The sequence below is a fragment of the Perognathus longimembris genome, chromosome 10 (assembly GCF_023159225.1).
Source record: "Perognathus longimembris pacificus isolate PPM17 chromosome 10, ASM2315922v1, whole genome shotgun sequence".
In the NCBI taxonomy this organism is placed as follows: domain Eukaryota; kingdom Metazoa; phylum Chordata; class Mammalia; order Rodentia; family Heteromyidae; genus Perognathus; species Perognathus longimembris.
Genome location: NC_063170.1, coordinates 62,072,843 through 62,217,021, shown reverse-complemented (window position 1 = coordinate 62,217,021; position 144,179 = coordinate 62,072,843). Strand labels below are relative to the sequence as shown.

The window sequence follows — 144,179 nt, the reverse complement described above, 5'->3', positions numbered from 1 at the left end:
CTAACTCCCATTGTTCCCCATGTTTAAATGAAACCTGAGGACTTCCAATATAACTAAAATAGATTGAGGCAGAAACATACAAACTTAAATTTAAGAACAAAGGATGCGGTGAGGGCAGATAGATGGAGAGAGAAGGGATTTGATACTACCATCGTAATTTTCAATATACATACATGAAAAATGGAACCAGGCTACTTGAGAGGAATGGGGGAGGGGAAGCTAGGGGATAACAATGGAAGGCGTGCCCTTGATCAAGATGCACTGTACTCATAAACTGATATGTTGAAGTGAAATTCTTCCTACAACTACTTAAAATCACAGTAAGTAAATAAATATTAAGGAAACACATCCAATTCATGTTGAGAAATATGTTCTACTGCTAATGCATGTAAATAAAATATTATTGTGAAAGGCGAACATTTTAAGTACCCTCCAAAACACTAAATTACCAAAATACTAGTAAAGTAGTTTAAGTTTTTTTTATTACATTCTGATTTATTTGTTTGTAACTTTATATCACAAATATCAACAGGCTATTTCTACCTCAATAGTTTTGGTTCATTAGACCTCTGTCAATGAGCAGATTCTATTCTATATTAAGTGAGGTAGATGTCTACCAAGCAAGTGGTTTGTAAGACAGAGTGATGGAGTTCATGGGTAAAGGTCCTAAAGACTGAGCATACTTGGTAAGCTGATCATGAAAATTCATAAATTATTACAAAGTACAGTGTTTTTATAATTTTCTTAAGTCCAGTTAACTTTCTAGAAATCAACATATTTTTATTGGCCAGATTCAAGAGCCATCTGCTTTCCCATTTGCATTTTGGATATTTTTCTCTCGTTTTCCTAAGCTCATTTCATAAACATCAGTGTGAGTTTGAATATTCCCATAAATTTTGTATCATTTCAGAAAATAATCCTGAAGGCAAGCCATTTGCCGTTTGACTTAACTCACATGAAAATAGGGTTCAAACTAATCTAAGCTCAAAGAAGAAAATAATATAGAAAGGTGTAGAGAATATATTTGTAGACAGACATCCACTTAACATACACCTTCCTACTCAAACTAAAAGGAAAATTTTCAAGGTTACATGAAATTATTCTTATTGTTTCTCTTTCTTATCTCTTACATGGGACGTAAATTAGCCCATATCTCAGAAAACATAAATTGAAGACCAGAATAATAGATTTAGATCTGCTTTAATATATACAATAGTCAAAGGCCACATGTGGTTATTGAATTTAAAATTAATTGAAAGGAAAGTGTAATTTCTCTGTTGTGCTAATCACAGTTAAAGAGTTCAAAAGCAACATTCAGGTAATGAATATCTATTACCTATTATAGTTTCTAAATGTGTAAAGAGTCACAGAATCAGTAAGAGTCAACAACTTCACATGGAAAAATTATGGCCAGGAACAAATATGTCTTTCATTATTGAACATTCTCTTGAACAGCTTTAATGTAGAAAAAGCACACTGTGTTTTTGTTGTTGTTGTAAAAGCCACAAGAGTGCTCAAAGGTATCCTTTTTAAATGATTTCAGGTTATGTTTGTTTCCCAATTGTAAAAGTAGCTCTGTTCATTTCTGTAAACTAGTGGGCTGCAGGAATTATCAGCAAAGAATAGCCTAGAAATATAGTGATGAAGAAAACTTAAGTGGTGACTATGGAACTAGAGGGGAAAGTGACTTAAAGATATTGAATGACTTAGGTATCAGATTGATCAAACCTTTATTTTTTATTATTATAAAGGTGATGTAGAGAGGGGTTGCACTTACATAAATCAGGTAATGAGTACATTGCTTTTTGGATAATGTCCCCCCCTTCCCTCCTCGCCCAGCTTTTCTCTCCCTTCCCCATCCACAAGTTGTATAGTGCATTTTCAACACAGTGTCTAGTCAGTATCAGTGCTGAACTTGTTCATGCTCTGTCCTTCTTTTTCTGTGCCCCCACTTACCCTTCCAAAGACAGATAAAGGAACAAATAATACAAGAAGGAAAGAAAACAGAAACATCATCAACAACCAAGAATAAAACCTCTTATTTCTGTCTCCTGGAATTCATTTAGATAAATGTTATTTTCTATGATCAGAGTCAGTGGTATTGCAGATTAGTCCCTCTCTGCCCTTTGGCTGGGCAAGTTTTATTAGTCCCATTTGTTTGCAAATCTATGATTACACTTGAATATTAAGCTTAGTTTTGTTTATACCTTCACAGGCTGAAGTAATATATTTGTTCTATGAAAAAGTCCTAAGAGTCACTTCATCATGAAGAGTAATTGATAGATGAAATAATCCAGAAAATTATCATGGCTGGAGATGTGACTCAAGTAGTAGAGTGCCTGCTTTGCAAGTGTGAATCCCTGAGTTCAATCCCCAGTTTAAAAAAAATAGTCATAACAATTGGGCTGGGGATATGGCCTAGTGGCGAGAGAGCTTGCCTCATATACATGAGGCCCTGGGTTCGATTCCCCAGCACCACATATACAGAAAACGGCCAGAAGTGGCTCTGTGGCTCAAGTGGCAGAGTGCTAGCCTTGAGCAAAAAGGAAGCCAGGGACAGTGCTCAGGCCCTGAGTCCAAGGCCCAGGACTGCCCCCCCCAAAAAAAAATAGTCATAACAAAATCTTACTTCCTTAAGAAAATTAAACCTGAAATCATAAATGATGAACAACCATTTATGGTGTGTGTGTGTAACTAGCTCACATTGCATTGTGAGTGTACCTTTCTACAAGTGTTCTGACCTCTGTCCTCCATCCCAGATCTATGTTGTGCTAGTTACATATTATTTTTAAAAATGTAGGCCCAGGGGGCTGGGGATATAGCCTAGTGGCAAGAGTGCCTGCCTCGGATACACGAGGCCCTAGGTTCGATTCCCCAGCACCACATATACAGAAAACGGCCAGAAGCGGCGCTGTGGCTCAAGTGGCAGAGTGCTAGCCTTGAGCGGGAAGAAGCCAGGGACAGTGCTCAGGCCCTGAGTCCAAGGCCCAGGACTGGCCAAAAAAAAAAAAAAACAAACAAAAATGTAGGCCCAGACACCCACAACAAAAAGCACTGGCTTTGTGTCAAATGATTAATGAATAAAAGAATGTGTGTGTGTGTGTGTGTGTGTGTGTGTGTGTGTGTGTGTTCATTAGTACCTTGATTCGAACAGAGGGCCTGGGAACTGTGCCTTAGCTTTCTCATTTAAGGCAGGTGTTCTACCACTTAATTCACAGTTGTACTTCTGAGTTTTTGCAGAATCATTGAAGGTAAGAATCTCATGGAGTTTTTTTTCCCTTTGAGTTGATTTGGAACTTCAATTCTTAGATCTCAAATCTTCTAAGTTGTTAGGGTTACAGGGGTGAGATACTATTGCCCAGCCTAATACCTATGTTAGTATATTTCAAATATTTTGTGCACCATGCCACAAATCACATGCTATTGAATTGGCCAAATAGCAGTGTCAATTTTGTCAAATTTGGTTTCTAATAAATATTTTCATTACCAGTTATGCTCTAAAATTCAATCAAAAAGCCAATTGCCAAGTACTAAATTATATTTTTATTGAACGATATATAATGTTGCAAGAGGTACATTTAAACTATTTTAAAGTTGTTCCTTTCATGTTCTTGAACCTCAGTTTCCTCATTGTGAATTTAACAATAACAGTCATCACAGAAATGGAATGGAAGAATTAAATGAGATAATGCTCTAGAACACCAGACTGTTTGGGATTCAGGAGCTTAACATGTTTTATAAGATGTATTTATAAGGCACTTTTCAGAACTCGTAAACAAGCTAAAAAATTTTCTTCCCCAGGTCACCACTGGGAACTGTAGCATTCAGTCCAGAAATTGGATGGAGAATAAAAAAAAAAAAAATGTAACTGGGAGAGCGTCCAGCCATCTGGTTACAGGGCCTCGCCAGGACATTCTCTGTGCAAACTGGCACAACTCCACATTTGAGGGGTTTAGCTGCCATTAGCATCATGCTCTATGCTCCTGTCTTGAATCACCAGGGAATCTGACCAAGGGACATGCGTAAAGAAGCCACCGTCAAACAACTGGCACACCTGGGCATGGAAGCCGACTGCCGACAATGGATCTGGGATATGGGGAGAGAGGGCAGATTGGGCTTCACTTACTAAGACTTTCTAGTCTATTCACACCATTACAGAGAAGAGCAAAAATGCAGATATTGGTACAGGTGCAATGCTCACTCTAAATAGTAAGAAAACACACAAGTAAGAGCAAGCTTTTGCTAAGATTTACTATGAACCAGGAGTCTTGCATGCATTGCACTTGGGCTTTCCGCAACTTGTGAGTTAAGTATTTCCATTTCACTTGGGTGCTGTTGACAAAATGAGGAGAACCAAGGTTAAGGTCACAGAACATTGATTCCATTCTATGTCTGTCTGCTGTTAGAGAATGAGCTTCCTGTCATTAAATCATATTACTTCTTTGAAAGACTAAAAATTGAGTAGAATGAGTGCTCACAAAGTGATAAAAAAAAAAAAGTAACACGGACCACTGTGACTATTTTAAAACATGATTTCAAATCCTTTGGTGTTCCTTTCATGTGAAATGGTGTCATGCCCCTATCCTCTAACTAAGAAAGCCTCAGGGACTGCTGAAATGTGCAGAGTATTTTACACAAGAGACTTGTAAATCTTCCAGTGCTAGATCACTCAGGCCCACCCATCTTCTTCTGTGTTCATGGAACATACTCCCTCGGGCATCTATGAGAACTCAGACTACCTGCAAGTCCACCTTCCAGAAGGATCTTATGTGAAGAGTCAATGGGAGAATCTCATCATTGCTTATCAAGATGCCAGATGTGAAGGATACAGAGGGGTCAAATGCCACAATACCACATGAGTTACAATGAAGAAAATGTGCTTCAAGACTCATGGCTGCAAGGGGATGTCATTGATTGACACTTAGTTTGCCTGACTGGGCAGTCAGTACATCTGTGCCACAGCCCTGTTCCTTCTTAGTTCTTCCCACCCATGAACGCAGTGAGGCTACGATTAGTCGTGCATTTCTGTAGGCACAAAGGAGCTTTCTACAGGTAGCTTTCAGTCTTGCCCAAACATTCTTAGAGCATCACTGCAGCCAAGGCAGCTTCCTTGGCAACACTGTTCCTAACTGTTCTCTGGCATGCTAAGTGTGGGAAGTGTATACACAATGATCAGCCCAGAGAAATGAAGTCTGAGCTGAAATAATCAGTTCATCCAGGGGTGAGCAACACAAGTGGTTTCAGCCCTAAAATTCTAGGGTGCAAGGAAACCCCTCACTCCAGCACCCACCATAACAATTGGCCACCATCACAATTACCATATAATAGTGACTCAAGATCCATGTTGAACCATAAGGATAAGGGTTGCGTGAGAGCCACAGAAACCACACTTAAAATGAACTGGACATAGAAAAACTGTTTTCTCCACCCAATGCCCATGTTTGCCTAGACTGACATTCAAAATGTTTGCAGAGGTTGCTTCTGCCTAACAACATATAGAGGGTATTTAAAAACCACTGTAAAAAAAAAAAAACCCAACAGTAAACACCTTCTCCCTGAAACAAATTAACTACAACCAATAGAAAAAGAAATGGATGACACAGGAAGGAAAGACATGCACAAAGGCAAAGAGATACAGGACAGCCCAACTCAAATTGAGATGCTATGTTTAATTGAATATGCACAGGTAATTTTAGTCTACTACAAGTGCTATAACAGGAAGCAATGCAGAATGTTTGGAGAAAGAGCAGTATTTGAGGGGATATTGAAATAATCAAGCAGCATATTACAAAATTTCTCATCTTTTTAAGAAATATTATTAAGCAGTTGTACAAAGAGGTTACAGTCAGGTTGTGAATACAATGCATCTTGATTAATGTCACCCCTTCCATTGTTCTCCTCCTCCATTTTCCTCTCCATTTTCTCCTATCTCTACCTCAAGTTACATAGGTCAGTTTTTTTCATTTTATATATTACATTGAATATAATGACTGTGTTATTATGATAGAAGCTTATGAATACATATGGATGAACATAAATACTTAGAAAACAGTATCAAAAACTGTTCAAATGAAGCCCCCTTGTACTAGCATTAATAAAGTAAATATTTTATTAATAAACCATTAAACCCAGGTGACAGTGGTTCATGTGTATAATCCTAGGTACTCAAGAGGTTGAGATCTAAGGATCCTAGTTCAAAGCCATCCTGGACAGGAAAGTCTGTGAGACTCTTATTTTTAATCAACTTCCCAAAAGACAGAAGTGGTAGCTTTTCAGCTTTGAGTGAAAAAGCTAAGGGTCAGTGCTCAATTCTTACGTTCAAGTCCCCATACCTGCACAAAACACATAAACTGTTAAAAAAGAAAAGAGCTTCCTTTGACCACTTAACAGACATTTGACAAAATGAATACCAGGAAGTTGAAATGTGCTTTGGCTAAACAGGTTGGGGACTAGAAAAAGGGGGCAGATGAATGGAGAGAGGAATGGTGGGTCAATTCACCCATAATACTCAATATTCATTCATAAAAAAAGTTACTAAGATTCCAGAAGGGATTGGGGGGTGAGGCGGAAGAGAAGAGGGTAATGGAATGGGTACAATGATGCACTGTACACACGAACAGATGTGTTCCTTCCCTAATAAGGTAAAGAAGAATCTGAATAGTAGCTTACTAAAATAACAAACATATTCTTTAGAGAGCAGTATAGAATTTGGAATGGAGACAAAAGAGAAGAACTTTGCCGAATTGTTATTTTTTTGTAATATTCTAATAATGCAATTGTCAGGTAGCATCAGTGTAATTATCAAAAGGCTAACTAAAGCAATTTAAGCCAATGCCTCCTAAATCCAAATCTTCTCAAATATATACCGGATATTGTATAGATGGTAGGTAGTTAGGTAGGTAGATGGGAGAGAGAAAGATAGAAGGAAAAACTCTTCAATCTTATGGAAGAGATGGCAAAATTTATTTGACTTTGATCTAGGCTTTCATCAAGGCCTCCATGTGTGAATGAGCAAAACTATATTCAATCATTACATCCTTTGTATAGTATAATTTATACCTCTTCCTTCAAGAAAGCTGGAAAACTGGAAAGAGCTACATCTTCTTATCTTGATTTCCTTGTACAAAAAACTTTGGTATTCTAAATCATTATTCTAAACTGTTTTTTCAAGATAGAAGTGAACAATGACCAAAATATATTTAAGGGGGTTTCTCTCTCCTCTCACCCTTGTTCAACTTGTTTGAAACTGGGAGGCAATTGTACATGCCTTTTAGACACCATTCAAAAAGGCATCACTCGGGGCTGGGGATATGGCCTAGTGGCAAGAGTGCCTGCCTCGGATACACGAGGCCCTGGGTTTGATTCCCCAGCACCACATATACAGAAAACGGCCAGAAGCGGCGCTGTGGCTCAAGTGGCGGAGTGCTAGCCTTGAGCGGGAAGAAGCCAGGGACAGTGCTCAGGCCCTGAGTCCAAGGCCCAGGACTGGCCAAAAAAAAAGGCATCACTCAAGCCTAAGTAAAAGTTAAAAACAAACAACAAAGAAATATAAATATATGGATAGCTAAGCAAGGTTACTTTTGTTCACACTATATCTCTCATATGAAATTTAAAATATTAGAACAGGTGCACAAAAATAGAGTGAGAGAAGCGATCTAAAACCAAATTGACGCATGGGTAGAGGATGGCAAGTATAATTTGAGGATCATGAATTTGGGGACTCAGTGACTTTCATACGAGTAGCTTCATTCCCCATACCCTGCAACCAGGACCACGCATAAAACTAGAGTCCTAGTGAAAGATCACAGTGCTAGCAGTACATAGCTTCCTTCCTGCCTGCTTTAGGAACTGAACAGAAGGCACTCAAATTCCCTCACCCACCTTACCAGCAACCTTGGCCATGACTGAAATCGATTAACATGAGGGACCATTATTCCTCAATAATGTCTTAAAGACATCCTATCCTTTAAAAGACCACCTCTTACCTTCTGACTCACATCATAAAAAAGAAAAGACATTATAAAAAAAAGACATCAAAAAAGACATTATATGATACTTTTCTAAGCCCAAAAAAGAACATTTGAAAATCAGTCTTTCAAATTTTGATACCATTCAATATTCCTTCACTTGGTAAGGATCACTTTAAAATACCAATATGATTGTAGGCAATTATTTTAGTTGGGAGTTAACTGTTAATTCCTTTCATTATAGAAACACACACACGTATAACTATACAAACTTATTGTAGCCACAATTCATGGGCACTTTCAAATGTCTCCATGTAGCAAGTTTCTGTGCATGTTTAATAAATTACACCCTCAGTATTTATAGACAGCGACAGTTGTTTAGTTGCTGTTGTTTTTAAATAAACTTCTTGCATATTTCACTCTGCAATCAATGACTTTAATTATCATCAGTGTGTTGATTATGGTTTAACACTGTGAGGACTTTTCTTTCACTGTAGACCAATTTATATTTCCTCATGGGAGTCATTTACTATTTCAGAACTATGGGGGGAAAAGTGGACACTTTTTGTTATAGAGGTTGATATTATAGAACTAAGATGAGAAACCTTTTTCCCGGAAAGTACTTGGGTGGTAAGTATTTTAGGCTTTGTGAGCTGTACCTTCTCTTCCAACAGTTCAGCTCTGCCATTGTACTATAAACATAGTCAAAATGTATATGCAAGAAAGGTGTAGCAAAAAAGGGACCATGATCTGTATTTTTCATTCACTTGAGCTATAACTCTTCTATTACTGGATGAGTTAAATATTTATTTAGCAATGAAAGCTCTTAAATTTCTGGGTGAGTTCAATAATGATGCATGCCTATGCTGGTTATCCTGGTGCGTTACATAATATCACACATTTACAGTAACATTGGAGATGGAATCATCACCTTATATCCTATAGGTATACTTTCTGTGAATTTAAATTAGACAACTTGATGGTGAGGTAATTGGTCATGAAAGAGAATGGATGAATGAAGTCTTGCGGGTTTCAGAGGAGAAATTGTGGGTAATATACAAAGAAATAATAGTGTCTAATTCTGATAGCTTTGGTGAATGAGTCATACAGCTTTGTGCTACATCCCTTGCCGGTCCTTCTTCTTCATGGAAAGCAGATGTCGCAGCCGCGTTGACACTGGCTGTTAGCACAGTAGGATAGGTTACAGTGTCCTTGTCTCCAGCATTTCCCAGCTGGCCCAAGTTGCCGCAGGTTCCTGTGCTTTTATGGAAACATCATGATGGGACTGGGGTCTCAACTGTACACTGCTCACGGCAGCTTCTCCTCAGTCACTCTGCTTCTCTCTCACTACAAATACAATCTCCATGAGCCCTAAAGAGTGACCTGTGACCTTATTCGGAGATGTTTCTGGAAAATTCCCACCCCCCCACCCCGAAAAAAGGGGCAAATTTCAGGCAATTGATGTCTAGGTATTGGGACAATGCTGAGTGATACAGAGGTTTGCATTGGTGGCTGGAATTTTCAGCAGCAACCTTCTACTTCTTCAAAAAGCGATGGTTAGAAGTTGAGCTCCTAACATTTATCAGGGAAATGCTTGAAACACAGTCAACCTTTCCTGTCTTTAAGCATTGGATATCACCTGTCCCCTTAATACCGAATTCACAGATGTGAAATGTGGCATGAGCCATTGCTTACAACTCTGGCTGAATGGTGAATGTGTCTGGGTTTCCTGATCCATCTATAGAGCTACAATGCTTATCCGCCCAGCTACCCTAAATATCAGTGCTACCTTCGACCTTCAATAAAATACTCCCGCTGCCGGGCATTGATGGATCATGCCTTTAATCCTAACTACTGTGATCTGAGGATCACAGTTCAAAGCCAGCTGGGACAGGAAAGAGCATGAGACTCTTATCTCCAATTAACCATCAGAAAACAAGAAGTGGAGCTGTGTCTCAATGTGGTAGAGTGCTAGCCTTAAAGAAAAGAGCTTAGGCATGGCTCCCAGGCACTAAGTTCAAGCCCCACAACTGACAAAAAAAAAAAAAAAAAAAGACTCCCTGTATATTCCACCTGTCAATCTTTTTTTTTTTTTTTTTTTTTGGCCAGTCCTGGGCCTTGGACTCAGGGCCTGAGCACTGTCCCTGGCTTCCTTTTGCTCAAGGCTAGCACTCTGCCACTTAAGCCACAGCGCCACTTCTGGCCGTTTTCTGTATATGTGGTGCTGGGGACTCGAACCCAGGGCCTCATGTATGCGAGGCAAGCTCTCTTGCCACGAGGCCATATCCCCAGCCCCACCTGTCAATCTTAATTAGCATAATTTTTTATCTATTTGCCTTCTTGGATCTAGATAAGAACATTAGCAGCTCTACTTTAGCAAGGAGGCAGACATTGATTCCAGACTTCCTAGTGCATTAAATTCCAGACTTAACTGGCCAGTCATGTTTCAAGTTGGGCCTTTAGGTCCTAAGTGAATGCGTAGATGCGATTGCATATAGTAGGTGCTCTGTGACCCTGTAATCAGTGCCGGACATGTAAGGAGTTATGGATGTCTTCACCATTACATTGTGGCAGAGGAAACGGAAAAGCAAAATGAAGAGAGAAGAGGAGGAAGAAAGTGGATCCAATCATAGTTCAGGACCCAAGGGGAGGCATCTGGGAAAAATGGCACTCATAAATTTTGCATTGATATTTAGGTCTCCTTTATTCTCTGATCAATCATCAGTAGTCAGTATATCCTGCATAATGCATTCTAAATCCTCTCAAAATTATTTCTGTATTTATGATTTGTGCCTTACTACAAAGCTGGTATATATAATGCAATTATATAATTAATGTCTGATCACTTTTTGTGTGAATTTGACCGATATACATTTGAAATAGTGTAATGCAAAACATTAAAATTCCTCTTCTGTGTAATATTCTTCCCTTGCCGTAATTAAATTCAAATATTGACTTGACTGTAGGGCCAGGTATGTAAATTTTAAACCATGACAAGTGTCATGCTTCTCTTTAGCTGCTAAGTGTAAAACCTTATTTATCTGGAAGAGTCTTGAACACTGGGCATTTTGAATTAGTAGATAACGGCTTTACAGAACCTACCTCTGACATAAAGTGAAGTGCCTGGAAAATCAGTATTTCGTAGTTTCAGCTTGTAAGTAAAGACAAATGAAACAGCTCAAACTATTAGCTATATAAATCCTTCTGAGCCTACAGGGACACCAATAATGATGCACACAACCTCTATAGCAATGAGCAGTCTCATTGTATCTTCCCTAACTACCTGGAAAAACGAAAATATCACGGAAGCAAAGACACTATGCTTTCTTACTAATTGAGCCAATAACCAACGTTTGTGTGGGGCGTACAGGGACTTTGAACTCACTAAACTACACTTGACAGCGGAGAGGAGATAATTGTGGGCAATTACAGGCTGGGTAGATGGAATGATTATGGCAAAAAAATAATCTGCATTTTTCATCTCCGAGAAATGTATCAAATAATTGTCCTCTTTATTATCTTGATTATGAGAACAAAAGAAATAACAATAGTCTGCAGGAAGTGTTCAGAATATGGCAATGGAGAGTGGGTGGAGGAAAGAGCGACAAATGTCAGTTCATCCCTTGTCTGACCCGAGAGTAAAAAGTAAGCTGTAATTTCCATCCTGGGTGCATTTTAGTCAGGGTAAATCTCAGGTTACACACTTCATTGCCTTGTTCTTTGGGTCCCTTATTCACTGTTAATTTGGGATTCATTGAGATATTATTTCCTTTTCTATTTCTTTCCTTTTGCAGGCAGATTTTTTTTTCCTGACTTGGATCATGTAGAATAAATGATAAGGTACTTTGCCTCTTACAATGAGTTTCTTGGCACTTGGAACCTCATTATTTACCTTTTTGGCATGTTTAAATCTATGTCTAAACCGTGTCTCTTAAAGATAAAGAGAAATAGACAAATTTAAATCAGAAAGTCAAAATGGTTATTTCAAAGGGCAGTGAAAATTGATCCCACAGAAAATGCTCATTGGAGAGGAGCTGAGCTCGTTTTTTCTAGGAAGTTGTGCAAAGTAAAATTATGGGTGTAATTCACAGTGAGAAGAATTTGGTGTCAGTCTGTTATGGGTGAGTAGATTGACCACAGAGCTTCTTGGGGGTGACATGGACATATTTTAGGTCTTGTGTTCTGTCTGTTAATATTGAAAAAACTCAATAAGCAAAATGATTAAAGTTTTTGTTCTAAAGTTATAGTACATTCTTTTCGATAATTCTCAGAAAATGTGCACAATCAGTTATGGATCCTTTGGTACCTACAATTTATTCCAAGATGAACTGAATATTTGCATCTTCTCAAAGTTAGTATTTTCAGGGGCCTGTATTGTGCTACACACCTGTAATCCGAGCTTCTCTAGAAGATCTAGAAGATCGTGGTTCAGGACGAAGCCCAGGTAGAAGTTAACAAGACCCTGTCTCCTAAAGCGAGCTGGATATAGGGGTTCATAGCTGTAATTCCGCTACACAGGAGGCCTAGCAAGGAGGATCATGGTCTGCGGTCAGCAAAGGTAAGATCCTATCCAAAAACTGTTCAAACCAAGAAGAGACTAGAATGGCATGGTGTACCACGTTTTGAGAGGCTGAGTACATGCTCAGAAAGTGTGAGTCTGTGAGTTCAAAGCTCAGTACCTCAAAATAAAGTACTATTTTGAAATGCCAAGTCCGATGTGACAGTTGAAGACAGAGCCTGTGAGGGGGTCACACGAATGAACTGAGGTGAAAGATGTGGGGGCCAGGGGCCGGGGCTGACAGCACAGAGCCAGTGCCATTCCCAGAGCTTCCAGAAAGCTTGCTGGTACGTTCTCCTTCCACATTCTCTGGCAGTCTCTCTCTGTGTCTCTGTCTCTGTCTGTCTCTGTCTCTCTCTCTCTCCCTTCCTCTTTCCCTCCTTCTCTTTCCCCCCTTCCTCTCCCTCCCCCACTCCTCCTCCCTCCCCCCTCTCTCTCTTTCCCAGCCTCTGTTTTGTGAGGTGACATCATGAAGTTCTCTTAAACAAAAGAAATATCCTAAACAGAAGCCCATCCATCAACACTTTGATCTTGGACTTTGCAGATTCTAGAAGCAAAAAGAAAAAATGCTTCTTGTTTAAGCCACCAGTCGGTGGCATTCTGTCCTAGAAGTTCACGCCCACAAAGGCACATTGATTGCACTAGCCTAGATAGTATTTACTCCATTGTGCAAGGGACACAGAGACAAAAGTTTGCCACTCTCGCCATGGGTTACAGAAAGGAGACAAACTCCGCAATTCAGGGCTTGGTTTGCGATACTAGTGACTCTATGTTATAGAGCTGGCTGTGAGAACTTGAGTCTCTCTAGGTCTAACTTTGCAATATGAGAAAATCATTCATGGTCTACTAGTTGAAGTTTAATGAAACTGTGAAAATGCAGAAGACAAACAAACAAACAATGAAGCTCTAGCACAAATAAATCAGTCAACAAATCTCATTTGTATTGCATCTGTCAGTATTGAGAGGACTGAGTAAACCAGTGGGTGTGGCTAAGGCGTCATATTATCAATTAATCAATTACAGAATTAAATAGACTCGTTGTGCTGGGTGCTACTGGCCCCTGGGCATAATCTGTGCTACTTAGGAGGCTGAGATCTGAGGAACACTGATCAAAGTCAACACAGGTAAAAAAGTCTGTGAGACTCATATCTCCAATTAACCAGCAAAAGGCGAGAAGTAGAAGTGTGGTTCAAGTGGGAGAGCACCAACATTGAGCAACGAAACAAAACAAACACACAAAACATCAAGCAAGAGCCCCAGACCTTGAGTTCAAATTCCACTCCCAGCAAATACGCACAAGAATGGATGTTTTGATGTTTATTTAAAAATAGCCTCCTAAAAAATTTGTCAGAAGACCACCAAAGTGACAACTGTGAAGTTTCCCTTATCCTTCTATTCCTATAAAAATGGAGAAGTGAGCATTCTACTAGCCTTTTATGTTTGTAAGGGAGTCCAGCCTACTGCAAAGAAACAACACATTTACACCATGGGCATGGACAAAACCCAGGGTATTCCGACATTTTTTTTTTCATGACTAGTCCAGATACCATCTTTTGTTTATTAATAATTAGCTGAGTGCTTTTTTTTTTTTTTTTTTTTTTTGCAATAATGATAATAAATACAACGATACGGTTGCTGAACCAACTTCCCTGGTGAGCCTGCTCTCCGACCCTCCGCTGGAGCCAGCGCACAGCGCCTCCTCGTGGTCATCCCAGGAAGGACCCCCTCAATCATCACCTGCCATAAACCTGTGAGACCTTGTTTCCTCCTCTCTACAAAGCAATCCCCCACCCCCTTCTTTGCCCTTTCTGTGTCCGCCAACTTCCTATCCCAATCACAAAACTCGAGATCATCAACGTGAGGAGGTCTGTTCTGGTCCACCATTGTGAAGCCCGTCCATGATGGCTGGAGCCTTTCTTGCAGAGACAACATTGCGTGGCAGAGCCTTGGCAGATTGCAGCCTCCCACTCCATGGTTGGAAACTATGAAAGGAAAGGAGTGGTTCTTGCTATCCTTTCCCCCCACAAACACAGACCTCCTACCTGGCCTTACCTCTAAAAGGTTTCATTCATGGAGGCCGCGTTGGCTCACCGCCTAGCAACTCAGGATGCTGAGATCTGAGGATCATAGTTCGAAGCCAGGCCGGGCAGGAAAGTCCCAGGGAGACTCTTCTCTCCAGCCAACCACTCAAAAATCTGGAAGTGTTACTGTGACTCAAGTGGTAGAGCACTAGCGTTGAGTACAAAGAGGCTCAGGGGCAGCACCCAGGCCCTGAATTCAAGCCCCACACCAACAAAAAATAATAAAAGAAAAAGGTTTCATTTACCACAACCCAGTAAGACAGCATTAACCTACAGATTAACCCTGCCTGCAGGACATTTCAAATCCCAATTATAGTCCTGTGCTCATCCCATTCACACCCTCATGGTCATCCTAATGTAATAGTACTTTACTTTGATGGTCTGCTCCTACCAAAGCCCAGATTCATTTTTTGATCACACAAAGGAAACAGAAGGAAATATAATAAATTGTCCAAAGCCGATGGGAGTCTTAGATAAATTGAGTTTTCAAATTGTTCACCTTCTTTTTTTCCCTGTGACTGCCACTGCTTTGTTTCTTCTACAAGAATTGAAAAAAAAAAAAGGATTCATAATCAAACTGGGGAAATGTTACCTACATTTCAATGATCTTTTCTTTCTAATTGAATTTCTTAATTATTCAGCGTTTTTTGTAGAGATGAAAACTACAGTTTTACCCAATCAGCTTTAGGGTGATATTTTTTATGAGATACATTAGAAAAATTAGATCATTTTTACTCTAGAGAGAAATAATATGAATACATAGTCTCCTAATAGTCTGATCAAAAGGTTTGCATATTAAAATAATTGGGGCTCTTGCTAGAGTAATATTTTCTACTAAGAAGTAAGTGGGGTCCAGATTTGTGAAATCCTGGAGATAACCATAGTTTATAGTCAGAAATTAGCCTCCAATTTCAGCCTGTTATTTTACAGCCACTGGGTGACCTAGAGTTCCAATTGTTTCACCTGAACATGAAGATAACACTTTATTTCACATGCTTGGGAGAACTGAATTGAATGTGAGCAGTGCTAAGGACAGGTTCAACATTATTATTAATAAAGGAGTTTTTCTTACTCTTCCTCTAACACTCTGGACAATGAAAAGAAGTCTCTCCCTGTCTCGCGACAGTAATTCAGGGAGGTTTGTGACTTCACTGGTTAGTTTTAAGAACTTCTCAGTCCTGTGTTAGCTTTCTCTAAGTTTTATGGTATATGATTGATATACAAAAAGTGGACACAATTCAAGGATCTGGACATATCTATACATTCATACCTTACGTTATTATCTCCTGAATTATTAATACATTTTTTGCTTTCAAAATTTTCTTTGTGGGCTGGGAATATGGCCTAGTGGCAAGAGTACTTGCCTCGTATACATGAAGCCCTGGGTTCAATTCCCCAGCACTACATATATAGAAAACGGCCAGAAGGGGCGCTGTGGCTCAAGTGTGGCAGAGTGCTAGCCTTGAGCAAAAAGAAGCCTGGGACAGTGCTCAGGCCCTGAGTCCAAGGCCCAGGACTGGCCAAAAAAAAAAAAAAAAAAATTTTTTTTTTCTTTGTGTCTGTGTTGATTCCTTTCATGGTGTTGTACTTGTGTGTGTTTAGAACCTTTAGTATGAGATAGCCCTCAAACAAAGAATAATTCTGTGAGAGATGGTCATGCTATGTAGTTAGGGTGGGCCTTGAACTCTTGATCTTCCTGCTGTACCTACCAAGTGATGGGATTGTAGGTGAGTACCATCATGCCTGACTCCCATAAGAAATGTTTGATTATTTTTTAATACATAAGAGACAGGCATAAATCACTAGGGTTCTGGTCACCTCAAGGAATCCATCTCAATGTCTCTGTAGTTTTGTTTTTGTTCTGTTTTCTTTTGCTTTTGCTTGCTCAGGATTGAAGCTAGGGCTCCAATATATGCTGAACAAGCACTTTTGTACTGCACAATAAATGTCCCAATGCTCCTGAAGCACTTCAAATAATGCTGCATTTATCTACAGTGGCACGTAGGAAAGCCCTTGTGTCTCTTCCCCCTTGGGAAGAATTATCTCATATTATAGGATATAATATGAGGGATTCAACCATCCTTCCCTCCACTTTACCCCAAATGCACATGAACTCCTTCACACAACTCCTAACTGGCTCTCAGAGCCAGAGCTTGCAAATTCTATTGAGCAGGCATTTCTACAACGTTCTTGGAAATCTAATATCCTGCAAGAAGTTTGGGTCTGTTTTATTACCCATTATTATTGATCTATTAACAGCTCTTTCACTCAATAAAATATAGCTTAATATCAGTATGCAGTTACTTTCACAATTGGCATTAACTTATCACCCTGTAGGATTCTTTTATTACGTGACATAAGAAAGTTCAATAGGGATACAAGAAAACGTAATAAACAGAAAACAAGAAGACACATTTTCATTCCTTGTCAAAATTTCAGGCTCTCCCAAGAAGCAATAGGAAAGTGATGAGGACACTCATTTTAGTGAACCTTACAGTTTCTTCTTAATTCCCACCCTCACCAACAGAATAAAAATAACATTGAAATGCACTAAATTAGAAAACATTCTCCCAAGTAATTTCCTATTTATTATCTCAGTTAAATGTCACATCATGCAGAATGTCAAAGGATTTGTTAACTTGTCCAAGATCACATGAACAATTAATGTATAGATATATAAAACAAAGAATGTCTGAAACATTACTGAAGCACGCTTTCCTTTTTTCTTGTGTTTTAGCCTTCCTTTTCCTCTTTTTTTTTTCTTTTCTAGTGCTAAGAATTGGATCCAGGGCCTTGTTCACACAAATGCTCTACCAGTGAATCACACACCCAACTCTAACATTGCCTAAGAGAATGCTATTCCAGACCCTTCCCTTGTGCTAAAAATGTGTCCAAGGTCTATTTCACACATATCATGGGAATAAATAATCAGTGGAAAGACAAGCATGTTCTAAGAAAATCTGTGCTATTTTTCATCAGTTTGGCTGGCAAAGTCTCGGTCCACTAATCAGTTTGGGGAATATAGTTGCTTTTGTCATTTTCCACATGGTGAACCAAAAATACAATAAACAACTCAATAATTTGGAAATGGATTCAGACATGTATTTCAGCAATATAAGCAACAGACCAAAATTTCTTTTTGAGCAAATTGCTTTTTGAGCAAAAGTAGGTAGCCAACATTAACTAGAGGGTTTAGAGGTAAAGACATAAATGGCTGTAAATATCCAAGCTATATATCAATGGTTGATTGACAGAGAGAGGAAGAACCTCGCCTAAGAGTTACATGGGAGGTCTAAGAAACTTGAGTTCAAACACCAGTAGGACAGAAAAATAAAATAAATTTAAAAGGAGAAATCATTTCCATGCCCTTCTCTAAGCTGCTAACAGGTGCTCTGAGACCAAAAAATAAAAAGAAGTACTAAAACCAAACAAGTTCAGGAAACACTCCACTAAACAGATTTTTGTCCAGTATCTTTGAAATACTTAACATACATTTCAACTCTAAAATATTTATTTGCTGCTGCTACAGGGTCACGAATCCAGGACTTTGTACTCTTCCAAAACTCTTTTGCTCCCTGCTGGTGTTCTATCACTTGATTCACAGCTTTTTAGTGCTTAATTGGAGATAAGAATCTCTCTGATATTTCTGCCTGGTCTGACTTTGTACTACAGGCCTTAGAACTCAGCCTTCTGAATAGCTAGGATAATAATCATGAGCTACCAGCAACACCTCTCTAAACTATTTTATTATAGTGTTGCATTCTTTTGTTCTTCCATCCAGTCACAAGTTTTGTCTTATGAAGAGCCAGGGTCTGCAGAGGTTTCTTTGAGAAATGGTTATTCGCATGGTCACAGGGCAAAAGCTGTTCTCATGGATCTATTTTCAGTGTGTTTATTGGGAGAGACAGAGACTCAGAATGACAGGGGTCTTTTTAGCTCCGGAACAGTCCTGGGAAAGTGCCCAAGTCAGATGTGTGAGCAGCGGGAACACTGCATAATGAGCTTGCCCATTTCACCTCACACTCTGATGTGCATATCCTCAGACCCCTGACAAGATTTTGGCTTCTTTTTGAACGTGTTTAAGTGATAAATGCTTATTTGGGGCACCACAAATCACAGTCTTCGTTCGATCGTGATTTCCCAGCTGAAATAACTCATCATAACGATACGCACAGACTGTAGACTAGAGACAGCTTCCTTCTGCCATCTGCAAATGCAGCCTGCACAGTAGGGAGGCATGGCGGCTACAATATGCAGCTTCTTAGAGTGAAGACCCGTGAAGAGCAGCTGTTGGCAAAGGGACTGCTCCAGTCCTTCCTAATTTATTTCTTCACATGTCACAATGTTAGAGGAATAAAATTAATTTCACTTTGCACTAGAGGAATGAGAAATAAACTCTCTGCTGGGTGAAGCAAACTACTCATGCTACTTTGGAAAAGCGTGCAATTAAGTTATTCTTTTTTCATAGAAGCTGACATGTCACTGGGTTCCAAGACTCTCAGAATCCCTTTATATATGGCTGACTATAAAAAAAATCTGCTTAAAAAGAGATATATGGCAAATATTGACAGCAAAGAGAAAGAGCTCTGTCATCAGCCTTATAAACTATTCTGGAAATCATTTAGCCACTTGGTGGTCTTTCTGGATGGCCTCACAATTTCAGCCTGCCCATCTATCAGCAGTTCTCTCTCTCTCTCTCTCTCTCCTCCCTCATCCTTCCCTCCCTCTTTCTTTCTTCCTTTCTTCTCTCTCTCCTTTCTTTCTTTCTTTTTCTTTCTTTCTTTCTTTCTTTCTTTCTCTCTTTCTTTCTCTCTTTCTCTCTCTTTCTTTCTTTCTTTCTTTCTTTCTTTCTTTCTTTCTTTCTTTCTTTCTTTCTTTCTTTCTTTCTTTCTTTCTTTCTTTCTTTCTTCCTATGGTGTGGGGCTCATTCCCTGGACACTGTCCCTGAGCTCTTTGGCTCAAGGCTATATTGCTCTACCACATTGGGCTATAGCGCCACTTTTGGTTTACTGGTGGTTAATTGGAGATAAGCGTCTCAGCTACTTTCCTGCCTGGGCTGGCTTTGAACCATGATCCTCAGATCTCAGCCTCCTGAGTAGCTAGGATTACAGCCCTGAGTCACCAGCATCTGATTATAAGCAGCTTAATTTGTTCCTTTGCCCACTCCTCCCCCAAGCCCCATTTTCAAAGAAGTGTTTTATTTGAAAATTGTGAAAGGGTGAACTATATGTAAATTTTATAACACTTTGCATCCATTACATTTTTCACTTTTCCTTCTTAGTTTTTAAATGTCGTGAATTGTGTTACTTTTCTTCTACTGTGAAATCATTCTCCTGTTCTTCCTATGCACAGTAATCAATACATATGTGCATTTTGATATGATTTTGGATTTGATAGTAGTTTTCAAAAGTAGGATGTATGTTTATAGGTTGAATGGATATATTTTGCTTATTTCTTACACATACTATAATCTCTTTCATTGTATGCTTATGATCTATTCTTAATCCCAGTTGAAAATACTTCCTGGAATGGCTTCCCAGCATGAGTTCCTAACCTCAAATCTAAACAATAGAAAAATATCTTAAAGAGGTTCTGTGTAGGAAATGGAGTTGTGGTCCTAGTGGTAGAACACCAGCACCCAGTGGAAAAGCTAAGGGATAGTGCCCAGGCCCTGAGTTCAAGCCCAGTACTGCTACATACAGACAGGAAGACACACACACACACACACACACACACACTTCTGTGTTAAAACATGTAATTTGAAACAGAGATGATAATGGGGAAGTATTGCGAATACCAGATACTAGAGAGACACACAGCAAATTCTGCTCTGAGCTTTCTGAATGTCTTATAAATGACATTGAAATGTCTATGGTTTTCGGATATGTGCAACTAGATAGTACTTTCTTAATTTCAAAAGGGCCTCGGTTCACAATGTTATTATTAAGAGCTATGACCCATTGGTGCAGGGAGAGGGACACATATGAGAAAGTGAAGCCAGGTGTCCCAAGTGCATTGAACTGGAAGGAGGTGCCCCACAGGACGGCAAGCTCTCTCAGGGCTGTGGGAAGCCCCTGCAATGTTCATGATTTTTTAGGTATTTTGTTTCAGGTCTACTTGAAAGGGATGACTTTGGGGAATTAGCAGGGCAAGTACAGATTGTTTCTGTTGGTTTTTCAGTCTTGAGACTTGACATTGTCCTTGGGCCTGGGCACTGTCCCTGAGCTCTTTCACTCAAGGCTAGCACTCTACCACTTTAAGCCACAATGCCACTCCAGTTTAATGGTGGTTAATTGGATTAAAGAGTCTCACAGACTTTCCTGTTCAGAGCTGGCTTTGAACCATGAGCCTCAGATCTCAGCTTCCTGAGCAGCAAGTATTACAGGTGTGGGCCAACAGCACCCAGCAAGGGATTATTCTGAGGTCTTATTAGACAATGAGAACTTTTCCAGAGTACTATCTAGATTATTAGAAACCTGTCTATGTGCTAGGTACCAATTTACCTACCTTTAGTAATCAGAACCTTTTGTAAGGGAAGAGGAGATTCATTTAATCAATTTTCAGTAGATGAACCCTAGGCTCTGAGAAGAGGAGGAGGAGGATGAGGAGGGGGAGGAGGGGGAGGGGGAGGGGGAGGGGGAGGGGGAGGAGGAAGGGGGAGGGGAGGGGGAGGGGAGGAGGAGGAAGAGGAAGAGGGAGGGGGAAGGGAGGGGGAGGGGGAGGAGGGGGAGGAGGAGGAGGAGAAAATCTCCATGCTAGGTTTTGAATTGTAAACAAAAATGTGTGCTGAAATTTTATCCTCAATGTGGCAGCAATAAGACTGGAACCATTAAAAGATGGTTAGCACAAAATAGCTTAATTGAACAAATTCACCCCCTTCCATCTATTATTGTCTACCTCCCATGTAGAACACAGGAATAAGGATCTATGTTAGAAGGCAGAAATCGGGCCCTCTCCTTACATCAAATGATCTTTTGATGCGGAGCGGCCTAGACTCCAAAACTATGAGGAGGAACTACCTGTGCCACAGTAATGACTCAACCTCAGCACCACTCATTTAGGGTCATTTACCTTTTAGTTTAGTAATCTCTGGTGATGCCAGGGATTATACAAAGGAACAGATGAACTCTCAAAAATCGTCAGATTCACAGCCATAAACCCAGTTGAGAAAGCACACAGCCAATATGTCTTGTCACTGGGAATTCCGGTGTGCCTATAAGTTATTAATAAACCATTCACCATTTCTGTGGGTGTTTCTTTAATGAGCCTTTATCTTAAGACATTTCCCCGCGGGGGATGGGAGGGGACTGTAATATGAGTTGTTATTCTCAGAGCATTGATGGTATTGACTTTAAAATTCATTCCTCCCTTCATGCCAGTGGCTCACACCTGCAATTCTAGTACTCAGGAGGCTGAGATCTGAGAATCGTGATTCAAAGCCAATCAGGGCAGGTAAAGCCATGAGACTCTTATCTTCCATTAAGCATCAAAAAAAAAAATAATAGCCAGGAGTGTAGCTGTGGCTATAGAGGTTGAGTGCTAGCCTTAAGCAAATAAGCTCAGGGACAGAGCATAGGCCCTGAGTTCAAACTCCAGAACCAGCACAACAACAACAGCAACAACAACAAAGACAAAATACTGACATTCTTCAAACTATGAAGAAATACTCTGAAGACAAAGAGATAACACATTTTATCCTTGATTATCACCCTGCCACTATTAATATTTATAGAAGCATTTTGTTGTTGACCAGTAGGAAATAAAATGAAATGCTGCTTAATTTGGCAGTGCAAGGCAGGCAGCATGACCAAGGAGTTTGTTTGATACAGAATACACATTTTTTTTAATTATATAGGTAAGCATGTTCATCTCAATTAAGTTCCAACATATAAACAACATCATAAATACCACATTGCACCCACTTGCAGTATTCCAGGTGAAGATGTGTTCTGAGGAACTTAACTATACAATGGGGAGTTGTACTAGCAATGAGGGACTTTGTGTATGCCTTGAGATTTCACCAAGGCTGGCAGAGAAAGCAAGGTTTTTGCAGAGGGTGTATAAATACAAAGATCTACTCTTAATGGAAGGGATCCTGAGTTCAATGTCATCTGCCCAGATTCTCAAAAGAAATGCAAGCCCCTCAAAAACAATCCCTGCTGGAGGCTGAGCAATCTCACACTGTTTAGGTTCTGGAACATTCTTAACACAACAACATATAACCACCCACTCCCAGGAGGCCCAGGAGTAGGTCACATCTACAAGTCAAGCACATAGAAGTCACTGCGCACCTTTAATTACAATGATTGCCAGACAATTAGCACTGATGACAGGATGATTTCAAAGGGAGTACTGAGGAAGTATCCATACCTATTCATGAAGTTTTACTTCTAGCAGTAGCATAGGAACATGGGCCCTCTGCTGGCAATAAAACTCAAAAATTTTGTTTGAGAATAGTTTCCCTGTGAAATACCATAAGATCAGATGTGAATATGCTTTATAAAACTCCTGAAATTATAAAGAAAGTATTCTTTGCTCCACTAGCCAGTTCTAGATTCTCTCACTTTTTTTCTAATCATAAAAATTCACCTAGCTTCCTTTTTATACTCGATTTCCTGATACATTGGATGGGTCAACTTGACTGAGCCACCAACTGCTCAAATATTGGTTAAACATTCATGCTTAGGCCCAGTGAGAATGATGATTGCAACTCAGTTAAGCAAACAATGTGGATGGCCATTAGTAAGTTTATTGAAGGCCTGAATGGAATAAATGGATGAGTAAGAATGAATTCCCTGTTGCTGACTGACCTGACCACCTTGAACTTGTTTATTCCTCTTTACTTATAATCAGACTGAGATTCAAACAGGAATGTACACAATTGGTCCTCCTGGTTATCACAGTTTTGGACATACAGTAGAACTAACGGTACCATTGGTTTTCTAGCGAGTTGATGGCAGTTCTTGGATTTTTTATTTTCAATAATTCCTTTGGTCAGGTTTAGAGTAAATAGATGAATGATAGACAGATATAAATACATATGGTTGGGTGTATTTCTCTTGGAGAACTCCAATTCACTAAAAAATAATGGTATCTACATACGTTTATTTTTGTTCTATAATATCCAACTATCTTTTGAGAAGAGACTATTGTATTTCTTACTATTTCAGTTATAAACGTTTTCATTCATCTGTTTCTACAAACCAAAAGTTAGATACTATTTGATGTGGCATTGGATTTCAAAGTATATTCTAGGTCAGACAGCAAACAAGAGGAAGAATCAGATTGTGATTTCTGATATATCGGATGTAAAATATCCACCTAAAAACTGAATACACCTCACTAGTTATAACTAGATTCAATTAACTAGTTACCTTGTGAAGGCCTAGACACTGTCCATGAACTTTATGGGCCAAGGCTAGCAGCCTACAACTTGAGGCACACCTCCACTTCTGGCTTTTTGCTGTTTAATTGGAAATGAGAAGAAGCTCATGGACTTTCCTGCCTAGGCTGGCTTTGAGTTGTAATCGTTAGATTTCAACCTTCTGAGTAGCTGGAATTACAGACATGAGCCAACAGTGCCCAAATGGAAACAGAGTTTCTTCTTCCATTGAATGAGGGATCAAGTAAGGAGTTTCTGAGCATGGTGAATAAATTAGGCTTTAACGAATTGCTAAATTTTTCCTGTATTCAATACAAGAAAAAAATATTCTAAGGGGCTACTTTGAGAAACCAAGGAAGGCTATCAGGGATTTTTTTCCCCCAGAAAATGTCCATGGATATAAATGCTAGGCTAATTAATTCATCATGTCCTGTTGATTCCTGAAGCCAATGAACTCCATGGGTCTCTATTATCACAGTATGTTACTATAAAATTCTATCTTCATAACAGGCTTCATTTAAAAACAACTGTGTAAACACTTCATCATGTTGAGTTTACTTCATTACAGTTTAATGTAAATTATAAAAAAGTAAGAAATAATAGATTCTTTACACGAGCCCAGGAGTGTGGTTTTGAGTTCCTCCTATAGTTGATTATTGCCAAAGTTATTTTTTGTGCTTGCTTTAGCAACTTGTATAACCAGCAGGAATCATAAACCAGTTCCCAACTCTTTCACCTGCCCTAGCCATTTGCATCATTTTTGCTAATTCTTTGGGTGTAATAGTGGTCTGTTGTTTTTTTCTTTTAATTTCACTGCTCTATGATTATCCCTGTTCTTTAAATACTGCAGATTTGAGTGTGCTGTCCTTAAAACCTAAGTTGTGAATGTTTCTAACATTCTCTAGAATACAGGAAGGATGGCCATCGATTGGAAATGAGCTTAAAATAGGCCCTTATTTTCTCCCCTCTCCAAGTACACAGAACTTTTGTTCAAGAGGAACAGATATTTGCTTCTGTGTATAAAATTCTATGTGTAAATTCTGTGGCAAATTAGGTGTTCATCCTTTCATCCTATCACCGACCACTAGGTGTCCCCACAACTCAAAAATCTTCTTAAATCTGTGAAGTAGAAATGTACAGGAATGATGGGAGGGTATTTCAGAAAGGATCAGCAGTACTCTCTGTAGGCTTGCATTGTAAGGGGTCGTGGGCAGATAAGAAGTAGCAGACAGAAGAGCGAGTAGATTCAAGTCTACATACTAAAGTATTTAAGAAAGTTCTCATCTATTCCTGTGCAGAGGGACTTTGTGTCTGGATTTGGAGAAAACAATATGCATCTATGAGATGGCTCTGCCACAGAGACAAAATAAACAGTGAGACAACTTCCCAAAAATTGTAGCCTGTCAGAGTACCCCAAGATTGCCTGTTGGTCGCTGGCTCAATTAAAAAATGAATTAAGTGCAAAAGAGAGAAGGGCAAAGTTTCCTTAGTTAGCATTGTTTGAGGGTGAAAGACAGAAATGACCTGCCAGATATCATAATCTATTGAAAATTGTTATTTCTACCAGGTGTGGCAGCACACCTCTGCAATCTTAGTAATAAGAGACAGAAAGATCATGAGCCCTAGGCCGTTGTGGGCTACACAGCAAAGAAATGTCTAAAAAGACATTCATCAAATTTAAAAATATATACACAATGTGTATGGGAATGTGAATATGCTAAGGATTTTGGTATAGAAATGAAGAAATGAAAAAATTGCTACTTCTTTTGTTGTGGGAGATAGTGTCCATTTAGATTTGGGGCTCTGTCATTCACTCCGAAACTTGCTCAGGTTTAATTGATTGTTTTCTGCTTATGGCAGGCTATTGGTTCTCAAGGTTTGACTGCCAGATCATCAGAGGAGCACCTGAAAACTAACCATGCAAATTGTTGGGCCCTGTCACCTACTACAGAAATGGAAACACTGAGGGCCTAATCAGGGGTCATTGCCTACCAGCTTGTCAGGTTATACAGAGACTGTGCTGTCAGAAACGTCTAACAATGTGAAAGTATTTAACTCTTGGATACTGAACTTTCTGTTCAAGTTGGTTTTGAACTTACTGTTTGTCACTCAGTGACCCCCTTTGACAATAGTTTATTTTAGTGTCTCCTGTTTGGCTGAAGTCTTATCAAACTAATCATAAATACATATTCTCAGTTGAAAGTTTAATTTAAAATGCCACAATCTCTGATTAGCACTTCATATAAAGCAGGCATGCATGCATGCAGGCAGGCAGGCACTTTTCTAGGTATTTATATATTTGAACTCATTTTTACCATTACATCAACCCTATAATATGATTCTGTCTGAAACACTGTTCTCAAGACTGGGATAAATACCTGAGACTTATTTTTTTTGTAAGTAGGAAAAGATGTATTTTGACTCACAGATTCAGAGATATCTGCCCAAGGTTGCATTGCTTGTGAGTCTGTGGCCAGTCAAAGCCTGCAAAGGAGAAAAGCTGCTCACTGGGAAGCTACTAGATAGGAGAAAGAAGGGAGGGAAAGAGCCATGGTCCCAGAACTTCTAGGCCACGTCCCCAATGAATTAACTTCTGTATCACATTAATTGATGCTACAATTTATGAGTGAAAAAAGAAGTGTAAACAAGCCCCAGATACAGACATACTAGTGCTTAAATCCATGCTAATGGGTTACAGGAAAATGAAACAAAGCAAAAATAAGAACACCCTTCCTGCTAGAGCCTTTCCTATGGAACTGCTTGTATTGCTTTGAAATGCTACCATCTAGTGGTAGAATCTATACCTACATATTTTATGAAAAGTGTACTTAATAGGAGACTTTGAAACTTCTGTTAATTAAAAGAAAAATCATGCATTGGAAATTCTAAAACTCAATAAAACATAACTGATCATCATACTTTAAGTAGGAATTTACTTCTTTAATGTGAAGATTTTTCTTATGGAATCAATTACAATTGTACATTACAAACATCTAACCCAAGATAACCAGCCCAACTTAATGCAGTTGGTATTGATTTGTGTGAACTGCCATAAACATATTTTTGGGGGGGGAGTCAGTCATGGGGATTGAAATCAAGGCCTGAGTGTTGTCTCTGAGCATTTTTTTGCTCAAGGCTAGTGCTCTACTTTGAGCCACAGCTCCACTTCCAGTTTTCTAGTCGTTGATCAGAGATAAGAGTCTCATGGACTTTACTGCTTGGGCTGGCTTTGAACTGGGATCCTCAGACCTCAGCCTCCTGAGTGGCTAGGATAACACGCGTGAGCCACTGGAACCCCTGCTGTTTTGATTGTTTCTTTGTTTTTAGCAATTCCTATGCTATAATGCCACATAGCTATTTGACAAAACTTTAACAATGAACCAGATTTAACTGGATTAAAAATAAAGCTAACAACTCTCAGAAATCAGCAAAATTAGAAAGCTTTGGCCTCAGCACTTATTTTTAAGTCAGTCTTTGTGTTTCAGTCAAACTTTCAGTGATCCATTTTGTTCATGCACTAGTCAACTAGCTCGATTCAAATCCATGTCAATAGGTCTTCAGACATAGACTAATTAGATTGTTACTTATTTTGAATTATTGCATTGTTCCCATTTGTGCTTCAGTTTGTGAATTTACTCAACAAAATTGGCTGTGATCAATAACAGTAAACAAAAGGCAAAATTCTTGCTCTCATGGAACTTAGAAAATAGTGAGAACAGAGAAGAAAAAAATTAATTATATACTCATACACATAAGTGTGTGTGTGTGTGTGTGTGTGTGTGTGTGTGTGTGTGCATGTACTCATCATGGCTATGAAGAAATAAAACGAAATAATGTGATAAGACCTACTCATGTTCAGGGTGATAACCAGAACTCTCTTTGGGAACAATGACTTTTATAGCAATGGTATAAATAATTGCAAGCCAAGCTGACAGAAGATTTAGAAGAACATGCAGATAAAATGAATAGTAAATGCAGAGGTTCTTATGTAAAAATGTGTGCCAGATATCGGCCAGAATAGATGCAAGCATTGCTTTGGCAAGAGGGCCACATATGGATAGAGAGGCAGAGGCTACCTCTGACATGGTCATGTGGTTTGAACTTGAGACTTGGAGGAAAAATGATTGCTACATCATTTCTACAGTGGGACAATACTAAGCTTGCTTTATAGATTGGAGAAGGGGGTTAAGAATGAAATGTATTGACCAGTTACTGGAGACAGATGACAGGGAGATAGTTGGATTGGTGTGGGGGGGTATCAATGACCATAGAGAAAAGTAAATGGATTTGAAAGATGTTTTCGCCCTGTAGAGGGGTCTGGATTGGAACTCCAACACAGAGGTAAAGACAAGGCTTTGAGAATGTTTCACATGTTATTGATCTGACTTACTTTCATAGATGAAGGAAGTCGTGTACTAGAAATGAGAGCCTAGAACCTTGGCACAAGCGAGTAATCCCAGCACTCAGTCAGGCACATGCTGAGATTGAGGACAAGCATTATCTCCAAGAAACCCCAAGTATTGGAAACTCAGTTCAGTGGCACAGTGTTCATAGCATGTATCAGGGCTGTAGTTTGACGACAAGTACAAAATAAAGATCTGGCATGTGAAGCTAAAAGCACTTCAGGATGGATGCAAATATAAACTGCTTTTATGTGTCTAGACTAGCATTCTCTGGGTACTTTCAATATTTGTAACATCTCTTCCTTGTGATTCATTCTTTTATTTTACAATTTTTTTTTTTTTGGCCAGTCCTAGGCCGTGAACTCAGGGCCTGAGCACTGTCCCTGGCTTCTTTTTTGCTCAAGGCTAGCACTCTGCCACTTGAGCTACAGTGCCACTTCTGGCCATTTTCTGTATATGTGGTGCTGAGGAATCGAACCCAGGGCCTCATGTATACGAGGCAAGCACTCTTGCCACTAGGCCATATTCCCAGCCCCTATGTTACAAATTTTTAATAGCTGTCTATCATATACCAAGCCTTCAGCTAGCTGTTTTGGTATCTCCAGCAAGGAAAATCCTTTTCCCACCCTTATGGAATTTCCAGACTAATAGGATAAATAAAGGCTGTATCTGAGATCCACACATCATCAATAAAACTGTGGCAGTGAAAAAGGAAAATGAGATACTTAAAAGTCTTGAAGCCGAGTGCTGTTGGCTCATGCCTGTACTCCTGGCTACTCAGAAGGCTGATATCTAAGGCTCTCATTTGGAAGCCAGCCTGAGCAGGAAAGTTTGTAAAAATTCTTAGCTCTAATTAATCACAGAAAAAGCTGGAAGTGGTGCTATAGCGCAAGTAGTAGAGTGCTAGCCTTGAACAAAAGGAGCTTAAGGACAGCGCCCAGGCCTAGAGTTCAAGGCTCATGATTGGAAAAAAAACAAAACAAAACAAAAAAAAGACAAAGTTTTGAGACAGGAAGGAATTTTCTAACTATCTAAAGTTGATGAAGGCTATTTTAACTGGATTTGACCACAGAGCCCATGGCCATGGATATAAAGATGGTAACACAGGAGGAGGGAGCCCAATGCTATTAGGAAGGCATGAGAAAAAGGGAGAGGAAGCCAGGAGATGGCAGAGAAGCAGTAGAAGGTCCATGATCATGTCAGCCACTGTGAAATGCGAAGGGCTGGGAGGCATTAACTCTCTCCTGTTCCAAGTTGAGCACCAAGGGGCACCAGGCAGATTCTCAAAGCATCAAATTCCATCCATCCTGGCAAGCCAAGAGACTCGGGCAGGAGTGCAACCCAAGCTCTTTATTCAGTACAGCCCACACAGAACTGGCTGTCACAAGACCAGTGGAGGGCTGGTGGATCTGAAGCGGTGTAGAAGCAGGTGGTACATGATGGAGTCTTTAGGACTGAAAGGGAGAGAGGAGAAGGAAGAGGAAGAGAGAGCACTTCAGGGCTAAGTGGACCTCTGATCGTGAAGGTACATTACAGGCCAATGGAAGATGGGTATTCTTATATGAAAAGAAATGGGAAGAAACCTTTTTTTTTTCTGTGCTATATTTCATAGGAAGGAATGTGAGTGAACAGAATTCCACTTAGAAAATCCTGGCTGGGACAGAGAGAGTGGACATGGAAAGACCACTTGCTGTATGTGGGATCCAGCCACAAGAACCACAATGCAGAGGAGAGAGCTGACCCAGGAGATGCCTGGGAGGAAATAGCGAGGGAAATTGGTGAGGGACCCAGCAGGCTCATTAAAGTTAATCTCGGTGTTAAGGATGATGCTTGGGTTTCCAGTGTGAGGAACTGAATGGATCCTACAGCCCGTCAAAGCATAGTGGAAGGAAACAGCCGTGGAGGAGGAAAATGAGGCATTCACAGAAAAGAATACAAACTTTCTTTCAGAGTACATGAAGTTGAACTTTTATTTGGAAAGCTGAATTTCATGTGTAATGAAAATATCTTTGAACCATACATATTGATAAACAATACAAACACCACCTACAATACAAACACATTGTAATGAAAGTTCTACCAGGAATATTAATCTAAGTTTTCAAAAGGTAATCAGGTGAACCAGCCCTATTATCTCTTTGAATGATAATCAAACCATTTTAGATACAAATCAATGTAAGCTTTGGCTCAACCCTTCCTATTTCACTACAGGAACACTAGGATAGATACTAGCACAGATTACAAACCAATACCATTACAACCAATTGAAAAGTGTTACAAGGATTATATTTTAATGGAATGTAAACATATCTGGGGTTTCAATTGGCAATTACGTTTCCAATGCTTAGAAAAACACACCAATGTTTCTTACTATTGTCCTCTCTTTAGCTTATCTCTTCCATGAGTATAAAATAGGACAAAAATATTATTTGAGATTCCCAGCATAATTTCATTGTGCTCTACATTTTTTATAAACATGGGTACATCTAAAATATCAGATGCCTTTATACCAATAGAATAAACCCACCAAATTCACATTTTGCTTATAAATAGGCATGCAAGTTTAGTGGGAAACCCTTTTGTTTAGCAAAGACCCTGCTTAATTTTCTTCGGATTAGTTATTTTCAATGGGATGTGCAAACCATACCGTCCAGTGAACAACGGCAGCTTTAATTTATTTTCTGTAGATTTTTTTTCTATAAAAATATATTTATGTGCTCACAGGAAAAAGTTGGCTTGGTGTGACTTTTCAATACATAACTGGATGATCATTGGTTGGTTTATGAAGTTAAAAGGCATCTTAGCTTTTATCACTTGCAAATTTTTCTTCATACAAAAGAACACCCTGTGAGAATTATCATTAGCACTTTAGCGTGGAGAGAGTATGAAGCAAAGGAGTTTTAAAGAAAAAACAAAACTTGCTCAAACGTTCACCTGCAGAGTTGCTGCTGGAAGAAGGAAGAGAATATGGATTTTCCTGATGCTTGGATAGTTCCCCTTCGGCAATCTTTGAGATAGTATACAATCCATTACATTAATATACTAGTGTAGTTGACTAACAGAACATTCCTGTAAACCAATGAAGCACAAAGTCTTAAAGAGTGTCTGCAGTCTTACTCCTCAATGGGGATTCTCACAAGCAATTATCACCCACTGATGATCAACATTACACATCGCAGACTCTGCCTTTCACCTTCTGAGAGAAACTAATAACATGAATTTTTACCTACTTGGATTTTTTAAATTTAAGATATACTGTGGTTTCTAAAACATATGAATAATGTAATTTTCTAATTACAATCAGAAAGAAATGGTCCCTTTATCCTTCTGTGCTGAAATTTCCAGCAGAAGAGAGAGGTATAGAGGAAAGGGTACCAAAGAATAAAAGCAAATGATATCATAATCCAATTTCATTTTCCATATCTGTAAATGTGGACCACTCTAAAAACAGAATTAGGAATGTCCTTATTTATCAAACAGGGAAATGTAGGCAACAAATCCTAAGAGTAAACATTCCAGTGTCTGTACTAACTTCTGACTAAAAGACACTGGAATTCCTACTGTGTATACTCTTAATGTTTCCATAGGATTTCCAATTTGTGTTACTCACTGAAAACTACTGTTTCAGTAATGATGAAGAAGAAATAGAATCATAGCACAACTGAAACATGTATGTCCCAACCCTCATCTATTCAGTAGCTTCATACTACAAGTTCCTCCAGGATAACTTGGTATATAACGATGCTTCTTCCAGAAAAGTTGTACTCCTGGAAATTGGATGGGGATAGATCTCAAGTTGCGCTGGTAGATGTCTGGACCCTGACTTACACAGGAAGGAGGAGAAAGACACTTTCCTCCATTGATGGAATATGGCCAAAATCTGAGCCAATAAAAAATGCTCTTAAATAAAACATCCATACTGCACATTTTGGAGGACACACACGGTTATAAAGGACAATTGGATACTACATGTAATCTCCTGCACCTGTCATTATAAATGTCCCTAATTTGAGTCCACAAGAAATAGTATGGGTCACATAAATCAACACTGAGGATTTAATAGTATACGTCAATAATTACAGTTTAAAAAATAAAGTAAAAATCTGTGGTTCAACTTCATTTAAGCATAGTTAATAATTTCAGGATGAGGGGAAAATGTGTTTGTATAAAATAGGAAATCAAACCCAATATTTTACTGATTTGTATGCATAGTCCATTTCTAAAACAGTTTCCTCTACCATTTTCAAAGGACCAGTAGCCTACATGCCAGGAAATAAATTCTCTGATTTTGTACTAACTTTGACAGAAGAAAAAAAATAATCTCACCATAAATACATTTAAAAATCTGATATAAACAAATGTGTATAGGAACTTCTACTGTCAACAGGTGTTCTTCATTGATGTCTAGGGTAAATGTATACACAACAACAAAAACTTAGTTTGAAAAATATGAAAACATTTCCCTCAGTATTTATATATATATATTATTTTGAAATTATTTGAAAGAAAGTTTCATAAGAACAGAATCTAAATGCTTTATATAAAGCCTTCACTTTTAGGATCTATTGTTATTGGCTGTAGCCTTGGAATGATGAAAATGACAACATACTATATAGTCTACCTGTACAGTATTGTCTATTTATGTTTTGTTCTCCCTTCAAAATAAAACACTTTATTTTAATTGTGTAAATATTAACATAATATATACAACACATTTGAAAAATGTATGTGAACATACCATCGTATGAATATAAAATAGAAAAGAAAAAATCAACTTAGAAATATAGATATTAAATAGCAATTCAGACCATAGATATGCCATGCCTGCTATTCATAAAATAAAATTCTCACCACTGATCTCTTTGCAGCTTAGGTTAGTACAGATACAAAGCACAACACATCGATGCTTATGAATGTCAGAACTGATAAATACAACTAATAATACCAAACTCAGGGTGAAGTTGATGAAGCTTTAACTCATTTTAAACATGACCATCTCTGGAGAAACAGTTAGAAGCTCAATAAATACTACTAGTCAACTAAGACTTTTACTGCCAAAATTTTAAATAAGAAATTTAGACTGAATATATTCAATGAAGAGTTTTAATAACATATTCATATTCCTTTTTACATTTTAAATAACGTGTGTGTGTGTGTGTGTGTGTGTGTGTGTGTGTGTTTTATCCTTTAACCTATGATGAAGCAAATCCACTAAGCCAGTTCTTGGAGACTGAACACAAATGTGCATACAGAGATAATCTCACAAAATATGAACATCTCCACAAATACACTGAAAGGGAAATTCAGGCAGATAGGGAGAACATTGAATGGTCACTTTGGGTTCAATCGAGGAACTAAGCACAGGATTTATTTTATGTTCTGCATTTTGAGCACCTGAATAGAGACAAAAGAAAACAAAGGCCCAGAGTGCTTATGTTTGATTTTTGTTGTTGCTGTTGTTGTTGAAGGCAGTGTTATGTTTCCCAACATTGTTGCAGGTTGTAACATTGAGGATGTAATCTACCCACATATTTCTGTTCCTGCATAAAAGTTGTTGTTCCCTTGACCAGATAAACATGGAATGTTTGGGGTGAGCCAGAATAGTGTGTGTGTGTGTGTGTGTGTGTGTGTGTGTGTGTGTGTGTGTGTGTGTATTTATGCCCGTAGTGGAAACGTAGCTGTGGAACTTCCATTGCTCTCGACAGATCCTTTCTCCTTTGATGTAGCATAAGCACCGATGAAGGATCCATCTTCATTGAACAAACCATGATCCCCCTCTCCATACTCCACCAAGCTGTCAGCACTTCCGGTGGCCTGCATGTCCCTGGTGAGGGACCGGAGGCTTCCTTTCAGAGGCTTCTCATCACTGTCACTGGAGAACAAAAACAAACAAAAAATGTCTGAAATTCCACCAGACTCACTCCTACATGCCAACAGATTTTTATAACTTGCAGGGAGGACGTCCACAAGAAAGAAGAGCCAGAAATTCCCAATGACATGTTCACCACAACAAGTGGAGAAAGGCCGCAATGATTTGTGTCATTATGAATGACTGAGAACTCATTCTCTGTTATTCATACATTTCATTTTCCCATTGAGATTAGACATTTTGGGGGGTGGTTTTTGCAGCCCAGCTGTACTGTCTTGAGATACTCTGAGCCAGGGGAACACAAACAGGTCAGGCTGGAGAAAATAAATGCTTTCTGTGGTAAGTGATGAGATAGTTGGGACAACAATTATATGCAATCAACTAATGATTTAATCTCAGTGAGCATAATTTACAAAGTTCTGTGATTCACTCATTGTCTTGGTCAATATTCACCCAAAGCAAAACCTCTAAGATACATATGTGTATATATATATATATATATATGTGTGTGTGTGTGTGTGTGTGTGTGTGTGTGTGTGTGTGTATATGCCAATAATTTTTTACAACAAATTAAAATGATTTATAAAATTTTTAAAAGAATCAATTTTGAAAAGCACAATTAATACATATAGGTTGTTTTTACTCTCTGTTTAGTTGAGGATGAATTTTATGTCAATATATTTTAAAATGGTAAGTTAGATTTACCTGTATTCACCAAAAGTTTCATCTTTTGCTGACTGAACTTCTGGATCTGGATGCAGATCTTCCTTTTCTTTCACTAAACATGGGTGACAAACATAGAAAGACAGTAAGGTGAAGACTGTTTGAAGCCATTTTGAAGAAAGCAGTATTGCCCCCCAAATGATTTGAGACCAGTGATACTGGCTTCTCTGTGACTTTATCTACAATAAATCAGTTACATTTCTGCTGAAACCCAAAACAATGTTTATGTCCTCAATATCATAAGAGCACTGGGTCCCACTGGAAGACTACAGCTTTGGTTTCTCTGTGAAAATAAAATGCTCAAAATTAATTCCAGTACCCAAAACTTTTAAAGACATCATAGGCTCCTTGCAGATCTCTGACATTCAACCAACATAAATAAACAACAACAAAAAGCCAAAGGCATTTGGTTCTATATAACCTAGGCTATTCCTTAACTCACTACATAGCTAAGGTTATATTGCGACCCATGCTAGAATCATAGGCTCATACCACCAAACCCATTCATGTAATTTTACAAAAACTTGCAGGTCATGTTTCGATGACTCTATACACACATGATCAACTCTTGATAAGTATTTTGTAGATGAATTACTGAACACTAGCCTGGATATCATCCAACTCAGTTGAAATCATTCCTCTTATACAAAAACATATAGATGCGAAGCAATAATCTTAACAGCATTCATAATGATACAGATGGATGAAAAGACATAAAATAATATGTATGCATGAATTTCATTAAAATAAAAGCAAATATTACATATTTACCTGGCATGGCCTTTATTTGTATTTACTATATAATTAATTTAAGAAGGTAATATGCACAATGCAGTATATTAATAAGAAATATAGTCTCGGGAACAAAGCTGACTCATAGAGCCAGTAGCACTACAATGTTCTAGTGTAAAATATCCAGACCTTGCTACTCAGGAGGCTGAGGTCTGAAGATCATGGTTGAAAGCCAGCCTAGGCAGAAAAGTCCTTGAGAGTCTCTGATCTCCAATTAACCACTCAAATCCCAGAAACAGAGCTGTGGCTCAAAGTGGTAGAATTCTAGCCTTGGGCAAAAGAGCTCAGGGACAAGACCCAAGTGCTTAGTTCAAGCTCTACAATTGACCATGAAAAAACCTAAATCATGTATTTATACAGAGATGTGCAATGGATAGCACCTTTTCTCTGAGGCTATAAAAGCATACGTGTAGAAGTGGCGCTGTGGCTCAAGCAGTAGAGTGCTAGCCTTGAGCAAAAGGAAGCCAGGGGCAGTGCTCAGGCCCTGAGTTCAAGCCACAGGACTGGCAAAATAAATAAATAAATAAAAATCAAAGCCTATGTGTTATTTGGTAAGTAAGATGTCTTTTCAATATCTCTTACATTTTATGGAGGGAAAATTGAACCGTGGAAGTATGAAAATCTGTCTTAATCATCCGAAATTAGAAAGCAAATCATCACTTGGAGGTAATATAAACCCTCTCTATATTTTTAGGTTAACTTAGCAGTATTTCCTCTGCACTCTATAGCCACCTTACATGGACACACACACACACACACACACACACACACACACACACACACACGTATTAAATTTATAATTAAAAAACATTTAATTCTCTGAAGGTTGCTCCCAGAAAACAGAATTTAATAAGCCAAAAATCACAGTGGGAAATATTTACCTGAATATTTTCCACCTCTGTTCCTCTTCACAAAACAAACGGTTAACAATATTAGTGTGAGAAGAGCAATTGCACACATCAGTCCAATAAACCAGCCTTGAGTGCAAATGTCTTCATACAAAGCAGCATATTCTGTTGAATAAAGAGAAATCATACCCTTCATCTCTAGAGACAGACTTCAGTATTGATGTCACTTCTAGGAAACATCAGACATCACTTAAAAATCAACAAAATAATCATTCTGTATTTCTTTTGAATTATCTAAAAGAAAATAGTCATCAAGGCCATTTCATTGGGGGGACTATTAGTGAATAACTTCCTCTTTTTTAATGAAGGACCCAAGTTGCCTTTGATTCTGAGGACAGACATCAGGAAGGGCAATGAAGGCAGATGTTAAAGGCTAAAGCAACAGGAAGCAAGCAAAAGCACAGGTTGCCTTAGTTACCAGCAGATTGCCATGGAGATTTTGTGGCTTTTGGTTCCTTTTATTTTTTCTTCTTTATTTAGTGTGTGTTATTTATAGACGCCAATTAGCAGTTGATTTTATTTTAGCGATTATTCTAATTAAAAATAAACGGTATGAGATAACTTGGCCTAGTGTCAAAGACTTCCATGTTGACAACGTTATTCCCAGGTAAACTGAAATTATGAATTGTGTATTTGATGTCCTCTGTGTTTTGAATTGAACATGGGATGTGTAATACATTGAATCCACAAGGCACAGGTGTATCAGCTAAGACTACCCCAAATAGAATCTCATTTCTCACCTCTCCCTCTTGTCTCAATTACATCTTGGAAAATGCTATCGTTATCACCCCAATTCTTAGTCATTAGGCGAACTATATGTTCTGCTCCAGGCTCAAGTACATCTATTGGGTGAATCTTTTGAGTGGGATATACTCCTTCTGATATCTTCCTGATACCTTTACCTAAGAAAGGTACACAGTTAAGTCATGTGAATTGTAATCATTGATATGAAAGGTAATTATTATTATTATTATTTGAAATGGTAAAAAGAAAATCCACATTAGCATATTTTTCCTTAAATAGTTCTTGAACTTGCAAGAAAATCAACATGTTAAGACTTTCTTTTTTGTAACTAGATTTAAAATGAAAAAATGAGATGACCTAAATTTATGGTCATTTATGATGATGTATGTACTGATGAGATGAAACTATAAATCTGCCTGGTTCTGTAAATGGTTCAAAACCATACACAGCCTTAAGAAATCTATACAGTATAATTTTATGTAATTTAGATTTTCATGAGCCTAGTGGAGAAAAATATGTTTTGATTACATATTCATGATATTATGGTATTAATCAACTATATATTTAGTATAATTACATATTAATTAACTATACATATATTATTTTTCTCCAAATACTAATAGAAAAGGATCATAATTTGGTCATATATTAAATATATGATTGTACAAGCATAAGCTACATAGGATGCAGGTTTATAGGCACATTGAAATGGAATGGGTTCACATGTGGAAATTAGTATGAGAAATGAATACTTTTCCAAAAAGGATTATCAAGATGCCAACATATTAATAATAAGCTCTCAGAGAAACAGACGAAAGACAGTTAAGCTTAATTAAATATGCATTTTTTAAAATCTTGTAGCCAAATGTCCTTTTGCATTTGGTCCCTGATTTGGTAGAGATAAAGTCAATAGAGTAACAGTATATCAAAAAATGATCACAACTTATACATGAAATAACATACAGTCCATATTGAGAAAGGAAGGGCTTTTAAGTGCTATGGTTTTAAGTGGGCAGGTTATACATCAATATTTGGTTTTAATTTTTTACCACAGAGTAAAAATTGATTATTATAGTAGCTGAAAAACAAGATGACTTCAATAAGAATGACACTATGAAAGAAAAGAAAGCCAGTTAAACAGCTGAGTGACACTTTGAAGATTGAACACCATTGGAATAGAATGCAAAGGATTTTGACCTTGAAAAACCAGAATTATTAGTATAACATTAGGCAGTGCAAGGTTGGAGAAAATAGAGAAATGTGAATGACTTATTCTATCATCGGCAACACAAGAACACACTTCTCATTAACTCCATCCTTTCCATCTTAGATATTTGTGTCACTGGAAAACTGAACCCCACCCCTCTCTCTCACACAAACAAACACACACACACAAGTGTATGCCTATTAAATCTCATGCTGTGAAATGCTGCTTAAAATATACCCTCCAGCTGGAGGAGGAAGAGGAAAAATGTGCAGACACAGTCTTCCATTTAACCAAAGCTATCATGTTTAGAACGTTTAGCTAAATCGAAATGTATTTCCTCTGTGGAAATATATCTAATTTTCAAAGACCATGTTGAAATCTAGGGGGAAGAGATATGACAGTGTTTTATCTTGTAAACATGGAAAAGCATGCTGATAGAGGAGACATCATTTCAACTGTGAGAGGAGGAGAAGCTGCTGGAACAGTGAAAACACACAGAGGCCTGAAAAAGAGCACAAGCACTGTTAAGGAGTGTGGTAATGAGGGACACATAGAAAATGAAGAAGTCTGCTTGAGACACACAAGCTTGTGAATTATACCTTTAGCTTGCAGAAATGCTGTGTCAGTATTTATAGAACAATCAAAAGCAGAGCCAGGAGCTGGAGGCTCCCTCCTTTAATGCCAGCCACTCAGAAGGCTGAGATCTGAGGATTCCCATTCAAAGACAGCCAGGGCAGACACGTCTATGAGACTCCTATCTCCAATCAACCACCAAAAAGCTGGAAGTGAGACTGCGGCTGTAGCTCAAGGTGGTAGAGCATACAGTGCCAGACATACACACTAAAGTACAGAGAAAGCACCAGGCCCTGAGTTCAGGCTCCAAGACCAGCACATGCATGCATACATGTGCATGCACACACACACACACACACACACACACACACACACACACACACACACACAAATACATACATATGCACTCACAACAAATAATATGTCTTCCATAAAATCATTTTCTCAAATGTAATTGCAACCAAGATGAATTTTTTTCACCATACAGGTGACATCTGTAAAGATTTCATGATTATTTCTCTTCTATACTCTAAATTGACAAGAATATGCCTACCATTTCTCAAGAACGAATCTTTCAATTGCATTTGTTTTTGATCCATCCTTGGCAATAATTTGTAGGAGTTTAAGAATATTGCTTGAAAATAGATAAATTTTACATATTTAAGTTTAAATATTAAAGAAACTTAGAAAGAACAAGAAATATTTTTTTTTTTTTTTTTTTTTTTTTTTTTTTTTTTTGGCCAGTCCTGGGCCTTGGACTCAGGGCCTGAGCACTGTCCCTGGCTTCTTCCCGCTCAAGGCTAGCATACTCTGCCACTTGAGCCACAGCGCCGCTTCTGGCCGTTTTCTGTATATGTGGTGCTGGGGAATCGAACCTAGGGCCTCGTGTATCCGAGGCAGGCACTCTTGCCACTAGGCTATATCCCCAGCCCCAAGAAATATTTTTAATATAGATAGGGGAAGAAGAACTGATCATAAATGTTGAAGTAGAACCATTCAGTACCCAAATATGTTTAGTCATTCACAAACTTCAGCCTATTATAATAAATAGCTTAATAATGACGATTTAATTTCACTTACTATATTCTCAATATTTCTTCTCTCAAACTCTCTCTGTCTGACCAGCCTGAACCCTTCACAAACTCTACTTTTTTCTCTTCTTCTTCTTCTGTTTAAGTAGGTGTACAAAGGAGTTGACACTTAACAAAGCAATGTATGTGTGAATCAGTTCTTCTGATCTATTTCACAGTATTGCTCTACCATCTTGTTTCTGATGGTGTCCTATGCAATTAACAGGAAGCTTAGATGAACTGCTAACCCATAATAGGAGAAATAAGTTCAGAAGAGAAATTGTTAGAAGGTCCCCCCAAAATAGAAAGGATAATTCTATTAGAGGAACTATGACAATGAAACTATAGATTAATCCATCATTTTTAATTTCATGATTTGGAACACATCGCCAGACAGTAAAATAAAATAGATATGAATCCCTCTTCGTATGTACCAAGGCATGAAAGTAGAACGTGGTATATTAGATTCTGTATGGTAGCATGTCTCCCAAGGAAAAAGGCAAATGCTTTCTTCTTTATGGAAACATTTCACAAAATGAAATCTCTCTGCACAAACACCTCATGATCAATTTTATGATCTTGGGCCTCCTTATTTTAATTAAATGGTAATTATGGGTTCTGAGCTTGCATACAGTTTGTTTGATGGCTGCGGTTCAGAAATCCCTAATGTAAGGCAGTGTGAACTTTAAAAGGATAGACAATACAGTTTGAATCTATGTGTGTGGTCAGCAGAGGGTCAGAGAGATTTATATCACAGTCACTCATAGTTTACAATGAGAAGCAAGGTGTCTTTCTGTCTGAAAAGCCATGACACGCAAAGGCCCCTGGTACTTACTCCCTTCTCCTAGGGTCGCACTCTCCTCAGTGACTGGCTTTCCGCAGCCTTTAGAAGTGCAAGCTCTCAGGTAGAACTTGTACTTCGTGGCTGCATTGAGGTTTGAGAGATGCCAGCTAGCCTTCGATGCACTAGTAATGTTGATCTCATTCAATTCTCCAATGTCATAGGTGTCATTGACTAAAGAAAGAAGCATGAACAATGGCTCAGTTTCACAGTACTTAACCACTAAAGTTACAAGGAGCTTTATCTTAATTTCTACTTGTGGTATCTAAGATTTTTTTTTCTGCATTTTCTGGGCAAAGTGTAAACAAACATGTATAGATAGGTAGATAGTTGATAGATAGACAGACAGACAGATAGATTTAGATATATGGAGAGAGATAGATACTTATATTACAGATAGGATATCTATGAAATATCAATCATATATACTTTATATAGAGAGAAATGTAGTACATATAGCAATAAAAGACAAATTACCTAAATATTTCAAGCACTTAATAAAAATAATATTTTATTTTCAGATGAACCTATGAAGGCATATAATAGCAATTAATATTAATTTTTATTTTTTTCTCAATTTTTAAGAAATTGTTTGTAAAGAGAAGTTTAAATCTTACATACACATTGCCACCAACATTGGGACTTAAGAGATGTTGGATTTCCTATTGTTAGGATAAGAATAAGACACATTTTTAACAAACAGTAAAAAATTCTTCCAATTTTTCTTCAATTCTTCTAATATTACTTTTTAAAAAAAGATGCATGGCATGGTGCGGTTGAGAGCTGAGTAAGTGCACAGGTGGATTTGCATCCATACATAATCCTGTTTCATTATTGGACCCTAATGTATATCATCTATCATTTGAACTCCTCCATCCATAAAGCAAGGACACAGTGGATCTTCATTAGTGTCATCTTGCAGCTTGCTGCTTTTCATGAAGTAACACCAGGAAGCGCCTGCTGCCAAGCAAGTACTAAAACCTTCAAATGCTAGCTCCTTTGTGGCTTGGCCCATATCTAGACAAATAGACTTGCCTAACTCGGCAGAAGCCATGGGGAATTAATCAGAGGTAGCACACGAGCTAGATTCCAGAAGCTCTTCCATGATGTCAGAGGATCTGAACCAGCTTAGTTTTGGCCAGTGAGATGGTCTGATTCTTTCCAGTCTTAGAGTTTGGGCTCTATGTCCTCAACATCTAAACTTTTTATGGTTTGTATGGTTCCTACTGTGTTGTAGGGACTAGGCCTGCTAATTCCCATTTTTAAATGGTACATGACTTGAAGACTTATAGGTTAGAGTTAGTATGATTTAAAATAGGATCTAATTTTGTTTAAAATGAAGCATGTGGGACAATTCTCTTGAGTAATGGTGTAAAGACAATGCTATGGTCTTCTTAGTATTATCTACTGGAAGGAGCAGGCTACTGATAGAGGATTCGATGCAAGTATAGTTAATGTAGAGGCTGGACTCCCGTATGTGATGTAGAAGAGGAGGTATAGAGGGGAAGCCACACTACTTTGACCTACAACTATATAATTAACTCTACTCTATGGTGTGTTTCTCAAGGCTTGTCCTTCCTGGCACCCATTGGCAACTGGTTTTACTTCTGGAATGCCAGTTGGGAAACCTTTCTACCAAGGCCAGGTTGTCAACATTTGAAATACTGAGGACCACGTAGCCTGTCTTGGAAAACTCATGTTTGCAGGAGCCCTGTATATCAAATAGCTTCAGGCAATATGTAAATTAGTGAACACAGTGATATTTCAATAAACTATCACTGAGCCAAATGATCTTATGAGTAGTAATTTCCTGCAAGCTCGTTGGCATATCCCTTTGCTGTCAAGAAGTATAGCAGCATGCAAGTACTACTTAAGTCATTATATCAAGAACATAGCAAGCCAAATAGTCCATCAAAAACTGAGTTATTAGTAGATTAACCACAGTTCAAATATCTACTTACTAATTTGATACTGTAATAGATAGCCAGATAGATTTCCATTTAGCTTCTTAGGTAGTCCCCAGGATAGAGTGACAGTGTCTTTATCAACTTTAATGACCTTGAGAAAAGATGGCTGTTCAGGTACTAGAAAACACAAGATCATGAATGAACATTCAAATGAATTAGCCTGTTCCTAAAATCCAAACCAAAATGTGTCATCAAATCAAACTGTTATAGGAATGAAGAAGCTAGCTACTACCAAGTGCAGATTAATTCTTAATAAAGACAGAAATATTTATTACAGTCATTGGGCATTCTAGGGGTTAGTCTCCATTTTTTTTTCATCTCTCACCTCCTTCTGGTGTTTGAAATATGTAAGGCACACTTTCTGGCCCAGGGCCTTTGGAGTTATAGGCTAAGACTGTCAAGTGAAATTCACTAAAAGCCTCTAGGGAAGGAACCATTCCATAGTTCCTTTGTCCAGAAAATCTCAGAATGTTGACTTCCTTGGGGTGTTTCCTTCCATCTAGTAGACTTCTGGTTTTCCACCAATTGACCTGCAATGAAAATAGGAACCCTTGAACCTGGTGACCCTTGTGCGGGGCATCCCTTCTGACATCATTCCCATCCTCAGGAAATGCAATAGCAACAATAAGAAGAAGAAACATATAAAATGGATATAAACCTGATATCCTCTCAGATGCCCATGCACTCGGTCCTTTGGAATTGTTGACCATTCCACTTTCACTAAGGTACTGTTTATGACATCCACACTGTGAATCACCGGAGCTGTGTCAGGATCTGATAAGACATTAAACACCGATGAGCTTCTCACCCACCTCCAAACCCCAGGGATGGTCCTCCTCCAGAGATAATTTTCATAATGCTGAATCAGGCTCACACTGGTGAACCCGAAAATGTTCCCACACAGAGACATTCTCAGCCACAGGGGTTGCTAGAGGAGGAGGGCAGCAGGGCTGCCCGGAGAAACGAGGTAGAATTTTAAAAATATCCAGTGAAAAATTGATATTGACCAAGATGCACTGTACTTAGAAACTGATTTGTTGAGTGGTACACACCTTTATTAAAATTATTTGAAGAAAAATATATACATATAAGTAATCTGGACATCAGAAGCTCATGCCTGAAATCCTAGCTATTCAGGAGGCTGAGATCTGAGGATGGCAGTTCAAAGCCAGCCTGGGTGGAAAAATCCTTGACTCTCTTATTTCCAATTAGCTACCAGGAAAGTCAGAAATGGCACTGTGGCTCAAAGTGGTATACACAAAAACTCAGGTACAATACCCAGGTCCTTAAATTTAAGCCCTAGAACACACACTCTCTCTCTCTCTCTCTCTCTCTCTCTCTCTCTCTCTCTCTCTCTCTCTCTCTCTCTCTCTCACACACACACACACACACACACACACACAATTAAAAATAAAAAATGTAAGGGACATCTTGTCAATGGAAGCAAATGAACTATCTCATAATGTAAATATTATTTTGGAATATTGTTTACTATTAATAAAAAAGTTGTTATTAATCAAGCATATGTGACGTTCTACTGCACCTGGCTTAGTTCACATAATCTTTAAAGGAACCATGTGAGATGGTGATTATTGTCACACTTCACAGATGACTACAGAGGAATGAATGAAACACAGAGCAGTCCAAACAAATAGTCACCAGTGAGGTATTCTTTTTCTTTTTCTTTTTTTTTTTTTTTTTTGCCAGTCCTGGGCCTTGGACTCAGGGCCTGAACACTGTCCCTGGCTTCTTTATGCTCAAGGCTAGCACTCTACCACTTGAGCCACAGCGTCCCTTCTGGCCATTTTCTATTATGTAGTGCTGGGGAGTTGAACCCAGGGCTTCATGTATAGGACACAAGCCCTCTTGCCACTAGGCCACATTCCCTGCCCCTTCAGTGAGGTATTCTTTCTCATTCTCTACCTATTATACTTTTAGATCACAATACTCATGTGGCTACTAAAAGAATGAGAAAAGAAAGCTTCCAAGGCTGAGAGATACAAAATATCGAGTCTCCTTGAAGCAACGATGAAACTGCTGAAGTTACTGTGCTCTTCATATTTAATGCTATAATCCTATCATTACCAAAACATACTTCAAAGCAGTGTATGTGTACCTCTGTATCATTCTCTATAAAAATCTGGGTCCATATCTCATTTGTTTGGGTTAGACTACAGACCCACAGTGAGCCTCAAGGCATGGTGTCTGAACATCTACTAGGAAATCTTGAAAATCTCAAGACAATTCTGTTGATTATCTGAGAGTACTGATGAGGCCACATATATGATTTTCAAAGTAGAAACACCTTGCCTGGGACACTGAATCAGATAAAGACTTCCAAAATACTTTCTTGGCACACTACTGAGTAACTGGCTTGCATTCAACCTGCAGGTACACAGCCCTTATCTATTTCTTTCCCCCTCTTGTCTTACAGCTAGTATTCTCCTTTTTCTTGGCCTTTGTCCAAAATTTCTTTCCTTAAAAATGTTTGGGGGCACACATGTAATTGAGGATTCTGGTGCATCACTTACAGTCTTCTCCAGAGTAGAGAGTCACTGACTGAGGCTCTGGCCCAGAACCCAGTTGATTGATGGCTTGGACTTGCACATCGTAAGGAGCATACACAGTTGGCGTCATCACCCGCAATGTGTGGTTTGTAACCGTCTCTTCTTCCCACTCCTCGGGAGCTCCTTGGGGCTTCCAGCTCACTTTGTACTCCAGTCCTGGCCCATTCTGCTCCATGGGTTTCAAAGGCTGAAATAGTAGTCAAAAACCATTCAGTGAAGACTCAGAAGCAACAGCAGCAAACCACCCTACATGAAGCGTGGAAGGAAACGCTGCATGAAGGATCTTCTGCTGGAAATCTGGACTCTTTCTCTTGGTCTCAGAAAGAGTTGGAAACATGTGTGTCATGTTGCTAAATTTCAATCTCCAACCTTCTCAAGTGCTGAAGAGCCCATACTGGAATCTGTCTTATGCTTAAGTCTGTTTTCATAAGTAAATTCAAGAAAGAGGTCTAGCTTTTGCTGAATGTTTCCAATCTGACCTACCTTTTCAGTCTCAAAAGAATTGGTAGGAATATAAGAAATGGCCATGGATTCTTTGGCTTTTAATGGAATGTCACCAAGGCTTTTCAAGAAGACGTTTACCCTCCTCTGATTTCACTCTTCTTCATCTTTCCTCCATGAGAAGAAAGAAGTGGTGTCAGTTTTTAATTTGAGAGAATATGCATATTTACACGTGAGTTCTACCAGTAGAGCTACCCTTTTTATAATAAAACAATCTCCCAACTTCTTTATTATTCTATTTCTAATTCTCTATGAGAAAATTTCTTCCTCACTCCCTTTTTTGTTACATAGGAATATTTGTTGGAATTATTTCTATTGTAGGAAAATGGTTGTTTCACTCTAATTTTTAGTTAGGCAATACCTTAATTTTTGAAGTGTGATTAAAACACTCATTTATTTTACGGAGAGGAATTTTATTTATATGATTCAGTTATAAAAAGTATATTTCGAATAAGTCATTCCTTGAGTATGAAGTTCATATATATACATATATATATAATTGTAGTGCATATGGGTGATAAAAATAACATTAGGTAAAATACTGTAGTTGATTTTTTAATGCTTCTTTACTCAGACTAATTTACTAACATATTTGTTTGAGGCATTGGATGAAATGGAGTTTAAACAGCAGGCATATTTGGCTCTGAGACAATGACCAACAGAATACCAAAAATTGTCAAACTAGCTTTCCAAAAGAAAAAACAAAAAACAATTACAGTTCTGTAAATAGATAGTCAATAGATGGGAGAGACACCAGTCTTTATGTCCCTTCATAATATAAATAATGAAGACAAAGCTTCCAGAAAACAAGTGATTAAGTTGGGGTGTAGGACTCTCCAAAAGAGGGCCGAGGAGTATCATTCAAAAGATCTGAGTAGCCCATAGTATTATTAGCAAGATTGCTTATGTTTAATATTGTAGAAAAGGAGTTTTCCCAACACTGTAAAAGAGTACTATGGACTAACAAAGCTGGAATGACAATCAATCTAGAAGATACATATCATTATGTTATTTTGAAATGTTTGAATACTCTTACATTTTAATTGACAAATAAAATATATTTATTAGTCAAAATACATATACACTGTGGAAAAGTTAGATTGAGCTGGCATGCATATTACCTAGGATGTGTCCTTCTCTTTCTTATTTTTAATTTAATCAAAATAATTATATACTCAAAATTACTATATTCAAACCAGTTTTCAGCAATGCAATAGTCATATTTGGTTCCTTTTTTAATAAGTTTGGTTCATTAACTCAACTGATTCCTCCTAATTCCATCTTTAAGCAATATTTCCAATACAATTAATAAAACTCAGCTCTTTCAATACTTCCGTAACTTGGATGTGATCACATAATCTGGCAATAAATGAAGTTACTATTGGACAATATTAGTGTGATATTGGGTGATGTTTTTCCTTTAGTTGGTGTTTTTTGGGGAATCTTTAAAATTAAATATTTATTATTTTATTTGAAAATACATATATATATATATGAACAATGAGAACTGTCCAAGGAAAATCATGCTGTTATAAAAATTTAGCTAATGATACTTCAGTGCGTTTCTCATTTGTCTTTTAATAGACTTGCAATTGTCATGTTTGAAAACTTACAAAATGTGGGTGAGGATCAAGACCCACTTCATACAATGAAAGGACATTTTAGAAGATACTGCCAACTGAAAAGATTAGTTCTACTACTAAGTTAAAACAACATCATACTGGTATTAGAACTAGGAAATTGGAAGGGAATACCAAAATTGAGAGACACAGGGTAAAAAAAAGACAACTACAAAAGCAATACTTTCAAAACTGTTTGGTGTAAATGAACTGAACAACTCATGGGGGGGGAAGGGAAAGGGGGAGGGGGAGGGGGGAATGAGGGACGAGGTAACAAATAGTACAAGAAATGTATCCAATGCCTAATGTATGAAACTGTAACCTCTCTGTAATTCAGTTTGATAATAAAATATATATATATAATCATATTTAAGGCTACAATAAATAGGAATTAGGGAAACTCTTTTACTGGTTCTCATAAGTGTTGTTAAGACTTTGTTTTATTTTTTGAAAATCAAGTTTTCACAGACTTGATCTGCCTGTCAAATCATCCTTGAATAGACAGAAATAATTCTGACTCAGACCTTGGATAGAATCCAGTGCCTTTCCAGTGATATTTGTTTGTTCCCTTAGGAGATGTCTAACACTTAGCTCCTTTTTTTTTATCAGTAAAAGTATGCATATAAGAATCCTCAGTGCATATTTGCTCCTAAACATCATTCTGTGTCAAGAATTGTTAGCTCTCTGACACTTCAAAAATCACGTGAATGCAATGGCATATATTATGAATGCAACTGTCCATCCAATTCCAAATCTGTGTGACTACTTCCTTACTGGAGTTGATTAATTGGTAAATTAAATGGCATTTAGTCTTCCTAGACAGATTACAAACATTGTCTTGGTGTATCACTATTCTGCACAAAAAGAGAACATTTGTTATTAGGCTTTGATGAAGAAAGAATGATTTATGAGTACAAAGATCAGTAGAAAGATTGAAGATTATTACTTCCCGTCCTGCCATACCTGACTGCAGCTAAGCATATCATCTCTGTGTGGCATAGGGGTTGGAGACCAGAGCCTCCCATAATGCATCCATAGGAATGGAAGATGCTCATGTTAGCGGAACCCAGTGTGCCTGAGCGAGGAACTGACTTGCACCATTAAAAAGTATGATTAAAATCTCATTACAGGGCTGGGAATATGGCCTAGTGGCAAGAGTGCTTGCCTCCTACACATGAAGCTCTCGGTTCGATTCCCCAGCACCACATATATGGAAAACAGCCAGAAGGGGCGCTGTGGCTCAGGTGGCAGAGTGCTAGCCTTGAGTGGGAAGAAGCCAGGGACAGTGCTCAGGCCCTGAGTCCAAGGCCCAGGACTGGCCAAAAAAAAAAAAAAAAAAAAAAATCTCATTACATCTCCCTTCAGGAAATTCCTATGAACCTTAAGCCAAAGCCACTTGCATTCTACAAGAATAAAGGACTGACACAATTTCACATTATAAGCAATTAGCATGACAATGTGGCAGTAACTGCTTATACCTGCAAATTCAAGGAATACAGGGGGTGCATTCAGTTTCTTTGTATTGCTATACTCTTATTTTAATTTCATCTTAAGTTTATAAGGTTTTATTTTATTTCAAAGGAAATAGAAGCGCAGGACTGTTATGAAATATTGACTAAGTAATTTCTAAGACTGAGTCATATGTGTGTACAATGAGTATGAACACCAGTGTAGAAAGGGGGAAAAGCAAGTCCTTTCATTTTAGGATTCTTAGAAAAATCATACTTAGAATTAGGTATATAAATTTATTATGGTATTCTAGCATATGTTTTCAAATGACCTACCAATAATCAAAATTCAATATACTTGATGCTGGGAGCATATTATTAATCAGAGTTGCAATCTATACATGTCAACATAATTTCTCAGATATTTTGTTTAAAGTAAGTCAAGCACTGATGGCCCATGCCTGTAATGTAATCCTAGGAGAATCAAAGTTCAAAGCCAGCCCAAGAAGAACAGACTACCAGATTCACCAAAAGAACCAGAAAAAAAAAAATCAGGATGGATGTAAGAATCCAACAGTAGATAGCCAAGCGAGCAAGCCTGCCTAGCAATTGTAAAAAAAAAAAAGTTTACTGACAATTTTTTTTCCAGAAATACTTGTAAGACTAAAATAGGTTTTCCATTCTTCACTGTTACAGAGAGACTTGGAAATAACACTAGAAAAATGGAAGTTAGCTCAATTGATACAAATTGTTTTGCCACATTCAATGGGGGAAAGTCTTTAGTAACACGTAATAGAGATAAGTGAAGGAGGGAGGGAAGAGTGTGAACTCCAGCACATCCTTGCTGACAGGTGGCTTTGTTAAGTTCAGGTTGTCAGGGAATGCAAGATGCCCAACACTTTGACTTTATTTTCTATGTCTTAAAGAGATGTTCCTGGTGCATTCTATGCAAGATTCTTCTCAGAATTAGAAATAAATGTCTCAAAATGCTTTTGGGAATTAACAAATAGTGATTCAAAATTTGAGAGTAGTCTTTTGTGTTATAGTTAAAAGGCCACCTGCAGAAAGGTGATCTGTAATTAATTTAATATGAGAACATCTGAAAAATCCTAGAAATAAAAAAGCATGAAGATGAAACATTTGGGAACAAGATTCCAGCTCAGCGGAACTGTACAGCCCTCCTTAAATTACATACCACTGTGAAAATCAAGTTCACAGCTATTCTAATCATAGTAATGTGCAAATTATACACTGATAAAGATTCATAAATCCCTTTCATCTCTAAAATTCTATTTTTCTTTGTTCTGGAAGAAGATGGTTCTGCAATTGTATTTCAAAAAAAGACTTCAACGGGGGCAAAAAGACAAAAGCTGTACATGACATTTTCAGGAATACACACCTCCCATTTTATAATCATCTCCTTGGGTTGAGAAGCTTGAACTCTTATGTTTTGGGGATTCTTGTCTGGAGCTGAAAAAAATGACAAATACTAGTATTATTTTTTTCTCACTGCACATTAACAACAAGGAAAATACTTTATTCTTCCCTTGACAGATACTTAAATAAACTTAGTGATATTTTTTAAACTTAAGACAATCCAGTGATTTTAAAAAGACTTAAGGCAGCTTTATGATATAAATTATATTTAAAACAGCAAAATATTGTTCTTGACAGTAAAACTGTAAACACACAGTGAATCATACTGCATTTGCTCTATGAATCTGAAACTCAAACCTGCCAGTTGAAATAATACACCTGCTTTTTGAAGGTGTTTGTATTTTAAACCTACTCTACTTTTTCATTAGGAATTACTGATAGAAATAGGTGTTGTGGGCTGGGGATATAGCCTAGTGGCAAGAGTGCCTGCCTCGGATACATGAGGCCCTAGGTTCGATTCTCCAGCACCACATATACAGAAAACGGCCAGAAGCGGCGCTGTGGCTCAAGTGGCAGAGTGCTAGCCTTGAGCGGGAAGAAGCCAGGGACAGTGCTCAGGCCCTGAGTCCAAGGCCCAGGACTGGCCAAAAAAAAAATAAAAAGAAATAGGTGTTGAGAAGATCTGCCTTTAGGAAAATAAAATTAATCCCATGTATTAAAATCAATAGGCACCTTTTAGTGACAGCCAATAGGATGGAGACATTTTAGCAGAAAGAACCAAGCAAATGTGTAGCACTCAACCCAGTCCATGTAGACTAAAATCATACATGTTTCACATTTATTTATTATCTTTTTGCGTGTGTCAGTTGTGGGGGCTTGAACTCAAGGCATGGATGCTGTCCCCGAGCCTTTTTGTTTGAGGCTAGTGCTCTACCCCTTAAGCCACAGCACTACTTCTGGGTTTTTGAGTGGTTGATTGGAGATAAGAGTCTCATGGAGACTTTTCTGCCCAGGTCATCTTTGAACCGTGATCCTCAAATCTCAGCCTCCTGAGTAGCTAGGATTACAGATGTGTGCCACTGTTACCCAGCTACTTATTATCTTAATTTGCTCTTTCTTGGTCCCAAAGGAAATTAGAACCCAGCAGTGCATTTATCTATTACTCAGGAAAGCAAACAAATATCATGTCTTGACCACACTGAAGCCTGAGGCCAATTCAATGTCACCAATTATTTGAGCACTGCCTTTCATAAGATTATGACAGATAATCTATCCTCAGCAATTTACATAGAGACGACGCTACAAAAACTTGTGTCACTATTAATATTAGTCACGTGGAACATGTCCCAAGGTGTTACAATGACCCCAAAGTTTCATTTCCAGAAATGGAATCCCTGGCCTTATACACTGAACTTCAATTTAGAACATGTTTTATGACTGTCACTTAAATGTGTTCTTAATTGTTGAAAAAAGGTTCATATCACTGTCTTTATAAGCTACACTCCCCTAAAATTCTTGCTGTTGAAAGTTTTTTGGTAATACTTCTGAAATTCGTGTGCTTTAAATAGTTTGACTTTATATAATTGGGAAAACTGAAAAATTTCAACATCATATTGTCTTTGTTCAATCTGCCTCCCCCTCCTCCCCCTTTCTCATTTTATTTTCTGCTTTTGCCCCCCTCCTCTCTCTCTTGTAATTTCTTTCCTTTCTGAGAAGCCAAAGCAGGACATTTTGTGAGTAGTGGGAGGCGGGCACCCCCTTACCTGCTGGTGGGGTTTCATGATGGTCTGAAGGCTGGCTGGGCCGACTTCTTCCCACTTCGTTCACAGCCATGACCCGGAACTGGTACCTCACATACGGAGCCAGAGGTAACACGACTGTGGTTTCCTCTCCCTGGACCCGAGTCAGTTCCTCCCACCTTCCAGGTTCCTCTCTGTTTCCTTCAAACTCTACAATGTACTCTGGCAGTAGGAACGAGACACACCATTAGAATAGACTGGATAGGCTGACATTGAACTGAGATTTATACACACTCAAAGCTTAAAAGAGTAGTCTGAGAATGACAGCCCACCCAGGAAGGTGAAAAAATGGCTATCATATTCATTGAAATATGTTGGCTCTAGAAAAATGGTGATTTCATTTCTTCCTACCACTAATATTGCTATTGTGGTCATCTCTAGCTTCCCATGACAGCCGGACACTCCTGTTCTGTCTCTCCGACAGGTGAAGGTTTGCTGGTGGATCCGGGACATCTAATTAAGAATAAAAAAATAAAAGTAAGGAAATGCAGATCAATATCTTGTTTCCCTCATTCTCTCAGACACATTATTTCTGGCCATCCTGGGTCTAGACCTCCATCTGACCTGCTCAGATTTCCCCAGCCTCACCCAAAGGCAATATCCTTCATATCTCTTTGCTTCTTGCCTCTTATCATTTTGCCTCCTCCCTATTTTTCTGATTGCATTTCCCAAGAGTCATTCTTTTATATTCTATTATTTTATTTTTTTTGTGTTGGTACTGGGGCTTGAACTAGGAGGCGAGGTGGTAGCCCTTAGCATTTTTTCTCAAGGCTAGCAGGTGCTCTACCACTTGAACCACACCTCTACTTGTACCTTTTTCTGCTGTCAAGGCTGGCTTTGAACAGAGAATCTAAGATTTCAGCCCTCCCAAGTAACTAGTATTACAGCAATGAGCTACTACTCTCCAGTTCAAAGGGCCTTTCTAGATTAACTGAGAGTACTAGTGTTACTTTCAAAGTAATGTTTAGCAATCAAGTTTCCTGGTTTACAGAAGGAGCTGATCCCAGGAATCTGCATTTGCAGACACGTTTTCCTGTCTGAAGATGATACACAGGAGATGTGTCTGAAATGGATCATTTACTTTGTTCCCAACTTATTTGTTGTATTCTCCTATATGTGAGTATCTGAAGAGGAGGTTCAACAGTAAGGATCATTATTTTATTAGCCTTTGCATGTTCAAGGTGTTTGGCATGCAAATGTTTGTTTGCCTATAAACATGAACTCTGCTTTTCTTTGAATTTTTATAGTGATGTATCAAAACAGAATTTTCAGAACATAAGAACAACTATCATTCTGTCTTTCTTGGCCAGCAATCTAGAAAGGGTAGGAAATAAGGTTTTATAGGGTAAAGCAGATTTGGCATGGGTAAATGTTGTGAGAGAAATTGCAACACTGAGTTGAGCAGAGACAAACATTTGTGCATCTGAGCATCATTAAGGCACATGGAAATTTCTGGAAATTTCAAAATATGATCTCAAGTGGAACGTAGTGCCAAGTTTGTTCTAATGGTCTCAAGCATATTCATTTTCATTCAGAGGAGCTAGTAAAGAATGTCTGTTGGCTATTTCAACTCTTGAAAGTACATATTGACTAACAGCACCTTTTCCAATTTAGAATGAACACGCTTGTTTGTAAGGTATGGAATGTGTCTGTATCCAAATGCTGGGTCTGGAATAGAAGATATTTCTTTAACAAGTTTTCTGCATCTCTGAGCTCAGAGAATTTATACTTCTCTTTAGCATGTATTAAGGACTGACTATGTTTTGAGGTTTCCTGAAATAAGTAAAGCAGAATATTGTATCATATGTCTCTGGGACTCAGGCAAAGTCATTTTTAAATTAACTTGCAATTGAGACTTCAAAAAATGCTATTTTCAGTGCATTTTAATATCAATGCTTCTGGAAATGACTTCTGGCCCAAGTCCATTAGTCCTGTGCTTCTAAAATTGTTTTTTCAGCAATAAAGACATCTTGCAACCTGAAACTACATCTGTCATCATGATTGTCATTTATTGTGGCAATAAATGTTTGTAAACCAATGATTGGAACAAAAATATTAGCATAGAAACCTAAGAAAATAGTTTTCTTTAATGAATTCTCTCTCACAGAATAATTTCAAATAATATTTTTACTTTTACTCTAAGTGATTCGGTATTACATGTGGTTAATACTCAAAATGAATTAATGCTAGAAAACTAATCAGGAAAACACAGAAACCAAATTTTACATTGTACAAGGGAATTGATAAGGAGAATGCCATTTAGCAGAGTGCTAATCCCCTTGGAGGTGCCATTACTTGTGATACTTTGATACAAAACTCATGATTCATAATAACTACCCTCATGCTCGTGGTACCTGAGAGGAATTCTAGTTTACCTGGTGCTCAACTATTTTCTCTGGTGAATTCCTGTTGGAAAAATTACCAGAAGATTACATCATTTGCTTGTAGAATCTTAAAGGAGTTCACATATCTGTAGTCAAACGTTTTGGCTAAAAGTTTATCTTGCCACTGATGCCTAGTTCATAACTTCTACAACTCGTGATCTACTTTTGTATTTTTCTGGCAGAACCTAGCCTGTGGTGATTGGCTTTACTGGAAGGGATCTGACCTGTTTAGCTATTTTCACCAGTCTACCTTAAGAAGAGATGTGAATGTTTGCCTTTCTGTCTGTATCTCCCTTAGTAACCTACTTGTAGGCCAAGGCAAGACATGCAAAGGCCTATTCCTAACAATGATTCATCCAGACAGATGCTAGAGAAACATCAGCACATGGAAAACTGCTAGAATATTCTAAAGGTGGAGCACTGGTGGCTCAGGCCTATAATTCTAGCTACCTAAGGGGCTGAGATCTGGGTATCTTGGTGTGAACCCAGACCAGGTAGAAACATCAAAGAGACTCTTATCTCCAATTAACCAGTACAAAACAAAACAGAAAGAAAAAAACTGGAGCTCCAGTGGTACAGCACTAGCCTTTAGTAAATAAAAGCCAAGTGAAACTATGAAGTCCTGAGTTCAAATCCCTGTGCCAGCACAAAAGACAAATAAAAAGACCAACAAAGAAATGCTCAGAGAAAGACTAAATGGTGCTCCCCAATCCCAAACAAAGAGAGTATAAGTGGAAACCGAAAATGTCTGTAGCAGCCAGAATCCCAGAAAAAAAAAAAATGTCTGATGAGTATTAAGATATTGCAATTTTTAAAAAGGATTATTTAAGTGATAGTAGAGGTAGCTTGAAAACTCGTGATTGCCAGTATCTTATAGGAAGGATGAGCATGAGGACATCTCCCAGGAGGGCAGGGATTTGGGCAATGGAGAGCATCCAGCCTGCAGGGAAGGGTGAAGGAGAATGGGCGCCCCTCCCCAGGGCTCCCCGCTGATTGAAGCAAATGAAAGCTAAGGGTGAGCAGTGTCCTGAGGCTGGGCAGGCAAGCCGGTCAAAGGCTGGTGCAGAGCGGGTCTGGACCCATACTAGCCACTGGGGAATATCCCGCAGATGAGTTAAGACCTTTGAGCATTGGCAATCTCAGGACTAATCGTATTGATTACACTCACGGAGTGTGCAATTATCTAATTAGTGTCATCACTTATGGGAAGAACTTATGGGAATTCCTTACAGAATGCCTGTAGTCCCTTCACAGCTGGCTGGTACCCCTAGGGAGCTGAGTCTGCAAATCTGGTGTAGAACATTAGGACAGTGCACTCATAATGTCATAATGAGCCCACGCGAGACCTGAGACACGTGTAGGACAACCCACGCGAGACCTGTGACACGCGTGGGCCAAACTACGGATGACTCCCCCCCCACACACACACACGTGGACCCAACTCTATTCACTCTTGTCAAAAGAAACTATCAAGTGCAGGGTTGGAGGCGTGGCGAAAAAGCATCAGGTACTGAGTTCAAGTCCCTCAGACAACGAAAAAGAAAAGAAAAAGGAAGAAACTATCCTCCAAATGAACTCTCCCACGGGGGAGCCTCCACACGTATGGACCAACACACAGGGCAGCCTCAACACGCATAGACCAACCCACGGGAGAGAGAGCCAGCCACAGGAGAGCCCCGATTCGCGTGGGCCCAGCCGAGACCTGCGACACGGGTGCTCTAACCCACGGGAGACCTCTGACACACGTGGGCCAACCCACGCGAGACCCGTGACATGCGTGGACTAACCCACGGGAGACCTCGCACACGCATTGCTGCCTGTCTCGGGCCTCTGTCTCCGTTCTGACTGTGCATTTGCCGGTTCTGGACAGGTGGACATTCCTGTGACCTTTCCTGTCTACTTTCTTTCCCTGCGCTGAATGTTACTTTGCACTGGGATCCTCCGATCTCAGCTTCCTGAGTAACAAGGACTACAGGTGGGAGCGCAGGTGCCCGGCTTTATTTCTGCTTTTTGACCAATGGCTGTGGGTGTTTGTGCTCAGATGCTTGCAATTCTCTCTGGGTGGATACTTAGTAGAGGAATTGCTGGGTCATATGGAACTCTACGTTTGGGGCATGCCCGGATGCCGTGGGTCAGAAAGAGGAAGTCCCAGCCGGTTCCACCTGTTTCCCAGCTCTGGGGACACGTGTGGCAGTTACACCGCAATCCAGAAAGGCTGTCCTAGCTGGCCCCTCCTCCCAGCCTTGGGACCATGTGTGGCCAAGATGGCGCCTGGTGGTGAACCCGGAGGCGGTCCTGTGGGCTGTGACTTAGAATTAGGCCGCCTCTTAGGATTGGTCCCTCTGCCCTCCACCCTTGATGGACAGCTCAGACCGCCTCTCATAGCCCCTAGCTAAGTGCACTTCACTCCTCTCCTTCCTGCCGCTCTCTGACCTATTTAAGAGTGGAGTTTATTTCAATAAAGCCAGACATGCGCAGACATTCTCCAGGATGTGTCTGATTGTCCTCCGGTGAGGGGGGCTGGGTGCAGGTGGTCCGTCGATCCTTCTACTTCTACTTTCTTGGCCAGCCCTGGTCGGGGTGAGCTTCCCATCTCTCCTGCAGGTCAGAAGAGTGCTGGGGGCTAAAGGCCCTGACACTGTGTTTAACTTTTTGAGGGACTGCCAAGCAGTTTCCCAAAGTGACACTTATCAACCCCCCTCCCCCCACCATTCTCAGCCCCTCTGTTCTGCATGCCTGGAAAGGTTGCTAGCTCTGCAGCATGCTTTGTGTTTCTTTCTGCTGAAAGAATCCCTTACCTCCTGCTACTATGGATAGACTTCCCCATGGAGGGAAGAAGAAATTAGGCATTCATTCATTTATACAAGGAGAGAAGAAAGCAGTGGGGAAAGAAAGTGGGGTTGTTAGTTAAACAAAAGTAGATTCTGAGTGCAGGGTTGAAAATATGATCTGCTCAGTGGTCCGGAGCCAGAGGCGCAGCGAACTCACCCAGGACCGTGACTTGAGTTGTCTCTGTGACACTATCCAGAGAGGTCTTCGCAGAACAAGAGTAAAGGCCCTGGTCCTCTAACATGACGTTAGCTATGGTGAGATTCGCTCCATCAATCACTATCCTATTGGGCAAGGGGGGGAGGAAAGCATATAATGAGAACAAGAACAATAGAAATATACAAAACAGAACTTTCCAAGTGTATATTCCCAGGATCAAAGTCTGTTGTGTCTATGTTTGGAAATGTCATAATGAACCTTATCATCTTGTATTATTTAAAAAAAAAAAGATGACGAAATACATGTTGGCTTCCTGTTATTCTTTGTATACTGGAAAAGATGAAGTAATGTTTATTAAAAACACAGAAGTGGACACATGGTGATCTTGGGTAACTCTGCCATATAGTGTCTGATGCAATTTTATAAAAAGTTCAATGCATCTACTCGAACAACTAAGAATGTTCCCTATGGAAAATGATTTGTGGGAAAGTGGTAAAACTTCACATAGCATACATTTTATTAGGGAATATCACAATGAATACTGGTACACACACAAATGTATACACATTGCCAGAGATGGAATCACATTTAAAAAAAAATTACAAAATCAACCTATGTGATATATAAATCATGATGGAAATATTTACTTCTGGTAGCACCTAGGCAGAATGCCGAGACCTAGAGTTGATAGGATGCATTGGAATGCTGCTTTAAGGAATGACCAGAAAGAAGTGCATAGGCCACCTGGAATGTTCCTCACAAGGGTAAGTTCCTGAGTCTCAGGAAACAGAACACCTGTGGTAGACTAATTCAGGTAACAATTACATGATTTGGCCACCAGGTGGCAGTCAAGGGCTACTTTCTGCAAATCAATTTCAACCAGCTTTCTATCATTTGGTTTTATCACTTGCTGGTTTGTAACAATTTGCCACCTGAAAATTGCTCCTGTATAAATATACCTTTCACTCTGCACCTAAGAATCATCAACGTCAGGGGCTGGGGAGATAGCCTAGCGGCAAGAGTGCCTGCCTCGGATACACGAGGCCCTAGGTTCGATTCCCCAGCACCACATATACAGAAAACGGCCAGAAGCGGCGCTGTGGCTCAAGTGGCAGAGTGCTAGCCTTGAGCGGGAAGAAGCCAGGGACAGTGCTCAGGCCCTGAGTCCAAGGCCCAGGACTGGCCAAAAAAAAAAAAAAAAAAAAAAAAAAGAATCATCAACGTCAATGTTCACGTACTTTAAAAAATAATAACGTACCAGTAGAATAAATTCACATAGTGACAATCTCATTAAAATAATATAAATAGTGTCACCTTTGTAGAGAGGGAGACTTACATAAATGAAAGTTTTTGATCTGGAGCTCAAACTGTCAGAGGTGTGGAAACGCAAAACTACCAGAAACTGCAGTGAAATTCAGCTGCTTTGCCTCTTGACTAAGTATACAGTCTCATTTCTACACTAGAAACTAAACATTTTGTCAGTGAACACCACCTGATGCTGATGATTAACAATGTCACAATATTCTGCACTGACTGTAACTTTGATATAAATGAATGTCTCAGTTCATAACCTCAGTAACCAGTAACCATTTGATGTAATATCTGACTGGTGCTTACCTTCAGAAGAAATAAATGAGGTGCATCACATACAGTGATTAAAATATACAGGGAATTTGTAATAATAAGAATAAAATTGAGTTTTTATTTGCTTCTGGCCTATCAGTAATCATATTTGTCGTGGTAGGTATGTAGGTAACATCCCTATTTCCTATTCCTAAAGACTCCCTGCTTTCCCAAAGTTTTTTTTTTTTTTAATTCACTCAAGTTCATGATTTCTTAGGGGGAGAGTCCTCACAAAGACCACCTTGCAACCTTTGAACCCCACCTCCCAACCCTTCTCAAATCCCTCTGGATTCCAAGTGACAGCCACTGTGGCGGGTTCTGAGAACAGGAGTAATTTCCCAAGTGGCTGCGCTCTCCCACTGAGGACGGTTGTGAGGTGAGGAGGCTGAAATGGATTCAAGAACTCAAAGAAAAGGGGCATCCCTGACTTATGCCTGTAATCCTATCTGAGATCTGAGGATCCCGGTTCGGAGCCAGTCTGGCTAGAGAAGTCCAAGGGATTCTTATCTCCAATTAACTACCAGAAAACTGGGAGTGGTGCTTTGGCTTAAAGTGATAGAACAATAGCCTTGAGCAAAAGAGCTCAGGGACAGCGGAAGGTCCTGAGTTCCAGGACCACCACCACCAACAAAGCCCAAAAGAAGAGTAAGCAAGGCCCCTTCACCTGGGCACTTTAAAAGTCTTTCCACTGGAGCTATAGGCACCCAAACCCCTGTAATCAATCTGCTTGAAATAACGGAGTGGGCTCTCAAAGGATGGCTCATGTTATGTGGAAAGCAAGTAGTATAAAATGAGAAGATAAACATATAATCAAAGATTGAAGTGGTTTAATCTGATTTACTATTCATCATTAAGTCACTAATTAGTGGCAGTCCTTGCACTTGAACTCAGGGGCTGGGCAGTGTCTTGGAGCCTCTTTTACTTGAAGCTAGTGTTCTACCACTTGAGACACAGCTGCCCTTCCAGCTTTTTAGCGGGTAATTAAAGACACAAGCATCATGAACGTTCTTGCCTAGGTTGGCTTTGAACCTCACTCTCAGATCTCAGCTTTCCTAGTAGCTAAGATTACTGGTGCGAGCCACCAGTGTCCTACTAATCAAGTTCTATTTTTGTTTCATTTTTAATTTTAGTTCAGTGTGGATACTTTTAGGACTGATTACTAAAAATTATTATTTTGTCTTTTCTTATTTGTTATTATCTTCAAATAGGTGCACTTAGGGGTTTTAATCTAACAGGGTGATTTATGAGTATGACACATCTTGAGCAGTGTCACGCTTTCCACCATCTGGACCTTTCCAAAGTAGCCTTTCTTCTCCTGCAGGCTCAGAAAGTCCCTCACTCCATTTTCATGTACAAGCATTGAGTCTCAGGACTGTATTCACCCACAATTCCTCCTTCCATTCGTCTCTCCACACCTCCCACCACCCCCGCCCCCCCAGTTCTTCCATTAAGACATGCTTCAACTTCTTGGCATTCATTGTGTTAAATTGTGTGTTAACTGTTCAAAGGATTTACATCACAGAGACTCATCCTTCCATCTACCATATTTTACTCAGCTTAATTGTATAAATAAGCCTGTGGTCCTGCATGCGTTTTTCTGTCCATATTTGGGATCTAACTTCCACACATGAGAAGTGTGTGTGTGTGTGTGTGTGTGTGTGTGTGTGTGTGTGTGTGTGTCCTCTGTCACTCTGAGCCTGACATTTTATCCAGCCTTTTTTTTCCAGGACTACCCATTTCCTTACAAGAGATATAGTATTAGTTTTCCCTATGGATGAATAAAATGTCATTGTGCAGATGCCACATTTACTGGATCATAAATAGGGAGTGTTTCATGAATGTGCATGTCCTTCTTGTTCAGGGGCCATGCTAATGTTTGTGCAAATCTTAGAGCCAAGCACAGAATCTGACCAAACCTGATTGTCTTTCTTACCTGCCATCTTCTGTGCCATTGATTTCAAAGCCTTCTCCATCTTTGCTCCAAGACAGCTTTAAACTGTGCTTCAAATGTGAGTCACACTTGCTCTCGCAATGCAATTCAAGCATGTGGGATTTGTGAACTCGAGGATTCTTAGGAGAAACTGTGAGTTTTGTAGCATCTGTTTTTATATGAAACATAAATATGAATTAGAATCACAGAGCACAGCCTACTTTGTAATCAAGAGCCTGCCACTGGATCAACCAAAATCGTCAGCTTGCATAGGCAAATTGCCATGCAATCCTCATCTCAAACGTAATGTTCAAATGTCATCTCTTCTTAATGCTCTCTTTCTTTGTGGGCTTGGTCATCTGGCAAAATATGGGTAAAGTAACAATTCATAGCTCAGCAATTTTTCTTGCTGTGCTTAGGTACAAGAAATAAGCAAAGTATGAGCAACCGAAAGCTTTTAGAAGCTGAAAATAACTCCATTTCTCCTTCTGTTGCTCTTAGATATGTAATAAAAAACCTAATTTTAAAAGCAGGGAAAAGTCAGTTGTATTTGTGCCAGTACTGGGACTTGAACTCGGGACCTGGGTGCTCTTCTTCAGCTTTTTAAGTCCAGGCTGGAGCTCTACTAATTAAGCTATTTCCAAGTTTTTTTTTTTTTCTGGTAATTTGAGTAATAGTTTTTCAGACTTTTCTGTCTGGAAAAACTGCGAACCACAATCATCAGATCTCCGCTTCATGAGTAGCTACCATTACAGGTGTAACCCATTAGTTGCCTGACCTAAAACAAAAATTCTAAATATTTTTGGTCTTTGATCACTAATAACCTGGAGCTCTGCCTCACACTTGTGTGAAGCCATGCATACATCGTGCTTGCAACCATCTAGATGATATTCAACCTAGGGTATATGAAAAGGGGTCAACAGAACCACATAACAGGTGCTTCAGGAAATGAAGACCTACAGAATTCATGTGAGAAATTATGCAAAGTTAAAAAATGCCAAAATACTTCTAATATCCAGATTGGCCGTGACTGCAGTTTTTCCAATAGCGTTTTCTACCCAACAAGAGTAGGATCCGGCATCTTCTTCAGTGGCCCTCCGGATCTGCAAGGTGCCATTTTCATACACGTGGTAACGTTGGCCTTCCAGGGGTTTAGCTGCATCCACTGTCTGCCTATTGAAAAACCCAATAATGAAATGTTAGACTCCTATCTCTCTGTTCCTGTCATTTTCCCTTCCTCTGATGCTTAGCAACATAGTCCTTTGGGATTTACAGTTGTTCTTAAAATTGTTCCTGATCTATGGATAGCCTAGAGGGCCAATCCCAGCTTGGGGCTTCTACCGTCTTCCTCAGAGATTAATAAATATTTTCTGATGTATGGATCGTGAACTCTTTAGTTAATGATTGCTCCCAGGTAGTACATGGGAAAGCTCGTAAATGAAAGAGCTAATGAGCCTTCCATACTGCCTGCTGTCCTGGGAGAACAATGGTCACTCAGGAATATTAGAAGCCCGGGAAGCCCACCCATTCTATGGGTGTGAGTTACACTTAACCCATCAACCTCAGACACATTTTCTCCTTCCTCCAGTCATTTTCCAGCCATTCCCTGCCGCGGCTTGATTTACCCTGTGCATTTTTATAATAAATGACTGCTGGACTTCAAATTGCAAGCCTGTCTGCGACTCACAGAGGGATGGTTTAAGGCAGGGATGAAGTGGAGGTGAAGGAGGGTCTCGCCTCGGGTACAATATTTCAGAGGGAGCCAAATATTTCATTGAGCAAGGGAAAAATATCTCAGTAGATTATTTTCCATAATAAAGAAAACAATGCCCCAAATGACGATACACAAAAATAATGCAATTGTAATACTAGACAACATATGATTCTATCCTTGAATAACAAGCTCACATCTTTCACTCTATCTGAGTCCATGGAGAATAATAATCAAATTTTAGTAGTATATTGGCCAGATGTTTTCAGTAAAGTAACATGGTAGAGCCACATGAAAATATATTTCATGATATTAATTATGTGAATGCTGGTCATGTTTAAGTATATAGTGACTGAATTGTTTTTTATTTTATTATGTGATTACTTACACAATTAACTATGTGATTAGTTCTACAATTATTTCTATAATTATATGGTTAATGATTATATAATTATATTTATATAACTAAATACTGACTACACAGGTATATCTTAGTAATGTAAATATATAAGTATAGTTATGTAAGTATATTAATCATGTAACTATATCTATGTTAGATATATATATTTATTTATTTTTTGCTGGTCCAGGGGCTTGAACTCTGGGGCCTGGGTGCTGTCCCTGATCCTCTTTGTGCTCAAAGTTAGCTCTCTACCATTTGAACCACAGCACCACTTCTGGCTTTTTCTGAGTAGTTTATTGGAGATAAGAGTCTCACAGACTTTCCTGCCTGGGTTGGCTTTGAACCATAATCCTCGGATCTCAGCTTCCTGAGTAGTTAGTGCCCTGCAGTATATGTTAATTGAATTAACTGCGGATTATTTGCTAAATTGATCCTGGAAGGACAACATGAATAGGTGACCTTAGATCTGCCCATAGTGAATAAACAAACCTATCTTTAAAATGATCTTAGCAATTCCTTCACCTCTTTTCTTTTCTTTTGATATTTATTTATTTTTATTTAAAAAAAATTTTTTTTTGCCAGTCCTGGGCTTGAGCTCAGGGCCTGAACACTGTCCCTGGCTTCTTTTTGCTCAAAGTTAGCACTCTGTCACTTGAGCCACAGCACCACTTCTGGCTTTTTCTATATATGTGGTGCTTAGGAATCAAACCCAGGGCTTCATGTATATGAGGCAAGCACTCTTGCCACTAGGCCACATTCCCAGCCCCACCTCTTTGCTTTTCTTTATAACCACAAATGTCTCCCTGTGTTTGCTGATCCTGACCCATGGTTTCCGTAACTTGAGTGAATCACATGTGCTCCTTTAGTGCCAGAGACAAGGGCTTCACGCAGCAATGTAGACACAGCTCAGCTCATCAGAGCATGGATAAGGACCCCAAATCCCCATCACACGCAGACGCCTTGCTAACTTACCAGGTCACAACTGCCTCCGGTGAAGCAAAGAACTCACAGTGTAGGAAGGCACTGGACCCAACCACAGTGGCGTAATTCTCTTCATCTTTAGTTTCTATCAGTGGGAGGACATCTATTTGAAAAGGACAAGAATATATTTCTCATCTAAGTCCTTTGTGCAGATCATGCTTTACTAACTCTAAACCATATTAATGAGAATGGAAGGCTGGCGATGGTGACCGGACAGAGCCTTGAAGATGAAAACTCTTTGAACTCCATGCGTTTAGGAAGTGTCATTTCCCTATGGAGTCTAATGTCCACCGGGGCAGGAGGCGGGGCAAAAGAGGATTTGATTGTCCACTCATGTTTTGTGTGAGAAGAATGATTTGGGGAGGGAAAAAAAAGAAACGGAGATGGTGGGGGAATTTCAGTGTGAATTTGATTAAATTTGAATTTGACAGTGTGAACTAATTCAGCAGGGATATTCATTGGACATTGTACTAAAAATGAAATATACAACTTTGGTGGGAGGGCGGGAGGAGATGAGGTACCGGGCAACTCTGTTCCAAAAGAAATGTACTCATTACCTGACTTAGGTAACTGTAACCCCTCTGTACATTACCTTTACAATAAAAATAAAAAAAAAATAATAGAAGTAAAAAATGAAATGGGTACTTGTGGACTTATAACCCTGGCCCATTTTTTTTTCTCAGAAAAGAGCCAATTAAAGTAACATCAAGAGATGGGTGGGGTTGAGAGAGATTGGGGTTGGGGTGGGGTAGTAATAATGGAAGGGCAGCATTGATCAAGAGACATGACACTCATAAATGGGCATGTTGAATTGACACCCTTTGAACGACCCTTTATGGATAAATAATAACAAAAATCAATTAATGAGGGGAGGAAAGGAAAGAGCAGGTCAGGTCTGCGCTTGTGCACACTCACCCACAACGTCCACGTTGGCATTGGTGAGGATTGTGCCATGCACGTTGGAGGCCTCGCACTGGTACACAGCCGTGTGATTTGGGTGGAGGTTGGTAAAGCTGATTTCTTCGCTGAGGATAACATCACCCACAAATGGATGAGCTGCCGAAGATGAAAGAATGTTCAGAGTGTGATAAAGACCGGGCCATAAAATATTTAGACACCATTTGTTCAATGTGTCACACAGAATTTATATTTTAAGACCAGTTCAGGTTAAAGGATAGTTGCACAAAGCCAAACCCGTGGGCTTTCCTACAATGAATCGTGGAGATTTCTTTTGAGACCTCTTTGCCCTTTTGATCTTCCTTCATGGAGATATTCATTGTGGATGGGCTGGGGATTGACAGATCCTTGCCTCTCTAGATGTTTGCACCAGTCAGATGTCAGGTGATTATTTGCTGTGTAAGTCTACCTATGAACAGACTGAAACTCTCTTGCTTTTCTGAATTAAGTGTAGCTTAGAACTGTTTAATGCACAAATCCTGCATTAAACACATCATGACTCCATTCACCCATCACCAGTGGCCCTTGCTTTCTCTTTGGACACCACGTTCCTATTTTACAAAGAAATGGTTCTGTACTTCTCTATAGTAATAATAATTGTGTTAAGTTTGAGGTTATAGAAAACCTTAAATCTCCAATATTAAAAGAAGAGGGTTTTCTTATACACCCTTTCTTCCGGGGAGTCATAAATGCAAACTGGTTTTTCCCACGAGACGGTACGCTCCATGGAGAAGCATCTAATTTCTTCTCCATGTGGTTACACAGTGAGTCCACAGCCCTGGAACAGTCTCTCTCTCTCTCAGAATATGCAGTCAGTATACATTTGTTGAAAGGGCTGCCGAAAGAAAATGGTGTCATTTGATGTATGAGACACTCATGTACAGAGGAAGAAAAAAATAGTCCCTGAAACAGATCCATGCTCTCAGCCTCAGAATTTACAAGGATGTTATCTTAGATAGGAAAAGGAATGTTGCGGATGTTATTAAGCTTCAAGACTTCCAGATAGATTTATCCCTGATAAATCAAGTAGACTCCATTGAAAATATACTGTTTCTTAAAAATCACAAGAATGTGGGAATGGGACTTAGTGTCAGATTGCTCTGCTAGCATGCATGAGGTCCTGAGTTCAATTCCTCAGTACCATATAAACAAAATAATAATAATAACAAATTATATTTTAAAAAATCAAAAGAGCTTTCTTGCATGTAGACAGAGGGAGGTACAAACTACAGAACAAAATGGTCAGAGAGATGTAATGCTGCTGGTTTTGACCATGGGTGGGAGGAGCCAGTGAGGAAGGGAGTCGTGAGACAAAGAATTTGAGCATAGGAGATGGGAAAAAAAAACCAAGAATTGTCTCCTTGTGCATCTAGGAAGAACCCAGTTGTGCTGGCATCTTCATTTTAGCTCAGTAAGACTCATGTTAGACTTCTAATACCATTGTAAACGTACACCATTTGAAATGACCAAGTTTGAGGTAATTCACTATAGTCGATGAGAATGCTAATATCATCCTTTGGGGAAATGTATCAGCTATCTTTGGCACATTAGTTGGGTGGATGGCACTTTTGAGTTCTTGCAGGCAGAACACTTGAAGAAGGCCGCAAGGTCTGTGCCTTGGACTTTACTCAGCTATCCACACTCAGACTTCTTAGCTTTACAGAGCTACCTTCATCCTTCCTAGCTTTCTCCTGGCCTCCTGCACAGGTCTGAATGAACACAGTACTCCGCGTGGCCATGAATCACTGCAGTGGAGGAAACAAGTTTGTAGAGGGTCGGCAACAACCCCAAGCACACAGCTCATAAACGGCAGGGCTGGCGTGCACACACATAGCAGTCTGGCTCCAGAGTTGATAACCAGACAGAATGTTCTACAGTTCAATCACCACCCTGCACTAATTGACTATACTGATCTCATTCAGCCCAAACAAACTACTACTTTCTTCCTTTTGCAGTTTAAAAAGTAAGCGAGTGGCTCTTCAGTAAACAGTTCAGGGCCATACAGCTGGTAGTTTACACAGCCTAGGCAGAACCCCAGTTCATGAATCATGGGGCGGGCTCCCAGATATGTACAGGCCTAAAGTGTAAGAAAAATGAAAGCCATATAATAGCTCTAATATTGCAACTTGTTCTTGATTGAGCTGAGGCATAACATATATTCTGTCCTCCTGTCTGGACAAATTATATTCAAAGTGACCTGAGATCTGGGTTCGAGTTGAGGTTGTGGACTTAGAGATTTATGTCAGAGCATGGTACAGGGAGAAGACAGGCCTGAGGTTCTGGTCCATTTTAGCCTTACTGTGCCAGGCCTGTCTCTTCAGGTCTCAGAGCTGACTGGACAAGACATTTGTCCTGGGATATTGAAGACTGGTTGAGAAGAGGCATGGATGCCGGAACATGATGTTTTCGTTTCAGCCTGACATGGCTGTTTGCCAGGGAAAATCATGGAGACAAGTGGGATTCTGAGAAAGGCTTGGGAAGAGGCAAATGTCACCGCCACGGGGGTGTAAGAGAGGTCCTGACCTTCCAACTGTGTTCCCAGTCATTCAAAAACTTTATTTCTTTTCAAGGAAAGGAACAATAACTGTCTTTCCGTCTTGAGTGCATTCTCTGTCTCACTCAGTCAGGCTTATTTTGTTCTTGCTTTAATTTTATAGATGCTTCTTAAAATAATCGATGTAAACAATACGTTATTTAGGGGACATCCATAAATGACACGTTCCTTTGGGAAACAACCAAATTGTTTAGTAAGAGGTGCTTTCTGACGTTCTATTCTACCGTGCCAGCCACTTCCTAATTCCAGTGTTTGCATAGCCAGTGTGTCTACCTGTTCACAATCCCACGTCCAATCCCATGTCATCACACATGATGGTCTAACTCACTGTCAGGGTGGGCGCCATTGATTCTCCATGTGATTGTGGGTCGGGGATATCCTCCAGCTTCACATAACAAGATGCCACTGCTTCCGGTGCTGTACACGCCACTCTGAGGTTTCCTTATCCAGTAAGGAGGCTCTGGAAACAAAGAGAAGAGCTTATCAAGGATTCGATCTATCCACAAAGATTTACACGCCCCCCCCCCCCCAAAAAAAAATTGTTAAGGCCTGCACTTCTGCTTGTCACCAGCAGAGGGCAGACACCACAAACGATTTCATACTAGCAGCTCTGTAAACTTGCTCTGCAAAAGAAACTGGACATCGTGCGCGTGTGTGTGTGTGTGTGTGTGTGTGTGTGTGTGTGTTTAATTTGGACTCCACGTATAATAAATCAACATTCTATAAATAGTCGTATATAGCCACTTTGTTTAGCTACACAAGTAAATCTCCCTAGCAGAGAAATGAAAGAGGAAAAAGCCCATGGCTCGTTTGCTGGCCACAGCTTTTCAGGCTGCAGCCAGGGGCAGAGGACAAAGACGGAGAAATTATGTAGAGAACGTCATTTGAGAGCCTTGCTAATGAGATTAAAAGTGTTAATGCTTTGTTTCTTATCTAATGCCAACAATTGTTCTGTTTCTCTTTAAGTAGTCATACCGAGGAGTTTCAACTTGGTAAACCAGTTCATAAGCATCTTGAGCAATATCATCCCTTTCATCATTCTTTTACAAAGGTGCTACCTTGGGTGATTTTGAACTCATGATTCTCCTGCCTAATTCTCCTCACTAATTACTGGTGTGTGCTGACATAGCCAGCTATAACATTTTTGTGCCCATCTATCCTTGTATTTATCTAGCAACTGAATTTGGAAAATATGAACTTCTAGCATTTTCTTTTCCTAAAGGGATAGGAAATGGAGCTTACAAACATTTTGCCTTTCTGTCTCAAAACAATGGAGAAAACACATATTTAAAGTGCATGCATCTTTTGGTGTCCTAGTGCTTCCTTGCATAATTATAAGTCACGTTTCAGGATAAAATGAAATAGTTTCCTTTAGTTCATACTTTACTGTTACGTTTTGTCATCTACAGGGTATTTCTATGTCAGCAATGAATAAATAATTTAAGTTAATATGTGAATGGTGTAGACTATTTGGTTTTAAGGGAAATAGTATCACAACTTCAGGTAGAAAATCCCATCAGCCCTTGCTTGGTTATTCCTCAGCTATTCTGCATTGCAATCATTTTCTTTTTAAATCTTAGAGAGGTCTCTCTCTATGTCTGTCTCTCTCTTTCTCTTTTCTTCTTTCTCTTCATGTCCTTCTTCTCCTCTACCTCCCTCTTGTCCTCTAATACATACATATAGTAAAAATTACATTTTAAATATTTTTAAGTCCAGGAGAAAAAGATGTGTTAAAATCGCAATAAATTCACAAAGAAACACAAAAGTATGCAATAATAACTCTCTATTAGGTTCAAGTTTGAGCAAGAGAAATGCTCTTGTCATTATTCTGCAGGTACGGACTTGGTAAATTCCAGGCTAAATACCTCTATCCATAAGATATAAATCAGGAAATACTAAGTTAGCTTGACTGAAGATCACTTTTTTGGAGGTGAAGGGATTTAGCTTGCAGGCTTTATTTTTGGTCTTGCTATGCAACCACAATAAAATTCAACACATGGGAGTTACAGGAAGAAGCTTGAGGAGCATGAACATTATCCTGCTTACAGTAGAAACCCCTGACTATGGCTTTTCAAAGCATCTAAAAATAAAGATCATGAAAGGGTAATATTCCTTTCAGTGTGCCAGTGTAATGAAATCAGGGTCTCCATTTCTATTATCAACCTACAAATTTCCTTAATCTCTTGGTATCTATATTAAGATCTACTGCTGCCAGGGAGGAGGCCAGTCTTAAGGTATTGCCACCTCTAATCCTTTCACCTCACAGACACTGGGACTGAGCTTTGGAGAATCATCTAATTTTCCCAGTGCTGTCAGCAAAAGCATCCCTATTTCCTGTGCCTGCCACTTATGGGTCTGTGGAAAGGGCCTATGAGAGAAGCTGTGTGGTTAGCTTCCAATTAATCATTAGCTCCTTTTCCATCTAGACTCAAAGGAGAAACAATGTCAGCAATGTTACCAACTATTGATTGCTTCGTGCTTGCAAATCTAAATCCCCCAGTATCCATTGAACATTCTCTAGGAATGATGACTAAATCTCATTGTAGCCTTTCTTCATACATTTCGTGAATGTTTAAACGTTTATATTTTAGCCTCTCAGTTCTGTTTTTCATAAGGACGAAGCTGGTCCTGGGTAGAGATAGATAGATTTCTGCCCTGCAGTTTGGAAGACTTGAAGTCTGTCATCTCCCAGTTCTCTCTTCCTCTTCAGTTGAAACTCTCATTATTGACTATTAGGATTCAATATGCAAAAGTTCAATATTGAAATACAGTCCTTGGACTAGGGAGCTTGTGAGAACCAGGGAGGTCTCCTACTCTTCCCCGTGTCTCTTCTGCTTGGCACAAGTCAGATACTCAAAGCAGACACACAGAAAGAATAAAGGCCCAACCCCCAGAGACTCCAGGGATGAAGAAATCAGGGAAAGAAGGAATACCTTAGATAGTATGGAACCATTGTGTTCTGGTGATTTATGATCTCATAATTACATATATTTGTTGGGATTTAACTATTTATTCACTAAAGAAAGTGGAGTAGGAGCTGGGTACTGTGGCTCACATCTGGAATCCCAGCTACTCAGAAGTAAGAGATCAGAAGGATTGCAGTTTAAGACTAATGCTGGCAAAATGTTCTGGAGGTCCTATTACACACCGAAAAGAAAAAAAAAGTTAGGGAGGTCCTATTATATACCAAAATTAAAAAAAAAAAGACAGAAGAATAAATATGAAGATCTTGGTTTGAGGATTTCCAGAGGCAAAAAAAATATATGAGACACTATCTGAAAAATAAAGCAAAAGGAGCTAGGAGCATGGATCAAGTGGCAAAGCAGGTGTCTAGCAAGCTCAAGGCTCTGAATTCAAATTCAAATCCCACTAAAAGAGAGAAACTGAGCCAGAAAGACAAAGATATAGAGAGAGACAGGGAATGGAAGGCAAGGGAAGAGAAAAGAAGGGACAGGAAAGAAAGGGAATGGGCGGGGGGAGTGAGAGGGTGAAAGAAAGAGAAAGGAAAGAGAAGGGAGGAAAAGTAAAAATAAGAATTATAACCATAATGAGGCACTAGTGGCTCATGCCGACAATCCTAGCTCCACAGACAGTTGAAATCTGAGGATCACAACTGGAAATCTGCCTTGGAAAGAAAGTCCATGAAAATCTATCTCCGATTAGTTATCACTGAGCTTGTGGCTTAAGTGATAGAGCACCAGTCTTCAGCAAAAATCTCAGGGACAATGTCCAGAGTTCAAGCCCCAGTACTACACCTAACTAGCTAACTAACTAAATAAATAATTGTAAGCCACTGTGAGCCTAAAGACATTACCTTTGAAATAGTACATTTGGGGAAAGTTGAGGTGTGAGCCAGAAGCAATCTAAGGACAAAAATCAGAACTCTAGCTTCCCAAATTCTTCATATGCAAGTATGTGACTGGTAAGATCTAGTTGGTAGGATGAAGATAGAAGCACCAAAGAGAAAGGGATGGGTAAAATTGAAAATGTGAGGAAAATTCACCAAATGCCATTCTTTCATCAATTATGCTAAGATATGTGGTAACTGATAATTTATGTTGAAGCTTTACCCACTTCATTATAACTATAAACAACATAATATAATCATAAACTGATCTCACAGTGCTAAAAATAGAAATACCAGTGTCTACACATTGACAATAACATATGAGAACTAGCAGGAGATGTTTATCATTGGAACAGAAACAAAAATGAGCAGGAAACTTGACATCTGTAAACAGTATTTTCTTAGTAAAACTACTTAGCACAAATTCCTACTAAATGTTGATATACTAATAAGCCAAATTAGTGGGTTCATCAAAAGGTAAATTTAAGTGTGTGTGTGTTTGTGTGCCTTTTCTGGAGCTTGAACTCAGGGCCCAGTTGTTATCCCTTAGCTTTTTTTTTTTTTTTTTTTTTTGGCCAGTCCTGGGCCTTGGACTCAGGGCCTGAGCACCATCCCTGGCTTCTTCCCGCTCAAGGCTAGCACTCTGCCACTTGAGCCACAGCGCCGCTTCTGGCCGTTTTCCGTATATGTGGTGCTGGGGAATCGAACCTAGGGCCTCGTGTATCCGAGGCAGGCACTCTTGCCACTAGGCTATATCCCCAGCCCATCCCTTAGCTTTTTTGTTCAAGGCTAGTACCATGTCATTTGAGCCACAGCTCTTTCTGGCTTTTTGCTGGTTAATCGGACATAAGAATCTAAAAAACTTTCCTTTCTGGGCTGGCTTTGAACTGATATTCTCAAATCTCAGCCTCCCAAGCAGCTAGGATTGCAAGTGTGAGCCATTGGGGCCTAATTGCAACTTTTAAGAAATGAATTTCTTAGCTGAAAATAGGGTTTTTGTAATAATATCACTGATGGTGTTGTATCTCATATCAGGCATCAGTTCAAGCAATTTGGGGTTATGAACATACAAAAATTAACACTAGATTTCTATTGCATTTCTCAAATTCAAGTCCTAAAAAAGTTAAATGTTGATAACATAAACATTTTTGGTAGGGGGTTGTTTTTCTTAATAACCAGTTGAAAGGTGCTTGCCATCATATATTGGTTTCTGAATGTATTTAGAATGGTTTGAATCCTGTTTTCATCTATCTCTTTTATTATGTGTGCATTCAAACAGTTTGCATATAGTTTACACATCTTGTCTGGCTTTTCCCAGATAGAATATAGGATTTGAATTGTAGTTTGATTTCATATTTAAGATATTGTAGCATGAAATGTAAGCTCCAGGAATTTGAGTTTCTCAATAAAGAAGAAATATCACAAATCAAATATCATACAAGCAATACTTCTACTTAAGCAGAAAGGTTATTTTTCAGAATGGACCACATTTTCAAAGTTTACAGGAAATATTGCTTTTTATTTCCCCACATGGCTAGCTCTTATTTGATTTGGATCCCTAGACAAGTGACAAAATAATTTAAAAAATAAAAAGGGAAGAGGATTCAATAAAGCAATAGAAAAATGAATAAAGGTGAACTCGTGCACTCAGATGATTAATAAAAATATACTTACTATATTTAAATTCAGGGAGAAATAGCCACATTGAGCACAATTTTCTTTTCAAGTGTTCATGAGAAGCACATCTCCTAAAGCATACAACTGAGGGCCCATTGTGTAGTCTCTCACTAAGGGGGGATGATTAAATGTTCCTCATAAAAACATTATTTATATCTCCACAGTGCTATTAGCTGTTTTATGAAGAGTGGGGACAATTTGTTCAGGGAATGTACATTCTTTTCGAGTCCCATAGCCAACGATTTAAATTGCATGATTAATTTTACATCTTTGATTTAGTTTTGCAACCCTTGCAATTCTTTTTGAGAGCTTCGGCCTTAATAGGCAAGAAAACCATGGGCAGATTGTTAAAATATTCAGCTACCAGAGCAATGCTCCAGCCATCTGGAAGGATTTCTACTAGTCAGCAAACCTGGAGCAGGAAAAGCTAACAATTCGACATGTCTGCTTCGTGTGTCCCTGTGTGTTTGCTGGACAAAAGGCGAGTGTCCATGTTGCATGATGGAGCCAAATTAACACAGAAGGTTGAATGAAGACCAAATTTAGATATTAAAAATAAATCTTCCTCTCTGAAATTCTTTGAGTAATTCAGTGCTGGGGGAATATTTTCTTGTTCCCAGATGTGTCTGTTAATGTCCAATATTGAGTTTTCTCCTAGACAGGTGTTTTCCTTTTGTTGACTGAAGGAAAATGAAATTCTCATCCTGATCATTTTTTTCCTACCTTAGCTCATTGTGAAGTGTTTTTGGAAACACAGTGTTATTCCAAACAGGGACATGACTAATCAATTATCCTAACATTTACTTGTGAGTAAGAATTTACATCCCAGTCTTCTTTCCCACACATTAATTAAAACACCAGGTCATTACTTAGGTCTTCCTTGTTCAAACTAAATCTTTAAATGGTGAACTTTATTAGAATATTAATGAGAACCTGAGAGCTCTAGTTCACTAAAGGATTGCCCTGGAGAGACAATTTCTTTCAATAGTTAAGCCTAGGTACAACACTAAAGAAGTACAAACGCAGTAATTATTCCATTATTCTGATCAATACAGTCAAGTAAACCACAGATAGACAACTTCAATGCCATCAGACCAAAAGAAAATAGTCTCCATCAATAAGTTTCAGAGGAGAGTCAGATAACCTTTGCTTCCATAGAGCAAACATAGCCTCAATATCTACATTTGTTACTGCGTGGGTTTTTTTTTCTTTTCTTTTCTTTTCTTTTTTGTTTTGTTTTTAGTGGTGCCAATCTCAGTCGACCAAAAAGCTTGTACTTAAAGAGAAAAGATGTATTTTTAGAAGAAGAAATGAATGTTTATAACATACAGGCAATTCTTTTTGGTCTTCTTGTTGTTGTTCTAATCTACATAATAAATAAAATTCCAACTCAAGATATGGACTAGAAAATGTGGGAGCTAGAATCAAGCTAAGATAATCTGTCTGGTGCCCTTATTGTTTTAGTGGGGAAAATGAGGCACAGAAAACTGAAATCACATGATGAAGGACACACAGATGGTGACATTATTAGGAAGCAAAATCTCAATTTTCTTCCAAGCCTGGTAATACTGCATTCCACCAAAATCCTGACTTTTACATGAGTTAATATTATGCAAAATTACATGTCTATCACAATACAAATTATTACAGTTCAATGACACAAAAGAGTAAGTTTAGTAACTATGAATAAATCTTGGAAGTTCTATGTGTATGTTTGTGTGTGTGTGTGTGTGTGTGTGTTTATTCCTTAAAGTCACCTTTCCTTGTGAGTTGTACCCTTCCTATGGTTTGCAGAGGTACAGTACAAACTAATTGAAGTATAATAAAACTTGGTGCTTGCAAATTAAGTCAAAACCACTGACCTATTTGAATACATATACAAAGGGCCTTTAAGAAGAAACAAAAATCTTCATGGATAACATACCTTCTACTGTAACATTAAAAATATGACTCGTCATTCCGAGGAAATTGTTGGCTGTACAGCGATAAAGTCCATTGTCTTGGAAGGAGACACTTTCTATCTTCAAAGTCTTGCCATAGTTTTCTTTTGTTTCTCTTCCTTTTGGTAAATCCCCATCTACTTTATTCCATTCAATCTGTGGAGTTGGTCTGAAATAAATAAATAGATAGATAAATACACAAATAAATAAATAAACACACCCTCAGGACAGAGTCTTTGCTAGCTTGCATTTTCATATCAGCTGAACTTTATTAGCCTTACTAAAGAGATTGACCTGCAACACCACAGGGTTGGGGACAAGTCTCTTACTTGGAAAACTCCTGATAATTCTCTGATCTCTTTATTAAGCTTTGTAACTACCTGTGAGTGGTGCATAAATGTGACTGGAAAAAGGTTGTAGATTTGGAATCTATAGCAGTACTAGTATGATATATTTTTTCAATTGTGAGAAAATCTTTCTGTGGGTACTCCTCTTTCTGTCTGACTTTGAATACCATGTTGACATCTGCTCCAACAGTCATCACTGGGGACCAGTGATTTCCTTTTCATCCTAAGGAAGGTGATCTTGGACTGTGTGCCTCAGATGAGTAGGCAAAACCCATTGCCCGGCGGGGAGAGGAAAAAACCATTCCTTCCTGGGCAACTTGGAGTCCACACAATACCACTGGGCAAGAATGTCTGAATAAAACTTGTATCTTCAGTTAACCAGTCAAAAAGGTGGAAATGTGCCAGGCTCTGATGGCTCATGACTGTAATCCTAGCTACTCAGGAGACTAAAATCTGAGGATTGCAGTTCAAAGCCATTCTGGGCATGAGATTCTTAACTCCCATAAACTACTCAGAAAAAGTTAGGAGTGGCACTGTGGCTCAGGTGGTAGTGCACTAGCCGTGAGCACAAGGAGATCTGGGGACAGTGTCAAGGCCCTGAGATCAAGCCCCAGGACCAGCCAAATCAAAACAAAACAGCAACAGAAACTGGTGTAGCTCGATTGGCAGAACACCAGCCTAGAGTATAAAAGCCAAGGAGGATCACAAGACCCTAAGTTCAAGCTCCCGTACTAACACAACAAAATGAATGAATAAGGACCAGAGGATGGCCCAACCACTAGGTAGAATATGCAGCCACATCTGGTAAAGGTTCTGGGAATGCTACAAAGATATGGATGCACAGATATGGACATTCATTTCTTTTGACATCTTTCTTTCTAACACCCCCATTTCTAAAATGCATATCACAGCATTTCTCATATTTAAAGACAACCCATACAATCAATGCTCGGCCCATTCAGGATCTTTGTGGGAAAGAAGGTTCTAGAAGAACTGCTGAGGAAGGAGCCTGAGAGAAACAGTCAGTCCATGCTTGTGATGAATCCTTTGTGAATTTAGTTTGATCTCGTGTAAATCCCACACAAATGCAATCACCAGAACAGGTGGTCACCGTCATGACTCAAGCAGAACATGAAGGCTTAGGTTTACTAAACAAAACAGAAACCCAACTTCCTCAACAGCGGCTACACTGCTCAACATCTAAATACTTAGTCACTGTGTATTAGCAATCAAAGGCAAATAAACATCTCGAATACATTTTGCAGGATGGAAAGGAAGTTTTGCCAAGTATAAGAGTTTTTAAACCATTGAAATTCTTTCCTTTCTTTTACAATCTCCTTTAAACCTAGTCACTCAGAATGAATAGGTACATTTCCTTTTCTTTTTCTTTTTTTTGCCAATCCTGGGCCTTGGACTCAGGGCCTGAGCACTGTCCCTTGCTCCTTTTTTTTGCTCAAGGCTAGCACTCTGCCACTTGAGCCACGGCACCACTTCTGGCCATTTTCTATATAGGTGGTGCTGGGGAATCAAACCCAGGGCTTCATGTATTCGAGGCAAGCACTGTTGCCACTAGGCCATATTCCCAGCCCCACTGAATAGGTACATTTACTGTTCAAACACTTGTCTATGAAACAGACTCCCAGCTGGGTGCTGGTGGCTTTTACTGTGATCCTAGCTACTCAGGAGGCTGAAATCTGAGGATCACAGTTCAAAGCTAGCCTGGGCATGAAAGTCTGTGAAACTCCAATTTACCACCAGAAAACTAGAAGTGGTACTGTAGCTCAAAGTGGTAGAGCAAAAAGAGTCCAGGGATAGTGCTCAGGCCCTGAGCTCAAGCCCCACAACTGACAAAAATAAATAAAAAAAATGAATAAACAGAGTCCCAAATGCACATAAGCTTATAAATTGATTATGGCTTAAATGGATAGCTTTGATCGCTAGGGAAATGGAATTCTCTCTTCCATGACATTCTTCATGGTATCTTGAGTGGTATGGAAGAAGTGTTGAGTTCAGAGGGATAATGATAAAAAGCAGATGACAAAATGACCAAATTATGAAATTAAAAAAAATCAGTTTATATAGGCTTATAGTAGCTTCTCAATAAATATGACAATTTCAAGAGATAACCAAAACAAAGCCTGGTGGCTCAAGCCTATAATTCTGGCTGCTTAGGAAGTAGACCTTGGAAAGGTCATGATTCAAGGCCAGCATAAGCAAAAGGAATTTGTCAAGACTCCATTTCAACCAATGGCTCTTCTGCGGGGAGGGGTTGTGCCTGGGAAAACACAAACAGGAAGATTCCAGTCTAGGCTGGCTGAGCATAAAGTGAGAAGTTTGAAAATAACCGCAGCAAATAAGGTCTAGACATATAGCTCAAGGGGCAGGGTGTCTGCACAGCAAGCATGGGGTCTGAGTTAAAATTCCAGCACTGGGGGGGAGGAGGGGTGGGGGCCAGTGGTAGCAAGGAGAAAGAGGAAATGAGGGAGGGAGAGGGAGAGGAAGGAAAATGACTGAAAGAGGGCTGTTAGAAATTTCATGTAGGAACTAGAAATGTACATGGTGAGGAAAGGTTGGTTACGTTGTTTGTTTTTGATGTGAAACTCTCTTAAATTCCATAGCCCAGACCTGCTTGTGTACAAAGACAACAGCTTAAAACAGGAGGTAAGTTAGAAAGGAGCAGAGTTTGTTCTATAGCAAACAGAAGTCACACAAGATAAGGAGGAGAGAGGGAAAACCTGGCACCCTAGATTCCTACTCAAAGGCCAGCATTGACTTCCACAATGGACTCCTTAAGGAGAGTATCCTTCCTTCATTTCATCCACCACCTCAGACATCGGCACCTACTTAGAAGTCCGTGTTAGTAGTCTTACCCTGATGTCTGTGGGGGTGAAGTACAAATGTTACTTAGAAAAAGAAAGATGCTTAAAGATGTGTACATAGGCCATTGGGAAACCAGATGCCAAGCCATAAGCCAGCAGGGGTCTGGCTACTTACAGGCCCTCGGCGAAGCACTCCAGCAGCAGAGTTTCTCCTTTCAGGATGGTTATGGAGGAGAAGTCGTTCTTCTCAGGCGGAGGCAACAGCAGTCTAGGTTTCCTCTGCTTGATCGAATTTGCTATGGAGAGAAATGGACAAGTGAGGCCTTTTACAACTGGAGGTAGTCAAAATTCTGCACATCACGTCTGTCTGCAAACATGGACACTTAACGCAGGTGTCTATGCGGGCATTTCCACGCAATTCAATTGAGACTGCTCTTCTCTCTTTGTCTGAGGTATGGTTTGTGCCTTAGATTTGGTAGCTAAGTATTATAAAGGGTATCATTATAAATGCTATAATTTATATCACCACTTCTCATTCAGTGCTTTCAATAGATCCAAGGGGAGTAGCTTATTGATGAAACACTTAAAGTAGTAATCTGTGCTTTTTATATGCTATACTTTTATTGGGCTTTGTTATGTGTGGTGGCCATTTGTTTTTTTTTCTCTTTAATTTAATGTGCCTATGTATTTGCAAAGGTTCCTGGTAAAAACACAGTGTCCTGGGCTTTTTAATGCAGAAATTCTGACTGAAGAAATCCCAGAAACTAATTACAGCCTCAGGAACTTAAGCAGAAAATGCATACTAAGAAATAACTAGTAAGCATTCCTACTGAAAATGAGCATGTTCTATTTCTTCTTTTTTTTAAAAAAAGAATAATTTTCACAAGAAGACATCATCATTCACTGCTAATTTTTATTTTATTTCAGGTGCTGGAAACAGTATATATTTTTCTATGTACTTCTTATGATTATTTACATATTGTGAAATGACTGTTGATCATCAACTACACATAGTGGTTTTTACTGAATTTTGTGAAGATACAGCCATGTATATATATATGCCTTGGGTGCCGACCTTAGAGAAAATGATGTTGGGGGAAGATAAGGTACCTCAAGGCTGAGGATACACCAAAAGGATAGCTCTGATTTACTTCTTCTTTCTTTTGTTTCATTTTTGTTGTCAGTCCTGGGGCTTGAACCCAGGGCCTGAGCACGGTCCCTGGCTTCATTTTGCTCAAGGCTAGCACTCGGCAATTTGAGCCATAGTGCCACTTCTGGCTTTTTCTATATATGTGGTGCTGAGGAATCGAACCCGGGGCTTCATGTATAGGAGATGAGCACTTTAGCACTAGGCCATATTCCCAGCCCTGATTTACTTCTTCTGATGTCACCAATGTATCAAAAAATCTAAGTAATAGGTCCACATGACAGAAAGCCTTCATTTCATTCTTGTACAAGATTGCTCCCGTTATAGAAAATACATATTTCACAGTACACAGACATCTTACATAAAGCACTCACTCTAGCAGGTGCTCTTTGGCTAGAATAATTAAATAAAAAGTCTCATGGACAAATGAGTTGAGAAAATAATAAACTATAAGCTAACTACTAAATACTGAAATGTAAACTCTAGTTGTCCCCAGAGAATACCTGTATCTATATGTATACATCTTAATGAATTATATTATACTATATGTTTAAAATAGAATGATACAAAATATAATATTATATAATTATATTTAAATATGCTGTTATGTCTATATAAGTATAAATATGATTTAATATTTAATAAAATTTAATATTAATAATTATATTATATTTAACTATGTTATATTTATATAGTTGTGAATATGTAAAGATCAGTCGCTGAGTACATTTAAGAGGACAATAAAATTCTCCATGGTGAAGAGTTTTTATAAGTTAGGAATACTACCATTTTAATAAATTCATATAGGTAATCAAGGAAAAATTCAAATTTTGAGGTAACAATCTCTGAATAAGTATTAAGGTAACAATGAATACTAACTCTCTACACATGTTTAACTTACCCTTAGAATTAATTTCTGTGGATGAACTTGACTCATTAGCATGCTTTACTGAAATAAAAAACAAATGGAAGAAAAACAACACAAACATAATGGTACATGCTGATATTAATAAATAATGAACAGTCATGTCTTTGTCTACAGAAAATTACAGAATGGGGTTGAGCCATGGTTAGCTCTCACATGGTCTATGGGAATATGGCTTAACACAGAAGAAATTATGAAGAGCTCAATCTTGAATTTCTATGGCAGGGTGATTCTACATATAATAATGAAAAAAAAACCCACAAAACATGGACCAATCTGACAATAAAATGGTCATGCCAACTCTCAGCTGTTCCAAGGCCAATTATTCATCCTGGAAAACTGTTGCTGATTATCTCTTCCCTTTGAGTCTTATGTTCCTCCTCCCACTAATTACTCTTTCCCACTTGGGAACACAGAAAACAAATAGGAAACAGAATCAACGGGTATAACTTTGCCAGCTTATGAAGGACAAAGGAAAAAAAAAAAAAAAAACCTTGGTTGGCTACAAGTATGAATCCCAATTCTTTCCTTTTTGACTCTGTTGTTTCCTCTCCCATCTTTCACCTGCCAGGTTATACAAGTGAATCTTTGCTGCCCTCTTGCTTAGAAAATGTAGAAATTTCATTGTGTGTGTCACCCAGGGAAAAATGACTAGGTCCTGTAGACATCAAATGAAAGACATTTGTACTGTGAATTGAGATTTGATTTTTTTTTCCTGGCTGCAGAAACAGAGCTACTGTGGATCTGCACATGCAGATGTTCAGTTCATCTGGATTTAGTCTCTAGAGTTGAACGAAATAATGACAGAAAATGCCAACCCTGATCTAAATGGCTCCTGCCAGGATGAAATTACATGCATATATTTGCATTCCTCATGCAAGACAGATTGATACATTATTTGGACTTACAACTGCTCACTGTTAATTTCATTGGCATCTTTTGTACAATCGTCCTCAATCTTGGAAATGCAGCAAAGCAACAATAGTCATTCCGACTGTCTTTTTCTTCCACATTGGCAAAGTACAGATCTCCGTCTTGGCTCATGTAGACTCGTTCATCTTGCTCAATGTGTTCTAATTCTGGAAGGAAAGATGGTGTGAGCTCGTGAGGGGCTTTTGTCCCTTGCATGGTTATATTGGTTATAAATTCCTTTCATTCATTTTAAATCCCTTTAGGTTACTTGATTTTACTTGATTTTTTCTAATTTTCTCTTTCCATTCTTCTCAAATTTGTGTTGGTATAGGAGCAATGAATAAGCAAAACCGTTAAAAAAAATAAGAAATGAACTGCATAACTTCTGAGTGGAGATGGGAGGAAGCAACTAACAGAAAGCAAGGGAAGGGGTGATATTATCCAAAAACAAATGTATTCTACCAGATTCATGTAACTGTAAACCCTCTGTACATCACCTTTATAGTAGCAATGCAAAATTCAAATAAATAAATAAAATCTAGAAACCAATAACCAAAGCTGTCCACTGATGGACAAGCAGAGTCTGCACTGACTTTATCTGAAAACTGGTCAAGTCAGATAATGATGTAATTATACTTTTATTTTGGGGGGTGATGGGGGTGTGGTATTTCTTTGAAATAGTTCCCCTGAAAGGGACTATATACAATGCTGTCCCAATATAACATGAGAGATACTAGGGTGATTGGAGCTTGCAATTTTGGCTTTAGCCAAGAGCAGCTTCATTTCCTTTCTTCAGAATACATCTATATCTATATCTATACCTGTATCTGTATATATATTATATATAATATAGCCATACTTTTCCTATTAGGGACATAGTAAGGAAATATCTATGGAGCTAAAGCAATGCTAGAAGAGGGCATTACAGTAAGCTGAGATTTTTGCTGGATACCACTAGCTCAAAATTGTAACCCTAGTGACTCAGCAGCTTGAAATATGAGGATCATAGTTTGAAGCCAGACAGGAAAGTCAGAGAGACTCATCTCTGAAGCCAGAAGTGGAGTTCAGCTCACGTCTTACCATGGAATACTTTGGGTGAAAAAGCTAAGGGACAATGCCCAGGCCCTGATTTCAATCGCTATTACCTGCACACACAAAAGACAGAGGGAGAGAAAGAGAAAAGGGGGGAGGGGCAAGAAAGAAGGCAGGAAGGAAAAGAAAGAAAGAGAGACAGAGAGAAAGAAAAGAAAGAAAGAGAGAGAAGAAGGAAGGAAGAAAGGAAAGAAGGAAGGGAGAAAGGAAAGAAGGAAGGAAAAAGAAAGAGAAAGAAAGGAAAAGACAGAAAGAAAGAGAGAGAAAGAAAGAAAGAAAGAAAGAAAGAAAGAAAGAAAGAAAGAAAGAAAGAAAGAAAGAAAGAAAGAAAGAAAGAAAGAAAAATTGTAGGAAGGAAGGGAGGAAAGGAGGAAGGGAGGATGCAAGGAAGTGAGGGAGGGAAGCGGGGAGGGAAAGTGGGAGGAAGAGGGAGAGGGAGAGGGAGAGAAAGAGAGAAAACCTGAGACTTTATGTCAGGAAAGCTTCTTGGGAAATTCAGCACAAAGGTTAATACTAACTTCTTTTGTGGGTCAGTTCATTTGGCAGGTAGAATATACTACAATAGCAATATGACCTATTCCCAAAGGAAATTAGTTAAGTTTGGAAAATAGAATGCCCAGGCTTCACAGACCAATTCTTGCCTTTTCAAATACACTAAGATCAAGAAACAGCATTAGTGATTTTCCTAGTGTTTTCATGTATGCATTTCACTGTATATTTAGGACCAAATTGAAGACCTCTGTATTGAAATAATTAATTTGCATCTGTAGGAATACGCTTCTAAGAAAAGGTGACTTCTGCCATCTTTTTTTTTCCTTTTAATTTACATGAAATGGAGCTGTGCTCTTATTAATGGGACAGACCCTCACTTACCAATGTTCATCCAATAAATGTGCAGTGGGGGGAAGCCCTTGGGTGGGTTGCAGTGCAGGACAATGGGGTCACCTTCCTCTACTTCCAACGGCTCGATTTTTTCTTTTGGGAATTTCGGGACACCTGGTGTGAAGATAATTTTAAGACATCATTTCAAGTGAGCATGTAAAGCCACAGTGCCTTCCATGGTATTAGCAATCACTAATATTCTTTTTTAAATAATTGAATCTTCTTTTCGATAAATTCCACACCATGGGCCCTCGTTCATTCATCTCCCCTGCAGAGGTTAAATGCTTTTAAGAAATTGATATGCATGCTTATATAATTTAAAAATGCTTCAGTCCCTATACCAAAAAAGAATTTTGCTGTCTGACAACAATAAGACAAAAATACACTTGTGCATAGTTTTTTTTTTCCTTTTTTTTCCAGGCTGAGGTGTAAGTCACAGGATTTGCTTATTTTAATTTTCAAAGAGAAAATAATCATATGGTCTCAAGATACTGTTGGGTTTTATACTCCCTATCGGCTATTTCACTATAAAGGTCTTTAATGTGATTTCAGATAGCTGCTCAGAGAATTAACTACACTAAATAAGAAATTCAAACCCTACATTGGGAAAATTGGTGCATGTCCAGTGAAAAGCCAAACATGACTACTGTAAGTTGCAAAGAGAACCAGTAACATAAATGAAATTTGAGATGAAATGGAATTGGCATAGGAAAGAAAATTTTCCAATATTTAAATCTGTTATTTACATCTCATATTGGAGCCAGTACCATAAAAGAACAATGCAGAATTGGAACCCCAACACTACCAGTGATTAACATTCTTACAGAAATATTTGTATTTGTAAGGATATGTAAAAATCCATTCAGCCTGAACATTATATGACTGTTTTACATTTTTTGTTGGGGGTGGGGTGAGGGATTTTCATTATAAAACGCCATTGAGGGCAACGACCTTATAAAGATATTTGCAAGCATCCTGATCTGATAGGGTTTATTAGCAGGTATTCCATTTCTGTATTATGATCTGAAATCGTAGCTCACCATACATTATCATTTTCTTCGTGGAAGTCTAAAGGTCTGCTTCTATATAGAAAAAATTCTTTTGAGCCTCTTTGTGCATTTCTCAAGTGTTCCTAAGCCTCTCATCCTCTACCCCCTTCTTACAGTAGTTGAGGGAATTTGCTGACATTTCTTCTATGGATGCACCAGCTGGTTACTATAAATTGCTTTTTGTCTAAATTCAAGGACCTTTCAAAGCTCCACGTTGCAGGAAGCCATGTGGTTGGGGCAACCTCTCTGCAGTTAGGGAAGGCAGGCTTATCTTTATGCAGTCAGCACGTAACTGGCTGTCTTCGGATTCCCTCCTGGTCAACTCCTTTCTATCAGATTTCTCCTGGAAATCTGCAAACATGCTTGAAATAACAATCTTCCCTGAATCTTACCCTTTCTATGACATGCAGTTTCCATTAAAAGAAACGTATGTTTCATTTATTTACCACACAACAATCCTGCAGATAAAATACTATGTGAGCTATTTTGTAGAGCCCAAGTTTGGATTGAGGGAAATGTTACCTAAGTTATTTTCCAGAAAAGAGGTGATACAAAAAAAAAAAAAAAAAAAGAAGAAGAAGAAGAAGTAACTGTGGCTGAGATTTTAGGATTATGCTTTGAAGCCATTTGGGATAGAAAAGTCCATGAGATTCATATCTTCAATTAACCACCAAAACACTGGAAGTGAAGTTGTCTCCTAAGTAGTGGAATGCCAGCATTGAAGGGGAAGTCCATTGAAGGGAAAGGTCCTGAGTTCAAGCCCTAGTACATCACACATACACACAGTATTATGTGCTCAGACATTCATATTCAAATCACATATAAACTTCTTGCTGTAAATGAAACCCAGCAAACACTAGTATAGATAACATTATGGATAGGTGGTAGTTTCATCTATTGATTATCAGATAAAAGACAAAGAGAAAGGAAAACAGAACAGAAAATGGAAGGGGACTGCATGTCTGTTCTATAATATGCAAACTTTTTACAGTTTAATATGAACACACAGTCCATTGGAAAATATCTATAGCTAGAGATATAAAAGGGATAACTAATAAGATATATCAAAACTTAATTTGAGAACGGTTCTCTCAGAGCTTGGAAGAAAATAGAATCTAATGATTCACAGAGATAACATTGCCAGGGAAGGGCTATTTCCTCAACATTAATTGAATGTACATTATAAAATTCTAGCTATGAAAATATAAATATATAATTCAACCAGCTTCTAAGGCATAATAAAAGACAATTTATAAGTCCATAACACATGCAATAAATCTTTAGAATAGTTAACTAAAGATGTAATTAAGATCAAGAAACAGGTAAAGGCATTTATAATATTTATTAATCTATGACCTCAGGATAGATATAACATGGGAAATTAATTTGTCAGCATTATTTAGGTTCTATTCTTTTGACTTTGGAATGATTTAGTCTGTTGCTATTCTAGAAAGTGAAAAATTTAATATTTCCACATAAATGCTAATTTTAATTACTGTAACAGCAGGCATGAAGTCAGTTTCCACTGAAATAAAGAAATAGAGGCTACCTAAAATAATTTCTCACAAAAGCCTTTTACTAACTCTGTTTTTAAAAATAACAAGCAGCATTAGTTAGTGTAGACAGATGCAAGTGCTTTTAATAATAAATAATGATTTGTGTGCATGTGAGGTAGCTATACACCACTCGCTTACCAACATATTTTTAAAGGATAATCAAACATCACTAAGAAATAAATACTTGGGTACCAGTAGCTCACAGTTATAATCCAAGCTACTCGGGAGGTTGAGCTCTGAAAATCAAGGTCCAAAGCCATCCCAGCAGAAAAGTCCATGAAACTCTTATCTCCAATTAACCAGCAAAATGTCAACATGGCCCTCCATATTAAACTAGCACCAGCCTTGAGTGAAAAAGCCAAGTTAGAGCCAGAGGCCCTGAGTTCAAGCCCTAGTACTGGCACAAAAATAAATAATCACTGAACTATATTTTTAACAAGGGATACTGCTGTGTTTCTACTAGAAAGCCTGGCCAAAGGTAGCTGACAGGATGTTCTACTACCTTCTAGTAGTAGCATGTTCTTCCAATTTCTAGTAGATACTCTACTCATGTTTAGAGGTTCCATTATAACCCAATATAATTGCAATGCACTTTTTTTCTTCATGAGGTCATTGCCACTGTATTTACACAAGAAGCTAACGGTCAACACTGCTTCCCTCTCTTTACTCTTCTCCTTCACGTCTCCTGTTCACATCACTGAGCATAATTCTAGTAATTAATGGAGGCCTTTGTTGCACATCAGGTCTTACTAGCAGAGGGAGCTAGACCCAGCGAAGCAGCAAATAGAAAGTTCACTGGACCTCCACAGCCTCAGGGGCCCATAATGTTCAAAGACTCATTTCCTCCCTTCTTTCAACTGACATACAGAAACGTTAACATCTTCCTGTAAGAAGACTTCTAACAACAACAACAACAAAAATATCTCTACTAGAAACCATCTGAGCAGACTGACTTGAAGTCTGAGTACTGAAACTCCCTGGGTGTGTATATTGTGAATAATTTCCTGACCTTTCAGTGAGTCCTCTTAATATATTTTATTATCTTTAAGTAGTTGTATAAAGGGAGTGGCATTCAACATGTCAGCTTGTGAGTACAATGTCTCTTGATCAATGTCACCCTTTTCATAACTCTCCTCATCCATGACTCCCTGTTCTTTAAAAAAAAAATAATTTTTTGGCATTCTAGAATCCTCCTCATTCATTTCTTAAGATTCTCAAAAGCCTTCCCTAGGTCAGAAACTACCCATTGGTATCATAAAATTAAAACTGAAAATTAGTAATGAAATGGTATCAGGTTAACTTAACTAAATAGCATTCAAGAAAATAACCATTCTAGTAGAAAAATAACTGTGCCTTAGCCACTAAAATATAAACTTGTGCCTTAACTACTTGGAAGTTTTGTAGCTCATAGATTACTTTTTTCAAACACTGAAGGAATAAAAATCAATATTCCCATGGATTTATGAGTCTGCTACTCAACTTCAAGCTATATTTAACCAAGTACAGCATGCTTCTGCTCATCTAGATAAACAGAAGATAAAAACTGGTAAGCCGTACCATACCATTCAGCATTGTGTTGTTCACATGAAATCTAGAATCAGACATTGGGGGCTGAGTCCTGGCTTTTTTTCTCACTATGTGAACTTGGACTTGTTAGACAATGTTTCAGAATCCTCATCTGTAGCATGGAATATGTAGTGATGTCTAACTCACCGATTTGTAGCAAAGTTTAAATATAATATTTCAACTGAACCAATTAAAATAGTGGCTGAAACTTGGAAAATACTCAACCTGTATTGGCTACTACTTTGCTTAATGTAAAACTGCTATGGTATGTAAAAATACAATAAATGAGATAAGGTCAGGCATTGGTGGCTCATGCCTGTAATCCTAACTATTCAGTAAGGCTGAGACTGAGGTGTGAATGCAGCCTGTGTAAGGAAGTTCACGAGACTCTCGTCTCCACTGAACTTAAAATACAAGGCAGAAGTGGAGCTGTCAGAGACAGTTCCATGTCCCTAAGTTCAAGGCCCCAAACTAGCACTCCCATATGTGCGTGTGTGTGTGAGTGTGTGTGCATACACACACACAAAAAAAAATGAGATAAGCAAAGTGACAAAAGAATTGCATTCTTCTGCTGCCCTCAATTTTTCCTGTAATTTATATTGTAACCTTTTTAGGGGGGGAGGGGGGGAGTTTAATGCAATTGTTTGGGTTAAAAGTTTAAAATGAGATAGAGGGCAGATGGAAGGAAATGTTGTGTTTCGAGTAGAAATGTGATATGTTAATTAAGTTATGGTTTTGTTTCCCCGTTGCATGATTGGACTAAGCTTCCAGTGTCAGAGAGCTTTGACTTGTTGCTCTGTTTATAAGATCAGCCTGGTGAGCTTTTGAGTGGCTCCCATTTCATTTGAATGTGCTTGGCAAATTGCTTCTAGCCTTTCATCATTATCAAGAAGCCATGCTACTTAGCTCACATGTTGTATTACCCCTAACTCTGGCCTCCTACTGTAAAGAGACTTAATTGATTCCCATTTCCTGTAGAGTTCCCTATTAATCCACTTAGGACTACAGAGAAATAACACTGCCTCTCAGTCCACGAGCCTGTAATGAATTCGTGCTAAAGAAAGAGATCCAAATGTGCCCATTTCCTTCCAGCCATTCCCATACTCTAGTGAGTGCAAAATCCTCAGCCTCAATGAAACCTTTCAAATGCACAGTTGGACTCTGTGCTAAAGAAACTGATCTTCTTCAGTAGATAGAAGAACTTAGTTATAATGGCCCATCTTCCCCCGCCCCCCCCACTTTCCACTTCCCTCTCCTCTGAATTCAGAATGGGAAAAGGCTAGGATTTATTTCAAGAAACTTGGCCTGAGGCATTTGGAGGTAGGCAAAAGTAGACTTGTCACATTCATAATTCAGAGTGGTTTTCATTAAAATATTACATAGACATCTCCAAGCTTACCACTTATATATTAGTGTGATTTAGAAATCATAGTATTTTTATTATTTGAGTCAGTCTTGTGCAACAGATCAACTACTGATCATATGGTGTGTGTGTGTGTGTGTGTGTGTGTGGTGTGTGTGATGTGTGTGGTGTGATGTGTGTGTATGTGTGTGTGTGTGTGTGTGTGTGTGTGTGCTGATTCTACACTTGAACTCAGGGCCTGCGTGCTATTCCTAAGCCTTTTTGCTCAAAGCTACCACTCTACCACTTGAGCCATAGCTCCACTTCTGGCTTTTTTGAGGTTAGTTGGAGATCAGTGTCTCACATACATGCTGGGTTTGTTTGTTATCTTGATCCTTAGATCTGCCTATTGAGTAGCCAGGATTACAGGTGTGATCCACTGGTGCCAGCCCATATGGACTTGTCCTTCAGAAGGCACTACAGAGGAAGAGGGATGTAACACCACAAAATCTTTCTCATTCCAAGGGTCCTAATTAATATATATGACAATCATAACAGTACACCATTAACTGCTGTATAAATGACCAACAATATTCAACAGTATTACTATTTTTTTTTGTCAGTCCTGGGGCTTGAACTCTGGGCTTGAGCACTGTCCCTGGCTTCTTTTTGCTCAAGGCTAGCACTATATCACTTGAGCCACAGCGCCACTTCTGTCTTTTTTTGTATATATGTGGTGCTGAGGAATCAAACCCAGGGCTTCATGTATACAAGGCAAACACTTGGTCACTAGGCCATATTCCCATCTCTCAGCAGTATTGTTTTTAATAGACTCCCAAGGCAGAAATATTTCAATCTGTCATTGACTTAAGGATGAATAAAAAATAGTGGTATATTCACATAAAGGAAAATTACTGAGGCACAAAAAGAAATGACAGTCTGATACGTGTAACAGTGTGAATGAGTCTCAACAACACCCTAAGTGAAGACTCTGAGATGAAAAGGATTGCATATCACATGAATCCTTTTATATCAAACATCAACAAAGAATATTTAAAGAAGCCAAAATTTATTGGACCCTGGCCTCAGGAATAGGAAGAAAGAGTTACTTCTAATGGATATATGAAAAAGGGAGAATGTCACAAATGTCCTAATATTAAATATGATGGTGTTGACCTAGAAATTTTTACTAATTATTCATTGATTGTATATATAACATAGTTAAATATTATAATACCTATAATATGCAATAGATTTAGCTACCATTTTCTTTGTGTCTCCATAGCAACCGAAGCATCCAAGTTAGAGATCATCTTCTACACTAGATATTTAATATTGCTGTCCATCATAGCTCTATAATATGTTTATGTTATAGATATTATTCATGTTACATATTATACACATGATATGCTATTATACATATATTATATATTTATGTAGACTGTGATAGATTAGGAAGGCTGTACAGAAAATGCTCATCTGTATCCAGAAGGAAGGGAAGTATTAAATACCCAAAGTAGAATTATTTATGCTATGATTTTATCTCAAAGGACAATAACTTCCAAAAAAAATAGCTCCACAGACCCCGTTACCACATGGACAGTGTTTAAGTTTCTTGAGGCCAGTCTTTGTTTTGTTGTCTAGGATACCAAAACTTTCTAGTGCTTTTGATTGGATAAACTTCTGTTAAAGTCCATGTGTTAAAAGTTCGGTCCCAGCCAGGTACCTGCAGCCCGTGCCATGCCTGTAACCCCCTAGCTACTCAGGAGGCTGAGATCTGAGGATCACAGTTCACAGCTAGCCAGAGCAGGACAGTCCAGTGAGATCCTTATCTCCAATAAATTACCAAAATAAAGGGAAGTGGGGTCATGGCTCAAGCACTAGCCTATGGCAAAAAGAAGCTCAGGGACAGCACTCAGGCCCCACGCTCAAGCCAGAGTACTGGGAGAGAGAGAGAGAGAGAGAGAGAGAGAGAGAGAGAGAGAGAGAGAGAGAGAGAGAGAGGAGAGAGAGAGAGAGAGAGAGAGAGGAGAGAGAGAGAGAGAGAGAGAGGAGGGAGAGAGAGAGAGGAGAGAGAGAGAGAGAGAGAGCTAACCAAGTTAGGTAAGTTAGGTTATTTTTAAAATGATGCATTCTGTTTGCCAGTTTGCTTTGTTTCCCCCCACCCCACCCCCACTTTTGCCCTAGCTAATTCAAAGGCAATGTTGTTAAAAGCAGAAAACTAAACATTGTGTGTAAAATTTTCAGCTTACAGAAAACAATAACAGAGGGCTGAGAAACACAGCGTCTAAACCAGGATGATAATATTTCTGACAGAGAGAAAGGAGAATCAATTCTTTATAGCTTTAAGGGAAGAACCAATTTGGTTAAGGGATTTTAGGAAGCTTTAAATGGAGTCAGATTTACCACTCTGAGGACTGGGATTGTGGTCCTATTCAACATATACATGGTTTCAGAGAAGTCTCAAGTGGTGGAGTAATTTCAGGAGAGATTGAAAACAATGCACAAGAAACCTAATTGATTTCACTTTTTTCTATTGCAGCAGAACAAAACAGAGCAATCTCCCACTATATAGCTCAGCTCTTAACTTCAGTATTTTCATATTCTGCCCAGAATTATCATTATGTTATTCATGTTTTCACCTAGTCTGGATATGTAATGGGAGAAAAGAGGGAAAAATGTTTAATTGTAATTTTTTTAATAGAAAACCGTACGTTTTTGACTCTGCAATAGATTTAGCTACCTTTTCCTTTGTGTCTCCATAGCAACCACCAGAATCCAAGTTAGAGGTCATCTTAATAACCTTCTTCTACACTAGATAATTAATATTGCTCTGCATCATAGCTCTGATCTCAACTGCTACGGAACTTCAATACTTGTGTCTGTCTGTCTGTCTTTATCAATTATCTGTCGATACACACATCCACAAATACACACACACACACACACACACACACACACACACACACACACACACACATTGTCCTTAGGTGTCCATACAATTTGGTTAGGACCATATTCCATACCCCCAGGAATAGCAAAACCTGCAATGTTCAAGTCCCTTATAAAAAAGACAGTATTTTCCTACAGGTGGACATGTTTTCCTATCAACTTTAAGTTGTCTCGAGACTACTTATAATAGCTAATACAATGCAAATATCGCTATGTGACTAGCTGCTATACTGTATGGTTTAGTGAATCATGACAAGAGAAGTCTGTACATATGAAGACATGCAATTTTTCTTTTCAAATATTTTCCATCCATGGAGAAGTCCCCTTATGCATAATCCTTGGCTATAGAAGCCTGACTGCAGAGATTGCACAGATTCATGATGGTCATCCATAATTTTCAAGACAATACTGTCCAGTTTCAAAATCATAGATAGTCTATTTTGCATGCCATTTCAAATTTAGAATCCTGATATGAGTTTCCAGGTTCACCTGCTACTGCCTTGCTCACTGGCATTGCTTTAAGATCTCACTGAATGAGAATATCTACTTTAGATGAATCACTAGGAGTGTACTCACTAATTTTGAGTCTATTGAGACCATTCATAAAATCAATTTAGAGGATACAAATACATCTGCCAATTAAAACCCTTTCAACACCTCATCCATTGGATTATAGGATGATCATCTCATCACCTTTCTTTCTGGTGCTGACCTTGGTCCCTCCCTCTCTGTTAAAGGTAATTATTCCTCTGTATGCTGTTTGACACATTTGTTTTCACTAAAAAATATACTCCTAACAAATATTTTGTTTAGTTTTATACTTATTTTGTTTTTGAACTTACTTCACTAACATTACATTGTGTGGTATTTCAGCAAGATTTGTTTTTATGGTTCAATATATCAGTAAATATATTTATTTATTTTTAAAGCTAATGATATTTTCTTCATGAAGTACCAAATTGTGTATGCCAGCCCACTGTTAGAGAACAATCTTAGTGTGTGTAGACAAGAGGAAAGACCATCAGAGAAAACAAATCGAGTATATAATTGTGTCTTTAAGGCGGTGATGGCATCTTCATGTTTGCATTGAATCTGTTACTCTCAGATATAGCTCCCAATTATGTAAGATCAAATTCTTGTCTTATTTGGGTTACAATTGGTCTATTTCTGATTACTAATGATTTGAACACATGTGTATAGTCTTATTGACCATCCCAGTTTAAGGTTCAGGTTTACACATTTTGCTACTTTGTTATTTTTCAACATTTTCTTATTGCTTACAAAGATAGTTATAAATATGTGGTATTTTTAATAATTGGCTTTATTATCTCTGAGATATAGCTTACTTTCTAGGTTCTTTATTTTGACAAAGAATCTAAAATAAAATACAGTCAAATCACTGTTGAGTTTCTTAATGGTGCTCAGTATAAGTTCACTGGGGTCATCAATCCACTCATTGTCATAATCAATGTTTTAAATCTTCCAATTAAAAATATTAAACGGTATTTTCTCATTCATAGTGAAGTCTTTTATCCATTTAAAAATCCTTTAAACATACAATATGAGGTAGAAATCTGGATATATGTTTTCTGCCTTCTTCCTTCCTCTCTCTTTTCCCTCCCTCTCTCGCTCCCTTCCTCCATTCCTTCCTTCCCCTTTCCCTCCATTTTCTTAGTCTTCTCTCTTTCTTTTGTTTAGGCTAGTACTGGGGTTTGAATTCAGGGCTTTAAGCTTTTGCTTAATCTTTTCTTTCAAGGCTGGCATTCAGCCAATTAAGCTACATCTCTATTTCCAAAATTATGCTGTTTTCAAAGGATGTCCAAATTTTAAGTTTCAAAATGTAGACAAGAGTTATCCTTATAAATAAAATATAAGAAATATAAATACTGATTTAAGTTACAGTCATTTAAAACTTAGAGGCTAGTAAAACATCAATGTAATCCTTTTCTAAAAGAGCTGTAAAACAAAAATCTTCATTTGAATACTTACTTGGAACTATAAAATCTATTTCCTCTGACATTGCAACTCCTAGGTTGTTAAAAGCAAAGCATCGGTATTTGCCTTGAAAGTGAGATACATGTCCTTCATTTGGGATCTTGAATGTTCCTGAGTTGTTAGACACAATTATCCGGGGGTCGGTAGGATGGAAAGGCTTGTCATCTTTAGTCCATCTAAATCTGTAAGACAAAAGCAAATTCATCTCAGAATAAAAGACCACTAGTTTAATCCAAAGAAATATCCACAAATGTACAAAATAACACACCAAAATAATGTCTCTTAAGAAATGTAAACAGTGGAGTATATTATAATATTTTTTGAAACTCTGAAGTATTTTCCAAGCTGTAAAAAAATCAACAAGAATAAATCTGCCTGAGTAAAATTGTAAATAAGAATATATTTCACAGTAGGTTCTCTCTCTCTCTCTCTCTCTCTCTCTCCTTCCCCCCTCATCTGCCTGGCCAGGGTGCGTCCTGTGTCATGAACTTTTTTGATCAAGGCTAGTGCTCTACCATCTTAGCCACAGCTCCACTTCCGGCTATTCTTTTCTTTAGGTTGTCATTTGGAAATGAAAGTCTTATGGACTTTGCTGTTCTGGGTGGCTTCTAACTACAGTCCTCAGATCTCAGCCTCTTAAGTAGCTAGGATTCTAGGTGTGAGCTATTAGCACTTTTTTTTAATTAAAATTAAATTTTAAGTTAGAAATGTATGGCCAATTATTTCTGACTTTATCTTGAGGCAGGAATAAAGATAAATATACAATATTCAGTGTTTGTGTGTGTATGTATATGTACTAATGTGCTCACTCAAAATCAAAATAACAAAGCATCTCATTAATCACTGGTATTTCTAAACAACTTTGTCAAACATTTGAAACTGTACTAAATATATAATTTGTCAATATGTTTTCAGTTTTACAATAGTACTAAATAAAATAGTTTTATGACTACATTGTTTTCTATCCTGTTGGCTACTTTATTTACTTACTTATTTCAATGCAGTAGACTAATATTAGAATAATTTTTATAGTTGTTGGTATATATTACAGAACTGCATTCCAGAAAAAAATATACAGAGCTAAATTTCCACATCACTATGAAACATCAATTCTATAAGTACTTATGCAACGTAAGTTAAATAACTCAATTTTAATTTTACACACAAAGCTCTTTCACTTGGAAACCCAGAGTTTAAATCACATATATATATACATATATATATATACATATATTTACATTTAGAGTCCAACAAGTTGATGTTGGTCAGATTTTAAAATACTATAGAAGATAGCTATACTTAGAGAATTTAGTGGTTTGAAGAATACTCACTTTGGTTCTGGATTTCCTTTTGCTTCACATTCAATTTGAAAATACTCATCAAAAGGAAAGGCCACTTGCTCTTTTGACTGTTTTATTATTGTTGGAACCTGTTGAACTAAATGTTAAAATGCATTCATAAACAACATTGTTTTCCAAAAGTAGAAAAAGTTAATTGAGTTATGACAAGCACATGTTAACTGTGCTTTCTATGTTGGTAAGTAAAAAGCTGATCTAGACTGTAAATCATATATTAAAAATGAATCCCTCTTTGCAATATATATTTACTTTGAAGGAAGGTACAGTCATCAGTTCATGTTGTCATATGAGTTCATCTTTTTAATCCCAGTTTTTAAAGCAGAAGAAACATGATCATATTGCATCTACTTTTAACATTATCACCATTCAGACTTTAATGACATGACTATATTTTTACTTCGTTTGATCGTTTCAAAAGTTCAGTGTAGATTTTCGCATGTTTACATGGAGACATTACAACAAATGGGCTGCTCTGTTCATGGTTTCTTCGCATCTCTATGCTATAATTTGTTAGACAATTCTTCTGTTATTGGATCTTAGTCTGTTTACTATATCCTTCTTTCAAGGTAACAAGCATTTTTTTCCAAATTTTTATTATCAAACTGATGTACAGAGAGGTTACAGTTTCATACTTTAGGCATTGGATACCTTACTTGTACTGTTTGTTACCTCGTCCCTCATACCCCCCCTCCTCCCTCTTTCCCTTTCCCCCCATGCGGTGTTCACTTCACTTATACCAAACAGTTTTGCAAGTATTGCTTTTGTAGTTGTTTTTCTTTTTTTACCCTGTGTCTCTCAATTTTGGTATTCCCTTTCAATTTCCTAGTTCTAATACCAGTATACATGGTTTCCAATATACTCAGATAAGATTACAGAGATAGTGTAGGTACAGCCACAGGAAGCGGAGACAAGAACGTCATCAATAATAGAAGCTACAGATACACATGGGAAATTGAAAGTAGTTACAACTGTGATATAACAATCGTTTCCATAACATGGAGTTCATTTCCCTTAGCATCATCTTATGTGTTCATAAGGGTATAGCTATTGGGCTCTTGTGATCCTCTGCTGTGGCTTGCCTAAACCTGTACTAATTATTCCCAATAAGGGAGACCATAGAGTCCATGTTTCTTTGGGTCTGGCTCACTTCACTTAGGGTAACAAGCATTTTAATAGAGCTCCTTGAGCACATGGATTTCTCTTCTATTGAATGATCACCTTACAATAAATTTCCAAGGATGGACAAAAATGCAATGACATTGGATAATTGAAAAAATATTTTAACCAATGGGTATTTACCACAACCAATGTGTGCATGAAGTGGCTGCCCATAACCTCAATTCCACCAGACACTAGCAGGTAAAACTGAGTTTTAAAAATTACTATTTATGCAAGGCACCAGTGGCTCATGTTTATAATCCAAACTACTCAGAAAGCTGAGCTCTGAGGATCTCAGTTTGAAGCCAACCCCAACAGGAAAGTCCATGAGATTCTTGCCTCCAATTAAACCAAAAAATTCTAAGTAGAGTTGTAGCTTAAATGGTAGAGTGCTAGCCTTCAGCACAAAGCTCAAGGACAGCACCCTGGTCCTGAGTTCAAGCCCCAAGATACTCTCCTTATTCTTTTTATTTTGATTTCCATTTACTGCTTTTGTTAATGAAAGTCTTTCCATAAGGTTATATAGTAGCCATCATTTACCATCTATACCCCCAATATTTTATCTCTTTTTCCCATTTATATATTGAGAGTTGCTTATTTTTAATAAGGTATAGCATGCAAATAATCATTGTCACATAAATTATAGCTAGTTTAAATCAAGTGATTCTTAGTATTCAAGTTTCACCCTAATCTTACAAAAAATATATCTATTGGTAGTTGGCAAGTAAACCTGAAGGCAAGCCAAAACTTTTTAAACATAAAGGAAGATTTTGCCTCATGTTTTCCAAGCAGCTAACCATTGAGATTGCAAAGCAAAAGTACTACACTGTACTAAAAACAGAGACAAAGAACATGCTTAAATTTTGAGATTCAAAATTGATTTATGTTTTGAATCAGGAAGCAGATAATAATTGACATAAATACTACAGTAGGCTGTGTAGTTTCCAATTTGAGACATTCCTTCTGTAACCAAGCTCACCAAGTTGAATACTGAAGGAAGTGAACACTACTCAGCAGCAGGAACTGATTTTCACAAAACTATTTTGAAAAAAGCAGATAAGCCCAGAGGGCAATTTAATTGACTAATAGGACCAATAAGACCCGAAACCCATGCCATTGGCCCAGTCCTGAAACTCTGTTTTTTAAGAATTCTAAGATAACACATGGGTAATAAGTAATAATATTTACTATATTAGAAATGAAAACTACAATAGAACTATTCATGAGCTCATTAAATGAGTAGCAATTTTTTAAAAAAAGTCCCAGGGAAATCCCAAGTACTACAGGCATAGGTGCTTGTCCCTGACCTTTTTTGCTCATGGTTAACAGAGTTCTACCACTTGAGCCACAGCTCTACTTCTGGCTTTTTGGGGTTAATTGGAAATAAGAGTCTCATGGACTTTCCTTACCCAAGCTGGCTTTGAACCTTCATCCTCAGATATTACCCTTCTGAGTTGATGGGATTATAGGCATGAGCCACAGCACCAGTCCAAATACTGACCTATCTCATAATAGAAGATCAAATTTGCACTCTGTTTTATATTTCTATCTATCAAATCAGAAAAGTCCTTAATGTTAGAAAGCTCTCAAACTCACAGTGGAGGACATTCATTCTCCATACTTAGACTCAAATTTTACCCCTGACAATATGGATTGCCACTTGTTTATCTTAAAGTGACAGATGTACTTGGTTTCTTTGGGGGGAAAAATATCCTATCCAAACAACCATAATATTTCTGCCAGTGATACTTCTAAGCAGAAATAGTATTTGGCTGAAGCAATGATACAATTATGGAACACAGACTCTCATTCTACTTGGATACTGCAGAATTATTTCATGTGTATTTCCACTTGATCTCATATTAGAATGGTTTTACTAAAGGATGAAGATATGAATCTGAGTGTCATATTAAATCAAATACAATTTTTACTCACTGGATATTTATAAGCATTTTACTCATATGCAAAGGCATCCGTGTAACTGACATTTAACTTGTTTCTCATTATTGCTGTATTTAAACTAAGGTGGATCTTGAATTGATGGCAAATTCATGTTATGTAAATTCTACTACATTTCTGAATGGTGAGAGATAATGTACAGTGACAAGAGTCCCTTAGATATCAGCTAATAACTCAGGAACAACTTGTTTATTACAACATTATTCTTTCTTAAATTTGCTAAGGTTGTAAAGGCTCAAAAATAACTAATTATTCAGGGAATGAAGCTAATAACCTTTGAGTGTTTGTATGAATATATATCCTACATTATAAATCCCTTCCTCTATAATTAAGCCAATTACAGAGATAGCAGGCTCGTTGACATTCTGCTCGGATATATGCCTTCTCTGTATTTATGAGTGAGAGCTCTAGAGGACTGAAATAAATAGGTAATATTCAGAAAACACGCCATTAATATTTTATATGAATTGTTGTCTGAGGACATCACAGCGTGAAAGCGCATGAGGGACTGAGACAGCCAGAATAAATATAAGTGCCACGGATTAATAGCAAATTTCACATCCTTCAGCACTGATGAATTAGTGAGGGAAGATGGAGAATATGTGTATAGTTTTAGGGATGTGATGTGACATCAGTAATCCTGGTGGTAGCACCTTGGCTGCCCTCCAACTGGCACTGAAATCTCCTGCAAGAGACTTCACTAGGGGGAAGGAAAGCTCCTTCTGCCTCAGCTCAAATGTCTATACTTAGAATGCTCAGTAATGAATTTGAGTATATAGTATGCAGGCTGAAATTTTCAGCTATAAGTAAAGACAGCTTTATATCCATATATCTGTAGGCCAGGGAAATGGGATTCCGTAAGACTTAAGAAGACGGGCAGCGAGGCCTATCCATCTGTTAAGAAATGTAAAAATGAGATTTTTACCTAGGATATGGGAGCTAAGCTTGCAGCTACACTATGCAATATAAACTTGTCATACCAAGTAATTGAAAGTAAACCTCAGCAATGGTTTCAGAACACATTATATTCACAGAAATGGAGGGACAGAGGGTAAACAAATGCAGTAGTGATACTCACTAGGCACTATGTTGAAAATGAACTATAAAACTTGTGGGTGGGGAGGGGAGGAATAAACTGAGAGAGCACAAGGGAAGGGGTGACATCGTCCAAAAAGAAATGTACTTATTAACTGACTTAGCTAACTGCAACCCTTCTGTATAATAACACCTTTATAATAATAATTAAAACCAAAAATTAAAAATAAACACGTACAACCAAGGTCATTGTGTTTTATTCACACTCAGTCTATCGGACTACTTCAAAATCAAAATGCTCCTTAACATAAACCAACCTACACGTATAAAAATAAAAGCTGTTTGTAATATGACAGAGCATCCTAGACGTAGAGAATATGAAAGATCACGAGATCTATTAGTTCTAGTTCTTGTTACAGGCCATTTTCCTATGAAGCCAAAAGCATGAGTTGCAACATAATTACAGCAACCAAATAGTCCCTAAAATGAAGACAAAAATTCTCATGAAAAATTTCTGGAGAAAATAATCTGTAGAAATATGAAAGAAATGTTACAGTTTTGTTCCACAAACATTCTACTTAAAGTCAAAATGCAAGTCTAAAATTCCATAGCAGACACTGAATGCTGTCCCTTTACCTGACAGTGGTATTTCAGTTGCTGTTGTGAATTTTAGCAGGAAGAAAATTAGAGAAAGGATTAATCCTCTTCCACATGGAAGCACCTCCATTGCTCTTCAGGAAGAAGACAGCACAAAGAAATTGGAGATCTCAATGACTCTTTCACTTTTCTAAGAAGAAAATGTGGATAACCTGCAAAGTAAGAAAATAACAACATTTATTCATTTACAAATTCTAAAATACCACAAAGCAGATATTAAATTTATTTCCCTGTTAATAATTTTAGTAAACCTATTCTCAAATACCTCCCTAAATTTATGAAGTTTTTACTCACTAAATTTTTATAGTTCAAGATAATACGACAGTTGGGTGGTAAATCTTAAACCATTCTAGTGCATTATGTTTGATAGTCAGAAGAAACCGCACTTAAAAGGCATTCTGCACACTATAATGAGTTCCAATGGCTAGGAAAGTGACTTCCTTTAGCTAACTTTATTTAAGAAGGAGCTTTGTCCATCCATTATTTTTACATTTACATTATGAATCATTAGGCAATCTCATAAAGATATACCTTAGAGTAGGCTGACATAATAGTTTTAGTGACCAAAGTGTTCACAAGAGTAGCTGAATATTTCTAGCAAGATGTTTTCTTTTAGAAAAAGAGAAAAATAAAGAACAATTGGGTAGAGAACAGTTATTTTAAGTGAAATGTGAAAATATGAGTTTGGTTTCAAGAATAACACCATAACATCATTTGTTTCCTATTAAAGCAAACATTAATCCTTACTAAGGTTTTTTTTTTTTTTTTTGGCCAGTCCTGGGGCTTGGACTCAGGGCCTACGCACTGTCCCTGGCTTCTTCCCACTCAAGGCTAGCACTCTGCCACTTGAGCCACAGCGCCGCTTCGTGCTGGGGAATCGAACCTAGGGCCTCGTGTATCCGAGGCAGGCACTCTTGCCACTAGGCTATATCCCCAGCCCCTTACTAAGGTTTTATAGAAATACAGTTAGGATCAAAATTCCCATTTTCCTTGAATTGTTCTATTTTCTTTTCTGAAACACTGTGATAATAGATATCTAAATATTGTTTTTGCTGTTTTCTTGTGAATTGTGGGGCTTGAACTCAGGGCCTGGGAGCTATCCCTAAGCTTTTGTGCTCAAGGCTAGCACTTTGAACCACTGCTCCACTTCCCATTTTCTGTAGGTGAACTCAGGTAAAAGTCTCATTGACTACCAGGGCCTGACTAACCACTGTTTTAATGTTTTCTTGGGTGTGTGAGCTTGTGTGTGAGAGAGACAGATAGAGAGACTAACAATTAAATATAGGACCTCTTGCATTTTAGTCAAGAATTGTACCACTGGGTTACAAGCAAAGAGTCTCCTGGGCAGGTACAGTGACTCATACCTGTAATCCCCCTGGTTCTTTGGAGTCAGAAATCAGAGTCAGCAAAAAGTTAAAAGCATTCTGTCTCAATGAAACAAGCCAGGTACTGAGCTAGATGTTGTACCCATGCCAACCCAACTATGTAGGAGGCATTAGGGTGGGAATATTGCCATCGAAGGCGGGCCCAAGACAGAAAGTGCAAGGTCCTAGCTAAAACAATAAAAACATAACTAACAGGATAGGAGGTGTGATTCAAGTAGTAGAGTGCCTATTTAGTAAGCACAAGGCCCTGAGCTCAAACCCCAGGACTGACAAAAAGACAAGCAGGTTATACAGTAATTTGTTCCAAAATATCAATTTAAGTACATAATTTTCTTCTAGAATATCAGTGCTCTGAACTTTTTAAAAGAAGGAAAAATGAAGACAGAAGCTGCTAGATTTTTACTTAATTCCACCTAGTTAGGCTTTTCAATTTCACCTCAAATGTATAATTCAATAAATCATAGACCTGTTTTCTTTCCTGTCTCTGCACAAGTAACACAAATATAGTTTGGGGGAATTTTGAGTGGTCTGTTATCTACTTTGTTTGATCTCCATTGTCCCAACTGCAAAGTGAGAATTAAAAAAAAACAAAAAACAACAACTTAATTGACTTGTTCCAAGTATTTCCTAACACATAATTTATGGCATTAATTTATAATATTTTTAAGTGCATCCCAGTTTAAATGACATCACCGTCCTGATAAAAGGATCTAATATAATCAATAAATGAAATACAGAAAGCATCACTTTTTATTATGCAAAGGAGACTCTCCCAGAACCATAGCACTTGAGTTCTACACATTCATACAAAGCTGGGAGAAATGGAGCCCTGTATGCATTTTGAAAAGAAAAAAAAAAAACAAGATATAAATGTCATCGTCTTTAAATTATCTTTTACGAATCTGGTACCAGTGGCCCATGTGTGTAATCCTAGCTATTCAGGAGGCTGAGGTGTGAGGATCAAAGTTTGAAGCCAACCCAAGCAGGAAAGTGAGACTCTTGTCTCCAATTAAGCACAGAAAAAAGCTGGAAGTGGAGCTCTGTCTCAATGGTAAAGTGCTAGCCTTGAGCAAAATAAAAACAAAATTCAGAGACAATGTCCATGACCTAAGTTCAAGTCCTAGGACCAGCACTAATAAAAACAGAAAAGAAAAGAATGTCCTTTTCTTTTCTTGCTTGCTTGCTTCTGAAACAATTTGAAAATAACCACGGAATTCATTGTTTATAGTTACATTCCACTTTTTAATCTGCAGCTTCTATTTAGTAATCTCTCATTATCCTAAGGAATATTTCTACAGCCTCAACTTAAATGGCTTTAACCAGAATGTTGTTAAGAGAAAATATTCTCAGATTCATATTGAATATGTCACCCCTCTCTGAAATATGGACAGCCAGTTAATGGGCTTAATTTGAATTACTCTCTTGATTTCGGCTAGCAAGTTCAGTGATCTCTAGTAGATGTAGTACAACATTTCACGGGCTTTTACTATTCAGTGTTTGATTGTTCCAACTTTATGATTTTAACAGTATTAAGCATATAGCATTAGCCAAAGAAATTATACCATGTAAAAATGCCACTCAGAACCCTTGTCTTTAAATATTCAGAGTCCTAACATGCATTAGTCACATCATCTATTTCTAGAACATAGATCATGGTGAATTGTATATCTGACCTCATCTCTTGCCTGGATTAGCTCCAATTTATCTGAAATTTGTATGCTTATTTAGCTGTAGCACTAAAATTATTGCAAGTTAAAAATGAGAGCCCCTACGAGCAAGACTCCATTAAGTAATGACAGAAGCCCAAAATAGCTCGCAGATTGGAAAGGAAAATCAGCCTTAATTCCATTGTCAGAGGCATAAAGGGCTCGCTGTTTAGTAATTCTGTTTTGCAACAGTAAGACAGCAATGAAATTATATCCCAATTTATCTTTCTTGAAAGAATACGAGTTTAATGCCTCGTGCCAGACTTCAAAGATAAAAGCAATTATTGGAACTCAGGATGGAGCCTGACCCACAGGCCAAGGACAAAATATACTGAAATAATTTGAGACCTGGGCAGTCACATAAATCCAATTTCTGATAGCTTATTTTAACCACATTAACTCAGATCCAAAGGAAATCAACTAATTTTCATGGATGTGGATAAATGGGCTAAAATTTCCCTACTATTTTAAATCTCATCTTGGGGGGAAAAACCCTGAAATATAACTGAATAGAAAATAGATGTTCTTGTGTCACCTTAACCCTTCCAACCTAAATAGATTTCTTCAGTATGATTAGTGAGATAAGAATTTAGAAGATAGAAGTTTTGAGGCATTAGCTTAACCTAAACAAGAATGAACACTTTATAGGACTGGTTCTGCTTCATCAAGAAAGTAACAAAACTGATTCTTTCCAGACAAAAGCTTGGAAAATATCACAATGTCCACGTTACAGTGTGACCTACAGTGAGCCCACTGATGTGTATGTGTGTGTGCATGCATGCGTGTGTGTGTGTGTGTGTGTGTGTGTTGTATGTGTGCCTGTTGCTGAAGGTAAAACCCAGGGTCTTTGTTTATGCATGGCAAGTGCTTTTCCATTGAACTATACCTTTATTTCCCTCTTATCTATTCAAACAAATTTGGTACCAGGAAATACAGAAATGATTCATTCTCTTATCTTACACACATCCTGAGCCTCCAGAAAGGGAGAAGGAAGTGGGCTAAGCCTTGTCAATTCCAGTTGGCTTCCCAAGTCAAGATCAATGTCAAGAGTGATATATAGTGAAGAAGATTATGGGAAATGCAGCTATTACTTACCCTATGACCTGGGGCAGGTAACTCAACCCTCCCACCCTCACTCCTAGTGATGAATGGAATCCTTGAGCCACTATAGGATATTTATGAGGGTGCAATGGTGTCATGTCTGATTAGCACAGTGGAATTTCTTCTTTCAGTGTGTATGTGTGTGCTGGTCCTAGGGATTGAACTGAGGGTCTGCTCGCTGTCCTTGACCTTTAGGTTCAATGCTAGTACTCTACCACTGGAGTCCACAGGTCAACTTCCAGTTTGGGGTGGCTATTTGGAGATATGAGTCTCACAGACTTTCCTGCCTAGCTGAATTCAAACTTTGATCCACAGGTCCAACTTTCCTAAATATCTAGGATTACAGGCATGAGCCACCAGAATCCCATAGCACAGCTTAATTTCTAGTAACTAGAGATCCGGATGATCATTGAATTTCCAGTAGTAATGCGATTAGTCCCTACTCATAAAATTCTGCTTCATGGTTAACTTTTATGACATGCATTTGTGTTACAAAGTCCTAGTAGTTAAAAAAATTAAAAACATATATTCTTGAAAGCATTTGCCAGTGAAATAAGAAATTACTGAAACTATTAAAATCAGTGAAAATGTGAGGAGAGTGTTTACGTGGATTGCAAAAGCCTTCTCCCTTCTTCTTTTGCTCACACATCTGCAATCATGTCACTGCCTCCCTGGAGAATTCATTTCCTTACCTCCAGCATCTGTCAAGACTATGACTAACAGAATGAGTTCTCAGTCTAGGTCTCAAGAACTAGTCTTTCTGTTTCTCTGGGAACTTTGCTCAGTTATCATATCACAAGGACAAGCTTAGTTCAGTCAATTCTGGCTATTCATGATGGAGTCTGAATAATAACCATTCCTTAACCATCCTTGCGGGCTTTTCTTCAACTCATAGAATCGGTGTCATGTTTACTGCGAACCTTTAACATACAGTCTCTCTAATGTTTCCAATGAATTGTATATGCTTTTATTTTTCTCTCAGAAAAATAAAATTATTCAAACCATTGATACTTAGGCTCTCTAATGTTCTTAATGATTTTTAAATACTTTTGTTTTTCTTTCAGAAAATAAAATTATTCAAATTCGTACACTGGGATATCAAATGAAGAGGTTCTGCTCCATCCTATAAGGAATAAAATCTGAGCATGTTCTGAAGGGATCAAAGGGTAGGGAGGGAGTGTCATTCGGCATATTTAACCTGAAGGATATTTTCCAAGTCCTTGTCATTTTCTCATAAGAGTAATTTAGTCAAATTCCCTAAGAGAAAATGTGACAACATGAGTCAAAAACAAAACAGAGAAATTCTTTTTTTTTTTTTTTTTAACCAGTGCTAGGGCTTGGACTCAGGACCTGAGCACTGTCCCTGGCTTCTTTTTGCTCAGGCTAGCACTCTGCCACTTGAACCACAGTGCCACTTCTGGCCATTTTCTGTATATGTGGTGCTGGGGAATTGAACCCAGGGCTTCATGTATACGAGGCAAGCACTCTTGCCACTAGGCCATATCCCCAGCCCCGGGAAATAATCACTATTTTTAAAGCTATTTATTTCGATAGACTCCAGTATGCAAGTAACATCAGTGACATTTCCTCTGTCACTTTTATAGATGACATGGAATCCATACAGAGAAAGAAGAAGAAAGAGAGAGAGAGAGAAAGGCATAAGGGAGAGAGAGAGGGAAGAAGAAAGGGGGAGACATGGAGGGAGGAAGGGAGGAAAGGGAAGGAGCATAAGAGAGTAAGAGAGAGAGAGGGAAGAAGGGAGGGTAAGAGGGAGAGAGGGAAATGAGGAAAGAAGAGAGACAGAGATAAAGAACACAACAGGACACTATGACATGTTTCACCACCAAGAAACCCCCTTAAATTGTCCCAGCCACCATGAGCCTAGAATGAACTTGGTGCATGCCAACTCATTGAACAACATTTCTCTATTGAGAATGCTTGAAATACATCAACAAGTTTTATTATAGCCAGCGGGAAAGGATGTATTATGACACGGCATCCAAATAATAAGTGTTAAAAATAACTGGATTTGTATAGTTGCCTGAGCCAGTGTTATAAGTTGGAATTGTTTAAATTTCGACTCACTGCACACTAAAAGGGCTTCAGAACCACTGAGCTGCATCAAGCAAGATTTCTCATTCAAAGCCCTGGAAATTAGATGTCACCTTCCCATTCCTCTGACCTCATGTCACTTTATGAAGCTCCTTTTTATACAATTGTCAGGCTAGGCTAAATTATCTCCTTATCTGAAATCAAGTGGTAGGGGGAGAGAGGGTCCAGCCATTTCCATAAGCCTGAAATAAGATTGGGATCACTTAATGCCTTGAAACGAAGAATGGGTGAACAAAAAGAAAATTAAAAGGCTTTTGTGCAATCAACTGCTTAGCTAATACCATAAATCAATTTGCAAGTGTCACAAACACAGTAATTCAGAAATAACTGCTAATGGCTTCTCACTTGAAAACAAAGGAAATACTGCACATTGTACGTATTCACTCAGATTCTGTTTCCTGTCACCGAAATGACAAGACAAAAGAATTGCTTTGAAGGTTCATTCATCTTTCCTGCGGGAGCTGGCATGTTTTTATACAGTAGCTCAAAGAAATATAGATTCTATGATAATCAAATAGATTTCATTGGAAAAGTGTCAGCTTTAATTAATAAGTATGTGGGATGAAGTATTTTGATTAACACAAATTACTTAAGTGGTCAAAGACTAATATTGAACTGGAGCATAAACCCATGTGCAAATACATAAATAGTTTATATATATACATATATGGATACATATATATGTACGTATATGTATTTGTGTTCCCTTTATTTGTATACACATTGTAAACTTACCTCATTATTTTTTTCAGTGAAGCTTAAGAAAGAAAACTACAAAAAATAATCAAGGTTATTTGACTTCAGAGATGGAGAAAAATGATTTCATATTTCAGCATGCAAACTTTTCACAGAATACCACAGCTGACCATCTGAAGAGTATTTTCTGAATGGAAGACAAGCCTGCAGCAGTGTTAGAAAATGCACAGAGCTGAAGTGTTGAGCTCAGCAAAATCCTCCATGGGTAACAGTCTGTGAAACTTCATCTCACACCTCAGGAGTTCTAGCCAGTAAAAACAACCCATCAATTTAATTCCTGCAGGAATCCAGTGAGCAGGAGAGTAAATCTGTGCTCTTTTATCCTCCTGGATACTCACCAGGGGAGGGTGCCTCCACCAGGTAAGGTTTGTGTTAGAGGGGAAAAACTTGTGTGTCCCAATGAGTGAGGACAGACATGGTCACTTAGAGCAAATCGGAGCTTTAGATTCCAAGTGCCCTTTGGTGTGGAGACATCCTATTCCAAAAGAACAGTCCTTGCAAAATGCCAACCCCTCTGTGAGCTCTCCTGGTGCATTTGTGTGTAAGCTGTGAAGGGCTGGGTGGTCAATAGAGAATGAAGTGATGCACACACAGCTAAGGCATGTTGATGGAAGGCATGTTGATGGTTCTTAGGAAACAAAAGTGCCAGGGATGGCACTTGGTACTTTTCATTCAAAGGGGTTGTAAACTTGTCAGTTCAAACTTCTGCCCGCGCATGTTTACAGCAACTTTAGACATAAATGCATAGAGCTGGTTTGACAGTGACTGGGAGTGAGGGAAAGGAGGGGGGGGGAAACACAGGCAGAGCACAGGGCAGAAAAACTGCTTTAAATGATAGCAGAGTGGCAAGTGCCTGTCATTATGTAGTTGCACCAACTCATATAATGTGAAATATCAAGAGCTCTCCCCAATGTCAACTAAGGATTGGGGTAAGTATAAGAGGTTATATTGTAGGCTCAATTGTAACAAATGTGCCACTTTGTGAAGGGGGAGCTAGTGACCTGTGATGGCAGAGGGAAAAACAGAAATTAGAATTCTTTCTACTGAATTTTGCTGATGAGATCAAATCTCATCGGAAAAACAAAACTTGCTTTTAAAAAATAGAAGAAATTTCTAGGTGCCAATGACTCACACCTGTAATCCTAGCTACTCGGGAGGTTGAGATCTGAGAGCAAGAGACAAAAGCAGGTCAGTCAGGAAAGCCTGTAAGACTCTTATCTCCAATTAACCACAAGAACACTGGAAGTAGAGCTATTGCTCAAAGTGGTAGAGTGCTAGCCTTGAGCACAGGAGCTCAAAGGCAGTGCACAGTCCCTGAGTTCGACTGGCACATAAACACACACACACACACACACACACACACACACACACACACACACACACAACACACACAGAAGAAATAAGCTGTTAGACAGGGAGCCAGTGGCTTATGTCTGTAATACTAGCTACTTGGGATACTGATATCCCAGGATCGTGATTCAAAGCCAGACCAAGCAACAAAGTCTGTGAGACGCTTATCTCCAATTAACCACCAAAGGGCTGCTATGAGTCATGATAGAGCACTAGCTTTGAGTTGAAGCGCTCAGGGACAGCACCCAGGCCCTGAGTTCAAGCCCCAGGACAAGAAAAGAAAGAAAGAGAAAGAGAAAGAGAGAGAGAGAGAGAGAGAGAGAGAGAGAGAGAGAGAGAGAGAGAGAGAGAGAGAGAGAGAGGAAGGAAGGAAGGAAGGAAGGAAGGAAGGAAGGAAGGAAGGAAGGAAGGAAGGAAGGAAGGAAGGAAGGAGAAAGAAGCTGTTTAAAAAAAATCCTCCTCCCAATATCTTTTCCAGAATTCTCTTGTCTAGAACCATCTAAAAAAATACTACTAATAAAAAAGAATCACAAAAGACTACAAGGAGTTTTTAACAAGTAATTATTGATAAACACCCGGCAATGAGATGACCACTACGTCTTTGTTTTAGATGGTTTGCCAAAAGCAAACAAATAAAAAAAAAAACACAAAACAAGATTTGAACTCAGGCTTCACCTTTCCTCAGCTTCCTCCTCAGCTTCTGCTCTATCACTTAAGCAATGGCTCCAGTCCAGCATTTTGCTGGTTATTGGGAAGACAGTGTCTCATGAACTTATTTTGGCGGGGTTGGCCTTGAACCTCGATCTTCCAGATCTCAGGCTTCCAATTACCTAGGATTAAAGGTATGAGCCATCTGCATCAGGTGACTATTTACTTTACATTTTCTTCTATTCTCCTTTTATCATTAAATACTGTTCTCTCTATTTGTGCTCTTTAATTCCTTTAAATATTTCAACTTTTCCTGGTATCATTGGAGGATTTAAGGAAATGTAATGTTTTCAGATAAAAAATACCTTTTTGGGGATTGGAAATGTGGCCTAGCGGTAGAGTGCTTGCCTAGCATGCATGAAGCCCTGGATTTGATTCCTCAGCACCACATACAAAGAAAAAGACAGAAGTGGTGCTGTGGCTCAAGTGGTAGAGTGCTAACCTTGAGAAGAAAAGAAAAAAAGATCTTTTCATGATAAATAAATGTGAAAATGTTACTCATAGTATTGGGGACAAAGGGGGAAATTTATCAACCATAAATAAGAAAAACAAAACTTTAGAAAAACATAATAAATTATATATATATAGTTATAATTAAATAATCTATTTTGTGTATAGGGAACTGACTAGACAAACATCAGCCCTACTTTTATTGGTTTTAAGCTGGTGTGCCACTTTAGGTAATAAACAAATGGTTTCAGTGAGCATTAGTGTACTTATAAAACTAAAATGAGGCTGAGAATGGAGCTCATTCTCAGTACTGCCAGTGGTAGTACTTACTTTTTTTTTTTTTTTTTTTTTGCTGGTCCTGGAGCTTGAACTCAGGGCCTGAGCACTGTCCCTGGCTTCTTTTTGCTCAAAGTTAGCACTCTGCTACTTGAGCCACAGTGCCACTTCTGGCCATTTTCTATATATGTGGTGCTGAGGAATGGAACCCAGGGTTTCATGTATATGAGGCAAGCACTCTTGCCACTAGGCCATACTCCCAGCCCCCAGTGGTACTATCACACATGAGACCTAGATTTGAGCCCTGGGACCAAAAGGCCCAAAGAATAAAGTAAAATTAAATACACAAGGACTTACAAGTTATTTCTGCATCTACCCTATCCAAATATTTTATAAGACTGTCTTTTCTGAGAAAAGCATCAAATTCTATTCACCCATGTCGTGCTTGCTAGATGGTATGTGACATTCAATAAATCCCTGGAGAAAACTAATGAAAGAATTTTAAACATGTAGAACAATATACTCTTAAACAAATATAAAACATCAATTTAATTTTAGATATCTATCTGTGCACCCAAAGACAAGTCAAAAATTCCATTCTATGGAATCGTTATTAAAGTATGCATGGGTTCAAAAGTTTAAAATATCGAGTTAAATTTATCTTGGATTGCTGCAATAATTTTATAAAAACTAATAGAAATTTCAATGAATCTCATTAATGTTATCAGCATCTACTCAAGGCTAGCTATATTCATGGATTTTGCTGAATCTGACAAGTGCCAGCAAAAGCAAAGTATTACATTTTCTACAGTTTGCTGTGAAATACTTCAGCATAGATTGTGTGCTTAATTATGTAGACGCTACTGAATTTTAATCTACTTCCTAAGAATGGTTAGATTATGAAAAAAGACAAAACACTCCTAAATGGACACCTGTGACTCGTGCCTATAATCCTAGCTACTCAGGAAGCTGAGATCTGAGGATTGTGGTTCCAAGCCAGCCCAGGCAGTAAAGTCTATGAGACTCATATCTTCAGTTAATCACCCAAACTAGCCAGAATTAGAGCTGTGGCTGCAGTGATAGAGTGCTAAACTTAAGCAGAAAGCCCAGGCCCTGAGTTCAAGCCCCCAGGATCAGCACGAAAGAAGAAAGAAAAGGAAGGAAGGAAGGAAGGAAAGAAGGAAGGAAGGAAGGAAGGAAGGAAGGAAGGAAGGAAGGAAGGAAGGAAGGAAGGAAGGAAAAGAAAAGAAAAGGAAAGAAAGGCAGGAAAACACTTCTAAATCTCTAATCAAATACAACTGAACTGTCTACAACATTTAGTTTAGCTATGGCTTTATTTGGAAAGGTATCAGGTAGCTTGATAGTTACTATCATGGATGTTAGGAGAATGTTCTAGAATAAAACAAATGTGTTCAATGCATGTAGAATCGCCAGATATATTTGTTCAGAAACTTTCCTATGAAAAAGACAAAGAAATAAGTGAGCCCTGCAGCTTCCAGACCATTTCACTGGGCTCCAGGATTCCTAAGGGTGATTGTTCTTTTGGCTATAAAACAATGGGAAACTGAAGCATACAGCTAGAACATCATGTCAGCTGCCTCAAGATTTAAAAGCTGTGCATCCACTGAGCTAGTAGAATAATGGTTAAGACTATAGGCTATATGTGTATGACTATATGTGTGTGTACAAACATATGTATATGTACACATACATGGACACCTGCCCTCGTGACTAGAACATATTTCTTTGCCTGAGAGACTTTAGTTTACGTCTTTCCTGTCACAGTAGTTTGTAATTACATGAAAGGAAAATACTAAAACCCTCATCTTCCTTTAAGACTTGGAAAACCAGGGTCTACCAAAAGAAACTAAAGAAGAAAAAGGTGAGCCATTTGGATTGAATCAGGACAAAAGTAAATAAACAAAGTATGATATGATGTGAACTTCCTGCATGGTAACATAAAATCTTCTTCTATTCAAACCATATGATGCAAAGTATGATTTCCAGATACTTATGAGAAATTCATAAAGGCCCTACAATTTCCTTTGGTTCACTTCTGCTCTGAAAATGATATTAGAGCTGACAAAGTTGATTGATCATTTTTTGTAGTTTTATGAGAAAAATTAATGCAGAATTCCATGCCAGTGACATAGATCCCTAACCCTTTCATATCTTTAATTACTTCTCATGAATAAGAAATAAAAACATGCGAACAATACCAGATTACAAATCCTTTTAAACTGAATACCTTCTTTTATGTGGGTGACACCAGGTAGATAAAATTTTCTGGGGTAGTGCTGTACAAATTACTTAAATGTTCATTTTAATAATATTAAGACTGACTCCATTATTAATAATATTTCCTTAGAATATACCCAATGTTAGTCATATGCCACTTTAAATCTATTTGCTTTTACTTAGTTTACAATAAAAATATTTCCAGGATGAAGGAAAGTAGTAACAAGATAAGAAGTAGAACGGTCACACGTGCTTTTCCTTCTCTGTTTCTGTCATACAAAATTTAAGGTAATAAAGACATATTTATACTTACTCATACTTAATGTATACAATTTATATCACATATATGATTATTCTCTGTTTTATAATAGGTGACGTGTCACTGATACTTTGGTAAAGGAAAAAGGTCGCAGGAGAAGAATTAACAGGTAATGACTATGGAACTTTAATTGAAAAAAAGAGTTACTGCTGATTCTAATTGCAGTTTAGGAAAAGAATGATTAAGAGAAATATTGAAATATTGCCAGAGATGTTCCTTTGAAAGTTTTTAAGCCACAGACTACTGTGTGTATTGTAAATATTTTTAAGTTTGTCCGTATTTGTCAACATGAATCCATTCATTGGTATTAGAAAAACAAACAGTACAAGAAATGTATCCAATGCCTAACGTATGAAACTGTAACCTCTATGTACATCAGTTTTATCATAAAAACTTAAAAAAAAAAAAGAAAAACTGTCTTCTATCTAACTGTGTTGTTTAAAAGTTCCTGCTTTGGCCTAATGGCTTGGCTCTTGTTAAAGAAAAGAGGACCATTTTGAGGGATAAGGAAGAGGTTTTGAAATGTAAAGTTTTGTGTTAAACTGCTTTCTTTTCCAGTTGGAATTAGGACACACCTCAGAGAGTGCAAGATGTAGCAGCGGGTGCTATTTTGAGATTGCTTGTGCAATGTTAATCTTATTTCAAAGCCACCGAATGTAAATACATTTTACCCTACGCAAACTAGCCAATCTGGAGCAGATTGTAAACCTTGCTCAACCAATCTGAGCAGTGGGGCAGGGTCTGCTGCATTAGTGATTAATAGGGGAGCAGCCTGCCTGTTCCCTGTGCTTGCCTGTACAGCATCATTCTGCAGAAGTACATTTGACCTTGCTGAGACAATTCTTTATTTTTGTATCTATCTTTGTGACTCCAGTGCTTCTTGGAGAGTATTTTAGGTGCAAAGAACATTCATTTTAGTGTCCATGACAAACTATTCCATAGATGATTTGAAGAACCTGAAGTTAATAAAAATAACTTTTAGTCAAGAAATTTCTGGGTGCTGGGGATATGGCCTAGTGGCAAGAGTGCTTGCCTCGTATACATGAAGCCCTGGGTTCGATTCCCCAGCACCACATATATAGAAAACGGCCAGAAGTGGTGCTGTGGCTCAAGTGGCAGAGTGCTAGCCTTGAGCAAAAGGAAGCCAGGGACAGTGCTCGAAATTTCTGATTTGTTCCAGAGCTCTTTCCCCTGGGATGGAAAAACCTCAAGGGTCATTCTTTGCTACTAACATGCAATCAGCACTAATAATAAATAATCACAGTTCTAGAAGTGATGTCTTTATAAATGTTTTGGTTTGTCATACAATATTAATTCAACAAAATTAACATATTCAAATAGAAAGTCAGTTTTATCTATGATCATCTATGACTACAGTATAATTAATCTGTAATAGGTAATAGCTCTTAGTCACCCAAGGATGAATTCTTTTGGAAGGAGAACACAGATAAGAGGCAATTTCCTATGGTGATTTCACAACAATAGGAAGTACCATATTGCCATGAAGTAGTGATTTTCACAGCAAGGATTTTGCATTTACTTCCCAGACTACCAAATAGACAATGTTGAATCTCAGCAAAGAGAGACAGGATTGCAAACCAAACCCTATCCTGAATAATCTTAAATCACCTCCATTCAGTGTTGAATTATTCAGTAGGAGCTAATAGTTCTCCAAAATTAATCATGCATATTTGAGCTTGAAGTAAAAGCTCTCGAGAGAGCTTAAAGATACTTAGCTAGTTTCTACTGCAGATCCACCAGAGAGATGAGGTGTCCTTATTGTTTCACATGAACTCAGCAGCATTCCCTGTGTGTGTTATGTCATCTAGATAATTAATGCTATAATCAGAAATCTCTGATGAGATTTCTTTACTCATAGGACACAGATCAAAATTCTGACCAGGTTTGGTAAGTTTTGAGTGGTCAAAACATGAGCACATCTCTAACTCCCTTATCCCTTGCTTGGAGGTCAACTATGTATTCTTTTAAATTTCCATACTCTCCACCCATGCTCTGGTAAGTCTAAAGAGCATTCACGTCTTTGTCCTTGGCTTGAGTAACTCCTCATCCTTTAGATTAGCTCCACTTCTTTAGGCTTCCATCCATTATCAAAAGAGGTTCTGTAATTCACCTTTATCCCTAGAAATAATACTTGCCTTATGAGAGTACTTATCTAAGTTTGGAAACAGCTTCCGCACTGCAATGTCTGATTATCTCTGAACTCTAAAAACTCCACTACATGAACTCTTGAAAGCAGAAAGGTTTTTGCACACCATTATATACTCATTATCAAAGACGTTGCCTTCCAAATAGTAGGGACTCAATGAATATAATCTCACAATCAGAAATGCTGCTGAATTCATAGCATTTTGATCACTGACTTAATGTTTTAAGTGGAAAATTCCACACTTAACCTTGCTTGAAGGATTGCCATAAAAAAAGCAGAAGTACAAGCTGAGCATCTGTGGCTCACAACTATGACCCTTGCTACTCAGGAGACTGAGATGCTGTTTCTATGATCGGATGGGAAACATGATGAAACGTGTTTCTAAGCCAGCTTGGTCAGGGAAATCTGTGAGACCCTTATCTCCATTTAGCTACCAAAAAGCTAGAAATGAGGCTGTGGCTCAAGAGGTAGAGCTCTGAGTTTGAGTGAAAAAAGCAAAGGGACAGGGCCTTAGTTCAAGCCCCATTATAGCATGCACACACACACACATATACACACATGCACGTACACACACACAGAAGAGCCCTGTGTTGTGTAAAATTACCTCCAGGCCATGTGTATAAAGTGACTATATAAAGTGAATATGTAACAAAAATGTATTGTATATTTAGACTTGAGTTCTATTCCCAAAATATAGTATACAGGTAATATACTCAGATATAATATCTGAAAAAAAACTTATGATTTTAAGCATTCCATATGAGGGATACTTCAAACCCATACATAAAAATATTTATGCACACAACAATAAAGGAAGACAGACCAAAAAAAAAAGAAAGTTAAGTATCACTGTATCTTAAGTACTTGTAACGTCCTGGTAAATTAAAGTGTTTTATGACACACTCTGACAAAATTAAGTAAATTCAAGTCCATGCCTTCCATCCTAGCACCGCAATTTAAATCAGATCAAATCCTTGACTCCCTCTATCTATCTTCATCTGAAACAAAAAAAAATCAACATTTAGGCTTTTAAACTCCGAAAATCCAAAGCTGCATTTATTTTCCTCTTACGGGGATTTGTAGCTCAGCAGCATTCATCACTAATCACCTTCATATTCTCAGCTAAAAGCTTTAGTGCCCCCTCGCCCACCTCAATTGCCTCAACACATCTTACTAGTTCTCTTTAGTGTTATTTCATCTACGAGAGACTCTCCTGAGTCTGTCTTATAACTTCATTTCTGGAACATTATAGAAAACACCTAGCTGTTTTTTCTAATGACAGATTCTTTGCCGTTATTTTCCTTCAAATTCCTGGGTAGTTTACTTGTCTAAAGCTCAATAGGGATCCTATCGTTCCTCTAATAAAATCTTTAAAATAGAGATTGAGAAGGCGTTTCTGCTGAAGAGGGGCCAAGAGCTAGAAGAAACACAGCAGGAATCCCATAGTTACTTAGATCGCTAAGCGTTATTTCTATCGGCAGCTCATATCAGGTAGCTATGCACCATGAATAGGGTATTAATTGTCTCCCCATATAACTTATTTTTTGCCATATTGTTTCATCTGCATCTGTGTTTGGTTAATAAAATGTGTGAACCTTCAAGACTATAGGTACTACTCAACTACCATAAGAGAGAATAGGCCTTGTATTGGGGTCAGAATCTCTTTCTGGCTTACCTCTATGACATCATTACTTAAGAAACATAAAATCATCAATGAATCTGGAGAGTGGGTCAGGTCTATGACTGGTGGGAGCCTAATATTTAAAACATTAGCCTATTGTAGTATCTTAGCCTTCATAAATTTTTTTTCTGTAGCAATATTTTTTATACTCATTTAACATAGTGGGCTGAAATGCTGAGTCAGAACTCACTGGATACGAGTGACTCCTCCAATACTTTTGTTGTGCACTGTCTTCCATAGACCCATTACTTAAATAGCAAGAGAAGGACAGCCACCTCATGGCTCTCATTATGGAGAGGCGGTGGGATGTTTGAGACATGAAGGGGAGGTACATAGGACATTGGGGGTGTGGCCTCAAAGGGATGTTTGAGACCCAGTGTCTTCTACTTTCTCTTTGCTCTTTGGTCCAGGAGATGGGCAATCTGCTCCATCTTCCATTCTCCAACATGACTATCTAGCACCCTTAATAAGAGTCTTGAAGCATTGGGTCTACTTGTTTGGGAATGGAACCTGGAAAATCATAAGCAAAAGCAAACCTTTTCTTTCTTTATAGTGAATGATACCAGGTGTTTTGTTATCATGACAAAAGTAAACTAATAGATCCATCAAGATTCATGCATTGATATTTTACCTCTTTCTGAGTTACAACCACTGCAAACAGAGGGGGGGAAAGTTGGCTTTACATACAGAGAGAATCAACAAGTCCATCCAACCTAATCACAGTTGATTACCAAAACTGTGTCCTAGCATATTCTCCAGACCTGACAGCTACCCCAGACCTCTGGAGTTGGTCTGCGTCTGATGTCTCATTCTGCTGGCTCTATAATCAATGTCTCAGATAAAATTTTCTGCATCAGAGCAAAGAATTCACAATATTAAAATCAATTTGGTTTCCTGTTGTTAACCAAGGGTCTGTCTCTTCAATCCTGCCGAGATGAGGCAAAAACCGAGTTCTCTTTGAAGTTAACAAAAGCTTAAGGTCAGATCATCTCCATGGGATACAAAGCAAATTCTGGCAGAAGTAGCAGCCAAATAGTATTTGAAGTGTCCTACCCGAACAAGAACAGCTCTAATACACACCATCCATTCATTATTCGATAGAGCTTTGTTCTCGCTCTACAGTGTGTGAAGTACTGTATGATTTTTAAAACATAATATGCTCAGTCTTTCATTGCTTAAAATAGTATGATTGTTTGAGAATTGTTTTTGCATTATTCCATACCTTATGAAAAGGCATTAATAAATTAGAAATGATGTGGTCCACAATTCTTATTTTGCATTATGCCTTCTAATGACTCCAAAATAATCTAATTGGCCAGAAAGACAAAATTCAAGGATAACAAGGACAGCACTCTTGTTTCTCATGTCAAAAATATATTTTTCTGACTGCTTTTACTTCGTGCTTCCTGTTGTCCCTTCCTTGTTATCTCTACCTCTCTCCTTATTTATACCACTCTTGATTTTATAACTCCTACTTAGAATTATCTTGATTATAATACCTATTCTCCTGGTATCATATTTTGTTTTCATAATTATATAAAACATGTTGCAGTAAACGATTACTATTTAAGAGTGTCTCCTATTCTCAATGTTTTTTTTGGTAACTTCATTCTTGTTTTGTTCAAGGTATAGCTTCATGGCTTCATGAAAGTAGAGGCTTTTTCAGTATTTATCCTCTCTATAACACAGCTATGGAACTACCCACTGGCAGGAAGTCAAAATGATTCCAGAAAATTTACAAATTCTGTTTTCCTCTGTGGGCATGATATTTCAGAACTATTTGTCAGAATCATCATGTGGCCCTGATTCTAAATTCTTGGGCTAGTCATTGTAAAATTAAAATTAAAGACTTGCCAAGAGGAGCTAAGGAGAGAGCAACAACAGATGAAATTCGTGTCCTAATTGTGTGCATGTTTACGGCAAGTTCCATCTATGTTTACCAACACGTTTGGTATGTTCTTATATTAAGGATTTGTCAATGCAACCAGTTTTCACTTCTCTAAAACATATATAGCATGTGGTATATTGAAGAGTACAGCAATAGATCTCAGTCAGTCAGAAGTCAGGAATGATCAACTTTGAGAACAATTAAGTGAGTCCTTACTTAGTAATAATTAAGTGCATTATGGCACTTTCTAGATATTTCACCTGAGGCATCAAATAGCTCAAGCAATACATTCTCTAGACTGTGCTATGCCAATGGTAATCTTCACTAAGAAGGAAATTAAAGCCTTCATCACATCAAAAGTACAAAGAAATGATTGTTTAGGTGAAAAGTACTTGTAGCATCATTTTGAGGGGAGGAAGAATTGTGTTTGGATGCCCAAATCTGTGCTTCTCCTCCCTGCTCCCAGCAAGAAAGCAGGGGTGTCATGAGTCCGTCTTCTAATCCCAAACCAGATGACAGATTTTCACTCAACAGGTGAAGATACAATTCTACTGATAATTGTTGCTTCAAACTGAAGCCTGGGCTCAGGGAATTGGACAATTAGCCTTCAGTAGGAAGCTGTCCAACATGTATGAGTGAAAAAAGAGTTAATAGTAAAGAAAGGACAGAGGAAAAGACACTAAATTTGCTTGATGTTATATCCACTCTTTTCTTCTGCTTACCAAACTGTTTAATTGGCATCTCAATGATTCCAATTCTAATTACAAGTCCAAAGGCAAAGAATTGACCTTTCCCTGTCTTAGTGTAATGTGAACACTTCCCTTTGCCTATTTTTCATTTCCCTTTCAAATTACTTTTAAAAACAAAACATTTTTACAACCCACGACTTCTGTCTCCACAGGACTTCTCTCCTTTCTTTTTATTGTCTTTTTCTTTGTGGTTGTTGTTCTGGTGATGGTATTGTTTTTGTTTAAGTCTTATACATGTTAATCCCTTTTTGTCTGTCCATTCAGTGATTTTGCCCATTCCTCAAAGGGCAAGCTGTGTTTAAGCAGCTGTTCCTTTTACAGCCCTGGGACCCTAGGACCCCACTCCCAACTAAACATCACAGGTTCCACAATTTCAGACAGAGCCTTTTGGGTAGGGTGAGCATTCATGGAAGGAAAGTAATTCTGCACAGACGATTCTCCTTCCATCAAAGGCCAAGTCAGCTCCTTTCATAAACCTGTTAGATTTGAGGTGAAGAGTGAGAGACAAAGTGTGCTTTACAAGAGAAGTGAGAGATGGAGACAGATTTATTGTCTCAAAGTGGCAAAGCGGAGGGGGAGGAAGAGGGAGGGGAAAGAGGAGGAGAGGAAGAAGGGGGAGAGCAAGAATGAGAGAGGCACAGAGAGAGAAGGATGCTCCAAGTGTCTTGTAGAAAATGATGCCATATCTACCCCTCTGATGCACACCCTGTGTTTGTTTTAAAGCATCTCTGTGTTACATTAATACCAAACCCAAATGTACATGGGACACAAACAGTTGTTGGACTGTATTGCATAGGGAATAACAAAACTGACCTGTGTTCAATGTTCTGTGACAAAGAATCAGAGAAAACAATGTAAGTGGGGAAGGATATGTTTTTTGTGGTCTTGTCTCATCATGATGGGGGGGAGGGGGAGGAGCATGTTTCAGAGTATCAGAGTAGAGCAATTCACATCATGGCATCCAGAAAGCAATCAGAGAGGAAGTGAGTACTACAGGACATTCTCCTATCTCCCTTTTATTCCATTTGCCCCCTCCTTCCTCCTCCCTCCTCTAGGAGATGCTGCCACCGGGAAGCAAGGAAGATATCCCTTCCCTAGGTAATTCTTTCTGGAAACACCTCACAGACACAAGGGAGAGGTGTACATTACGAATCCTGGTCTCTCTCAATCTGATTAAATTGAAAATCAAGATCAAACACCACAGGTCTTGCCTGTCCATGTCTAATACAAATGTTATGGTCTTTTCCTCCCCAACAAACATTAATGAGGAACCAGAACCTACAGATATCCAGCAATGTAGGATATATGGGCATCTTGGGAAAGTTTATCTTTCTGGCTGTCTCAGAAGATTTTTTTTTATATAGCCTACTTGAGTCCCACTTTGGTTTAAAATTGTTGTTGATAGTTTCTTCAGAGATAACATTAGGAACCTGATCCAGCATGTATAAATACGTACAATAATACTTCAAGTTGTTGTGGCTGAGAGTCATTTGTGAAATCTCAGAGAAGAGAAGCAAAGGTTGCAGGATTTGGGTCATATTTCAGCACACATCAGCAAATAGTCAGCTTGACCTTTGATTTTTTGAATAAATATTCTACACTTACTGGTTTGCTTCTATTTTTTCAGGAAAAGGGACTCTAGACTGTTTTGAATTCAACCTGTTTCTTTTCCAGCTAAGTAAGTTTTCTTTATTAGTTTGTAAATCAGAATTTTGAAAAATGGAATAATTATATAAGTCATCATTTAAAAGAAAGATCTTATATTTATTTTATAAACTAACCTAACCTGAAAAGCTGTAACACACCTATGCATTTATATCTGAAATACCAATCACAAATATTTATGGCATCTTATCATAAACTTTGGAGTCAGGTTGATTAAAAACATTAGAAATCATTGATATTTAATTTCAGTAAGAATATTAATTCATCCCTTCCTCCCTCCCCTTAAGATTTATCTCCAAGGAAATGTCAATGTTTACTAATTGCACTAGCTATATCAAATTCTACTATGGTCTTATAGACTTTTCTAATAGACTAAACTATTACTCCCTGAATGATGACACTGATTCTTGATTTCCACAAGTTAAATAGCAATAACTAAACACAGGCAAGCAGAACTTTATTTCTAAACATATGCAAATAGTGCAGGTAGCCCCTTAAGTGTCTACAAAGACGAGGTGACATTCAGGGAAAAGTTTCTCTGTAGAAACAACATCGATATTGACAATCCTGATTTAAAGCATCTTTAGTGAAAATTCTGTGTATGAATCTTAGACATTTCCACAGATCCAAAACACCAAGTCAACACTCCTAGTGTATCAATTTGTGAAGAACACTTTTATGATTTCCTTAGCTAGGTAGAACAACAACAACAACAAAAGCAATAGGCAAGAGATACAAATAACAGATATTCTCTAGCACCAGGAAACCTGTGACATGAATTATCTCCAGCTTTTCTTTCTCCTGTTTATCCCTGAGAAATGATGACTAGGACCCAAGGGTAAACTTTAAGTCCTGTTTCGGGAAGGGTATTTCCAAACATGCAAAGGTTATATTTATAAGCTGAGCTGTCAGAGAGGATATTCCTGTGGTGAAGCTCTAGAGGACCAGCCAAGTCAGCAGGCTGTTCAAACTCCTACACACAAAGGTTAGCAAAGCCACTGCGCAGCTCCAAGGCTCATAATACTCTCTAACAATCATTTTGAAAAGCACTAGAAACAAATACTATAGCGATGGATCAGTCACTATTGTTTTATCAAGGCAACAGTGAATATCAATAACATTTTATTTGCAGGATAGTATGCTTTTAATGGCAACTAAAATGCTTAGTATATTTTCTTATTTTCCTTTTCAGATGCAGCAAATTACTTGGTTTCTAAGTTGCTAGCAATAGTCCTAAAATTAGAGTCAGAGAAAAGTCACATCAATGGCCCCAGGGATGGGGTTTCTGTCTATTACAGGACAGTTAATTATGTCTGAGGAAGAAAATGTAAAAATAAAACTAAAATTAATGGGATAAAGACTGTTCAATTTCATAAATAATCCAATTTGCTTTGCAAGTGATTAAGACAACATAAAGAGCCAGTTAGAGTTTACAATAAGAAGGAAACAGAGTAAGGCCCTTGGGCTTCTCATTGTAAGGTTACAATTTATATTTGGGCAGGATAAATGAATATTTATGTCCTTATCCTTTGTTATTACAAAGCTGATACTCTTCTTTTTGTTAGTCATCTTCTTCCTACTGTCTTGCATTAAAGGAACTACCAGCCTTAAATTCAAGCTCCAAAAATGTTTTCTTTTGTATTACTTTTTTTTCCCTTTATTGTCAAAGTGAAGTACAGAGGGGTTACAGTTTCATATGTAAGGCCAAGAATGTTTTAAGATTTAAATATTTTACTAATGCACATACATAACTGACATGTCAAATATATCAAATCATAATATTCAAAAGCAAGATATAGGACCTTTTATTTTTGTGTGTATGCTAGGCTAGTCCTCTACCACTTGAATCAAAGCTCCAGTTCTCACATTTTTTGGTGTTCAATTGAAGATAAGAGTCTCAAGGACTTTCCTGCCCAGGTTGGCTTTGAATTTCTAGACTCAGATGTCAGCTGCCTGCATAACTAGGACTTCAAGCAAGCACCACCAGCATCCAGCTCAGGTTCTTTTAATTTTATTGTTTTAATTCAAAAAGAAAAACTGCAGTTTATAAAAATGAAGCTGGCAGTTCACTCTTTATATTTAAATACACATATTAAATAGAAAAATCCTGTTTTCGAGCCAGAAAAAGTCCTGTATTAATATGCTGAACTATGTACTATTATTGATAAATAATTATACTGTTAAGAATAATTGAGGCTAGGAATATGGCCTAGTGGCAAGAGTGCTTGCCTTGTACACATGAAGCCCTGAGTTCGATTCCCCAGCACCACATATATAGAAAATAGCCAGAAGTGGTGCTGTGGCTCAAGTGGCAGAGTGCTAGCCTTGAGCAAAAAGAAGCCAGGGACGGTGCTCAGGCCCTGAGTCCAAGGCCCAGGAATGGCAAAAAAAAAAAAAAAAGAATAACTAAAAATACCATAATAAATATATTGGTATGACTATTAACTATAGCAATCTTATTGGTATCTGATGTTCATAATAATTTTATGAACTTACAAACAAGAGGAGTTTACTCATTTAAAGAAGCATCAAGTGTCGACTGCGCTCCAGCTATAAGACCAATGGTTAAAAGAAAACTGTGATAAAGACATGGATCTTCTCTAGATTATATAAGTCAGGCATGACTAATTAGAATTTGTCACTCAATTAAGCAAATAAGGAACCAAGACATGAAAGCAAATACCAAAACAAGGTTATTGATGGACTGTCCGGACACTTTTTTTTGCTAACCTCAAATGCATAGAATAAATCCTATTGCTTAGAAGTGTGTACTTGAAAATGTGCCTCCTTGCTGAAAGTTGTTTCTCACCTCTAAACTCAATATGCAGAACATCCTTATGGTGAGTTCCAGACATGTGCAGAGAATAAAAATTGTGAGTTACCAAATGGACCCATTATCAGCTGAGGTGGGACCAAACAGTACTGGTTACAGTTCACAGACTATAAACAAGTATCCCTTTCAAAGGTGGCTGCTATTTTTCCTGTTATGCTTTTCATTTTTCTTACTCTTATGTTTTCTGTAAGTGATTCCACCATCTAAAATGTTAACTGTTAGAGATACTTGACAAATGATATCACATCAGATTAAAAAGTTTCTGCACAGCAGAGGATAATGTTAATAAACTACCAAACCAAAAGACTGGGAGAAGATCTTTATTAGCAATATATTGAACAAAGTCTAATATCCTATCTATACAAGACACTCAAGAAACTAATCTCTCCCCAAGTGAATAAACAAATCACTATACAGGCAAGGAAGATAAGGAGAGACTTCTCAGAAGAAGAGGAAAGAATGGCAGAGACAAGGAGGCAATGTTCAACATCCCTGGCCTTAAAGTCAATGTACATCAAAACAGCTCTGAGATTCCACCTCACCCCAGTTACACTGGCCAACATTGTGCATTTGAACAAGCATTGGTGAAGATGTAGGGAAAAGCGAACCCTACTGCACTGTTTATGGTAACCTATTACAATCACTGTGGACAGCAGTCTGGAAGTTCTTCAAAATACTAAATACAGGTCTCTCCTAAAATGCTGCAAGACCACTCTTTGGCCTTTTACCCAAAACACCACAAGCCAGAATGCCATGAAGTCACTTGTACATCCATGCTTATTGACAATAGCCAAGTTATGGAAGCAACCAAGATGCCCTACAATATATGAATGGATCCAAAATATGTGGTACCCATACACATGGAATATTACACATCCATTAGAAAGAGTAATACGTTGTTTGCAGGGAAATGGATCGACCTAGAACAAATCATGTTTAATGAAGTAAGTCAAGCTCAGAGCCAAACATGTTTTATCTCATATGCAGAAGCTAGATCTAAAATACATCCAGACAAGAATAAAATTATACAGGACTCTAGGCATTCACACACAGTGAAACCAAAGACAGATGCTCTTAGGGGAGGAATACAGAGGTGTGACACCTATGTGTTCTGCTCATATAAAACAATAGTTACCAAAATGAACTCCAGGAATTGGAAACATAAGGATTTTTGCATTATTGTTGTTTTTCTTTTTTGTTCATTTATCTGTCTTGGGGAGACCAAAGTGGGGCACAGAATGGAGAGACAAAGGGCAAACAAATGTAGCAGTGGCATTCACTAGACACTATGCTGAAGGTGAATTATATAACTTGTGAACAGGGATGGAAGGGAAAAACTAGGAGAGAGCAAGGGAAGGAGTGACACTATCCAAAAATAAATGTACTCTTTACCTGACTTATGTAACTGTAAGCCCTCGGTATATTTTTATAATAATAAAAAAATTATAAAATTAAAAAAAATAAAATTTTCCCTATTTAAAAATATTCTACTAGAGTGTTATCTAGTGCTGCTAGGAACAGAAAAGCTTTAATGTCCCTTTTTCAGAAACCTTTTTGTGCTACATAGTTTATTCAGACTTGAGTTATAGCACTGGAGACTATGAGAACCATGTTAATGAAAAAGCAATACATCTTACAATGTGTCATTAAACAGTCACATAGAAAACAAGGTTATGCATTGATCAGCTGACCAGAATGTGGCTAGAGGTCAGGAAGAAGCAAATTCTACATTTCCCTTAGGAGTGATGATTCCTATATGCTAATGCAGTGCTTATAGAACATGGTCACACCATGTGCAATGTAAGTAACTGTTTTTGCTTTTGCTTTCAATTTTATTTTTACAAGTTCTCTCCTATCCATGAATTTATTTCTGAAGGAAATCACTTACCTTAAGCCACAGTAGAGGACAAAACAAATGATTATATTATTGATATAGTCACAAAATTAAATATATACAGTGGTTAAATCTAACTTACAGTTTGATTTATTTTTATTTTGTAGATATAAAATAAAGGCATTGTAAGTATTTTATATAAACATTTTTATATCTTCTTTTAAATTTAAGAATTTTTTGAAGGAATAAATGAAGAAATAAATCAAGAATAAACAGATAAAGAATAAATCAAGAAATTAAAGCAAACTAAATGAAGATAGGATACTATTATTTCTACGAATTCCAGTTTATAACTTCTAATTTTTTTTTCTGGAATGTTAGATATTGTTATTTGGCCTAGAGTGCAATCCAAGAGATGTTAAATAAAGATGCCTAAAATTATTTAAGAGGATAATAGTGGAAAATAAGAAACTAATAAAGCCAAAGGCTTGATTTTAAAAACTGAAAAACTGGCTAGGGCAACATGCTATATACCTATAATTCCAGCTACTAGAGACACTGAGATGGGGAGGATTGTGGATGGAGGCAGGACAGAAAACAATATCCTCTCTCAACTGGAAAGCTGGATGGGGAAATTTCTTATCCATAGGTCATTAGTAGAACAAACATGGCACAAGGCCCCCTGCAGCCAAAACAAAAGATCCTATCCAGAGAAATATAACTAAAATGAAAAGGCATAGGAATGTGGCTCACGGAAGTAGGAGAGTGTCTAGCAATCAGAAAACAAGGACTGCAAACTCCAGTACTAAGAATGACAGACAGAAAGAAAGGACGATAGGAAGAGAGAGAGAAAAAGAAAGAAAGATCTTCATTTAATAAAACAGAAAAGAAATCTAAGTTCCAAATATTTTCCAAAATGGTTCTCTGTTTTGCCATTGCGTTTATTCCCGACTGTGTGGAAAGGACTACCTCTCGTCTTCATAGGAAGATAGATGTTTCTGGTCGGATTGATTTAAAAATCCCCCACTATCCAACCCTGTAACAAATCCTGACAGAGAGACAGCAAGCAGGACCGCACTCTCCCCATTTGTCAGGAAAATGCTGAGCCTTGACTAATAGAGGTGGGGGGTGGCATGGGGGGGGGCGGGGAGAGGAGCCCCTCCACTCCTACATGGCCCCCTCCTGTGACAAACAACATTTGTGCAACAGCAGCCCAGGGGCCTGAGAAGGATCAGTGACCATGGAATCAGGCCAAAAGATAGACTCAAAGGAACGGTAAAGCTGTGACCTTGACCTCATTAGCAGCAAACTGTAACCAATTGCTAATTACCTTATGGCTGTATTGTAAATTGTGCATGTGTGGATGCAAAATTATGCATGTGTGCATGTAAATTCCTCATGTGTTCAGCATCTAAATTTTGCAAGATTTGAATATCGTGACCTGAATGAGGGAGACGAGATGCTTGGTGAACAGATCTCCCCCACTGGAAAATGGAGACCAAATCTTAAAAGTACAGCGCAACTCTGAACTGGGAAGTTGACCAGTTGTACTAAATATATTGACTTACTATATTAACAGCATTAGTTTTGTTTTATTCTGCCTTCAATGGTGGTATTTCATTCAGAATCCAAGTAAAATAAACCTTACTAAAGAATATCAGTGTAACAATGCCTGCATGCATTGCTAAGAGGTAGAGAAAAGCAGCCTGTCAGGGACTTGGAGCCTAGAAAGCTTGCAAATGGCAGGATAACCAATAAATCAAAACCTCCCTGAAATGGAAATGAGGGCCAGGGAGGTGCAAGAGAAAGAGAAAGTAAGAAGGATTTTTTTTTTTATTATTACCAAAGGAGCACTAGACAGTAAATTGTTGGAGTCACAATTTCACAGGAAACAGAAAGGAGACCCACCAGTCAGAAAGGCATGTTCTACTCCAGTTCTACTTCAGGCCAAGCTCTGGAAGGCAGGGGAAGGCAGCCCAGATGGCTGGTGTGGGCTGAAGTGCTATCTTCCTGTGGGTGTCTAGGCCATGAGCTCACTTTCTCAGCCCAATTTTTTCTCTACCATCTTGACTCGTGTACACATCTTGCCTGACTTCCTTTCTTGTCAGAGGTAAGGTCGACTTAGCTGTCCTAAAATTGTGGCAACATCGTTGGTGCATTGGTTGAGAAGTTAGGGATTAAGTATATTTTTTTTTCTCACTTTGACTCATTGAAAGGTAACACTACTATTAGGAGAAAATTTTTACTCTTTATTTTTTTACAGTGTGGCACCTAAAAGGATATACTAATGAGTAGAATTATATCAGTAAACGAAAGTTTTTTTTAAATGAAATCCAATTAGTGATATAAATTTTACCTTGAGAGTTAATGATATCAAATAGGAGATTGGCATTCATAATCTCTATAGGAGAAACTTGGGGGATTGGTTCAGAGATTACAATTTTTTCTGCCAATTCCTTTACCAAAGCACATTTCTAGGGCAATGACTAGATACAAAATTATACACCTTTCCTTTCTCACCACAAATTGACCCAAGAGGAACTAATGGGTGAATCTATCAGGTGATAATTAGCATTAAAGGAAAAGAAAAGCTCTTCTACCCCTGCTCGGGTTTGTCCTTTCAGAAAAGCTCTGTTGTAATAGGACCTCTATTGTGAGGTGTAAAGAGTGTGGAAACTTAATCCAGGTCTGGTGTTTACAGGTGAGGCCTTGTCTTTGGGAGGTGACTAGGATTAAATAAAGTCATCAGGGTGGAGTCCATAATTATTGCGTTCCCCTGCTTTCATAAGAAGAGAGAGGGAGCGATCAACACCACCTCTCCCCCCACCCCAAAAAACACACAAGCTTTCCATGCTTATTGACATGCAAACTTCTGTAAGCAAAGGACCATCAACAGGGTCACCTGCTAGGAAACTGAGTCAAGAGGGTATTAGAATAAAGAAAGGGCTGAAAATGACATCTACAGACCACATCAACTTTAATGGAGAGTTGAAGAGAGTCACCATGGTGACTTGAGGAGAGTCAGGAGACAGGCGGCATGGCGTTTTGGGGGACTGGAATTCATCTCTGTCCTTTGGAGCTTCTGCTCTTCGCAGATGTTTGATGCTTGACTTCTGCAAGTCTTGTGTTGACTTGAGCCAACACTTGGCAGGAAAGGTGAAGATATGATAATGAATTCTTCATTGTCCTGATTAATATTCAATCATGATTGCTAATACCCTTGTACTTCCAATAGATGAATCTACTTTTAAAGGAGAGGTGTATGATATGTGCTCTTTCTACCACTTCTGTTTCTATAGGAAATATTCCCAGAATATATTTTATGATTGGTCAAAGACGGCCACAATAGATTCTGTAACATTTTATATTTATTGTTCACTTGTAGCTAATGGAATTAGTAAATGAACCCCATACTCAGAAGTGTGCAGTTTTCCCATTGCCACAATTATATATAATTATTTCAAATATTATCTTTGCATCCAGCCTATCCATTTTCAATGGAGACCCCAACCCAGTTCAAATTCATGAAAAATTTTGGGCACTCTGTTTAATAAGGTTCTTGGACTTACTAAGGTTAGAGAAAGAAAATAAAGACAAACATGATTGCTTTATTTCTTCCCAGTATATGAGGCCAGAATTTTCATGTGAATAGTGTTCTCTGGACACTAATATTTTTCCAATGGCATACAGTGTAAGAAAGTTGACAGTCAATCCAGTTTGTTCTCTGAACAATGTTTATGTCTTCTCACCCCGGATATTGTAAGGACTGCATATGCCATAGGCGCTTTTTAATGGATTGCCAGTTTCTATGGCATTATCACAGGACTGGGAGCTTCACCTTGGTGGGGTATGGCTTTAGCAAGAGGAACATTTCTCCACCCAGTATTTTGGTGTTACTCTCTGGTATATATAAGTAGACAGGCCACCCACTGGATCTCTTTGCACTCCCACTAGGAGCTGTGTGTTTCATAAGAAGTAAATCTACATGAATGAATAATTCATTCATTCTGTCCTTTTATTATTATTCAGTTTTCACCTTAAATGTCACCTGGGAAGGTCCTTCCTGACACCACAATCTAATGTAGCCCACCCACCTCCAATCTCCTGCCTTGCCCAACTCTGCTTTCTTCTCAACAAGACACTTCCTGGTATTTTTCCCTTAGTGATTTGCTCACTTTTATTATAGTCTTCCTGAAAGTCTTTTGTTTCCTCATGGCAGAAACGGACATTTCACTAATGTAGCTCCACAAAGTAGAAATTATTTGGCACACAATAGGTATACATGAAAGAAGATATATGAGAAGAAGAATCAATGATTATGAGACTAAACATCTGGAAATATTCTTGGAACATACACACTCAATTATCTAGCAAACATGGCTACATTGATCCCTTTTACTTATAACTTTTGATCATTGCACATAATGGTCAAAGAAAGAAAACAAGAGGTTTGTGCCAGTGGCTGACATTACTAGGTAGAGAAGCTAGTAGGATTTTTTTTAATATACTAAAATAATCACAAAGGGAAATAAAATGATAGTCAAAACAATTGATTAAATCTAATAAAGATAGTAATGGATAAATAAAAAAACAAGAACATCAAAAAGGGGAAAATTGCAAAAAAAGACAGACATCAATTCTTTGTTAATAATAATGTAATTACTGTTAACCCTATTTCCACTATTGACTAGAAATAGACTAAATACTATGATTATTAAAAGAAGTAGAATAGTTAAAAATGATCCAAGTTTATCTTAATAAATTTGAGATTCAAAGATATTTAGATATTTATACATTGAAAATAAGGGGTTGAGAAAAAAATATACATCATTAAAAAAATTGAACCAGTTCTGGGATGTTTATTGTAACCTTAGATGAAACAGATTTTAATTCAAATATGAAAACATTGCTAGGGATAGAAAGGAGTCTTTAATAAATGATAAAAAAAATCTTCGAGCATATTAGAAATATATAGCAATTATAAATATATCGTATCTAATGGCATATGTACAAAATATAGAAAGCAAGCTGACAAAATTGGATGGGAAAATAGAAAATCCAACAATAATAGCAGTAGATTCCAACACTTCTCTTTAGTAACAAAGCAATCAAGAGGATGATAAACAAGAAAACACAAGGCATGGAGAGATCTAAAGATTCCACAGCCTTCTTAAGAGGACCCAGAAGGCTTCAGGAACAATAAACCAAGTCAAATATGTCTACTTCAGTAAGAGTTTCTTAGAGAAATAAAATCAATACAATGTGAATGTATGGAGAAGAGAGAGGAGCCAGAAAGAGGGGAGACAGAAGTGGAGGGAGAGAAGCAGGAGGGAATAGGTAGAAGGAGAAAAGGAGGAGGGAGGAAGAGAGAGTTTTGAGCAAATTGCCTAGTCTAAGCTTGCAAGCTTGTTAGATCTCAAATCTTTGAGATAAGCCAACAAGATGGAGACTAGCAGGTAACTACAGTCTATTGGCAAACAGTTTTCTTGCTCAGAGACTTCTATTTTTATCCTGTGAAATCCTTCGATTGTCTGCTTCTGTTCACATTATGGACAGCAATCAAATTTTACTTAGACTAACCAGTTTCCATGTTGATGTCATCCAATAAATTACTTGACAAAAGACCTGGACATTGGAGTCCAGCCAAGCTAACATGTAACTATTTAACACATAAAACTACCCATCTCAGGATCCTATTTCTCAGTCGGACAAGTGAAATAGCTAAGACTCAAAGCAATCTAGAAGGACCACTAAGATCTGAGGTTCACAGTTTGACTTCATTATATTTATTGAATGGGGATGAAGAGCTGGTGGCAATAATGGTAACAGTGATGGTGGAGAGATAAGCAGGAAAGCAGAGGATAGCCTGAGACCCAAAACACCAGGATGAAGGCTTCTATTTCTTGTGGTCTTGAAATCATGTGACTTCCCACTCTCCCAGATAATTGTGTGGGGCGTAGTGTAGGAAGAAGGAATAACTTTGAAAGAATACACAGTTTAGAAAAACAAAACTAAATTGCCTAAAGTGGCTATAACATTGTCCAGACTGAGCACTACTGAAATAAAAATGAATAAACAAGCACATAACCTCCCATTCTGGAGACATCCGCTGTGCAGAATTTACAAAGAATGGCTGAAAGGCCACAAGTAGAAAGCATAACAACTAAAGGCATCTCTAGATAGTGACAGATGTCTCCTGGGAGACAGAACAACGTCTTCATAGATTTAATTTCTTTTAAATTTCCTTTACTTTTTGTCTAGAAGGAACCTGATTTTAATCCCAAATATCATTAACAGGGTTTTGATATGGACCAAAAAAAAAATATCTGAAAACAGATCTATGTTTTTATGCAATCATTTTATCCCAAGTCTGGGGAAAAGAAAATGCTTGTCTAGTTAAAAAGCATCAACACATTTTCATGGAATTTTTCAAGTGCAATTTTACTTTCCCCTGGCTCAGCATTTCATTTTTATAGCTTCTATGAATCAAGGCTGAGCAGCCTTTAGGGCCACAGCCTCCACTGCACAACACGTCCCAGTGCCTGCACACCTCTGTCACTGTCTCTGTGGCTAGCTTCCCCTGATTCCATTGTTTCAACTCAGCTTTTTATTCTGCTCTTTCAATCATCACACTTCTGAGAACAGGAGCCATCCACTTCTAAAACCTTAGAACAAGCACTAATGTTTATACTTCCTCACGGAATAGTAAGACTATTTAAGAAATGCCAGGGGGAAAAAAATTGATCACTCCAGGATTTAGAACAACTAATTTAGATGAGAAAAGAACAATACCATTTATTCCCTAGAAGTGGCGGATAGAAAAAAAGACAAAAGGGACTGCTAGATTTGCCCTTTATCTTTATTGCATTTGAAAATCAGAACTCATAGAATCTACAAAGCATTTAATCAAGAAGGAAAAAGTCATAGAAAATAGTCCCTGCTTCAATTAAAATAAATATGTTAAGAAGCTAAGGTTATGTACAACAATGTTCAAGATGTTCTGACTATTACGTGATGTAAGAAACTAGGTATATTCTCCATTAATAAGTCATTTGATTAAACCTATTTTATGATTTCACTGAGATAAAAGCTACAGATACGTGTCTATTTCTTTCTTTGTCCTTATCTTTACAAATAACTGCTCAATTGCTGGAATTTAAAGGCATCAATAATCTGTTTTTCTCAGATACCTGCCATTATTCTAGGTATTTTTATTTTATAGATTTGCTTTTTCATAACCCCATTAAAATGCTAAGAGATAAGTATGAGATGAGAAATAGAGAAATCAGATGCTCAATGTTGCCTAAAATCATTGAAAGACAAAGGAAAATCCAAGTGTATGGGATATTTCTTTAAAAAAATTCTCTATTCCTAATTATCTTTGGTAGATTGCAGATAACTTAGCATTACTGCCCATGTGAAATTTACAGTTTGCTAATCATAAAATGTCACCTTTCTTGGCTACCAGAGTGTAGACTTCTGCACACATTCTAATCATTAAGCCTGTATACAAAATCTACCCTGATGTTTCTCAAAGCCACAGTAAATTATTAGCCAATACAATGTTTTCTTGTCTTCTTTTTCACAGATAGCACAGGAAAGCAGCAAATCAAATAGAAAAAACAGGTTAATTTCATGCCAATCATGAAACTTGGTGACAGGTGTCGCCATATGTGAGAACAAGATCTCCCTGCCATGGGTCACTGCTTTGAAAGGAACTAAGGAATGCCTGCAGGACTGTGACACAGAGATAGGCCCCCTGAGAGCTCACGCAAGATCTCATGACAGATATGAAATTAACTCATGGCATCATGGTGTTTTCCAAACTTGGCAGCTCCCAGATCAGTTACTGCTCAGTGCAGTATGGAGTGAGGGAAGAACCGAGGTTTTCCATGAATGATTTCCATGGGATCTCATATGGATCATGAACAGAATCATTGCCAGGGAGAATGTCTAAAAGGTTAAAATCATAAATGGTACTGGTCAAATACATAGAAATGAAACGAAGGGACTCCTGTCTTGGATACTTTTATAACTTTCATTTGCTTCCTGACTTACATTTCCACAGGCCAGATGAATAAAGTATTCACTGTTATGTGTTGAAGAGCTCATTATTCCTTCCTGAAATGGGAACAAGACATTCAGTCATAAGCAGAGGAGTTACTGAAGCAACCACGCTTCCTCTCAACATACACGGACAAGCACTGGCACACACTCTGGAGTACGGCCTGGCCAAAAATAAATAAATCGGAAATTCCCAAGCTTTACGCTTGATAACTGATACTAACTTACACAGATATAAAAATCTAGAAACTGTAGCTGTAAAACTGTTCACTTGAGAAAGGAAAGAGAGCAGCATTTATATCACGAAAAGAATGAATGTATCACAGGCAAATTTCTTGATGTCTGCATTCATTCTCCTCACAGCAATTCCCCATGTCATGTCAAAGATAACAGGAGAAAAGAGGAAATATATGAAAGAAAGAAAAAGCAAATTGAATTTGGAGGAAAAAAATAATGTAAATAAGGTATTTTTGGTTCCTGAATGCCTAATATAAAAAGTGTTTTAGAACATTTTCCCAGCATAAAAAAGACAAATAAGCAATAACTACAATGAGCATAATTCCAAGTGCTGATGATTTGTGGTTCAGAGAAAATAGAAAAAGTAACGTTTGAAAATACATGTGTTAGAGCACAGAAGGTATTATATCCCTTCCTATAATGGCAAGATAAACAGGCATGGTGATCTTCATATTTACGAATGCTTCAGTAGGTGGGGGGAAAACACAAAAGTAATGATAACAATGGAGATATACGTATAGGTATCTTAAAATATGTTAAAGGTACCTAAACAGGTGATTTTGATTAGAAGTCAAGAACTCTTTAACCCTACGTCCTCTGATTTAAGATTTTAGACCATGAATTGTTTTCTTAATGGTTCAAATTCTCAATTTTTTCTATCATCATCTCATTTTTTTCCATCATTAAAGGACTGTTAAGGATTACATGAGCTAAAAGGTAAAATGCTTAGCAAATAATTTGGCATTTAATGTACACTCAGTAGTGTCCCTAGTCATTATTGCTAATTATGTTTAAAGTTTATTCAGTCTTCCTTTATCTTTATACACCATTTTTTTTTTTCCAGTCCTGGGGCTTGGACTCAGGGCCTGAGCACTGTCCCTGGCTTCTTTGTGCTCAAGGCTAGCACTCTGCCACTTGAGCCACAGCGCCACCTCTGGCCGTTTTCTGTATATGCGGTGCTGGGGAATTGAACCCAGGGCCTCATGTAAAGGAGGCAAGCACTCTTGCCACTAGGCCATATCCCCAGCCCTACACCCATTCTTTTCAGGCTAAGAACTTTGTTTTTGACACATAGCAATTACCTTTTATCAATCTGAGCAAATGGAGATTACGAATTATTAAATACCAAGTTTAATAAATTCCCCTTGGGGCACTCTCAGGAACACATAATAAGACAGACTACCCAAAAAGGCAGAATACCTGGTCCTCACATGTTTACTAGCCTCTGGTGGGGCTGACTTACACACCATCAGCTACTTTTCTCTGCAGTAAAATAGTATTTTTTTTCTATAAATGAAAAAATATGTCATTCCAGAAAGCATCTAAAACAATTTATAAAATATATTTCCTAGAGGGATGAGGCAAACCTGGACCAACCCTTACCGTCAACGCCCATCAACAGAAATAAGAAACAACATGAAAACTCAAAGCACCCCTGAATAACTGGAAAGCAAAAGAGGGCATTTGCTTCTGCCTTGCAAATTACTGATTCCTTTTCTCAACATGACATGGAAACCTGAGTAGGAAGTTCAAATAAATAAAACTGATGTTGTGAAATGGATCATATGATGTTAGATTAATACTAGATGATACAGACATAGTGTGATTAAAAATGTGGCCTTTACCACTGAGCAGCTGTGTAAATGTGAGCAATTATTCATCCCTTCCTATGAAATGAAGTTTCAACATTTGTAAATAAATAGAACAATGTCAACTCACAGGTTGTTGTAATAATTAAGTGCCACACACTATACACTGAAGAGGAAGTAAAGAAAAAGATCAGACAAGGATCCACTAACAGAAATTACTGTCTGTGAAGCCCAGTTAACAAAGGGTCATAATGCATCTTATGTCATAAAAATGCTGAAGATACATCGTTACATGGTCTGCTGCAATTCTAAATAAAATGCTACCAGGGTGACATATAGTATATGTACATATTACATATGTACTATAATATATAATATATTTGCTATATATTACATAATATATATTATATATAATATAACTATATAATATATGTACTATATATTACATATAGTATATGTAAACAGTGTAAGGATATAGTAATACATCAGCAATGTGTTTTGCACTCTATCAATATGGTAAGCCAATCACTTAGCTGAAAGAAACATGGGGAGAAAATTATGCGTTGATTTACACAGCCATATCTTCCACTTCACAAATTGTGGGAAGAACTTTTCCAATTTCATAGGACATACACACTCTTCAAAATAGTCAGAACCATCCTATTTTGCTTTAGATAGTAGTACATGACTGTAATGCCGTTACCTAGAAGCAGAGGATTGCAAATTTGAGGCCAGCCTAGGGTACACAATGAGATTGAAGACAGCCTGAACTACTGAGGGAGACAGTATCAGAAAACAAAGAAAATTTTAAAACATCCTTTGAAGCAAAAGTGCAAAAGGTTGCCAGTGGTTCATGCCTGTAAACCTAGTTACTCATGAGGCTGAGAGCTCAGAATCAGGGTTTAAAGCCAGCCTGATTAGGAAAATCTGTGAGACTCTTATCTCCAATGAACTACTAAAAAGTTGCAAGTAGAACATTTGTTTAAGTGCTAGAGCACTTGCTTTGAGCCCAAAAACTCACAGTGACCAGGCCGTGAGTTCAAGCCCCAGGATAAGCACCAATACATAAGTAAATGAATAAATAAGTAAGTAAAAAATAAAATATCTTTAAATTTTGAGACTCATGTTAGACGCATTCAAAACCAATGTGTTGTTTACAATGGGAACAACTGGTAATAAAATTTCCAACCTCCAGTTCCCTGGAGTGAAGAAATACAGCTCGTTGATGAAGGCACTAGAAAATGTAGCATCTGGCTTTAGAATAGTGTTAGGTTAATGACCTCGAAAGACTGTTCCTTCCTCATTTAACTCATCTGGATATTAGGCATGTTTATTCTGCTTATTCAAAAATAGGTTTAGACAGCTTAATAGTTTTGAATGCTATAGTTTCCGCGTGGTTTCTTATAGATAAATAATTAAGTTAAATTAAGGCTTCTGAATATTGCCTGAGGATGTGTGTGTGTGTGTGTGTGTGTGTGTCTGTGTGTGTGTGTCTGTGTGTACACATGTGTACTAGTACTGGAGCATGAATTCAGGACCTGGGCACTGTCCCTTGTTTTTCAGTCAAGGCTAGTACTTTACCACTTGAGCCACAGCTGTACTTCACCCTTTTGAGTGGTTAGAGGAAAGAGTCCCATCAATTTTTATTCCTGGTCTGGCTTCAAATTATGATCCTCAGCTTTCAGACTCCTGAGTAACTACGATTACAGGTATGACCCATGAGTACCCAATGAGGCCTGCTTTGAATAGTCTACACAGAAATGGTGACTTTCAGCCAGGGATCACTGAACTGAGATATGGCGGGATGAATAGGCTAGTTAGGCAAGTAGGGAAAATATAACGAATACATGAGGAGCACAGGCAGACAATGGTTTCAGAAAGTAGTGGAGAAAATGAAGGCAGAAAAAAGGTCAACTAAGAGGAGTTACTGTGCTAAAGCACAATTTAGTCAGAGTTGAGCGTACAAATTATTGGGTCCACTTCACTTGCAGGGGTCCCTGCACCCTGGGTGCTCTCCCAACCAGCAGGAGAGGCAAGGAAGCACACCCCGCCGAGGGTGAACCCAGAATAGGTAACGAGCCGCAAGTCGCCTGCACTCAGCCCAACCCAACCTTTCACCGGCAGTTGGACAATCAGACGACTGGGGAGAAGTTCAAGACTGCTCTCAGTTTAGTGGTGCAGACCGGATCTTAAGTATGGGCAATGGCAGGAAGAGGAGGTTGTAACATACCTAGCCAGGGGCGATGATTGGCGGTCCAAGCTGTCAGTCAAGGGCAGAAGGCCATGGGACTCCCTAAGGGGTGGCCTAAGTACTAGCAGGACTGCCCCCAGGTTACTGCCGGCAGCCATCTTGCCAGTTCTGGACCCGGAAGGCAGGCGGGGCTAACCAGGATCCCTCTTCCGGGAGGCGGTGCAAACAAGCACACCCCCAGGGCTCTTCAGGGCCTCACCCCCAAGGTGGAACAACCACACACCTCCAGGACGCAGACAGGCGGGGCCAGTCGGTGTGCCCCACACACTGAGGCTTCTCTGGCTCTTTGAAGAACTTATCTGTACCCCCAAGGAAAGTGAGAGCTCACCAATACAGTTTAAGCAAAATTTATGATTTGATCAAGCTTATATTTCAGATAGAAATTTTTTGGGGGTATAGCATGTAGAATGCCAACATGGGTGAGAATAGACTGGAAGAGTTAGAAAATATATCCAGTAAGCAAATAAACTTCACCCCACTGCACAACCTGTAATTAAAATCAAGGAAAGAATATAATCACTTAAAGTATTATAACTTAAAGCACTTACAGTAGATATTTATTATCCATCTTTTGAAAGAAATCATGATAGGGAATGTGAAGTTGACATCAATGTTCATGGTGCCAGGATGTCATCCCATATTTTATTTTGTTGGTGCACAGGGAAAATGGGAAGAGGAATGGCCAGGGAAAGAGGAACTGTGCTAAATTTAGCTCCAAGTAAATATTGACGAGGATTAACGGAAGAATAATAAAAATCCAGAAGAAACAGGTACTGAAAAAGATTGATGAAGACAACATAGGGATTACAAAGAGAATAATTAAGTTGGAGAATGATAATTATCTCTATAATGTTACAGAGCTTAAGTGTTTGTAAGAAGAGCAAAACACAGCTAAGTAAATGTATGCTGATTGGGGTTGCTGCAAAGGAATGACCCTCTTGGCCCACATGGGACAAATACTGTCAAAGGGTGCAGTAATGTGGTCAGAAGGAAATCCACTAAGCAAATTCTACCAATCACATACTCAGTGATGGCAAAGAGCCTGAAAGTGCACATACATGAAAAAAGATGTGTCATTTCCTCCCACCTGCAACAGTCTCTGGAACAGAAGCAACCTTGTGTGTCTCCACGCTCTTGGCACCCGCTCTTCTCCTTACCTAGCCACTCTGTCACAGAGCTGCATGCAACTCAGGTCCATGGAGCAGGGACCACTTCTGAGGAGCTTTCTTTGGCCATTTTCCTGTTTAAACCATTTGATGCATGGTCTTTCCTTTTCGAAGAAACATCCTGTGTAATGACTTACCTACTCTTCATTAACTTGGCAGGCTGTTACCTTTCTAGACTACACTGCAACTCATTGGTAAGCAGATCTTGGTCACATTCAGCTTTGTCTACAGTATCAAAAGCTTGGAAACCACAAGAGTTCAATCAATGTATGAGGAAATTAAGAAGGACTGAAAGAATGAATACATTTGTGAATACATGCTAAGCAGTCATTGTTTTTGTTTCTTTGTTTGTTTTTTGTTTTGCCAGTCCTGGGGCCTGAACTCAAGGCCTGAGCACTGTCCTTGACTTCTTTTTGCTCAAGGCTAGCATTCTACCACTTGAGCCACAGCGCCATTTCTGGCTTTTTCTATATATGTGGTGCTGAAGAATCAAACCCAGGGCTTCATGTATATAAAGCAATCACTCTAACAGTAGACCATATTCGCAGCCCAACAGTCATTAAAAAATTATTTTAGAGGTAATACTATAAATTGTATATACTGATAAACTATTTCAAGATAAGTTCTTCCCTGGTCATGTATATTTCTTTCCTTGATGTGGATAACTTCATCACATTTCTAGTAACAAGAGCTGTCTTACCAGTTTTGCCATTGAAATGCCATGGATAATATTATTAACCTACTAGCCAAGCAATCTAAGGTTAAAGTCTAAGCCAATTCATCCTATTATTTCCACAGACCCAAACTACAAATGAAGTTTGTATTTCTTAAAAAATAAAAAAAAAACACAAGATGAGATGGAAAGAATACTCAGAATTTACATATTAGTATTTGTTACTAAATCTGGAACTTGGAAAATAAAGCATATAAAGTCAAAACAAAACAGCCCAGTGATGGAATGAAAGGAAATGAATTATTAATTGAAAGATATCTGCTACTAAACTCAGGTTGGAAGAAGGCCATAGAACCCACATGAATATAACAAAGAACAGGAAGTGATAAACATAAAACAATTAAAACAACTAATAAAAACCTGAGACTTTTAAAAGAAGAAATTTATTGCGCCAATATGTTGTTGATATTGCAACATGTGCTTATGTGAATATCATGCCATTTAAGTAACAACCACAACATTATAGAAACTCACAAAACAATGAAAACTCTAAATGATTTAACTGATTAAAAATGTTCTGTGTTAATTCCATTCATAATATTCCTGCAAATGTAACATAGAAATGTACGAGTTTCATCCACTGAAATTATACATTGCAGAAAAGATCTACCTACAATGATTTCACAGTCAATATGCTTCCATTCTGTTCTTTTAAACACAATATGACTTTTAAATGCTAGAGACGTGACTATCAAATAGAAATATTACCAAAACATGATTTCCACTTAACATGAAAGATGACTTCCCATAAGAGTGCTTCAAACACAACACGCATAATAAATGGAAAAACTACAATGCCTCCCCTTTCTATTAATACTCTTCTCTACATGTATCAATGATCCCTTTCATTTTCTTTTCCTTTCTCTGAGGCTCCTCTGAATCTATTTGTCAGGTGGACATATCTCACATTTTCTAACTTCTATAGTTCACATGAAAATATCAACCTTCTCAATTCTGCACTCCAGGACCCCTTGTATGTCAATGTCCATTCACAACCACAAACTCTTGGCAGATTTCCTCCATGCTCACAAATGAAGCTTATCAATATACAGATCCCCTCCATTCTAACTCATAAGAATTGTTTTTTATGATTACTTGGGTTAACCAACAGAATGGTCTTTGTAAAAAGCTTTATATTACGGATTTTTCCACAGGAATTTAAGAACATGAATATTTCAGATTAACTTTTTTGCAGGTGATTAAAAATAAGAGGAATTATGCATCAGACACTTTATCTCAGTGAAATCCATACTATCACAATGAAAAAGGTGTTTTTGCTTTCATTTTCAAAGTGGAAATTGGTGAGATATATTTGTTTGCCCAAATTCACACAGGTAGCACTCCTGAACACATGCTGAAGCAAAATACATTTGGAGGAAGAATAAACAGAAAAATGTGATATAGATACTGTGATGCAAATTCAAGAAACTACCAGCTGGGATATAAAATCAAAGCAATATGTTTTAGAGAAAAGGTATCACATTTAGAATTGGCCATCTATAGAAGAACAGATCAAACTCACACTTTAAAGTGACAATCAAAAATGAATCCCAATGTTATTTGTTATATTTTCTTCAGCTTAATTTGATGTTTATTATTTCTTGGAAATAGTTCATATTTTGAACACATTTTCTTAAGGAAACACCTCTCAAATCATAGGGAGAAGTACGGTTGTCTTAAAGCCATATAATGCTTATTATCTGTCTTAAACTTTATATAGTTTAATGGGAAAGAAATGAGTGAGAGTCTGGCTTTGCCTTTGAGACACACACAGGGTTTAATTAAGTGTTAATGTTAAAATCAGTGAAGCTAATGAGGTATAATGTATCTGGTGATTTTAGATCCTCCTAAAAGGGAAATCTTTAAGTAATGCTTTTTTGTTTCCATTTTTTGTTATAAAATAAATCAAATGACCTCACAATTTTAAGATAACAACTACTAGATACTACTCAATGCTAAAATCTCTAAGACACACAGTATTAAGAAGAAAAATATGAAAGTAAAATATAGAAAAAGAAATATCCCATAGCTCCTTACGGCCCAAATTACCTCATGGTGATTAATTAGGATCTTATGCAAAGGAAGTAGGCAGCAAAGCAGGAAACAAATTCTCATTAAAATCTATGCCCAGAAGTCACAAGGGAAATGATGGTGAGGTCTTCTTTTCTTAGTATAATTCTGAACAAAGATCTGGCTGCCAAGTTAACTTGCCTTAACAAAAAGTGGAGCTCTAATTTGTTCAGTCATTCCATAGACATTTATTTAAATCCTGCTGTGTACAATGAAAGTATACAAAGAGAGCACAAGGGCCTTCCCACTATGAAATATGAAATACTCACTGGAAATGACAGATGCATGCAAGGAGCCAGATGCACCAATATGGAAAATAATGAGGGTAAATTTTGTAGTTGCATGTGATAGAGGTGTTGACATGTGATGTGTTATTAACCAGCAGACTCAATTCCTGCCACCACTTCAAGAAAGAGAAAAGGGGGAGATTATTTCCAGGATCCTAAGGCAACTACAGAATAGGTTCTTCTCTTATTAAGATTTTTTTTTGTAAGTTGTGGGGCTTGACCTCAGGTCCTGGGCACTGTCCCTGAGCCTCTTTGTGCTCAAGGCAGCTTCCTGAGAAGATAGGATTATAGGCGTGAGCCACCAGCGCCTGGCTCTTAGGAAGTATTCTTATAAAAATACTACAATAAGAAGTGTAAATGCACCTCATACTGTGTTACTTTGCTGAGTTGTAGTAGAGCCATCCTCACTCCTGATTAAGCTAAAGGATCCAAACCAGGCTAACATTGCTCAAATTCACAACCATTTCCTTTTTGATTTACTCGTTCAAAATGAAGTTAAGGTTAATCCTATCCCAAACCTTTAGATGCAGGAAAACCACACCCACACTCTCGCTCGGGTTGTCCAGATCCAAGCATGTGTCTTAATGTTGCTACACCAAAGGCCAGAGCTTAATGCTACTGAAGAGAGAAAGAGCAGCTATGAAACCAATATGAGCACTGGGGAAGTGGATTAGCTCCTTCCTAATTTCCATCAACTGCATAGGAATGTACATCCTAAGGAAGAGTAGAATTAACACTGTGCAGGAAAAGCCACCCACCCCTAGCCAGTCTGTTGCCATTGAAGCTCTCTCCCATGGGGATATTGTATAATTGCTTGTGAGAAAGCTGTGTCTTCATTTACCACTCTCCAGTTCCACTGCTCTAAGTTCTGGCTTGTACTACCTGCTGGTCCACAGAATAGCTTTGTGCTAAGCCTGCTTGCTCCTGGTAATACCACAGCTATAAGACCAGTACCTGGAAAAGCTATATAATCTTTCATAGGGCACAAAAGATGGATCTTTCCCTAAATATATGCATGTGATTCCCACAGATACTGCACAGCAAATCTGAATGTGGTTGCTAACTTTTCCACATCTGATAGACACAGTTATCTCATGGGCTTAAGTGACCACTGGTCCATTTCTTCTTCTCTGCATGGAATGCCTTGTTTGCTGTTTGTTGTAAAAGGTGTACTATTTTGTCCAATGTTCAAAAGCTTTCAAAAACGTTGACTATTGAGGAAAAGTCTGTTCCATTCCAAAATATTCCTGGAATGTGCATCCCATCTTGTTCTCTGTTCTACTCTCCTGTCCCAGAAACTACCAAGCTTTAAAACCCATAAAACTCTATGTCATTAAACTGCCTGCTTCACCATGAATACTTTATCAATTCAGCTCTTATATCCCCATTAGCAACCTCCCACCCCTGGAGAGAATTCTAGAAACCTATCAGGTGCAGACTTCTTCTCTGCCTTGTACACATCATCCTTCATCAGGATTTCAGGCCAAAATCAATCAGAATTTAAATCTCAGTTCAGACGTCCAGTCCAGGCTTTAATAAAGCATGTAGGTTTAACTTCAGTTGCTCAGTTCTTTGATTTATGGCAACCAATAGCTTACATAGAAACCTCATAACAAATGTTAATTAATGAGCATGCAAATATTCTAGCAAATTTCTTTTGAGAATTTACTATATCCTATATACTAAACCTGCCTCATCTGATGAAAGGCACATAATATTTTATGAGACAGTTGCGACGCTGACCTCTGTTTTATAAATAAGGTAAGGAAGGCACAGAATTGTTAGGCAATTTGGTCAAGTTCTCACCACTGGTATGAGACAAGAGTTGGAATAGGAACTCTGGCAGTTTCTTTCCAGTGCCCACTCTCTTAGCTACATTGTCACACACATTCTTAGTAACATAATAGATATCCTACAGATAAGGGATAAACAGCACATGCCACATTGCCAGACTGACTACGAAGTAGTTGCCATGTTAGTAGTTGTGTGGCTAGAAGTACATTCATTAGGTAGGTATAATGCCCTAGTTAACATTGTTAGCAAATTTACCAAAATATCTACCCCAAAGGGCTGTGCTCAGATAGAAAGGCTTTTCAACGCTGTCATGATTACTGACCAGGAAGTGGTGACTGGAAAGGAATGTTTACACAGGGCCCATAGATGTCTAATTCACCAAGCACTCTGCTCTTTTATGCGAACCACCCATTGTGAAAAGACAGAGAAGGTCTTTGTTTTCCAGAAAAACACATTTCTCCAACAACCCCAAAACTATTTTATTAATCAGAATGTCCTTTTTGAAAGGACCAAGGATCATTCACTCTAATTTAGATTATTAAAATCCACCTTCAGCTTCCTCCAAATCCCTTCCTATGTGTATAAAAAACAAGAAGGAAGAAGTCACTCAGTATTTGGAATGAAAGGG

General features: G+C 38.2%; 1 protein-coding gene across 1 annotated transcript; it reads right to left on the bottom strand.

The window, feature by feature from the left end:
* Positions 1-33,622: 33,622 nt before the first annotated feature.
* Chl1 (cell adhesion molecule L1 like) lies at positions 33,623-100,274 on the bottom strand. The gene is made up of 25 exons (XM_048354888.1): positions 100,122-100,274; positions 95,307-95,412; positions 93,970-94,157; positions 83,507-83,629; positions 81,538-81,708; positions 80,606-80,653; positions 78,733-78,853; positions 75,376-75,560; positions 68,256-68,387; positions 65,332-65,472; positions 64,408-64,519; positions 62,328-62,494; positions 61,325-61,490; positions 57,769-57,893; positions 52,748-52,849; positions 52,361-52,558; positions 50,620-50,690; positions 45,617-45,839; positions 43,744-43,859; positions 43,411-43,615; positions 43,080-43,202; positions 41,113-41,292; positions 36,657-36,788; positions 34,966-35,038; positions 33,623-34,263 (listed from the first exon to the last, which is right to left on the bottom strand). Exons 1-25 carry the CDS (start codon positions 100,210-100,212, stop codon positions 34,047-34,049), a joined length of 3,516 nt encoding a protein of 1,171 aa, XP_048210845.1. The 5' UTR covers positions 100,213-100,274; the 3' UTR covers positions 33,623-34,046.
* Positions 100,275-144,179: the final 43,905 nt, after the last annotated feature.

Excerpts from the sequence above, each read along its gene's own strand:
- Chl1 (XM_048354888.1), bottom strand. The coding sequence starts at position 100,212 with ATGGAGGTGCTTCCATGTGGAAGAGGATTAATCCTTTCTCTAATTTTC. Across the intron at positions 57,894-61,324 it reads AATGGCACAGAAGATGGCAG|GATAGTGATTGATGGAGCGA; the intron begins GTAAGAAAGACA and ends CTTGCCCAATAG. Across the intron at positions 45,840-50,619 it reads AGATGATTATAAAATGGGAG|CCTTTGAAACCCATGGAGCA; the intron begins GTGTGTATTCCT and ends CTACTATTTCAG.